Source organism: Neoarius graeffei, chromosome 14 (genome assembly GCF_027579695.1).
Source record: "Neoarius graeffei isolate fNeoGra1 chromosome 14, fNeoGra1.pri, whole genome shotgun sequence".
NCBI classification, from domain to species: Eukaryota; Metazoa; Chordata; class Actinopteri; order Siluriformes; family Ariidae; genus Neoarius; species Neoarius graeffei.
In genome coordinates, this window is record NC_083582.1 from 73,897,571 (window position 1) to 74,035,226 (window position 137,656).

Genomic DNA, 137,656 nt, shown 5'->3' on the forward strand with positions numbered 1-137,656 from the left:
TTCTGAGTACCAGGCATTATGTCCATCTCTCCTAAAAATAATAAGTCCATAATTACTGTCAGCTGTGATAAATCTGAATAAGTGGTTAATTATAGTGATCTCCATCCGGTTGCTTTTTCGCTTGGAGAGGGAAATTCCCTTAAATACTCATCCAGTGAAGCAAAACTGAAGTAGTGGTGATGTTTCCAACGATCTTACTGTAGATGCTAAAAGCTTCTCACTCCCACTGTTTCCACAAGAGTCAGGACTTATCTACAGTACCAGTCAGAAGTTTGTACACCCCTACTCAACTCATTCATAGGTTTTACTGTATTTTGACTAGAGTTATCGATACCTTAATCTTTTGGCCGTTACAAAAGTAGAAAAGACTTTCAATACGTAAATTGTGCATGAATAATTACTCAAACTTCCACCGGAAAAAAAAATGAGTTGATTCCCGATTACTTAGCGTATTAGATCATGTGACACTGTTCCACAATTATCGACATCCAGATGATTTTTTTTAAATAAACAATCAGTATGTGGTATTAAATTAACAAAAAACAGTTTTTATTTAAAATTTTGTTTTACATAGACTTGTATTTAGTACAAAATATCTTTTATATAAATATTTCGGGGGGCGGCACGGTGGTGTAGTGGTTAGCGCTGTCGCCTCACAGCAAGAAGGTCCGGGTTCGAGCCCCGTGGCCGGCGAGGGCCTTTCTGTGTGGAGTTTGCATGTTCTCCCCATGTCCGCGTGGGTTTCCTCCGGGTGCTCCGGTTTCCCCCACAGTCCAAAGACATGCAGGTTAGGTTAACTGGTGACTCTAAGCCCATGTTTACATTAGACCGTATCAGCGGATCATCAGATTAATGTTTTTAAAATGATTAGTGTGCACACAGCAACACCAATACACGATTTGCGTGCACACAGCAACACCAATACACGGATACGCTCGGCTCCGCAGGCATCCTGCGCTCCAAATCACTCCGCCCTGAACAGCGAGTGCCCTCTGGAGGGTGCGCACTCCGGCCCTGCGCAGCTCACAGAGCGCGCGAGTGAAGTGCACAAGCCACGATTCGGGACTGAGCCGCTGTGTGTGTGATCCCAGCGCAGATCACTTACCACTTGCAAGTGGAAGGATGGCAAGCCTAAAGACAATCATAACTACACAATGGGCAGTATTTGCATCAGTATTTGCAGTATTTTCATACTTTTATACTCTTTAATGAAAGGTGATACAAGGCGGAAGTCCGCGCCATTTTTCAGCAGTCGCGTCACATGACCAACGCCAGCGAATCAGGAAGGTGGATGTCACAGTGACGTTGTCCAATGAGACGCCAGCTAGAGCTCAGCACAGCGTATCCGCGTATTCTGAATGTTTACACAGCACCGGAGCTGACACGATCTGGATTGAATACGTGGACGCTGGCGGATTCCCGTTTCCCGGCGTTTCCAGGCGGTTTAATGTAAACGGACAGTGCATCCGCGAAGAAAACGAGACAGATACGGTCTAATGTAAACGTAGCCTAAATTGAGCGTAGGTGTGAATGTGAGTGTGAATGGTTGTCTGTGTCTATGTGTCAGCCCAGTGATGACCTGGCGACTTGTCCAGGGTGTACCCCGCCTTTCGCCCGTAGTCAGCTGGGATGGGCTCCAGCTTGCCTGTGACCCTGTAGAAGGATAAAGCGGCTACAGATAATGAGATGAGATGAGATAAATATTTCGATGTCGGTGTTTACGTAAATGAGGAAGTAATTCTAATGTTTATAAACAAATGAACTGATAATGTTTAACCTGTCAGAAAATATTTTTGTTCCACTTTCTACCCACTTTAAGTATTTTCGTAGATCACATTTTGTTAATCATTCGTTGTTGTTTGTATTAATTTCTAGTTTTGTCGTTTACCAATAAATGTCAACAGGGAATCAACACTAACCACATGAAGATCCAGGTCAAAGGTCATATGTCCTTGAACCAAAATATAAAATGTCTACCAATATTGTAATATGCGGTAGATATTTACAACAAATTGCAAAAAATATATATTTTTTCCTGAATGAAGCAGAAAAATCTGAATATTTAAAAGCATGTAATTTTTTTTTATATGCTAGGAATTTAATTCTGCTCCAATTCTATTTATTACAATTGGTTTCCAAATACTCTATAAACATTCCATTCTGTTACGAATCAGAAAAAAAATTATAAATATCACAGCACTTTATTTTTAAAACGACTTCATCTACTGCAACAATGTTACACAAAGATCGATCCATAACAGTTGTAAATGTCCCTTAATCCCACAGGGTGTCGATAATGGTGGACACCGGTGAAAGTGATCGCTATTATCGACACCTCACGCAAGTGACTTCTCAAACGCGCGTTTAGATACAAAATGGCGGCTGTCAAATGAAAGAGTCAGAAACAAAGTAGGTTTCGACAACGAGATCATGAAATATTGGTGAATTTGATCAGTAAAACATGTCCATGATCTTTCCACCATGCTTACCTGCGATGATAACGTCCGGGTTTTCCAAAAAATTGCTGATCGTGCTTAAAAAAAACCAAAAACAACATCTCTGGTAACGAGCTGTGTCATCAGACGACAAGATCAAAGGGCGAGGGTGGGGTCTTCCGGTTGATTAATTAAGCAATAATAACTGTTGGAACTGAAACTCACCTTTGTAAAATTCATCTCATCTCATTATCTCTAGCCACTTTATCCTTCTACAGGGTCGCAGGCAAGCTGGAGCCTATCCCAGCTGACTACGGGCGAAAGGCGGGGTACACCCTGGACAAGTCGCCAGGTCATCACAGGGCTGACACAGAGACACAGACAACCATTCACACTCACATTCACACCTACGCTCAATTTAGAGTCACCAGTTAACCTAACCTGCATGTCTTTGGACTGTGGGGGAAACCGGAGCACCCGGAGGAAACCCACGCGGACACGGGGAGAACATGCAAACTCCGCACAGAAAGGCCCTCGCCGGCCCCGGGGCTTGAACCCAGGACCTTCTTGCTGTGAGGCGACAGCGCTAACCACTACACCACCGTGCCGCCCATTATGGCATGGTATTTTATTTTATTTTATTTTTTTACTTTGATTCAGGGCAAACTGTAAACAAGTTTAAACAAAAGAAATCAAACAATCGAAAATCTGAGTCAAACTGACTGGCATGTGTGTCTGCTAGTGTCTCAAACCCCAACTCCTCAGCAACCAGCATAGCAAACATTAATTCACCAATTTTCATTCAGTGCATACACGACAAGCTAGGTCACCTGACCAATCCCATGGAAACAAATCTCCATTCACGGTTCTCTAATTTCTAATCGTGCACACCCGTCTCTCATTCACAAACTCCTTGAAATAACCTGAGCTGTGTCCGAAATCACTCTCATTCACTACTCCCTACTCACTCTCTCAGGAATTCTATACAGAGGATTATATAGTGAGCTCATTGGTAAAATGAAAAAACACCGACACTACTCCGCCACGCCATTATTTACTGTCACACAATTAAAACGTGCTGGATCAGTCAGCTGGTGGGTTTTCAAAATAATAAATACACACATGTATTTTTGTGATAAATCCATATTATACTGAGCGTGTTTCCCACATTAATAAACACAAAGTGTCTGCTGCATCTTTCAGTTCTTTTAAATCAAGGCTCAATACTTTCTTTCTTCTTCGCCGCTGCCTTTTATTGAATCACATTTGAAGCTTTTGATTAATTCCTTGCTCTATACTGTAACTTTTATTCTTGTATTTTATTTGTCATTCTGTTTTAGCTTTTCTATTCTCTTACTATTTTAATTGTACTTGAATATCTGTTTATAAATGTGTTTCTTCCTCTGTCCGTTCCCCCAACACACTACAATTTTATTGACATTTTCATGCCAGGGCGGCACGGTGGTGTAGTGGTTAGCGCTGTCGCCTCACACCAAGAGGGTCCGGGTTCGAGCCCCGTGGCCAGCGAGGGCCTTTCTGTGCGGAGTTTGCATGTTCTCCCCGTGTCCGCGTGGGTTTCCTCCGGGTGCTCCGGTTTCCCCCACAGTCCAAAGACATGCAGGTTAGGTTAACTGGTGACTCTAAATTGAGCGTAGGTGTGAATGGTTGTCTGTGTCTATGTGTCAGCCCTGTGATGACCTGGCGACTTGTCCAGGGTGTACCCCGCCTTTCGCCCGTAGTCAGCTGGGATAGCCTCCAGCTTGCCTGCGACCCTGTAGAACAGGATAAAGTGGCTAGAGATAAATGAGATGAAATTTTTGTGCCACAACTTATAAATTTGTCTCGTGCCTGTTGTCATGAGGAAATAAACTACTGCTAAACTCAATCTAAAAAAAAAAAAATGAATAAAAATAAATACTTAATGGCCCTTATGAAACAGCTTTCACAGCTTTTTTTTTTTTTTTCCAGTGCGACCACAATGCATGATGGTACATTTTGCTTGGTTAGTGACCATCGGTTGTACACTACTTTTCACGATGCATTGTGGGATACTTTGAGTGTACTATATAGGATGTACTAATTCTCACTATGCATTCAGACAGCACTACAAAATGACAAACTCACTATACAGTCCACTATATAGTGAGTGATTTCAGACACAGGGCTGGACTTTCACACACTTTGCGAAGTCTTGCCAACCAATCTTGCTTGCGTAATTCTCTACAACTGATATTCATGCTTGTTACCCAATCAGTCAAATTTCTATTTGAAGTTGGACCTTGTTTTGATTCCAATTTTGGATTGTATGCTTGAGTGCTCTGTGATTTTCAAAACACAGCACTTGCTTGCTCCAGCTTTCGGCCTCATACTGAATCCTGACAGACTCTGTTCTAATCCCTCTGCATTGCTTGGCCTTCAGTTTCTCCATCTTGTTCTAAAAGTGTAAATCTTGAAAGGGAATTAAATTAAGTATGTGCAAAAACCCTGTATGACCAGAGCAGGAGTTTGGTTCGCATTGCCGGCAGTAAGTCGGACTTGTTCCCGGTGCATGTGGGACTCCACCAGGGCTGCTCTTTCTCATGGGTTCTGTTCATAACTTCTATGGACAGAATTTCTAGGTGCAGCCAAAGGGCAGAGGGTGTCCGGTTTGGTGGCATCAGGATCTCGTCTCTGCTTTTTGCGGATGATGTGGTCCTGTTGGCTTCATCAATCTGTGAGCTACGGCATGTGCTGGGACGGTTTGCAGCCGAGTGTGAAGCGGCTGGGATGAGGATCAGTACCTCCGAGTCCGTAGCCATGGTGCTGAGCCGGAAATGGGTGGAGTGGCTACTTCAAGTGAAGGAAGGAGTTGCTACCTCAAGTGAAGGAGTTTAAGTATCTTAGGGTCTTGTTCACGAGTGAGGATGGGGGGGGGAGCGGGGGTTGGACAGACGGATTAGGGAAGCATCAGCAGTGATGCGGATGCTAAACTGATCTGTTGTGAAGAGAGAGCTGAGCCAAAGTTCTCAATTTACTGGTCCATCTAGGTTCCCACCCTCACCTATGGTCACGAGCTGTGGGCAGTGACTGAAAGAATGAGATCATGGATACAAGCGGTCGAAATGAGTTTCCTCCGCAGGGTGGCTGGACTCTCCCTTAGGGACAGGGTGAGAAGCTTGGTCATTCGGGAGAGACTCAGAATAGAACCGCTGCTCCTCCACATCGAAAGGAGTCAGTTGAGGTGGTTCAGGCACCTTGTTAGGATGCCCCATGGATGCCTCCCAGGGGAGGTTCTCTGGGCATGCCCCACCAGGTGGCGACCCCGGGGCAGACCCAGGACACGTTGGAGAGATTACATCTCTCGGCTGGCCTGAGAATGCCTCAGTATTCCCCCAGAAGAGCTGGTAGAGGTGGTTGGGGACTTCCCAGAGGGAAGTCTGGGCTGTTCTGCTTAGGCTGCTACAAACGGCAGAAAATGGATGGATGGATGTGCAAAAACTAACAAAAAAAACCCTCTGACTTATTCATAATTTACACATATACACTGAGATGAAATATGTAGCGTAAACAATACAGGAGCATTGTAGATAAAACAAAACAGTATGACATGTACTAAATCTTTCGTGTGCAAAAGCATAGTTGCAGTGAAAGTCCCTCATTACAGTATACAATAAACACAGAGGAGGCAAAACAGTACACACACACACACACACACACACACACACACACACACACACACATCAGTTGCAGAATCAGGATGAGCAAAGTGATATTGCAAATTACATGGAAGTGTAAACCATCAGAAGTAGCCTTATGTAAGAAATCTACAGGCAAGTAAAGACGACATCCGGAAAGACTGTCAGTGGTAAATGAGGACATTCTGGAAGACATTGTATTTGCTGAGCCAGGGATTTTTACCCCCTCCCTCCCCTCACAAATCCATCTAAGTAAACAAAGAAAGACAAATCAATGATGGAGCATCTGAACACCATTGAAGTTAAATTGAAAACCTTTTTTGTATGCCTTGGATGATTGCAAGGCATCCAAGATGCCATCTGAGACTCCACCAGTCCCAGTTCAGAATCAAGTCTACTCACCAAGCTGAAGGCACTAAATCTAATTTTGCAGGTTGCTCTGTGAATCAATTCAAGCAGCAAGTTGATCAAGTGAGGCTTAAGGGCCTCTCTCAAGAGCTCAGAGACGCTCTCATAGATGTAGTTCAGAACCTAAACCATTGAATGGAACGGACACTGTACTTACAGAAATTATTTTAAAGCTAGATCTGTCACAGGCTATGCCACAGGTTCCTAAACCTTGGTCTTTGAGTACTCAACTTCCTTCACATTTTAGTGTTTTCTTGCTCCCAATATACCTCATTCAGCCCTTCATGAGTTAAAGTGGGTGTGTTATTGCAGCAGAACACTGTTACATTACATTACAGGCATTTAGCAGACACACTTATCCAGAGCAACGTACAACACACCCAGAGCAGCCTGGAGTCATTTAAGGGTTAGTTGCCTTGCTCAAGGGCACTTCAGCCATTCCTGCTGGTCCAGGGAATCAAACCAGCAACCTTTTGTTCCCAAAGCTGCATCTCTAACCATTAGGCCATGGATAGGCAGCACGGTGGTGTAGTGGTTACTGTTACCTCACAGCAAGAAGGTTCGGGTTCGAGCCCAGTGGTCAACAGGGACCTTTCTGTGTGGAGTTTGCATGTTCTCCCCATGTCTGCATGGATTTCCTCTGGGTGCTCTGGTTTCCCCCGTAGGTGTGAATGTGAGTGTGAATGGTTGTTTGTCTCTATGTGTCAGCCCTGCAGTGACCTGGTGACTTGTCTAGGGTGTACCCCGCCTCTTGCACATAGTCAGCTGGGATAGGCAACCTATGGATAATGGATGAATGGACCTTTAAGATCAGGGTTAGGAACTTGTGGTGTATTACTCAGAACTCAAGACTCAGGTGGGGTTTACATTAGACCGTATCAGCGGATCATCAGATTAATGTTTTTAAAACGATTAGCGTGCACACAGCAACGCCAATACACGGATACGCTCAGCTCCACAGGCATCCTGCGCTCCAAATCACTCCGCCCTGAACAGCGAGTGCCCTCTGGAGGGTGCGCACTCCGGCCCTGCGCAGCTCACAGAGCGCGCGAGTGAAGCTCTGAGCTGTGATTCGGGACTGAGCCGCTGTGTGTGTGATCTCAGTGCATATCACTTACCACTTGCAAGTGGAAGGATGGCAAGCCTAAAGACAATCATAACTACACAATGGGCAGTATTTGCATCAGTATTTGCAGTATTTTCATACTTTTATACTCTTTAATGAAAGGTGATACAAGGCGGAAGTCCGCGCCGTTTTTCAGCAGTCGTGTCACATGACCAACGCCAGCGAATCAGGAAGGTGGATGTCACAGTGACGTTGTCCAATGACGACACCAGCTAGAGCTCAGCACAGCGTATCCGCGTATTCTCAATGTTTACACAGCACCGGACCAGACACGATCTGGATTGAATACGTGGACCCTGGCGGATTCCCGTTTCCCGGCGTTTCCAGGCGTTTTAATGTAAACGGACAGTGCATCCGCGAAGAAAACGAGACAGATACGGTCTAATGTAAACTTGGCCTCAGTGGTGGAACCTACAACCTGGTGTTTATTAACATGTTCGTTTGTGGTCACCATCCATCCATCATCTAGATCACTTATCCATCAGGGTAGTGACAGAAGCTGCAACCAAGCCCATCTGACTTCAGACGAGAGACAGGGTTCACCCTGGGCAGGTCGCTGATTTATCAGAGATGAACAACCATTCACACTCACATTCACACCTATTGGCAATTTAGAGTAGCCAGTTGATCTAATCCACATGTCTTTGGACTGTGGGAGGAAACTGGAGCACCCAGAGGAAACCCACGCAGCTATGAGGAGAACATGCACAGAACTCCACTCAGAAAGGCCCCAATTAGCTGCCAGGTTTGAACCCAGAACCTTCTTGCTGTGAAGTGACAGTGATAACCACTGCACAAGTTATATAACTGCATATTATTCAGTAACATCTGTTTCGAGTTTTGCAAGTTCCCCCACACAAGTGTCCATGTGGGTTTCCTTTAGGTTTTCTCTCACCTCCCAAAAAAAATGCCTGTCAACTGGTGACTCCAAACTGCCCCTAGGTGTGTGTGTGTGTGTGTGTGTGTGTGTGTGCGCGCAGTGTGTTCTGTGACTGACTGGCGTCCCATCCAGGGATGATTCCCAACCCATCCCCAGTGCTGTTGAGATTGGCTCCATATCCACTTTAATCCTGACCAGGATAAAAGTACTTACTGATGAATGGAAGAATCGACGAATGGAAGAAAGATTATTGAGTAAATACTTACTCATCATACTATGAATTATTCAGCAACTACAGAGGTAATAATGGGAAAGGTTCTTAGATGGAGTTATGAAAGGGAGGAATGGACCCAGTTAGCTGTGGATCCTACGAGTGTAAAAGGGATTCAAAATCAGTTTGCACGACAACCAATATTTACATCATATCACTGCAATGAGAAAAAAAAAATGGTGCTACAAATCTGTCTGGGCAGAACCCCCACCCCCTGAAACCATCCACACTTTTACAGGATCCACATATTCAGCTACTTGTTTATGATACACCAACCCTACAAGCCAAGCCATATAGCTATTAAATCACTTATATTAAAATTTAGAAATATTCTCACATAACTTATGCAATTAGTACAAGCTCAATGCATTTGCACTCATTGGATGATGCATGATGACCCCTTTTTTTCCATCTTGCTTTGTCCGGCCAGTGAGGAGAGTGTACTGAGCATTACTTTTGTACAGAATATGCCTTAAAGCAGCACTTGGCTTGTTACAGCATGCACACTTGCATTTGCTGATGTACATGAAGAAGTAAAACATCTTAAACCACAATAGGTGACCTGCAGTACATTGCATCTTACTGTGCAAAAAATTATACCCACAATTAGAGTTAGCCAGCTGATTTTCCATGCCTAGTTTGACAAAAAACATTAAATAAGTGGCAGAAATGAAGCTGGCTGATATGTAATGTAAGTCAAGCTAAATAAATAGGTGCACATTTTTGTTCAGAATAATCACCAAATGAGATGAGCTTAGTCATTGACAACACGATTACAGTTGGCCATAGCGGTTAGTTATTATGGGAACATTCATAGTGCGCTCGGAAAGGGATAAAACAAGTGTCAGAGCCAGGTTTTGGCTTCGACTGCTAAGCACATCACTCCTAATCGATCCTGTAATGGGCATCTTCTTTTCCTTTAACATGCACAGGCATGTTTACACTACACTTGCTCTGTATCCTGTACTAATTAAATGGACATGACAACAAAGGATAAATAGATTAAAAGAAAAGGCCAGCATCAACCAGGACCAAATCCAGCTAAGGCAGACAGCTGGTTACCAGGAGAAGTCATGTTCACAGTTAATGGAGCAATGTAAAGAGACAAAGACCTGAGGGGACCTACTTTTCTGTAGACGAGCATGTTGGGGGACTCGTCCGCTACTCCATTGCTGCTCTGTCCATAGCTGTTAGTCTGCGCCATACCTCCAAGTAATGAGCAGGCAGCCTTGAGTGCTCCTGGATTAGAAAGAGACAGGGACACACACACACACACACGAAACTGTTTAACATTATGCATGGAGAGGATTCTATTGGCTTGTGCAAATAGAAAGAAGAATGTGACTAGATAATAATCTAACGTTATGATTTGTCCTGTCACGCAATATAGCCTTCATTCACCCTTCAGTATTTCACGCTAAATAAACTCCTCCACAGCAGTGTTTAGTGACTGGAAGCTGCAAACAAACCTCCTCCATCTGTCCACACATTCAGTCAGACGTGCACACACACAATCTAATTACATTACACACAACGCAAATGCATAATCACGTAAACGTTAATGCAAACTGCACAGTGCATCCATCCACGCATGCACACACTTTCTGAGGAGGGGGGAAAAAAAAAAATCTCCCTGTCCTTAACAAACGCCACAACAGAAATGCAGTTGTGATGAGGTGCAGCCTGCAACGTGTTCAATGGCCCGGGATGCGACTGAATGCATGCAGCAGGAACGGAAAAGCTTGTTTTGTGCACGAGCTCCTGGATGCATCACTGCAGTGTGTGGTTTTGCGCTGGAGAGCGGGCGATTTCAGCACCACAGACAGCTCCGCAAAATTGACTCGGTTCGAGACGACGCGTTAACAAATAAACAAAAACAAACAAAACAAACAAACAAACAAAAAGAACAAAAAAGCGTCATTATTACCTGCTACAGTCACGCAGGTCGTGCGATCCCTCCCTCCCCTTCGGTTTTGTATCTCGCGGTGCTCGGTTTGGTCAGACACCGGAAGGATCTCGCATTGGAAAGAGCGGATCCCCCCCTCCCCCCTCCCTCTCGGCGCTCGTGCGAAACAACCAACTATTACTGCTCCCTCGGAGCTGGAGCGGAGGCGCGCGCGGAATCTCGCGGCGCCGTAGATAACGGGAGCGCGCGCTCCGGTCGTTTCACGTGCGCCCGGAGTCACGGTGCAAGAATACCGAGCTTCACCGCGGCAGGAACCGGGACTGTGGGGGGATGGGGGGGGGGAGCGGTTGTGCCTATCGCTTCTGTGATGATGATGATGATGATGATGAAGAAACACAGAGTCGCGAGCAATACGTATGTGCACCGGCATCTGCTCACGTTGCAAGTGCACGCGCGTGGAGCTCGGTGAGATGAGAAAGAGCCACCATCCGAGGTGTCATCAGGGACGGGGTCCTCATCAGGGCTGTAAATTAAGACAGAAGTGTCTCTGGTTCTCTGTGATCGAAGCCCTTGAGGTGTCTCCTCGAATTGCATATCACATGTCCCGAAGGAAGAAGGAACAACATGTCCTCGAGGAGAATTTACTGTTCCTGAGCATTTCCTGTTCTGACCTGCAAATAATAAATAATAATAATAATAATAATAATAATAATAATCTCATCTCATTATCTGTAGCCGCTTTATCCTGTTCTACAGGGTCGCAGGCGAGCTGGAGCCTATCCCAGCTGACTACGGGCGAAAGGCGGGGTACACCCTGGACAAGTCGCCAGGTCATCACAGGGCTGATACATAGACACAGACAACCATTCACACTCACATTCACACCTACGCTCAATTTAGAGTCACCAGTTAACCTAACCTGCATGTCTTTGGACTGTGGGGGAAACCGGAGCACCCGGAGGAAACCCACGCGGACACGGGGAGAACATGCAAACTCCGCACAGAAAGGCCCTCGCCGGCCCCGGGGCTCGAACCTGGACCTTCTTGCTGTGAGGCAACAGCGCTAACCACTACACCACCGTGCCGCCCTAATAATAATAATAATAATAATAATAACCTGGGGTTCAGTTCAGTCTCTTGATACTGGCACTCTCTCTTCCAGAAGATTGTTGGCATCGTTTTGCTTCTTTACAAATAAATAAATAAATAAATAAATAAACAAACGTTTCAAAATATACATTTCCAGCTATATGGGACCACTACACCACCGTGCTGCCTATCCATGGCCTAATGGTTAGAGAAGCAGCTTTGGAGCCAAAAGGTCACTGGTTTGTTTCCCTGGCCCTGCAAGAATGGATGAAGTGTCCTTGAGCAAGGCACCAAACCTCCAACTGCTCCAGGTTTGTTCTGTATCGCTCTGGCTAACAGGATCTGCTAAATGCCTGTAATATAATGTGAGTGTTTGCTTACGTGAGCGTTTCTAAGACTTTAGGTCATGTGTGTTTATTGGTGGTGGCATGGTGGTGCAGTAGTGAGCACTGGTCACCTGGGTTCTGGGTTTGAACTTGCGGGTTGACTGGGACCTTTGTGTGGGTTTCATCTGGACACTCCAGTTTCCTCCTACAGTCCAGTGATTCGGTTGACTGCCTACTCGAAATTTCCCAGAGGTGTGAATGAGTGTGAATGGCTGTTTGGCTCTCTGGGTTAGCCCATCCAGAGTGTACCCCGTCTCTCACCTGATATCAGCTGGGATTGGCTCCAGCTTCCCTGTGACCATCAAAGAAAATTAAATGTTTATTGGTTTATCCTGTAATTGACAGACAGTCATTTCCCCAAGCTTCAGCTCAAACAGATTGCCTTGACTCGGCAATTTACAGCTGGCATTAAAAGTATGACATGTCTACTGCTCCAGTCATGCAAGGAGTCCCTCAAGGTTCATGGCGTAGCCAGTTCTACTTCATATACATTTCCCCCTTGGTCAGATATTTCAGGGACCCACTATCAACTGCCACTTAGAAATGATGCATGGCAGTATGAGGTCCATCACATCATTCATCATGAGTTTTACCCTAGTCAAGGTGGAACCAGAGTCTATCCCAGGAACACCGAGTGTGAGGTAGGAATGACCCTAACCCATAACGATGTCATCACTTGTTTACCGCAGTGCATTATGGGCAATACCCGGGGTCAGCGCCGCCGTATTGTTTACTTTTGCCTTTGTTAAACACTGCATTGTTCTGTCTAAGCGGTTTTAACCATGCTGCCTAAAGTGAATTGCTGTGTGCCTTACTGTGTCTCCACAACAAAGGGAACGCCTCATTTGAGCTTTTATCAGCTGCCAGTCGAGAAGAAAGAAATGCATAAGTTGAATCTGCACCAAAAATCTTCAAACTGAATCGAAATGGACAAGTGTTTATAGATTACATTTCTCTAGTGTGAAAAAGACGGACTTAAACTGGGACCCAGCGATATTTCCACGGTCTGCAGAACGGACTTCAGTTATAGAAGATTAGAACAATCGACGCTGTTCATCGTCTGAAACTAGCAATATTCCAAAGCCTGTAAAACAAAGAAGCCTTCTTCAGCCTTTGCCTCTCAGCGTACCGAAACACTTGGCAGCCAAACGAGCCTGTCAGACCAATAAAACTCTCAAACCAGGAAGAGTTCTCTTTCGGGTTTGTATAATGCTCAGTGGACCTGAACATTATACAAACCCGCAGCATTTATTGGAGTAAATGCATTTATACTGAACATGACACGGCAGATCAGTGGGTTTCCAAAGTTTTGTTGTTTTTTTTTGTAATGTTTCCTGACATCAAGTTTTATTTAACTAATCAATCACTCATTTATAAACGTTTTAATAAATCATTTATAAATGTTTTTATAAACCCATTTATAAACCTTCTCACCAAGCTTGATTTGGATTTTGATTTTCCTGCTGTAAACCCTCGACATGTTCTCCACCTCTTTAAAATCATCAATTTCATTGTCTTCCATGACAGAGCACAGCAAAATCGCTCCGCTCACATCGCTCTCACGTAAAATTAATCTGACATCCGTCATATCGCTCAACTACCGACCCCAGCTATTCCCCACAATACATTGCAGTAAACAAGTGATGACGTAGTTATGCTTGGGGGCTATACACCCTGAACACACCATCACTCCTTGGGGCAATTTAGCAAATCCAGTCATCCCACTGGCATGTTTGTGGACACTGGAGGAAACTGGAGAACCTAGAACCTACACCGAATGCAAAACTCCACACTGACCCAAAGACAGCAACCCAGGGTTACAATCAAACCCCTGACCCTGGAGCTGTGAAACATCATCAACAACAAATATTTATGACCTATAATTATGAATTATGGGCTCTGACTACACTGTATGACCTAAAGTATGTAGACACCAGATCATATGTGCTTTTTGAATATTCCTTTCCAGATTTAGTCAAACTTTACTCCTATTATAAATGTCCACACTTCTGGGAAGGCTTCCCACTAGATTTTCATGTGGCTAATGAGATCAGAAGATGGAGGACAAACTCTGCGTTCCAGTTCTTCCCAAAGGTGTTCAATGGGAATGAGGTCAAGTCACTTGAGTTCTTCCACTCCAACCTTGGCACACCGGGTCTTCATGGAGCTTGCTGTGTGCACAGGGGCATCATCATGCTGGAACAGGTTTCAGTCTCTTAGTTCCTGCATACAAAAGACATTCTATACAATTGTGTGCTTTAATGTTGTGGTGTGATGGTCAGGTGTCCACAAACGTTTGGATCGACAGTACTGTGCAAAAGTCTTAGGCAAAAAAACTATAAACAGTAATCAGTAAGCCATAATAAATGAAACAAAGCCAATATTTGGTGTGAGATAACCCTTTCCTGTAGTCTCAGGTCCAGTGAGTGCAGTTTTATATGGAAATGAGCTGTAGGTTTTACTGAGCATCTTACAGAACCAGTCACAGTTCTTCTGAACACTTTGTCACACTCGCTTCGTAATTTTGCACCAAAACCCAGCAGCCTTCATTATGTTTTCTTTTTTTAATCTGAAAAGTGCTCTTTTATGGAATATGCTGCTCAGATACAACATTTTTTTCTGTAACATTTAATTTTGTGCTGGAAAATGAAACCAACATTTGGAACTCTTTTGTAATGTTTTGACTCGATAATGTAGAAATAATAAAATAGAAATCTATAACAAAGTTTGTATGGGAAAAAAGTCTTCAGGGGCCCAAGACTTTTGCACAGTACTGTATATATTGTATTCTAAACTTGCTTAAACTTTAAATGTGCCTTTCATGAATTTATGACTGTTAATTAGCAAGCTTAAACTGGGTTAAACCTGGGAACTCTAGAACGCTCCTGTAGTTTATACAGCTTAAATCAGGAACACTGATGTAAGTGAACATGTATAACTGTAAAAAGCTAGACTAAAGCATAAAGATGAAATATACAGTGGGGCAAAAAAAGTATTTAGTCAGCCACCAATTGTGCAAGTTCTCCCACTTAAAAAGATGAGAGAGGCCTGTAATTTTCATCATAGGTACACTTCAACTATGAGAGACAGAATGGGGGGAAAGAATCCAGGAAATCACATTGTAGGATTTTTAATGAATTAATTGGTAAATTCCTCGGTAAAATAAGTATTTGGTCACCTACAAACAAACAAGATTTCTGGCTCTCACAGACCTGTAACAACTTCTTTAAGAGGCTCCTCTGTCCTCCACTCGTTACCTGTATTAATGGCACCTGTTTGAACTCGTTATCAGTATAAAAGACACCTGTCCACAACCTCAAACAGTCACACTCCAAACTCCACTATGGCCAAGACCAAAGAGCTGTCAAAGGACACCAGAAACAAAATTGTAGACCTGCACCAGGCTGGGGAGACTGAATCTTTTTTTTAATTGAAATTCAATCTCAATACAAAGCATGTGTACACTTAAGATTATAACCCAGTACATGTTACATTACATCTCACATGTAGTCAAAAAAACAAAACAAACAAGACAAACACAAAACAAAGAAAGAAAGAAAAGGAGAAAGAAAGAACAAAGAAAAAAAACCTGCCATCTACATAGCCAAGTCTCTTTGTACTAACACAACTACCACAGACAATAAAAATAGGACAGTAATTTCATTTCTACATGTACAAGGGCTGTTAGATAAAATTGCAGATAATATTTTTAAGGACAATTGCTTTCTTACTTGTCATTTTATTAAGTGAATTCCAGTATGTATTAAATTCTGTTTTAAATACTATAAAGTGAGGGAACGTTTTTAGATATCTGGTTTTATGAATAAAGAATTTACCTAAAATTATAACAACATTCACCATGTAATGTATGCTTTCTGTAAATAGTGAGTTTTACTCCTCCATATAAAGCTGAAATTAGCTTGATTAACAGCTTTAAGGCCCGGTCCCACTGCACTTACGGATGCAAAGAGGATGTAAAACGTAAAAAAATCTTTGCCATCCGTTGGAAAACGCTATGCATCCGTTGTGTACTCATTGCATACGTGCTTCATACGCTCTATCCATCGAGCATCCGTCCACTGTGATTTCATCCGCGCAAAAAGTTTTGAGCTGCACAAAACTTTTAGAACGGATGAACTTTCCGCCGTGTTATCATCCGTTAAACGTCTGCTGTATCCTCTCTGCATCCTCTGGGCATCCTCGCAACTCACATCCGCTGCAGCTGAAAACGGAAAGAGGGAGGAAAGATAAGGTACATGAAACGTCTATTCATCGTTAGTAGCACGGAAATAGAAAGGATGTAAGCGTATGCATCTCGTATATAAAGTATTCAAAACGGACAAAGCGTTTATATCTGGGATGTATCTCGTATATTTTGGATGTCTGGAGTACGTCTAGAGTATGTAGAAGGACACCTAGCGGACAATCGATATTTTGTATAAAAAGGGGGAGAAAATCATCTAGTAGTAGAGATGTATCGATGTAGCCGCCAGCACGTCTTTCCGCTTTATGCTGACGGCGTTCGTGCTGCATCCCTTTATATCCGCGGAGCAGACGCAATTCATACCCCCCGCATGCGCAGTGAACGGTTTGCATCCGATATACATCCGCGCAACATCCCCTTTGTTTACGTTAGGCGTACGTGATGCATCCCCTTCATCTGCTATGCATCCGCTCTTTCTGCTATGCGTCCGCTTCTCAGTTATCACCGGTAACCCCTTCGGAGCTGTCATCCACTTCCATCTGCTTTCATCCGCTAGGCTTCCTATGAACATGCGTTTAACATCCCCGCTATATACTACTCACGTCCGTTCTTTTCCGTTCTGTTTTCGCAAATTTTCGCCAATTTTGTCCATTTCTGGAGCGGATGAAAACGGATAGAGCCACCCCCGAAATTTTGCTCGTCCGCTGTGTCCTTTTTGCATATGTTTTGTGTCCATCGGCCAGTGGGACCGGGCCTTTAATTTCATCTTTTGGGATGGCTAAGGAGTGTGAAGGATAGATGCACCTAGATAAAAATTCCATCTTTGTTAGGTACACCCTGCCAAAAACAGACAAGTCTCTTTGCTGCCATATATCCAGCCTTGTTTCCCCTTTCTGAATGGTGTCTGTTATATTAAGCTTGATTCTTCTCTGTTTGTCATTAGTTATGTAAATGCCCAAGTATTTTATTCCCCTTTTAACTGGTATACTATTAATGACCAACTCTTCACATTGTTTGATAGGCATGAGCTCACATTTGGTGATATTAAGGCGTAAACCTGAGGCTTTGGAGAACATTTCAATCCCTTTAATCGCCACTGGGATTTGATGTTTATCCTTCAGAAAAATTGTTGTCTCATCCGCTAATTGACTTATGACTATATCTGTATCAAGCACACGGAGTGCTGTTAGTTCTGTGTAATTTTTGATATGAATAGCCAACATTTCTACTGCCAAGATAAATAGGTATGGGCTAATAGGACAGCCTTGTCTTACCCCTACTTGAATTGGAAAACGTGTGGTTGTTCCGCTGGGTAGAGCAACCACACTATTTATGTCCTTATAACATGTCTTCACAAAATTACAGAATCAATTCCCAAAACCAAAGTATTCAAGAGACTGAAAGAGGAAGTTATGTTCTAAAGCAGGGGTCACCAAACTACGGCCCGCGGGCCAGGTCCGGCCCGCCACCCCCCTTTGACCGGCCCCCCCCAGCCCCTCTGCCCCCCATCACTTGAACCGGCCCTATGAGGCAATCCCTAAAAGTGGTCATGGCCTATTTTTTTTAATTGCTTTTTGGCAAATAATAACATGTCTGCATCTTGTATTTTGTTGATTTTATCAATTAAAATTGATATTTAGTTATAAAATGAACTATTCATATTTTCCGAATTTTCGTCATATGCTCGCGATCAAGCAGTGACAGGCAGCGCACGCACAGAGAACTGTCAGTGTTCAGGACAGCAAAGTGGCGAGCGGTCAGCGAAAAGCTGACAGAGAGTGCAGAGTTTTTAAAGAACAGTGGACCACCGATTATTTTTTCGTTCAGTGTAAGGACCGTGCAGTTTGTCTTGTATGTAAAGAAAGTGTGCCGGTTTTCAAAGAATATAATCTGCGTCGTCACTATGAAACCCGCCACAAAGAGTATGTTAGTTTGCGAGGGCAAACAAGAGAAGACAGGATTCGGAGGATGAAATGCGGACTGGCTGCACAACAGAATGTATTCCTTCACCAAACCCAGATCAACCAAGCTGCTGTCTGAGCTAGCTATAAGGCAGCTCACCTACTAGCTATCCATGGAAAGCCGTTTACTGATGGGGACTTTGTTAAAGTATGCATGCTTGCTGTGGCCGAGGAGGTGTGTCCCGACAAGAAGGATGCGCTCAATGTGGTGAGTCTCTCCGCACCTACTATGACCAGGCGAACCGAAGATTTGGGGGACAACGTGTATGACCAGCTGAATGAGAGAGAGTCAGAATTCGAGTTTTTTGCTTTGGCCATGGATGAGAGCAATGACATGCAGGACACAGCACAACTGCTGTGCTCTATTGCTCATATTATTATAATTTCACTGTTTTTTAAAATGTATTTATTTTATAGGCCTATTTATTTGACCTTTATTAAGTGCTGCATACAATTATTTATATTATTAATAATATCAACAGGCCTACCTACAATTTATAATTTTCCACTCACCTTTGCCAGTGTCAATCACCTCAAATAGGCAGATGTTTCTTACCTTGACAGCTTTGATATTATTTTTATTAGAAAATAAATAAATGGAATATCAGTGGTATTTCAAATTAAAACAAAGTGTGAAGACTTGATTACTACTTTTGCAAACCACTAGTAAAGATAAACAAATATGTGCCAGGAATCAAGTGTTGATATAGTAGTATGGATATAGTAGTGGGGATGGCCGTGCCAGGCTAGTAATCTCTACTACACAATGAGGCCTGCTGGTGGTCATATTTGTCTGGGTCATACAATTCTATGTGATATAGCTGACCCGACCCCGGCCCCCCATCACAGTCAGGAACGACAATGTGGCCCCCAGAGAAAAAAGTTTGGTGACCCCTGTTCTAAAGTATCAAATGCTTTGAAAAAATCTAGAAACAGTATAAAACCTTCATCTTCTATCATATCACTGTAATCTATAATGTCCAGAATTAACCTGATGTTATTATGAATAGATCTATTCTTCATAAAGCCTGACTGAGACTCACTAACACATTGTTCAATACCTGTTTTAAGACAGTTTGCAAAAACATAAGTTAAAATCTTGTAGTCTGTTGTGAGAAGTGTAATAGGTCTTCTATTATCTAAAACCAGTGAATTTTTCCCTGGTTTGGGAATTAGTATTATAATACCTTGTTTCATGGATGGGGAAAGTGTGTGGCTGTTTAATATTTCAAGGAATGTATGGAAAAGAAAATGGCGCACGTCTGGCCAAAAATGTTTGTAGAAATTGGCAGTTAAAGGTCCCATGGCATGAAATTTTCACTTTCTGAGGTTTTTTAACGTTAAAATGAGTTCCTCTGACCTTCTTAAGTCACCCCAGTGGCTAGAAATTTCATAATGTGTAAACCAAACTATGCCCAACATTTGAGAATGGCGCGTCAAAACGACGCGTTGAGAAGCTCTTCCCTTGCCGACGTCAGCAAGGGAGATGATCCCCACGCCCCCCCCCCCCCCGGATTCCCACCCACTGTATGGATTGCCCACCCAGTTGTAGTGAGGAGACCATAGAGGACACAACATGGCATCACCTAAGCGAGCGAAACATGGAAATTGTGCTGTACATGGATGTGACAACACAGAAAGGAGTCTGTTTTTACTGCCGACGGGAGAGCCCCTGAAGACGCAGTGGCTTAATTTTATTTACTTCAATAATACGCCGTCGAGTCTACCTAAGACGGTGTATGTTTGTTGGAAGCATTTTCCTGATGAATGTTTCCACAACTTGGGACAGTACCGGGCAGGTTTTGCACATCAACTGTTACTGAAGCCTGGGTCCGTACCAAGCATCCCTGCTGCATCAGCAACAAACACTGAACAAGTAAGTGTATAACTGTTAAGTCGTTTAGCCATGTTTTAAAATCAGTGCCACGTTAGCCTAGCAATGGCTACATTAGCTGTGCAGCTAACCGCTTCCTGCAGTTAGCCAGGTAATCTGCGCTACAAAACCAAAAAGCATGCAGCATGCTCTGTTAAACTGAGTTTAGTCTGGAAATTGACTGTAACTTATGAGCTTATGTTTTGCCGTGTTTTAAAATCGGTGCCACGTTAGCCTTGCAATGGCTACATTAGCTGTGCAGCTAACCGCTTCCTGCAGTTAGCCAGGTACTCTGCGCTACAAAACCAAAAAGCATGCAGCATGCTCTGTTATAATAGCCAATCAAAACAGTTTTTACAAAGACACCCACATTCTTTTTTTTAAGTCACTCGTTCATTTTATTTGTTTGTTTGTTCAGTAAAAACCCAAACATTTGTTGAATTTATTTTATTTCCTCACGTCGCACCTTAATGACGTCAGCGCGCGGTATTTTTCCCTTCGCGGTTTGTTCCTTCTCTCTCGCCATAGTAAGACACCCACATCCGCTTGTTCTGACCCACTGGAGGTAGCGTCACAGTGCTGTTAGCCAATCAGAGGTAACATGTTTACATGTCATGAATATTAATGATAAGACCCGCCCCCACCCTCTACCCTTCCCCGCCTCCTGCTTCTCATTAGCAAAACGACGCACTGGGAAAAGCGCTGAAATGGGGCTTTCTCCCAGGAGGCTATATCTACGTGCCGAGGGTTCATTTCGAGAAAGGCTGCGGATATAACATCCGGAAACCTCCACGAGCCCGTTTAAAGCATCAACAAACCGCCATGCCATGGGTCCTTTAAGCCATCAACCCCCGGGGATTTGTTAATTTTAATTTTACTGATAACTGCATCCATTTCTTGAATCTGTAACTCTCCATCACAAGTGTCCCTGAATACTTCTGTAATTTGTGGAATGTGGTGTTTAATACCTTCAAAGAAAGTGAGTGTCTCGTTCTCTGAGAACTTGGAAGTATACAGTTGGCTATAGAAGGTTAGAATCTCTTTAGAAATAACCCTTTGATCCTTGCATACGTTATTATCAATCAGTAAAGATCGTATTTCATTCCTTTGCTGTCTGTTTTTTTCAAGGCGACAAAAATATGCTGAGTTTTTTTCCCCCTCTTCTATCCACCTAGCCCGAGATCTAACACAAGCACCCTTGGCTTTTCCTGCATACATTTCATCCAACTTTGTCTGCAGAGTCAATAGAGTTTGTTTGTCATTATCTGTAAGTGTGGGCTTGTTGCATGTGGCATTCAGCTCCTTAATGAGCTTCAGTTCCTCTTGTCTTTGAGACTTTTTAAGATTTTTACTGTAAGCAATTGAATATTGTCTTATTTTATACTTACAGAATTCCCATTTCAGTATGTATGAGGAAAAATCCTCCATATCCATAACCTCTTTTATAAGTTGCTTGACACCCGTACAGTAACAATCATGTGAAAGTAACTCTGAGTTGAATTTCCAATAACCCTTAGAATGAAATTGTGGTTCAGGGGGTTTTAGTACCAGAGAGATAACTGAATGATCTGTTAACGGAGCTGCCGACATTCTTACATCAGACACCAGTCCTAAAAGAGGGTCTGATAGCAACCAGTAATCCAACCTAGACCGATGACTCCCATTTGGTTGAAACCAAGAAAATTGTACTTTGTTACCATTGTAATGCCTCCAGGCGTCTTGTAGCGCATTTGAATGGCAGAATTCTTGAAATGTCTTATTCGGTGAATAAGTATGGCCTCTTGGGGGAGACCTATCCAACCATTCATCGTTTACCAAATTAAGATCCCCTCCTATTAATACATTTTCACATTGGTAAGATAGTTTGCATCTCTCTATTTCGTTTGTCATATCTTTTAACAAGTCCAAATTCTTCTGTCTGTTGTTGTACCCATACACATTCAGCAAAATGAGCCTTGAGTCATTTAAGTCCATCACTGCAATCAACCAATGTCCATGTTCATCTGCCTTCACATACAAGTGTTTCCCAGAACAGTTATTTAGCGAAATTGCCACTCCTCCTGACCGTTCTGTGCCGTGACTGAAAAAAAATCTTTTCTGCCCATTGTTGTGTCCAAAACGTTTCATCCTCCCTCATAGAATGTGTCTCCTGCATAAACGTGAAAGTACTTTTCTGCCCTTTGCAAAACAAAGCTTTCCTTTTCGTGTTGTCTTTAAGACCCCTTACATTTAGAGATGTAACTGAAACTTCTGTGGTAAACAACGACATAAATAAAAGAACGATGGAAAAAAAAAGAGCCAAACAGGCTAGTCTAGTGGCTTTAAATCAAGCACCTGCCGTCAAAAGTAACGGTAAGTTTTTAACTTCAGCAATGCCCCTAATAAACATTTTCCTCCCTTTATTTTATCGTAGTCAGCTGGTATACCCGATCACCTTTCCTATTCCTGAATGCGTTGTCCGTTGATGAATCCGAAGGGTCCTCTGAAGAATGCCTTCATTTCCTGCTGTCTTGCTCTTTCAATCTTTGGCCAGAGCACGTTGCGAGCATCTCGTTCCGCTTTGGTGAGGTCCTCTTTGAAGCGTACCTTCCTCTTGGCGCACACCCTGTCGTCCTTCGCTTGTTTCCAAAGTGCGTCGCGGTGGGTTCTTGAGGTGAATTGTAAGATGATCTGATGAGTCTTTCCTGGTTTCGGTTTCCCCAGTCTGTGAACAGTGTCCAGAATTATGTCCATTTTGTGTGACCATTCTGGTATCATCCTTGCTATTAGCTCTGCTACCTCCTGTCGGGTATTCTCGCCCTCAGTTTCGGGGAGCCCGTTTAGACGGAGGTTCCATCTTCTTTGATATCGCTCCAATTCCTCGGTTTTTTCTTTCAGCTCCAAATTCTCCTTCTGAAGCTCCCGCACCGCATTTTCAAGCACTTTAGTATTTTCTTGTCCCTCTTTGATGTTCGCAGTGTTAAACTCCGATGCCTTTGCGACGTTAGCTATCATGATGTTGTTCTGTTTTAGCTGTGCACCGAAGTCCTCTACTAATGCCGTTAAGTTCTGGATAGCAGCTAGGACGTCCACATTAGACACAAATTCTGGCTGTAGTTTCGGCATTCCCTTCTGTTTCTTAGCAGAGACAGTGACATTGGATGGAGGGCTGTGTTGTCGTCTTCTTACCACAGAGCAAGTTGCCTCCATATCCTCTGTTTCTTCTTGGCGAACGTTAACGTTAGCTTCGTTAGCCGATGCTAGGCTCACCTCGGCCCCTATTTCCAGCGTCGACTTTATTTCACTTCCCGAGGCTTTAACTTCCTCGAACATCATTTTTCCGGCTTCGGCTGACTAAAAATGAGGTAAACGTTGGGAGAATATTTTAATTTTGTTGCAATTTGGGACTAGGCTTGCAGACCATACCAAAGGCGCGACTGCTCAGCACGCCATCTTACCGGAAGTCCTTTGGGAAGACTGAATCTGCAATAGGTAAGCAGCTTGGTGTGAAGAAATCAACTGTGGGAGCAATTATTAGAAAATGGAAGACATACAAGACCACTGATAATCTCCCTCGATCTGGGGCTCCACGCAAGATCTCACCCCGTGGGGTCAAAATGATCATAAGAACGGTGAGCAAAAATCCCAGAACCACACGGGGGGGACCTAGTGAATGACCTGCAGAGAGCTGGGACCAAAGTAACAAAGGCTACCATCAGTAACACACTACACTGCCAGGGACTCAAATCCTGCAGTGCCAGACGTGTCCCCCGCTTAAGCCAGTACATGTCCAGGCCCGTCTGAAGTTTGCTAGAGAGCATTTGGATGATCCAGAAGAGGATTGGGAGAATGTCATATGGGTCAGATGAAACCAAAATAGAACTTTTTGGTAAAAACTCAACTTGTCGTGTTTGGAGGAGAAAGAATGCTGAGTTGCATCCAAAGAACACCATACCTACTGTGAAGCATGGGGGTGGAAACATCTTGCTTTGGGGCTGTTTTTCTGCAAAGGGACCAGGACAACTGATCTGGAAAGGAAAGAATGAATGGGGCTATGTATCGTGAGATTTTGAGTGAAAACCTCCTTCCATCAGCAAGGGCATTGAAGATGAAACGTGGCTGGGTCTTTCAGCATGACAATGATCCCAAACACACCACCCAGGCAACGAAGGAGTGGCTTCGTAAGAAGCATTTCAAGGTCCTGGAGTGGCCTAGCCAGTCTCCAGATCTCAACCCCATAGAAAATCTTTGGAGGGAGTTGAAAGTCCGTGTTGCCCAGCGACAGCCCCAAAACATCACTGCTCTAGAGGAGATCTGCATGGAGGAATGGGCCAAAATACCAGCAACAATGTGTGAAAACCTTGTGAAGACTTACAGAAAACGTTTGACCTCTGTCATTGCCAACAAAGGGTATATAACAAAGTATTGAGATGAACTTTTGTTATTGACCAAATACTTATTTTCCATCATAATTTGCAAATAAATTCTTTAAAAATCAGACAATGTGGTTTTCTGGATTTTTTTTCTCATTCTGTCTCTCATAGTTGAGGTATACCTATGATGAAAATTACAGGCCTCTCATCTTTTTAAGCGGGAGAACTTGCACAATTGGTGACTAAATACTTTTTTGCCCCACTGTAGGCCTGATTTATTCTTGGCCTTGGAATATAATCGGCATATCCCTTTAATCAGACAGTGAGGGTATTGGCCTGTCCTCAATATTTGCCTCAGTCCAAACAAAAACTTGTCTTTCCTTTGCACTCATTTAGCTGACTGAGCTCACCACATGCTTGATAATTAGCTGGCACTGAATCAGGTATAAACACCACTGGGGTCTAGTGACTAGTACTGGGGTGCAGAATCGTTACTGAATCACACAAAAGCAAGATGATTAAAGGTAGACTGCCTTTCAGATTTTTCAAGTGTAGGTCATAAAAATAATTTTCCCTGACACCCAATTATTTTTGCTTAGTGGACTGAAAGCTACTGAATTCGAATCACAGCCTTCCAATTTTATTTTATTTTTTTAAATAGAACAATTCATGAACTTAAGGCCATGTGGCCCGAAATCCTCCGCTATTTTTTCCTGCTTCACCATGACCCAATACAAGATACTACATCATGCATCAAGTGGTGGGCTTTCCGCTTTTGCGCAAGGCACTGTGGGATACAAATTTGAAACAGGAGAGGAAAATAGAGGAAGTGAGTGTGCGAATAAAACGTGAAAGACCGACTACAGTAATTGAAAGAAAGCGAGAAGAAAAAATGTGTTATATACGAAAGAAAGGAAACGCAGGACCAAACTAATAAATATCGGCGCTCAGCGAGCACCTCGGTGTGATCAGCTGTTCGTTTAGCGACAGAATGGTAAACCTGCGCATGCGCACACACACACACACACACACACACACACGGACTTCCTCTGTCTGCTTGACTGCGCGAAGCGAGTGATTTCATGCACATTATTTGCTTTAATCCCCTCAAATTAAATAACTTCCCAGCCACAGAATGGCCTGATATTTTGTGAGATAATTACAAAAATAAACATATATCACAATGACCACATTTCAGACGGAACTAAATGTCACAGATTTTATGAAATTGAAAGGCTGTTTCGCTTTAAAGGAAAAATATTTTAGTGCTATTGTATACAATTTAGATTCTAGGGAAGAGAAACCCCCCCACACAGCACTGTGCAGATATATTTCTATTCACAGAGACAGAAAACTTGGACATCCACAATGGTTATTAGTTGAGTTAAACTGGCACGACATGTAATTTCCAAAATAAAATGTAGGTCTATGAGAGGATCAAAGACAAACTTTGAAGGTACACCAAGGTCACTGATGAGCTCTATACCCTGAAAGTGTCATGGAAACTCTCCCAAGTACAAATAATTCAAAAGAGTTTGCAGAGAAGTTTAGACTTTTTAAAATTACTGAACAAAAGCCGAGTCAGTCTGCAGAGTGATCCATTTTTATAGTGTTCTATAAGTTAGTGTTTGAGAAGTACAACCCCGATTCCAAAAAAGTTGGGACAAAGTACAAATTGTAAATAAAAACGGAATGCAATGATGTGGAAGTTTCAAAATTCCATGTTTTATTCAGAATAGAACATAGATGACATATCAAATGTTTAAACTGAGAAAATGTATCATTTAAAGAGAAAAATTAGGTGATTTTAAATTTCATGACAACAACACATCTCAAAAAAGTTGGGACAAGGCCATGTTTCACACTGTGAGACATCCCCTTTTCTCTTTACAACAGTCTGTAAACGTCTGGGGACTGAGGAGACAAGTTGCTCAAGTTTAGGGATAGGAATGTTAACCCATTCTTGTCTAATGTAGGATTCTAGTTGCTCAACTGTCTTAGGTCTTTTTTGTCGTGTCTTCCGCTTTATGATGCGCCAAATGTTTTCTATGGGTGAAAGATCTGGACTGCAGGCTGGCCAGTTCAGTACCCGGACCCTTCTTCTACGCAGCCATGATGCTGTAATTGATGCGGTATGTGGTTTGGCATTGTCATGTTGGAAAATGCAAGGTCTTCCCTGAAAGAGACGTCGTCTGGATGGGAGCATATGTTGCTCTAGAACCTGGATATACCTTTCAGCATTGATGGTGTCTTTCCAGATGTGTAAGCTGCCCATGCCACACACACTAATGCAACCCCATACCATCAGAGATGCAGGCTTCTGAACTGAGCGCTGATAACAACTTGGGCCGTCCTTCTCCTCTTTAGTCCGAATGACACGGCGTCCCTGATTTCCATAAAGAACTTCAAATTTTGATTCGTCTGACCACAGAACAGTTTTCCACTTTGCCACAGTCCATTTTAAATGAGCCTTGGCCCAGAGAAGACATCTGCGCTTCTGGATCGTGTTTAGATACAGCTTCTTCTTTGAACTATAGAGTTTTAGCTGGCAACGGTGGATGGCACGGTGAATTGTGTTCACAGATAATGTTCTCTGGAAATATTCCTGAGCCCATTTTGAGATTTCCAATACAGAAGCATGCCTGTATGTGATGCAGTGCCGTCTAAGGGCCCGAAGATCACGGGCACCCAGTATGGTTTTCCGGCCTTGACCCTTACGCACAGAGATTCTTCCAGATTCTCTGAATCTTTTAATGATATTATGCACTGTAGATGATGATATGTTCAAACTCTTTGCAATTTTACACTGTCGAACTCCTTTCTGATATTGCTCCACTATTTGTCGGTGCAGAATTGGGGGGATTGGTGATCCTCTTCCCATCTTTACTTCTGAGAGCCGCTGCCACTCCAAGATGCTCTTTTTATACCCAGTCATGTTAATGACCTATTGCCAGTTGACCTAATGAGTTGCAATTTGGTCCTTCAGCTGTTCCTTTTTTGTACCTTTAACTTTTCCAGCCTCTTATTGCCCCTGTCCCAACTTTTTTGAGATGTGTTGCTGTCATGAAATTTCAAAATGTCTCACTTTCGACATTTGATATGTTGTCTATGTTCTATTGTGAATACAATATCAGTTTTTGAGATTTGTAAATTATTGCATTCCATTTTTATTTACAATTTGTACTTTGTCCCAACTTTTTTGGAATCGGGGTTGTATAATGAACTGGTTCACATCTCAACATTCAAGTCCTTGTTTCCACCAGTATTTTCTATTGGACCATATAAACCCTGTATGTTTCAAATTTGTCTCCACCAATATTTCCAGCGTGGCATGGATTTTTTTTTTTTTAAATACCTTCAGGTCTCGCTCTACCAATATTTCCAAGGCCACACTGAGCTAACTTTAAAAAAAAAAAAAAAATCAACAAGTGTTGCCAGGCAAAACAAACCTCACCCAGCAGCACTTATTTTATACCTATACAGTATGTTGATAATGGTAATATTTCTCAATCATCAGCTGTCAGGTTATAGTCCTATGAAAATCCATGACCTTGAATTTGACATTTCAAAGCCATTCAAGGTCAAAGGTCATGGTGCCAAATAAAAGCTCATATGGGACTTCCTAGAAGTTGATAATGGTAAATATCTGTCTACTATCAACCATTTAAGTTGCGGCCCTCTGAAAATCCGTGACCTTGAGTTTGATCTTTCAAGATCACTCAAGGTCAAAGATCATGGTGCCAAATGAAAGGCCATATGGGAGTTCCTATATGCTCATAATAGTACTGTAAACATTTGTCTACTGGCAACCATTTTTGAGTTATAATGGAAAATATATATGTTATTTTGACCGAAAGGTTGACCTTTCAGGCGACCTTGACCTGATTAGCCCCCAATTTAAAAAAAAAAAAAAAGCTATTTAGTTTTTCAATTTACAGAACAGAAAGAACAAACCCACCCCATCCCACCCACCAAGGCTTGAGGAAAAACAGAACAAACAAAAACAACAACAAACAGACATAGAAAATACATGCAGAGGCAGGTACATAAAATATTGTCACAAACTATCCATAAACATTGCTTAACATTACTCAGATGGGAACATCATGTAACGTACTACAATGGATCCAATTGGCAGAACATCAGTAAGTGGAAGGGAAATTACATCATGCGAGGGATACATTTTCGACAAATTCTATAAAGGGAGCCCCCAAGTTTTAATGTACCTGTCCCGCAAGTTATTCCGATTGTATCTCAGTTTCTCTAGCCAGATCACACAGAGTACCTCTTTAACCCAGTGCCTAAAAGGAGGAGAAATACCCCAAAGATAGCAATCGTTGGATCAGGATTCACTGTTCTGCTACAGATGGAGGAAATTACTTCAAAGATCCTAGCCCAGAAGCTACTAAGTGAATTGCATGACCAAAACATATGACCTAATTTGGCTGGACTGTGGCCACATCTCGGACACACAGGATTGGTGCCAGGATAAATTCTGGCCAGTCTGTCAGGTGAATAGTGCAATCGATGTACAATTTTAAACTGAATAAGGCCATGTCTTATACATAAAGGGGTGGTATGTATGCATTTTAAACTACATTGCCACGTCTCATCAGAAAGTGTAATAGCCAAATCCTCTTCCCATGCCTGTCTGGCATTAGCCCCCCTCCATGGGACAATGCCCAGTACTGTTTTGTAGATTATCGACACCCTTCTTTTTACCCCAGGGTCCAAGTCTAATATGATATTGGTTGCGTTTTTGGGTGGTAAGGAGGGAAATGGGAAGTGTTTCTTAGCAAAACTGCGTGGTTGTAAATATCTGAGAAAGTGGTTATTGGGAAGGTTGTGATCTTTCTGTAGCAGGATAAATGAAGCAAATGTGCCTTTGACAAAGAGGTCACCAAAAAATAAGCCATTCTTGTGCCATACCTGGAAGGCAGCATCAATCTGGGATGGAGGAAACAGATGATTGTTTGCTAATGGGAGCAGAGTAATTGCCTGATTGAAATGAAAGTGTTTCCTGAATTGAAACCATATTTTAAGAGTGTTTTTGACAACTGGGTTCAAACTTTGAAGGCTTACACTGACCGGTAAGGAGCCACTCAGGATAGACATGGGAGAGAGTGGAGAACTGGAATCAAGTTCCATAGAGGCCCATATTGGTCCTTCTTTATTTTTATAGGTTGAAATCCAGTAATTCAGTTTGGAAATGTTAGTAGACCAGTAATAAAATAAAAAATTAGGCTGACCCAGTCCCCCTGCTTCCTTAGGCATCTCCAAGTAAGCCCCTTTAATCCGCAGCGTGGAGTCGTTTCAAATGAACGAGGTGATATGACTGTTCAACTTTTTGAACCAGGATTTAGTCAATATGTTGGGGATAATTTGAAATAAATATAAGAATCAAGGCGGGCGGCACAGTGGTGTAGTGGTTAGCGCTGTCGCCTCACAGCAAGAAGGTCCTGGGTTCGAGCCCCGGGGCCGGCGAGGGCCTTTCTGTGTGGAGTTTGCATGTTCTCCCCGTGTCCGCGTGGGTTTCCTCTGGGTGCTCCGGTTTCCCCCACAGTCCAAAGACATGCAGGTTAGGTTAACTGGTGACTCTAAATTGACCGTAGGTGTGAATGTGAGTGTGAATGGTTGTCTGTGTCTATGTGTCAGCCCTGTGATGACCTGGCGACTTGTCCAGGGTGTACCCCGCCTTTCGCCCGTAGTCAGCTGGGATAGGCTCCAGCTTGCCTGCGACCCTGTAGAAGGATAAAGCGGCTAGAGATAATAAGATGAGATGAGATAAGAATCAAGGCAGGATTGTCATCTTTACTGTGTTTACTTGGCCTGCCAGTGTAACAGGGAGTGCAGACCATCTTTGGAAATCCTGTTTAGTACGCTCTAGCAACAGTTTAAAGTTGCAGTCATATAGATCTTTGTACTGTCGTGTAACCCCTATGTCCAAATAAGTGAAGGATTGGAGCTCCAGTTTAAAGGGAAGGCTACTATAACTAATGGATGTTGCCAGTTGATTAATGGGAAAAAGTGAACTTTTTGAGAAGTTTAGTCTGTATCCAGATAGTCTCCCAAATTGTTGTAATATGTCTATAAGCTTAAGGATCGATTCTATTGGGTTGGATAAATACAATAAGAGGTCGTCTGCATACAGCGACACTTTGTGTATTACTTGGTTCCTAACAATACCTGGAATATCTTGTTACATCCTCAGTGCTGTGGAAAGAGGTTCGATGGCTAAGTCAAATAGAAATGGCGAGAGGCAGCACCCCTGTCAAGCTCCTTTTTGCAGCATGAAAGGGTTGGACCTGATCAAGTCTGTGCATACTGAAGCAGTTGGTGAGGTATACAATATTTTAATCCATGAAGTGAAGGACATACCAAACCCAAACCTATCCAGCACCATGAACAGATAGTTCCACTCAACATGGTCGAAGGGCTTCTCTGCATCGAGGGAGAGCACAACCTCCGGCTGACAGATGGAGTGAGAAGAGTATAGAATATTGAACAACCTTTGCATGTTATAGAAAGACTGCCTCCCTGGTATGAAGCCTGTTTGATCGGGATCAACGATGTTAGGCATCACTGCTTCTAGACGACGTGCCAGCACCTTAGTGAGGATTTTATAATCACAGCACAGGAGACTAATAGGGCGATAGGATCCACAGTCCAAGGGATCCTTGTCTTTTTTCAATAGAACTGATATAGTTGCCTGAGTCATGGTTGGAGGTAGTTTCCCAACAGAGATGATTTCCTTGAACAGTAAATTCAGAATAGGTACCAGCTTGTGTGAGAATAACTTGTAAAACTCTATAGAAAACCCGTCAGGTCGGGATGCTTTCGCACTCTGCATAGAACTTATTGCCCGTGAAATTTCTATACATGTGTTATAGGAGCATCGAGGGAGACTTATCCCCCAAATTTAATGAGGTAATCTATGGACCACTGCCCACCTACCCTGAAAATTTGAAGTCAATCGGTGCAATTGTCTAGACACTAGATTGTTAACAGACAGACAGAAACAAACAAACCACACTGATTGCCTCACCCTGCTGACTCAGTCACATGTGAGGTAATAAGACTTTATTCTGATTTAACATGATTCAAAGTTCTATAATAATATTATGGTTTAAAGGAGAACTCAAGTCATTTTTAAACTTGCTTTATTTCTTAATTAACGTGTTATTCAATTACGTTTTCGGTTTTCATAACCTTATATCGTGACTCGTATTGGCAACTAATTGCAATTCAATATTATACTTATCGGCCTAGTCGGTTTTTAGCCGTGTTGAATTTAGTTCGTTTGGTCCACGACAGGCGTCGCTTATCCGCGCGATCTTCACAAGACTTGTGCGAGACTTTGAAACGTGAAGTGTCAGCCAGGTGTCAGTGCCGCCATTTTGAAAACTGTTTTCCAAACGAAATATTGCACAAAAACGAGTTTAAATGACGATTACTGCCTACTTTTTTCAAACTTTCCTGATTGCTATCAAAACAAACAAAACTTCTGGCTTGATTACGTCAGCATTCGAAAGAGGGCGCGTGCGTCTTTTGACAACGTTGGCAGATGTCGGTCACTTTGATTTCCGCTGTACGTTTTACTTCCGTCCTACGATGTCTCGCACAGGTCTCAACGAATCTCGTTTACGGCCATTGCTTTGACATATGGACTGATATATTACAGAGCATATTTCAAACACTCATAACTTGCTATAGCAGCGACAAAATAGAGATCAAAAATGCATTCCTATATTTAATAAAATGAGAAATAGAATTTTGATAAAAATTTGCCTTCAGTTCTTCTTTTAAGTGCATATTCTGGACCAATTTCGTGTTTTTTTTTTATATGAAAGTATGTCCATTTACACACTCATCCAGAAGGGTAATTTTGCACAAGGCCATCTGTCTACAGCAGAAAAAAATAAAATAAAACGCGTCTGGAAAAATCCCAAGGGAGTCTGGAGCCAGATTCGTGACGTCACCTGCGGAAGCGCCAGCAGGCTGCGAGAGCTTTGCACGGTTTCAGTGCACAGCCTGTGTAGACCAAGCGCTCCCATTTCTCTCTCATTGTCCGGTCTTTTGGGAAACGATGAGTACTAATCCCATCAAGATTGGTGTTGCTACACCCTCCTACGATACATCTGTTAACCATTTTAATAATTACACGATAACGTTGAAGAAATTTGCAGAAAACCACCAGGTTGTTTTCTCAAACAAACCAGCGCTGACGTAGGATTCAGAGGGAGGCGTCCCGCACGCGACGTCACGAAAATCAATGTTTGCTGGGAAACCCAAATGCCAAGTTTTTTCAGAGGCGGACCAATTCGCCTCAAATGGCTTGATTTCAACTGAATTTTTCTGGTATTGCGCAAGGTAAAAAAAATTGCAGAGAATGCAGAATGTGACAGATATTTGACCAAAGTTTAATATAAAATAGGAGAATTACATTGATCTTGCTCCTGAATTTACCCGTGATATGCACTTTAAGCAATCTATTTGTAATTTCTTTTTAAGTAAAATTAACTTCATTTACTCTTTGCTGTGAAAATTAACATGACTGAATCAAAATACAGTCATCAAACAAATTACTGTGCGTGATTACATCAAGGTGTGCGCGCACGCGTGTGTGGATCCATACATATGCACAAAGTCACCACAAAAGATACAGCCGAGTACATTTCTTTTAAAAGCAATGCAAAATGCTAAAATAATCCAGAAGGTTCAATTCCAAATGTAAGGCAATGCTTGGACATGGACGACTTCGACATAGAAATAAATGCACTAATGAAGAGTCCGTAGCATTCTCCCAACCCGCAACACAATTCACGCATACAGATTACTGGACACAGATGAATTCAGTCCGTAATAATTGAAGAGGGATCCATGCATCAGTGAAATCAGGTAACTGATTCGTTTTTCTTTAAACCTGGACACTGCTGATAATGTACAAGACTGATGTTCTTCGAGACACTTTATATACAGTACAGTATATGGACCATTCACGCTGTGCTAGCAGTTGGATTACATTTACGTTTATTCCCCTCGCAGGCACTTTTATCCAAGGCAACAAATCATGAAGAAAATTAAAATGAAGATCAGTCAAGAAAAGAAACCAGACGCCTTTGACAGCAAGTGTATCCGAAAATTCCTGGGCATCAGATGGAGCGACCATCACAAAACGAGGAAGTCTGATCTCGGACCAGCCAACAGCCAGCGTTCACAATCACCTGTAAACGATGACTGACCTTGCTGGGACGTGTTGTTAGACTCCCACCAACAAGACTTGCCAAGTGTTAGAAACCGCAGGATTATTTTCATCATGAACTCAAGGACCCAGGAAGTACCTCCCATTGCACCTCCCATTCTATAAGTAGAGGCCTGGACCAGGCCTTCCTCCTTTTTTCCCCTGAACACTTCACCTGTAGCGTTTTCTGCTGTTCTGATGATGTTGCCATGTGTCTTTTGATTCATCTTCATTGCAAGCACAAGTTTATTCTAATCATTTGGATTTGATGTTTAAAGATGAATGAAATGGGTGACCCTTTTTCTAATTTACTTAAGAGTATTTAATATAATCTAATGCTGATTTAACCAATTGTCTGAACAATTTTTATATTTCCTTTCCTTTTAGAACCATGGCATTCATCATGATCACCAGAACACTCATTACCTAAACTTTGTGAAAGACAAGAAACAATAAACTGAATACTGATTGCAAGTTTGTTTCCTGGTGGTGTGTGGCTCCAGTCAGAACTTCTCGATCCACAACACCAACCAAGTTCTATGATGGAATCCCCAGGGACAACGTCGGCAGGGATGTCCAAAAAGGAACTGACGCCAAACAATTGACAGACTTGCAACTAGTTGGTAGAGGATGGAAAGATGCAATAACGCTGGCTGTGGACTGAAAGTGCTGGACAAGCGTGACTGCCTCATGCATCGCAAGATGCACAAGTGTCTAAGTAACAAATCAGACAGGAGGAGCTGCCTGAATGGGCTGGGACTTGGTAATACAACCTCAACAGATAGAACCATAACTGTTGGACTACTTCTGTACACTAGATTTAATGTTTGCAGTCTTATAATAGACGATAAATCATGCTATTTGCGTTTTTTTTATACCCCTGCTCTGAAGGATGGGAAGGGTATACTGGTTTACCCGTGTCTGTCCGTCCTTCCATCTGTCCAAAACACCCCTTTTCTCAGCAACCACAAATCATAGCCACTTGGTACTTCGTAGCAAACTTCAGCTTGGGGTTCTATACCGTGTATATCGTTTTCAGGTCTGTTGAACATCGACTTCCTGTGTACCGACTGAATGCATTTACAAAACAGGGTGGATTTACAAAATTTTCCTAACACTTTTCTCACCAACTACAAATTGCAACTGCTTGATATTTGGTACTGAGCTTCAGCTTGGGGTTCTGTACTGTGTATACCATTTTCAGGCCTGTCCTACACTACTGTTCAAAAGTTTGGGGTCACTTTGAAATGTCCTTATTTTTGAAAGAAAAGCACTGTTCTTTTCAATGAAGATCACTTTAAACTAATCAGAAATCCACTCTATACATTGCTAATGTGGTAAATGACTATTCTAGCTGCAAATGACTGGTTTTTGGTGCAATATCTCCATAGGTGTATAGAGGCCCATTTCCAGCAACTCTCACTCCAGTGTTCTAATGGTACAATGTGTTTGCTCATTGCCTCAGAAGGCTAATGGATGATTAGAAAACCCTTGTACAATCATGTTAGCACAGCTGAAAACAGTTTAGCTCTTTAGAGAAGCTATAAAACTGACCTTCCTTTGAGCAGATTGAGTTTCTGGAGCATCACATTTGTGGGGTCGATTAAATGCTCAAAATGGCCAGAAAAATGTCTTGACTATATTTTCTATTCATTTTACAACTTATGGTGGGAAATAAAAGTGTGACTTTTCATGGAAAACACAAAATTGTCTGGGTGACCCCAAACTTTTGAACGGTAGTGTACATCAACTTCCTGTTTACCGACTGAATCTATGAAACATACAGGGTGGATTTTGACGCCATTTCAAGAAGCAAAATACTATTTCAAAATAACAGTTTACTAGGATGCCATTTGAAATCCCTGGAGAGACACACTGCTCTTTACTTATTGTTTCAGGGTTAATTATTTGGTGAAGTCAACATTCATAATAAGTGTCCTATTCCTTCGATTGCTTGCATTCTGATATAAGCAAGAGCGGGGGGTTACGCAAGTGAGCCGGTAGCTCACAGTTGAGCTTGTTTTTTTTTTAAATTCCTTCATTCATCTATTCATCTTCGGTAACCACTTTATCCAGGACTGGACCATGGCAGATCCGGAGCCTGTCCCAGGAAAAATGTGAATTACCTCCTGGATGGGACGAGTCCATTAAACACATTCATTCATACATATTGAGGACCAATTTGGCCAAGACAATCCACCTACTGGCACATTTTTGGGAGGTGAGAGGAAACCAGAGAACATACCAGTGGTGCTTGAAAGTTTGTGAACCCTTTAGAATTTTCTATATTTCTGCATAAATATGACCAAAAACATCATCAGATTTTTCACACAAGTCCTAAAAGGAGATAAAGAGAACCCAGTTAAACAAATGAGACAAAGATATGATACTTAGTCATTTATTTATTGAGGAAAATGATCCAATATTACATATCTGCGAGTGGCAAAAGTATGTGAACCTTTGCTTTCAGTATCTGGTGTGACCCCCTTGTGCAGCAATAACTGCAACTAAACGTTTGCGGTAACTGTTGATCAGTCCTGCACACCGGCTTGGAGGAATTTTAGCCCGTTCCTCCATACAGAACAGCTTCAACTCTGGGATGTTGGTGGGTTTCCTCACATGAACTGCTCACTTCAGGTCCTTCCACAACATTTCCATTGGATTAAGGTCAGGACTTTGACTTGGCCATTCCAAAACATTCACTTTATTCTTCTTTAACCATTCTTTGGTAGAACAACTTGTGTGCTTAGGGTCGTTGTCTTGCTGCATGACCCACCTTCTCTTGAGATTCAGTTCATGGACAGATGTCCTGACATTTTCCTTTAGAATTCACTGGTATAATTCAGAATTCATTGTTCCATCAATGATGGCAAGCTGTCCTGGCCCAGATGCAGCAAAACAGGCCCAAACCATGATACTACCACCACCATGTTTCACAGATGGGATAAGGTTCTAATGCTGGAATGCAGTGTTTTCCTTTCTCCAAATATAATGCTTCTCATTTAAACCAAAAAGTTCTATTTTGGTCTCATCCGTCCACAAAACATTTTTACAATAGCCTCCTGGCTTGTCTCCTGGCTAAAGGGTTCACAAACTTTCAAGCACACCATGATAGAGGAAACCAATACAGGGAAAAACACAAGAAACTCCACACACACTGTAACCCAAGCTCAGGGTCAAACTGAGGACTGTGGAGCTCTGACATGGCAATTCTACAGCTGTGCCACCATGCTGAAACAGTATTATGTTTAAAAAAAAAAAATAATAATAATAAAAAGCTTGATCTGGCCTCTCTGATACCATCTTCCAATTATAAAGGTGCATGTGAATATCTGGAGTTCAGCTCCCAGTTTATTCCCCTGTATTCATTCCTCTTCAGGAAGCACTGAATCCTGGTGGGAGGAAACCAGAGAACCTAAAGGAAACCCACATAAACACGGAAAGAACATGTGAAACTCTACACAGATAACAACCCAAGCTCAGGATCTCAACAAAGACCCCAGAGCTGTGTGGCATCAGTGCTAATAAAGATTGTCCAGGACACTCTAACATAACAGGTACTGTACAGTGGACACGGATAGGACAGTATGACAGTATTATGCTGTTAAGACTGCCTGTGTCACACTTGGCCTCTTCTATCGCATTACTGTATATAGAACCTCTAGTCCACATTTCTCCAGAACTCAGCAGCAATCTTGCTTTCCAAGCAAGTGACACAAATAAAGATCGGTTTCATCATGCAGATATCACCGACATGATTTATGTCACTAGCAGGTCCACCTAAGCTCAGCTGCCATCATCACCATTAACTGTCATATCAACGATTTAATATAAATACACAGGTGACTATAGAAAATCGTGCACTCTGATTGGTCAAGAAATTCGGATTGTTTCTCAATAATCACTTTGAGCAACTCGGCAAAATGACGGCCAATCACTGTCACTGTAAGTGAGGAAGAATTACACATTATGAAAGAAAATGCTGTTCCTAAAAGCACTAAAGATGCTACGAAGTTTGGTCTCAAACTATTCGAAGGTAAGGTGGAATTATGATTTATTTTATTGATTTCAAAACAAAAGTATTTTATGTGACTCGGCGTAGATAAGTAACAAGTCTGCGCTGCAACGTTATCACATTTGCATACCGCTTTTGAAGACTGAACTAAATTATTTTTAATATGATTATTTCAAAAACAATCACCTGTGTATTTATACCAAAACAATTATCCACTTCAGGTTCAGTGAATATCAGACATACAGGACACTTTTTCAATGGAATAAAAACCGTGTTTTATTCCCTTCTAGCAGGTTTCATTCATTTGGTTTGATAGCATGCAATATTGCTAGCTTATTGCTTATCCTACGTGTATTACGCCACTCAGGGACCGCATATCTCACTTTACCTCGGTCATTTGCACTATTCCGCACTACCTCACCTTAACAGCTGCTAGTTTGTTTATACTGCTTATTTCATGTTTACCTGCTATACCTCAAGTGCTCTTGACTGTTTGTTTATTTGAACCAATTTGTGTGTGTGTGTGTGTGTGTGTGTGTGTGTGTGTGTGTGTGTGTGTGTGTGTACAGTGGGGCAAAAAAGTATTTAGTCAGCCACCAATTGTGCAAGTTCTCCCACTTAAAAAGATGAGAGAGGCCTGTAATTTTCATCATAGGTACACTTCAACTATAAAAGACAGAATGGGGGGAAAGAATCCAGGAAATCACACTGTAGGATTTTTAATGAATTAATTGGTAAATTCCTCGGTAAAATAAGTATTTGGTCACCTACAAACAAGCAAGATTTCTGGCTCTCACAGACCTGTAACAGGGCAATTCCATGTAAATGTCAACCTCACCATGCAAAAATAAAGCAACATGTAATACATCAAAACCACTCCCAGAGATATCACCTAGGCCTGTATTTTACAGATGTGAATAAGTTGAACCAATTTGTCACAAGAATTGTTCCCTTCGCCTTATTATGTCAGTCTTTCTTTCTTATAATGTAAAACCCAAGCTAAAATCAACTTTGATCATGTACAATTCTATATTATTGCCACAAGCCACAGAAATGTATGCTAAAATCCACAAAACAGCAAAACAATAGCCATCCTAAATATTATTTAAGAACTTTGATAGTTTTAGCTGATATTTAGAGAGTTTTTCAAAGGGTTATGGTGGTTAAATTGCTGATTTTCTAAACATACGCCATGTCTATTTCAGACGCGTCACATCCATAACGGAATTTCGTCACATCCATAACGCTGACTTTTCCTTCCGAAACTCTGCATGAAATACAAAATATTTTAAACGAAGATTTTTTAATATTCACCTTGGACCCCTCTATCAAATGGATATCTCCATTTCGACATTAGGTTTACGATTTCACAGAGTTTGATAAAAATGTACAGCCACCCAAGAAAAGTGATACTTTTTCTGTCACATCCATAACGCATCTTTTATTGGCATTTTCTGGCATGCCCTAGATGTACTATGGGAATTGTTCTTGTTCTATCACTTCTCCAGTATGGTACAGCCTTAAAATATGCAACACCTGTTTAAATACTGGGGGACAATAAAACATGCACTGGGTCATTTGTTGCCATTTTGAGTTCAAGTGTCACGTCCATAACGCTGGAATTGCTCAACAACTTCTTTAAGAGGCTCCTCTGTCCTCCACTCGTTACCTGTATTAATGGCACCTGTTTGAACTCGTTATCAGTATAAAAGACACCTGTCCACAACCTCAAACAGTCACACTCCAAACTCCACTATGGCCAAGAGCAAAGAGCTGTCAAAGGACACCAGAAACAAAATTGTAGACCTGCACCAGGCTGGGAAGACTGAATCTGCAATAGGTAAGCAGCTTGGTGTGAAGAAATCAACTGTGGGAGCAATTATTAGAAAATGGAAGACATACAAGACCACTGATAATCTCCCTCGATCTGGGGCTCCACGCAAGATCTCACCCCGTCCGTGGGGTCAAAATGATCACAAGAACAGTGAGCAAAAATCCCAGAACCACACGGGGGGACCTAGTGAATGACCTGCAGAGAGCTGGGACCAAAGTAACAAAGGCCACCATCAGTAACACACTACGCCACCAGGGACTCAAATCCTGCAGTGCCAGACGTGTCCCCCTGCTTAAGCCAGTACATGTCCAGGCCCGTCTGAAGTTTACTAGAGAGCATTTGGATGATCCAGAAGAGGATTGGGAGAATGTCATATGGTCAGATGAAACCAAAATAGAACGTTTTGGTAAAAACTCAACTTGTGTTTGGAGGAGAAAGAATGCTGAGTTGCATCCAAAGAACACCATACCTACTGTGAAGCATGGGGGTGGAAACATCATGCTTTGGGGCTGTTTTTCTGCAAAGGGACCAGGACGACTGATCCGTGTAAAGGAAAGAATGAACGGGGCCATGTATCGTGAGATTTTGAGTGAAAACCTCCTTCCATCAGCAAGGGCATTGAAGATGAAATGTGGCTGGGTCTTTCAGCATGACCATGATCCCAAACACACCGCCCGGGCAACGAAGGAGTGGCTTCGTAAGAAGCATTTCAAGGTCCTGGAGTGGCCTAGCTAGTCTCCAGATCTCAACCCCATAGAAAATCTTTGGAGGGAGTTGAAAGTCCATGTTGCCCAGCGACAGCCCCAAAACATCACTGCTCTAGAGGAGATCTGCATGGAGGAATGGGCCAAAATACCAGCAACAGTGTGTGAAAACCTTGTGAAGACTTACAGAAAACGTTTGACCTCTGTCATTGCCAACAAAGGGTATATAACAAAGTATTGAGATGAACTTTTGTTATTGACCAAATACTTATTTTCCACCATAATTTGCAAATAAATTCTTTAAAAATCAGACAATGTGATTTTCTGGATTCTTTCCCCGCATTCTGTCTCTCATAGTTGAAGTGTACCTATGATGAAAATTACAGGCCTCGCTCATCTTTTTAAGTGGGAGAACTTGCACAATTGGTGACTGACTAAATACTTTTTTGCCCCACGGTATGAGTGTTTAGTCTATGTCTAGTTCATATCTAGAGTGTTTATACTGTTTATATTGTCTGAGTGTTTAGTCTTTGTCTAGTTCTTATCTAGTGTTTACACTGTTTATAAATATTGTCCGAGTGTTTAGTCTGTCTAGTTCTTATCTCGTGTTTATACTGTTTATATTGTTTGTCTGAGTGTTTAGTTCCTATCTAGAGTGTTTATACTGTTTATATTGTTTTGTTTTTTCAGTTATTCTATTTTTATTTATTGCATTGCCTGTTTGCACCGTGGGTCAGAGAGGACTGAAATTTCATCTGTGCTGTATGTCGAGCATGTATAGCATATTTGACAATAAAGTTGACTTGACTAACCAATGGAGAATGAGTGTTGAATATGGTTTACGACAGTGTTTCTCAACCATTAGGCCGCAGCCCATTAGTGGGTCGCGAATTTTTTCAAGTTGAAGCTAATTTTTACTTCTTGGTTTTAATAGCTTGCTTGTTTGCTGAACACAAACATGGCAGCAAGTTCTTGTGTTAATGGACCAGACTCTACTTTTGGATCATTAATCCCTTTTGACTGAGAATGACCCGCATGCATGGTTTTATGTTGGCTTCCGGCACATCCATACAGTTTTAAATACAATACCTACAATTAAAAACAGTTTGTTTTTATTGCATTTATTTAATTCCTGGGTTCAGATCTGTAACAGGGAGTGATGTTGCATCCCATTAATACATTTTACAACAGATTATTAGACTATAATAGAATAGATGAGCCAAAATAATTGGGGATACTTTTTAATGGGCCCTGACTCGCTACAAGTATGAATAGGTGGGCCTTTAAGTAGAAAAGGTTGAGAACCCCAGTTTATGATATTGCATGGTTGTCAAGACAACATGACATCACACATCGGAGATGTTAAACTTCCGTGCTAGCGAGCGACTGTGAGAATTTGTAGGCCGCCAGGTTTGCTTTGTTAAATATGGAAGATTGAGAGAATTTTGAAAGAGAAAGGCACGTTGAACACCTGAAAGGAATGCGCATGTATAATAATAATAAATGGCTTTTTTTCGTGGTATATACTGAATGGGTCAAAGATGAGTTCAATATCATGCTAGCTGAATGGAATATATCTGATATACCACTCAACACCAGTCAACGTTATTTAAATAATCACCTCAACTTTGTCTTGGATATTATTCACGTCACCTTTGGTTAATAATTGTTAATTAAAACTAAGGACAAACTCCAAATACCTCTCTAAGCCTTACTTATTTATTTAATCCTTTTGTGGGAATAAATCTGAGTGCACAAATGAGGAAAGATAAGTATTTTCAGTGGCGAGAATCTTCCTGGAGTAAGTTTTGAACATGTAAGTGTTATTGCATCATAAATATGTTGAAGAGCCAATCATGTCGGTGTATGCAAACGCAAGTCATGCAACACCAGTTTACTAAAGAGTTGGAGGTGTTTCTAATCAGCAGATTCATAGAACATGGATTTCTTGTTCAGCTTAAAATTGTAGATGCTTAAGGGACTTTTTTCTCCTGATTTGTTTTTAACCACAAACAGTTTATTGTTCAGTCGACTGAGATTAGAAATATTCTCCAAAATCAGCCTGTTTTCGGTAAAAATAATCTCAAAGGTAAAACATACCTGGAACGTTCTGTTTTTTCCTTGAGGTGTTGAAGAAATGTCCAGATGAACTCCTTGGTCTGTTAATTCTGAACAGAACTCCACACACTTTCCAGAGCAGAGATTCAGTGACCTGTACCTGAGATTCAGTGTTTTCAGTTCTAACACACCTGTTTTCATTCAGACACTAATGATCAAGATCTTGATGAACTGAGCGCAAGGAACACATGAAACTGAAGCTGCATGCACTGAACAACTAAAACTAAACACCATGGATTAATCTCCATCAGTGGATAGAACGTGCTTTCAAACAGGCTTTTCGAAAGGTTAATTAAATTTAAAGACGAACAAATTTGTAATTAAAGATGACATTAAGTATGCATGTGATGTAAACAAGTTGCCAGATCATGTTCATTAATTTAACGTTCACTAATTTAACCAACAATGTTTGCTGTACTCTGTATTTTTTTTTCCAATGACTGGCTCAATGCCCTGAAGCTGATACATGTCGCCATAACTTTACTCCATTCTGTTTTTGTAGTAATTTATTTTATTTCGCGTGATTTTCAAATGAATCATAATCTAATCCCAAGGAAGGAGTAAATGACCCAACAGTGGCTCTCTGCCAGTATTGGGATTTGAACTTGCCAACTTTCTATCACAAATTAAAGGGAAAACCAACGTGTGTGTTAATAAGGTTTTGGGCTACCACAAGCTGGCAGAACAGCTTCAGTGCAAAGATTATACAAGTTTCTGGAAAGGTCTTTAGTTTCCTTGACTTCCTGACTGACTTACTAACAATATTTAAAACGGACGATCCAATTCAGCTAAGGCGGGTTTAACGAATTTATTCTGTCCAGATTTGCTGGATATGAGCAATCGCCCACTCTGATTGACTACTCTATGACTAGGGTATCAGCTCGTATACCATAAGTAGAGAAAAACAAATGGCGGAGCGTGCTGCTGAACCAACTGAGGATGAAAAAAAAAAAAACCTCCACTCAAAAACAAAACCCCAAAAATCATCAAGTATTTAAAAGAAACCGAAATGGTGAAAAGAATTAGTATTTTTGGTTTTCTTGTTTGTTCCCCTCAGTAGCTCCTATTCCACACTCCAGCCCAGTCGGTGGCAGTAATGCGCCTTTAAGTTTGTTTGCCAACTGCCCCCCCCAAAAAAGCAACCAAATATGGAATGAAAGTATTTGATGGTAAGAATGTATCTTTTTTTATTTTTCAATAATTATCACGTTTCACAAATTGCTCCTGCCATTTCGCCAGTTTGTTTAGACTCCAAGCAGAAATTTTGTATAAAATTTTTATTTATCGAATTTGCAAAAAATAAAAATGCTCCGTTTTTCAAAATCCAGTGAATGTGGATTGGATAAATGAGTTATTCCACTCAATCTCATCGTACATGGATTACAGACAACTCAGTGCTACGCACCTCATTGGCAATCAGCTCATGTACGACTCGATTTCATGGAATAACTTAAATATATGAGGAAAAAACTATCGGCTATGAATACACATATATCCAAAACTCACTACACAAATGAAGTCTGAGACTCTTCTTGAATTTAAGGAACGATGCTTCCTTTCTCAAACTACTCAGAAGTGTGTTCCACACTAGTCCCATTTAAGCGAAACACTGCAAAAAATGGCCTTTCAAAAATAAGAAATAAAAGATTAAAACAAAGCATATTTGCTTGAATCAGGTGAAAAAAATCTGCCAATGGACTAGTCAAATTTGACTTGGTAAGATTTCTTAAAGTAAGATGAAAAATCTAACCTGTTTTTAGATGAAATAATTCCAAAATAAGATTGGGGAACTTATTATGCGAGATCTGATTAACTCAAAATAATCAAAATAGTTCTTATAACAAGATCGTACTTCTTACATTTAGCCATTCAAGTCATTTTTATTTATTTCATTTTAAGGGTATTTCACTTAAATTCATGACAAAGTCTTAGCAGTAAAAACTGAATTTAAGATAAATATACTAATACTAGGATTGTTAAATTCTACAACTAAGCATTGCTAGCTTAAAAGATTCTCCTTTTGTGACCTGTAATTAGTAAAATACTCTAGATATGAGACCAGAGACTATCTTGAATCAAGTTGACGACACGTGTAGCATTGCAATAAGTTTATTTTTTTTCCCATTTCAACATTCAAACATTAAAACGTCTCTTAAGATTCCACTTCCCCAGGACCTCAGGCACCAAAAAAATAAATAAAGTCTACGCATTTTGACTTACAGTGCTTACACAACGCCAAAGCAACAGTGCATTTTGGGGGCACTGACTATTCATGTGTACGAGGGGTTTACAAGATCAGGCACAAAAAAAACCCAAACAAACAAAAAAAACCAAAAAAACCACTGAACTTAACTCACAGCATTCCAAAAAGACGTCACTAAACCGCCCTCCACTCACTCATAGCCTTTTTGAAGGCACTTGTCTGGTCTCGAGTCTGTACAGCATCTAGAAGGAGCTCACTCTGAATGACTGAGAAAACAGTCGCAGTAAACTTAGGATCTGTAAGGTGGAGTTGAATTGTAATGAAAGATTCAAAGATTTCAGTAAAGTTCATTTATTCCCAAAACAAGTATACTTTGGTTTTTTTTCTTGAAACAAGATGAACCGCATTTGACAAAATGTCCAAAATGTACTTACTTGTTTAAAAAAAACCTTGTTTTATTTTCAAAGGTGCTCCAAATAAGACTTTTTCAAGACATTTTATCTATCCAAGATTTTCAAGATGGACTGTCTAAAAACTAGCCTTTCTAGCTAAATGAGGTTTTGCTTGTTGGGCAATTATGTCTTATAATAAGGGTGGCTAGATGGTTTGACTTGAAAATAGACAAATAAACTTCCTAAGATTTTTATTTTTTGCAGTGAAGGAACTATAATACTTAACAGTTTTAGCAAGGGACAAGCAGAGAAGATCGTTGAGTATTGTGTGTGTGGAAACTGCACAAGTAGCGAAATTCACGTAAAATATGAGCAAGCGCAAGGCTATTTAGGCACTCTAAAAATTTGTAAGCGAATTTAACATTTCCTGTGAGATTCTAATGATGGCAACTAAGAACGCGACTGATTTCATGCTGTTGGATTTTGCGACCCTCAATAATACTGACTACACGCCTTTGAAGTTTTTCCAAATAGACACAATTAGTTTTTCCACAACCATCCCAGACAGCTAAAGAGTAATCAAGCAGGAGAAGTATTATGGTGTTATACAAAGTGATACAAGCCTCACGAGGGATGATCTTGTGGGCTTTATGTACTGGAGCGATGAATATTGTTCTTCCAAAATATATTCCCTCAGCTTGTTCTGATGATGGTAATGTAGAGCACTGGAACACATCAGGTGGAAATCTCCGATAAGTGTTCAATTGATTGGCGTAATTTTCATTCTCATCAGGCTTGTAGTACTCGAATCCGACTCGTGCCCTAATTTTAAGGACCTGTAACTTGACTTGGATTGGAGCACTGATGATTCGGACTCGTAAATTGGAGACGAGGACTTGGATTCTCTTTTTTTTTTTTGCAACATGCCATAATTTGTCATAAGATATATCTACGTTGCACTAATTTTGTGCAAGAGAATGCACATTCACCTGTTCATACGTCATGTTCAGGAACAAACTAACGTTAATGGCTCTAAAATGCCTGGAGAGAACACCGCTAGGATTGTCCGCTTTGCTTATACAGACTTCTCGTGCAGAGGGGAAAAAATGCACTGCTGTGTGTTCCATATGTAGAACTATCGAGGAGATGACGGGGACAACCTCGAACTTCAATCGTCATTCAATTGTCATCACACTACTCAAAGCTATCAATGTGTTTTAGAGAGTGTACGAGTCTGACAGCTGTGTCATTCATCTCGGCTCAACATTTTCTTTAATGACTTGGACTTGACTAGGACTTCAACACGGGGGACTCGAGGCTGGACTCGGACTCGAGGTTTAGTGACTCGACTATGACACCGATCCTCATTAGTCCTTTCTTCAAGCCCTCATGCCATATAAATGGGGGCAGTGTCATCCTGGAAGAGACCATGCCCATCAGGATAGAAATATGTTTCATCACAGGATAAAGGCATTCAATTTGAAGAACTTCATACTGACTCGCAATGATGCGTTATTGTAAGTGGACCTAAACTATGGTCAAGAAAAATCTACAGCATTTCCAGATTTCCTTTCATTTGTCACCCAGCTGTAGCTTCTGTAAGGCCACCAATCTTTATTACCGTCTAAACATGACACAATGATGGCTTTGCTGATTCAGCTACAGTAGTACTCAAGTCTGGGCTTGCAGCTACGAAACAACCTTGCTGGAAATCACACAGTCAGTGATGTTTGGAAAGAGTTTACTTGAAATGTTTTATTTCAAACAGCAAACAAATGTACCTTCTTTTTAAGACTGGAGAAATAAAGAGATCATCAGCACTGACGGGAAGCATGGTAGGGCAGCGGGTAACGTCACGGCTTCGTTACATTAAAAGGCATTTATCAGACGCTCTTATCCAGAGCAACGTACAACAGAACCTTGACATACTTACAGCACTGGGCAGCAGTTGGGGGTTAGGTACCTTGCTCGAGGGCACTTCAGCCATTCCTGCACATCCAAGGAATTGAACTGGTGCCTTTTTGGAACCAAAGCTGCTTCTCTAACCTTTAGGTGATGGCTCTCCCCAACTCCAAAGGTCTGGTTTCGATCCTGTGCTTGGGTTACAGACGATGTGTAGCTTTGCATGTTCCCTGTGTCCACATGGGTTTCCTCCAGGTTCTCTGGTTTCTTCCTACCTCCTAAAACCATACTGGGAGGCGGACTGGTTCGTCTAAATTCCCACTAGGTGTGAGCATGTGCATGGTGTCGCCCCAACGTGATTTATTCAGCAGTTGATTCTAATAACCAGACCGTCAGTGACGGCGTAGCTCACTCTGGCTCTGTCTAGTCCAGAAGGAACGATTTAAAGTGGGCCACCTTGCACAAGCTATATACAAGCTCTCTCTCTATATATATATATGTGATATCCACCCTAGGAATACCGACCTATTTGCCAGAAAGAATCCAAAATGATGAAGAATTGACCGAGAAGAAATGATTTTTTGATGAACTGCTCATTAAGGCTTAATTAGTCCATAACTTCATTAATAATTGTAATTAAGCAAGTCTGGGTAGAAGTTATATGCACCCCAGGTACCCCTACCTTTATGCCAGAAAGAATCAAAAATCGGTGGAGAATTGAGAGAGAAGCGATTTGTGTGGAAACTGCTCATTAGGGATTGATTAATTACTCCACATCATTATTAATTGCAATTATGCAAATTTGGGTAGAAGCGATCTGCACCCCAGGCAGACCGACCTTCCTGCCAAAAAGAACAAAAATTGGTGAAGGAATTGAAAGAAGCAGCTCTTTTTGTCAAATGTAGACGATGCCAGAAAACACATGGCATAAACTCATCACCCGTCGGCTGGATGAGCTAATAATTGTGAACGAATCAGTTTCTCTGTAGACTTACAAAGCAAAACACAGACCATTAAGTTACTTTTTATGCAACACTTAGCAATATTGTTGCTTGGGTGCGGATTGCTGGTCAAAGTCGGTCCATAACGTTCTCCAGGGGCTTGATCTCTTCCCCTATTCCAAACTGATATTTAATTTTTCCCTCCATAAAATCAGAATACTACTTTTATATTTATACATTTAAATCATTCACTACGAGTACTCCGTAAACTTACCCCAGCGCAGGAGTATTCAGAGCTGAAACTAGGCACTGTTTAAAATTCGATGCCTGTTGAGCTCCCACATGTCGCACTCTTCCGTTCCCTCCCTCGTGGCCACCTGTGCCACCAGGTAACCGTAGATCCCCTTCCTGTCAGCAGCCTTTTGGGAAAGAGCAGCTCTGGCAGGACCATATGTTACTCTGGCTCCCTAGGGCCCTTCACATCCTATTTACTTCAGTAAAAATCAATACAAGGGGGCATAAAGATGAACCCTGGGGCACACCACATCAAGGCACAGATTAGAATTGGCAAGGGCATAGAGGCCAGGGGAAAGCAGGTGAAATACTACAGCCTCAGAAGATGGAACGTTCTGGTTTCTCCTTAGAAGCATTTAAGAGAAACAAGCTTTTTTTCCTTCGTCTTCATTTTGGCTGTGTAAACGTATTATACATTATTATGTATATCTCTGCTAGTGTATTTTGATGCAGATGTCTGCAAACTGATCCGATTATTAAACAACACTACTCAGAAAGTTTAAATCTAGTTTCGCCTCCTTCATTTCCCCAGAAAAGCACATTTCAAAACTATCTATTTACTCTAAAGCTATTTGCAGAGTCTTACACAGCCTGAGTTTTGTATACAGTTTGTCTTAGATGTTCACCAAATGCTGATTTTCAAAAAAAAAAAAAAATTTCACATAAAAACGTATTGCAGGCTGTGTTGCAATATTGGCTCAAGAGCAGTGGTGAACTGTGACTATTAGAGCTGGGACTTGAGCTCATCCAAAACTTAGCCAGACACCAAAAAAAGCAACAGGGCTAATGATTTTGCAAGGGATTAGCGTCAGGCTGCCAGGTCACTCCATTGTGTGTCATTGTCTATCTGGATTTTAAAAGTAACTCAGTAAATTACACAGGGAAATGAATACTTAAGTCTGAGTGAAAAATACTGTAGCAAGCGTGCAGCGTGGAAGAAGAGTCTGGAGACAGAAATCGTAGTTTCTCGGTTGTTAGCCTGCACTACTTGTGCTCAATAGCATTGGCTTGACCAGTTTATTAGCATTCGCTAACACTACTGATGAACGCTACACTGGCTGGAAGGTGACTTCACTGCTGCACCGACAGTGCCAACTCGCGGTTAAGCCCATGTTGGCCTCCGAGAAGGCCGAGGGTGATAAATTTTTGGTCCCTCCCAGTATAAATCAAAATCTGATTGGTTAATCAGTCATCTGTCACTTCCTACATAAACATACACTGCCATGGCCTTCTGTCCTGGCAATGAAGTCCTAACCAGTGAGTGAGCAGCTCTAAACTCTTCTCAGCCTGGAGACAACAAACAAACAAACCTCACTCATTGGATAACTCGATTTTAATGTTTTCAGGACAGTAACCCTTTCATTTCTGAAGCAAATTTGATAGAAAATGAGGCTGAATTAGAAAAGAATAATCTTTCATAATAATTAAAGAAAGAATTTAAATATAAACATTTGAAATGCTGACATGTTTGGACTTCTCTGAAGGCCCTGATGGTTCCCCTCTGCTCAAGAGACAGAAACAACTGAGACAGACAAAATATGTAAAGAACTCTGGCAGGTTTTCGAAGATGCTTGGGGGGAAGAGGGAAAAACCCACTCTGGCGGACTAAGGCCATGTACACACGTAGCCGGGTATTTTTAAAACCGAACATTCCCCCCCTCCGTTTATAAAAATGTTTTATCCACACCACCTCATCTTCGAAAAAAATCCCTTCCACACATAACCGAACATCTGCGTTTTCAATCACATTCATAAGCATTCCAAACCTGTAGATGGCATTATTTCCCCAAATCCTACCCCCTAATCACATCAGAATAGCCCTCTGTTGGCGTCACTTCTGCCTAAACATAAAACATGGCACCAAGCTCGTTCGTCTGGACAGACTCGGAGACAGAATTGCTTCTAAACGCAATTTTGGAGTATAAACTTCAAAAGACGCAGAAAACGTTGATTGGGAATCTTATCAGTAGTTGGGCTTCTAAAATTAAACATGTAAATAGCACCTGCACAATAATTAACGCTTTCAAGGCACTACTCCGATCCATTACTCTTTGTCCATGCTTAATCTGGCTTCTGCAGTAAACAAAGGTCGCACGTTTGACGTCAGGGCAGATTTGTTGTCATTTTTTTGGCGCAGATTGTGACGTTCTAAAACGCAAAACTCCGGTTATCTCTGTCTACACGAAAAGGCATAGACGGAGTTTTCAAAAATCTTCACTTTGCCCAGAGTTTTTTTAAATATTCGTTTTTGATGTGTTTTCATGTGGATGACAGGCCAAAACGTAGAAAAATATCTTCGATTTAGCAGATACCCGGCTACGTGTGGACGGGGTCCAAGTCTACCGAACGGACACAGTTTTTTGGGGGAAGGGAAGAAAAAAAAAATCTCACATAATATGGTCAGTTTACGGCTATTCGGTCTCATTTTTAAATAAAGAAATGTCATTTTATTTTTGAAGGCATCTTTGCATTTTTCCCCCTAATTAAACTTACAAACTCTTTGCTTAAGTGACCTCCAAATAATTTACTCAACAAAACCATCTGTGCAAAGGAATCACTGTAAGAGCAAGTCACATTATACTACCAAATGTAATTGTTTCAAGTTCAAGTACCGCAGGAGGACCGGTGCTCTATCGGAGGAAAGAACAGGAGTACAGCTTGTGGCTATGGCGACTCGCCACATCATGTTCCTCAAATTACTAACAGGTTTTTCTGAGGAGAAAATAAAAGCCGACATCAGATCTTGAAGATGCGATAGCCTACTAGCCGGTGTGTGCGTCGTATTACATGCTTTTCTGCATAATTATTAATAAAACATTTTGTGGCTGTCGTCACTCAGATTGGGTTAGGACATTTCTAGAAATGGCCTATTTATTTATAAATAAAATGATCTAAATTTTTTTTTGCACTTGAACAGGACTGAACATTTAAAAAAAAAAAAATTAATCCTCTCATCCAAGCAGCAAGATTTTCCACCTGTCCTGACCATAACCTTTTTATTCCTATAGTTACTAGTTCGATGAAAGGAAAATAATTAACAAAGTTTATAAAAAAAAAAACAGGTATAGTTATGATCATGCGTTAATGATTTATAATTTTTCAATAAAAAGCAAAAACTTTAATTATAACAATAACCAAAATCTATCCAAAGCCCCATTATGGTGCATGTGCTGCATGACCTGATCTGCAGTTTGAAGTTAGACTCGCCCAAATTCAAAGCTTCGGGAGGAAATAAAGTTACATCTTGATTAATCCAGTAAAACCTGAAGTACAAATTAATTTAAAGAACTAAAAGTGAAAGAAAACGGAGTTGGACATAAGGGAGACGGAATCACGCCATGAATGAAAAATTGTAAGCGAGTTCGGCACTGTCGTAAAATTCCCACAAAATATTTTACGACATTTGACACGGTTAATGTGAACTGTACAAAAGAAAAATACAATGAATGAATGAAAGAAATGAAGATTCACTACAGATATTTATTTTATTGAGATGTTTGATCACAATTTCTCCGATTGTGAAGAGTCTAATAATCTATAATCAGACATTACGCCGTGGTTATTTTTACACACGTACCTGCTGTACTCGGCTTCCACAGAATTTCATAAAGATCAACTGTGAGCTGCTGCTCACTTACGCATCCCCCGTTCTCACTTATATCAGAATGCAAGCAATCGAAGGAAGAGGACACTTATGAACATTGACTTCAACAAATAATTAACCCTGAAACAAGTAAACAAACCACGTGATTCCATCCTCATGTCCAACCTGTTTTCTTTCAGTTTCATTTCTTTAAATTAATTTATACTTCCAAGTTTTACTGGATGAATCAAGATTTAATTTTATTCAGATTCACTGTCATTTCCTTGAGTATTTACATCCACAGAAAAAGTCTCTCTTGTCAGCATCATGCGGTGAAATTCGAAAGTTTAAATTATCACCAGTTTAAAAAGTTAACAGACATTTTCAAGAGTTAAAAAAAAAAAAAAAAGTTCAGACTTTCTACTCTTGAATAATTACTATAAAAATGGTGACGACGCTCACAACAAATATTCAGCTCGGCTCGTCAGACAGGCAGATGCGGATTTGACTCATCCGGACTAAACATTTGGTTGTCCCGGACAGTCAGACTACCACTAATATTGAGTCCTGTTGACCATACATGAAAATCAAACTTTTAATTTAAAATGTAGCTGAATAAATGAAAAGTGCACTGATGGAAGTAGCAGAGAGGCACAATTTACTTTAATTTACATCATAACACCAAGACAAACTGCATGTCTGAAGTGATGGTAGGCTTTGATCTTGATTCGAGTATTAGTCAAGGTTGGCATGTAAGCACCACTGAACACATTACACACAGCATAACCTGTTAATATTATTCACCCCTTCTGAACAGATCCTCAGGTTTAACACTGATTATAGTGGTCTTATGAGATGTTATAAGAGATGATCTTTATAAAATGGTGGCCAAATTCTTTAACAGATTCTACAATAAGCTATCGTCCAGATTAGGTCAGTTTACAGGATGAAGATTAACTATAAACCAGCAATTAAAACACCACTTTACTGCAGAATACCACAAAGTCAAAGTAAGTTTTGGCATATGGTCTGAGAGGATTGTATTTTCTTGAATGAAGTACATGAAACACAGCAAAATTGAGTAAAACAAGAGTGCTCGGAGAGCGCAAGATCCCCCGCTGGTAACTGGGCCATTGACATAGAACAGAATCCTGTCAAGTTTTGTGAAATTCCTTCAAAAATTGAGAGAGTTGATTTTAGAAGGCGAGTACCCTTCCCGGGACGGACATCGCCACGACATAATCCCCCCTTCGGGCCTTTTGGCCAGCGGGGGATAAAAATTGTGAGAGAAGTTGATTTCAGAAAGCAAGCACACCTTGAGGAAACCGCCAAACTACAAGGTTGTTAATAATCAAGGGCATAACTCTGGGAAAATTTACCCAAATTAAACGAAATTTCAATCTGCGTATAACTGTCATACAACAAAACCTTCTGCCAAGTTTGGTGAAATTCCTCCACAAATTGTGAGAGGAGTTGATTTCAAAGTGTGAGCACACCTTCATGAAATTGTGAAAGTACAGTGCTGTTAATCAAGAGCTGCAACTCTGGTAAAATGTGACCCAACTGAATGAAATTGCAATATGCGTATTACCAAGATATAAAGAATCCTGCCAAGTTTTGTGAAATTCCTCCAAAAATTGTGAGAGGAGTCGATTTCAGAAGGTGATCGCCCTTCTCGGGACAGACGGACATCGCCACGACATAATCCTGCTTCGGGCGTTCCAGCCAGTGGGGGGGTGGGTGGGTATATATATATATATATATATATATATATATATATATATATATATAATAAAGGTTTCCATCTTAAGCCGCATCACACAAGAACATCCAATAATGCGCTTTCTAATATCGCTGTGTAACTCTTATGTATTTTATTATCTTATGTTTTGTCTTATTATATATCTGTTTTTATTGATGTTTTTATGTCTTTTAATTTATTTTGTATTTATTGTATCATGTACAGCACTTTGGTACCTTCTGGTCGTTTTTAAAGTGCTTTATAAATAAAGCTGGATTGGATTTTATCCATTTTGATTTTTAGCTGACATTTATCAAATTTCACTGATTGATGTTTTACGGGAGTCTGAAACACTTTCACCCCCACGATTTGTCATGATGCGCTTAGAAAGGGTCCAAAAGGTCCTGTGGATCTGTCGATATGCTCGTAGATGGGAGACTGAAAACCTAAATACAGGGAAACTCAAAATACATTCCTGGATTTAAACAAAAATAAAACGGATTCCAAAAAAGAAACACTTTATTGTAAAAAGACAGGCCTCGCTGAAGCATTTCCACGCTTTGTAATGGGAATAATTTACTTGGGGCCGAGCATGTCCTGGGGACGGACCCACTGCTCGAACTGCTCCTCTGTCAGATAACCCAGTTTGATGGCAACTGCTTTTAACGTTGAACCCTCTTTGTGTGCAGTCTTGGCGATGGTAGCAGCTTTGTCGTAACCTGACAAACACAGAGAAAGAGAGATCGGTATGTCAGAAGTATATAATTAACGGTTATTCCACGAAATCGAGTCGTACATGAGCCGATAGCTGATGAGGCACGTAGCACCGAGTTGTCTGTAAGCCATGTACGATGAGATTGAGCGGAATAAGTTTTATTCTATACACATTCACTGGATTTTGAGAAAGAGCATTTTCATTTTTTGCAAGTTCGATAAATAAAAACTGTATACAAAACATCTGACAAAATCATTTTCACTTAGAATGTAAACAAACCGGCGAAATGACAGGAGCAATTTGTGAAAAATACGATAATTCTTCGGGGGGGGGGGGATCAAATAATCTTACAATCAAATATTTTTATTCCATATTTTTTTTTGCGCGTGTGTGTTTGAGTAGTTTTTTAAATTCGTCCTCGGTTGGTTCAGCAACACGCTCCACTATTTTCTTCTTTTTTAGTTTTTTTTTTCGTCAGTTGGCAAACCTACTGAAAAAGGTGCATTACCGCCACCGACTGGGTTCAAGTGTAGAAGAGATTTTTTTTTGTGGATAGGTGGATGCAAACCCCCCCCCAAAAAATCTAATTTCTTTTAGCCATTTCGGCTTTTTATAAATATGTGATAAAATGAAAGGACTTGACGCGCTCCGCCATTTTGCTTTTCTCTACTCATGGTATACGAGCCGATATCCTAGTAGTAGAGTAGCCAATCACGCACACTGATTGGTCATATCCAGTGAATGTGGATAGAGTAATGTGATATATATACCCTGACTTCTGGGGGGGGGGGGGGGGGGGGAGGAAAGAAAAAAAGATTTCCACTTGGAAAGATTACATCCAACAGGATTTTCACTAACACGACTGACAGATCCTGAAGTCAGACATGATTTTCAATGATTGTCAGAAAATTATAAGCTCACACCTCTATTTCTGTATGCCATTTCGTGCAGCCTGCACAGAGTTCACGGTTCTCGATTCGGAGTCCTACGTATTGCTGAGTGCAGCATTTTCTATGTGCTTCAATTCTTTAGATAGCTTAGATTAGATAAAACTTTTTTTATCTAAGAAATTAAGATTCCAGCAGCATCATTACAGATAAACAGAGAAAAGAAATAGAGAAAAGTTCTCATCTCATCTCATTATCTCTAGCCGCTTTATCCTTCTACAGGGTCGCAGGCAAGCTGGAGCCTATCCCAGCTGACTACGGGTGAAAGGCGGGGTACACCCTGGACAAGTCGCCAGGTCATCACAGGGCTGACACATAGACACAGACAACCATTCACACTCACATTCACACCTACGGTCAATTTAGAGTCACCAGTTAACCTAACCTGCATGTCTTTGGACTGTGGGGGAAACCGGAGCACCCGGAGGAAACCCACGCGGACACGGGGAGAACATGCAAACTCCACACAGAAAGGCCCTCGCCGGCCACGGGGCTCGAACCCAGGACCTTCTTGCTGTGAGGCGACAGCGCTAACCACTACACCACCATGCCACCCAGAGAAAAGTTCTAGATAAATTAAAAATAAATTAAGTATTTACATATACAAATATAAAAGAAGGTATGGGGAAGAGAAGAAGAGGGGAAGGAGGGGGGAGGAAAAAAAAGTGGGGAGAAGGGGGGGCGGCGGCAGGAGAGATATTGCACTTTATATTGCACATTGTCCCTCACCAGGCTCCTATACTCCTCCTCTCTGTCGTTACTGATACACCCAACGATGGCGGTGTCATCGGCGAACTTCTGAATGTGACACCGAGCAGCCCTACTCACATTTCTCCTCCTTCCCCATTAAGCATAGTTTTTGGGTTTTGGTTTAACAAGGGATCAAAAATCATAAACGTTCTGACGAAACTGTAGACTTTGGTACCTCCAAATCAGTTTTTAAAAACAATCCAATCCATTCTCGTTTTTTTTTCCACAGTACTGTCTACACTTACTGAGCCAGCAGTAACAGCCCTCTAAACTTCTCATCCACACAAGAGCAACTACTCATTATCTCATTAAAACCTGCTCACTCCTGAATCCAATTATTCCATTAGAAAATAACTGGGTTCAAGTTCACATCCTGTGTTCAAGTGGCTGGAAAAGTCATGTCCAACAGTTCGAGCTCTAAAGCAGAGGTGCCCGATCTCATCTGCCAAGTCTAGGTGTGGTGGCAGGATTTTAGTCCAATCAGGAACCTGAGAGTCAGCTGAAGGCCAAGAGCAAGTGGTAGAATGAGCTGCGATTCCTGCGTGATGGAACCAAAACATGCAACCACACCAGCCCTTTGCGGATAAGACTGGACACCAGCGTGCTACACCATGCCAGTTAGCCATACTGTGTGCTTAGGTTCTCAAAGGCTCATGACAGCTTCTTGGGGACAGAACTAATGGCTGCTTGGCTGGGCCACGGTGAGAATAGGCAATGTGTTTCACTTCTGTATTTGCAAGTCTGAGGAAGATCCTGAGAAAGTGTGAAGGCCTATTGAGTGACTATTAGCTGTTTCAATTTAACTCTCTCTCTCTCACACACACAAACCAGAACACTATTCTAATCCATTGTGAACTACATGACCCTCTGGCCAACTGAATGATTTTGGGGCGTGACGGTGTTTGCTTGCCCATTCATTCAGCCACAAGAGCATAAGCAAGATCAGGTGCTGATGTTTGGTGAGGAGGCCTGGGGTGCAGTCGGTTGGTGTTCCAGTTCATCCCAATGGTCTTCATTGGGGTTGAAGTCAGAGCTCTGTGCTGAACAGTTCTTTCACTCCAACCTTCACAAACTCTGTCTTCATGGAGCTTGCTTTGTGCACAGGGGCACTGTCATGTGGGAACAGAGCCCCTTAGTTCAAGTGAAAGGAAACGGTCATGCTAAGTCTCCATGTTACCAAATTACAGGGTGTACTTATAGGGTGTACCAAGCAAAGCTTAAAGGTCATAGGCAATGGTCGGAGGTGAAACGCAGAATATCAACTTTGTCTACAAGAACGACCCAAAAAGCCAATTCAATCTTCCTAGTATCTAATTTGCACCCTAAAATTGAATAAAACTTAAAATATACTGTTTTGCCCAATTTCCGAAGGTTTGTTTACATCCCACTTATGCGCACTTTCACCGCCAGGGGACCGTCGTCGTGACGTCATTTAAGCCAAACAGACCGGGAGCAGTTCTGTGTTTACTTGCAAACTGAGCACACGTGTACGGATTTTGGTCGTGAGAGGTTGTGTAAAATGTCTGAAAGCGAGAGCGATTTTGAAGTAGGAACTCTCCAAATTGAATATCGAGAGGTGAAACCGTATATGTATGACCCTATGGCTGTTGTGAAGCAATCGGTGAATGTGGCTCACTGGTTTGACCGTGCGGCCTAGGAATGGGACAGCAACTCGGCTGACTCTGATCACGGTGACCCCAGACCTCAACAACACTCGCGCCCAAACGATTTATCCTGCTATTTATGATAAATTTTTACTTTCGTCGTAATACTAAATAAGAGCCCTTTTGAAGAATTAAACCGCCCTCCCTAGTGGATATAGGGAACGATTACTGGACAGCACGCCGGTAGGCCACATTAGCCTGCCATCCGCGGCATTATACTATTTATAGCCGAGACTAAGCAAGGAAATATCCCTTTGTCTCATTTCCACAATGACTGTACAGGATCCCTCAGGATTCTTGACTTGTCAATTGCAAGCAAAAGTAAAAATGTTTCCCTCCAATCTTCTCCTTTTTGCTTGAGCGTTGCTGCTTCGTTTCTTCTTTGACTGCTTGATTTTGTTTCACGCGCACAATCCACTCTCTCCGCCTCGTCTCCTCTTCTGGAAAAAGCCAACCCTCTGGCTTCACGCGCACAATCCACTCTCTCTGCCTCGTCTTCTCTTCCGGAAAAAGCCAACCCTCTGGCTTCATGCACACAATCCACTCTCTGCCTCATCTCCTCTTTCGGAAAAAGCCAACCCTCTCGCTCCACCTCTTCTCCTCTCTTGGAAAAAGCCAATCCACTCTCTCTGCCTCTTCTCCTTTTTTGGAAAAAGCCAATCCACACTCTCTGCCTCTTCACCTCTTCTGGAAAAAGTCAATCCACTCTCTCTGCTTCTTCTCCTCTCTCGGAAAACTTCTTCCTGAACCGGTCCCGTTGTCACAGTTCACTGCACAACAATTAAGCTACGTTTTTTCTTTGGAAATTCCCGAACGCACGTCTGCACTCAAGCCAAACGGCAATGTAAGTAAGCGGAAGTGGACTCAACTCAAGCGGTTTGTTTGGCTTAAATGATGTCACACGCCGAGTGGTCACGAAAACAGCTGAACAGAAATTCGCCATGCTCCGCGCTAACTTATTTTAATTATTACTTATTAACAATATTTCTTGGGACCAGAAGAAAATTACAGAGGGTTTTTTAACATATAAAGTTTAAAATGTGCATATAATTAAAACCGTTGCCTCTGAGCTTTAATCGGTCTTCAATAAGGTTCATTTTTGCACCGTTTCTGGTTGTTCAAATAGAGAAATAGATTAAAAGGTATTACCATCTCCCTGTTATCAAGAAAAACGTTAAAGAGAAGCAAATGCTTCAAGAACAACGAAGAAATGCGTGATTAAAGAGAACACGACAAGAGGAGCCAAGTCTAAAAACTCCAGAGATTGTACAGGGGGTTTCAAAAAATCTGATATCATTTCACAATCTAATAACTTTGCCAATTCTTGTTCAATTGACCTCAAACTTTAACAGCATGTGTGGAAACAGGTCAAAATTTTATGTTTAATGTTTGTTTTATCATCTTTTTAGGTGTAGAAATGCCATTCACTGGAAAAGAAAAAGGTGTGTTAGAGTACGCTCGAACACCGTCGAACAAGACTGCAGCGTGCATTTATGAGAGAATTCTCTAAAATGCACCAACTGCGATGTAGATTTGGATACGGCACAAAAAGTTCAAAGAGGAAGGCTGTCTGTGCAGCGCAAAAGGATCTGGACGACCACCAGCACCGGAAGAGACGGTCAAGCGAGCGGGTTCGCAAATATTGAAAATTTGTGAAATCGTTCATGGAATCCACATACCTTTGAATTTCTCATTAAAATTTTGAGGAATAAATCTTATATTGCTCAACATTAAGCCTGTTCCGTTTCATTTGCCTAGACTATGTAGCTTCTGGGATATTTACATCTCAAATATCAAATTTTTGAAAAACACCGTGTTTTTTTGTTTTTTTCCCCCCTCCGCCCCACTCCACTCCACCTGTCCCTCTGAGTTACGTGTCAATCCCGAGATCGAGATCCTGACGTCTTCTGGTCCTCGGACCTGCCTGATCCATCCTGATGCCCTACTTCTGGTTGGAGTCTCATCACATCGCTCCTGTGGAGGACGGCCCCATACGTACGGATAGTTGAAAGTCACACTTGGAGGACGCTCTGGACTCTTACAGTAATGCTTTTATGCCTGAGGACTACAGTTGACTTGCTAACTTTAGGACTGCAGTTGTCATGAACAGTTTTGCACTCAAGTTTCCATCAATGAAGAGTTTATAACATCAACGAAACTGACCATGTTAAAACTGTTAATTTTATAATCGTGCTATCTGTTATCACCCAAATGAGGATGGGTTCCCTTTTGAGTCTGGTTCCTCTCGAGGTTTCTTCCTCATGTCGTCTGAAGGAGTTTTTCCTCGCCACAGGCGACAATTTCTATAGTTAAAAGCGCTATACAAATAAACTTGACTTGACTATTTAAAACGTATTTTTAAAAAATAGAAAGTCGGAAGCGAGTATGGACGAGTTTACTTAATCTTTTTTTTTTCCCCTGCTCGCATTCAAGTTCGCTCCTTCATAAAAAAAAAAAAGTCTTCGATTATCCATCATCCGTGCACACACATTAATCCAGCGAGTGAAAACTTCTCCTGGTCTCGGGCGATTCCTAGTACAGCAGGCAATGAGGCTCAGAACAAATAGCACGCTATATATAGTTACTGCGTCAAGACGTCGTCACTACTATGAAGCACATTACGTTTAAAAACACACTATATGGCCAAAGGTTTGTGGACTTGACCTTGACACCCATGTATGATGGTGGTTCTTCCCCACACTTCTCCCACCTTTGTGGCAAAAAAACAAATTATGGAGAATGTCTCTGTATGCAGCAACATTACAATTTTCCTTCACTGGAACTAAGGGGCTCGATCCTGTTCCAGCATGACGATGCTCCTGTGCATGAAGTGAGCTGCAGAAAAACATGGTGTGTTCAAGGAGGAGTGGAAGAACTCAAGTGTCCTGCACAGAGCCCTGACCTCTACTCTACTCTACTGAACACCTCTGGGACGAACTGGAACACAGGCTGCGCTGCAAACCTCCTCACCGGACATCACTAATGCTGTGTTCACACTTATACCGGTACGAAAGTGGTATAACTGTATCGAAACAAAGTAAAGTACAGTTTAGTGCATCTGTCCACACTAGCGAGAAATGTTTGCGGTTTTCTTTCACGGTAGTTGAAATGCGCGTGCGCGAAATGTTTCCGTGGTTACTGAGTAACTTCCTTCCGAGAATATATGGCATCCGTTATTTCGAGATCTCGAGAAAACAAAATTATTTCATGATCTCAGCTGGATCACTGTATCTCCGTCGGTAGAGACGAAGCCGGGCCAGTCTTCTGCGGAGGTGCCGCGGACTAATTTTGAAATTATCCCTTATTAAAAGACTTAATGCAATCTGTCCCTGTGTCAACCCCTGATCAAAATATTGCCTTATTAGGTGATCGATTATTCCAGACATTCTAATGACCAAAGTTGTGTCTATACAGAATGAGAAATAGCCCCAAAGTCAGCATATCACAAGTCTCTTGGCGCGCCCGAATAAACCATTTCTCAGCTGTTTACTCGAGATCATGAAATAATTGTTTTGTTTTCTTGAGATCTCGAAATAACGGTTTTGTTTTCTCGAGATCTCGAATTAGTTGTGTTTTCTCGAGATCTCGGAATAATTGTTTTGTTTTCTCGAGATCTCGAATTAGTTGTGTTGTTTTCTCGAGATCCTGAATTAATTATATCGTTATCTCGGGATAACAAGGTGAATAAAAAAAGGATTATATGGAGGGCCTGTCTCGGCTTCCGTACGGATGAAACAACGTGTGTGTGCTTTTTGTTGTCAGTGTACAGTCTGTATTTCTGGTGGTCATTTATTCAGTCGAATCGTATAAAACGCGCGAGGCAGTTGAGAAAGAAACAAACGAATCTCCGTTCTTCACTATTTTATTCAGCGAAGACATCGATTGAGGTGTGTGACTTTGCGCATGCGCATTATATTTGTATCGATACAGAGCCGCTTCATCTGTCCACACTACAGCGAAGCGCTACAGTACCGATACTGTACCGGTACGAAACCCATACATTTGTGGGTTTCGTACCGATATTGTTATACTGCTACAGTACCGGTATAGTCGCTAGTGTGGACAGGTGTTGCGATACGAAAGTAGTATCGTATTGATACAAAATCCCTAGTGTGGACAGGGTATAATGCTCCTGTGGCTGAATGAACACAAATTCTCCCTCCCCCAGCCACGCCCCAAAATCTAGTGGAAAATCTTCCCAGAAGAGTGGGGGTTATAATAATAGTTAAAAAAAAAAAAAGTGGTGGTGGGGGCGGGGGGGACTCGATCTGTTCAACAAGTACATATGGGTGTTCACAAACTTTTGTGAAAAGAGTGCACACACCAAATACACCATTTATTTTGCAAAGAAAGAGAGAGAAAGCCAGACATGAAATCTGCTCTCTCCTGGGCTGGTGATTTATTCACCCCGACCGCAACCATACATTTTGTTTTAAGTTTTATTTATTACGCCAACATTTGTTTAAAATTACATCATCAAGATGACTTGGCTATCCTGGGTCATGCTCTTAATTTTTTTTTTTTTTTGCACTTCAGTGTTTTAAAACTGATTCGGTCTCTGAGACGAGCAGTGAAACACACAACATGGAGACAAAATACATTTATAAAACTATATGCAAGTTGGTGGAAAAGTGTCCGAGTGACGAAAAGAAAAAACTGGACAGTGCTAAAGCTTGTGAAGGAGCGCCCTCTGGTGGTCGAGTGATTTTATTGTACTTGCCTATGTGAGGGTTGAGAGCGGTGACGAGCATCAGAGACTCGTTCATCAGTTTGTTGATTCGATCCGTGTTGGCCTGAATTCCAACCACGCAGTTTTTCGTGAAGGAAACCGAGGCATCGCCTAGCAACCGGGCAGAGTTCAGGACGTTCTTGATCTGCGCAGGAAGATAGAGATACAAGATGGTGAAAAAGTTAATACGCCTAATAACGTGCATGTGTGGTAGGAAGCATGGCCATAGAGGTAAATGGAAAAGGTGCAGTTGTGGGTGTGGCCAGACATATCCAATGTGTCATGTATGTTACGTCATTACAGTGGGGGAACAGAAAGAGAGAAGGGGAAAAAAAAAAAAAAAGAGATGCTTCTTGAATTATTCTATCGTCAAGTAGTCCTGATGACACGCAGTTTTATTTTCTTAACTTGACACACCTCGGAATCAGAGAACGATGCTCTGTTGCTCTGCTCTGAAGTCACACAGCAGACTATTAAGATTTTCAGATACAAAATAAACTGGAAACATCATGGGATAGAACACCATTAATTTCTTCTGATCATACAGCTGCAGATGTCAAGTTTACCGACAGATATTTAAAAATCATTTAACTTGATGATAACGGCGATGGATGTGTCCGAAATCACTCACTCATTCACTCCTCCCTACTCACTCTCTCGGGAATTCTATATAGTGAGCTCATTGGTAAAAAGAAAAAACACTTTGGGACACTACTTCGCCACGCCGTCGCATATATTTACCGTCGCATGATTAAAACGGGTGGCACGGTGGTGTAGTGGTTAGCGCTGTCGCCTCACAGCAAGAAGGTCCGAGTTCGAGCCCCGTGGCCGGCGAGGGCCTTTCTGTGTGGAGTTTGCATGTTCTCCCCGTGGGTTTCCTCCGGGTGCTCCGGTTTCCCCCACAGTCCAAAGACATGCAGGTTAGGTTAACTGGTGACTCTAAATTGAGCGTAGGTGTGAATGTGAGTGTGAATGGTTGTCTGTGTCTATGTGTCAGCCCTGTGATGACCTGGCGACTTGTCCAGGGTGTACCCCGCCTCTCACCCATAGTCAGCTGGGATAGGCTCCAGCTCACCTGCAACCCTGTAGAACAGGATAAAGCGGCTACAGATAATGAGATGAGATAGAATTAAAACATGCCAGATCAGTCAGCTAGTGGGTTTTCAAAAGAATAAATGCATATTATACTGAGTGTATTTCCCACATTAATAAACACAGTACTTTGTGTCTGCTGCGTCTTTCAGTTCTTTTAAATCAAGGCTCAATATTTACTTTCTTCTTCACCGCTGCCTTTTATTAAATCAAATTTGAGGCTTTTGATTAATTCCTCGCTCTGCACCGTAACTTTTATTCTTGTATTTTATCAGTCTTATTCTATTTCAGCTTATTTTCTACTCTCTTACGATTTTTAATTGGACTTGAATGTCCGTTTATAATGCGTTTCTTCCTCCGTCCGTTCACCCCAACACACTACAATATTACGGACATTTTCGCACCACAGCTGATAAATTTGTCTCGCGCCTGTCGTCATGAGAAAATACAAACAAACTACTGCTAGACTCAATCTAAAATACTTAATGGTCCTTATGAAACTGCTTTAAATTACAGAAACTAAAGCCCATATAGTTTTAGCTTCACTTGCCAATGAAAATTACTGTACAAGGGAAAGCGAGCTGGATCGCTAGCATGGATGAAATACATCCACTAATCGCTAGCCGTGCTTTCTGCCATAACGTATACATGAAAAACAGTAAAACAAAAAAATTCAACATACCATTGAAAGTCAAACAGAAATATACACTACCGTTCAAAAGTTTGGGGTCACTTTGAAATGTCCTTATTTTTGAAAGAAAAGCACTGTTCTTTTCAATGAAGATCACTTTAAACTAATCAGAAATCCACTCTATACATTGCTAATGTGGTAAATGACTATTCTAGCTGCAAATGTCTGGTTTTTGGTGCAATACCTCCATAGGTGTATAGAGGCCCATTTCCAGCAACTCTCACTCCAGTGTTCTAATGGTACAATGTGTTTGCTCATTGCCTCAGAAGGCTAATGGATGATTAGAAAACCCTTGTACAATCATGTTAGCACAGCTGAAAACAGTTGAGCTCTTTAGAGAAGCTATAAAACTGACCTTCCTTTGAGCAGATTGAGTTTCTGGAGCATCACATTTGTGGGGTCGATTAAATGCTCAAAATGGCCAGAAAAATGTCTTGACTATATTTTCTATTCATTTTACAACTTATGGTGGGAAATAAAAGTGTGACTTTTCATGGAAAACACAAAATTGTCTGGGTGACCCCAAACTTTTGAACGGTAGTGTACTTATATTTAAGCATGCACCGATACTGGCATCGGCATGATACTCCACTAATATACTCATACTCGTCAAACAGTTGCCGATACCATGAACCGATACCAGTGCCGATCCCATGCGCCGATACCAAATGTTCCCCGCAGCGCTTTTTGTTCCATTCGAGAGAGAAAAAAAAAAAAAACTGAAGCATTGTTGAGCTCAGGCTTGAGCATAATATGATAGGCTATACCATGCGCCGATAGTGTTCCGTGAAGCGCCTTTTGCCAGCGTCCGTTCAAGGAAAAAAAGCCTCTCCCAGGAAAAAAATTGTAAATCTCAAGCATTGAGCGTAGGCTAATTTCGTCAGAAGACAAAAAAAAATTGTTCGACAACAACCCATTTTTCCATGACGAAGATGTGTTTGCGTAGTCATGAAACAGTGCTGTCACAACATCTTTCCCCAACACTGTCATTTTAAACATCTCTCCACACTCCACTCCCTTTCGCTGCCATACGCAGATAGGCCTACGCTAAGATCCCCAACGTTGTCCTTTTTTAATGTTGGCTATTCGCCTAGGTAAGGGTTTTGTAGGACAGGCTACTCACTAACAAACAAATGAAAATCGGATTTTTATATAGGTGAGTCCAACCGGCAGAGTTTTTAAGTACGAGTCCAACCGGGAGAGTTTAAGAGTGAAGAGTGAGAGAGAGAGAGCTTCAAGAAATGGCTGATTGAGTTTTCCAACTTGTTTCAGTTGAGGGCAACGCTAAGACCAAGGAAATTGACGTCCCATCTACAGGTATGGAGCTCCACGAGCACGGGACGCGATGTTGCGAATGGACAGCAACAGCGTCTGCCTAACAAGTTCTGCGACTGAACCAGAGCGTGCTCGAGGCATTCAACTCTCCTGCAGCACACAGCAGGATGTGCGCACATGCACATGAGAGGGGGGGGGCATATATTAGTCTGCATTACTGGCGATGGAAATTAAATAATACATCGTCGCCGGCCGCCACTGTTATCTTGTGCGCTCTCTGTGATGTTGCGATGGTCACTGCTCCTCCCTTTCACGCCCTTGTCTTGTTGCTAAATGTAATTGGAGTAGTTTAAGCGCACCACCAGAACAACCCTTAAGTCAACCAAGACCGCAATGTTGCGGAAGGCCGATGATAGAGGGGGTAAGTGACCAGCGGAGTGAAATGATCACGCTGCATGTGGTAACTCACTGCTCTCTCCTCCCTTCATCAACAATCGGTCTTACATGTTGCAAGAGTGCAAGTCTTTCTTGACTGCGAAAGTTGGACATTGTAATCTAATCCAAATAAATAGCAGCCTTTTTCAGAAATTGCAGCAGCTAAATATTTAATTCTTTGTGTAGGCTATTTGCAATGAGTGTAGTTTTCTGGGAGTGAATGTTGCGCGACAATCGAGAGAGGTTGCACACGGAAGCGCAGATAGCCTTGTAGTCCACGTTACACTGCCAGCAGACAGCGCCTCTTCATTTAACGGCTGAGTCTTCTTCTCTATACACTCGTTCATGACTAGTTGTCTCCCTCTGCTGGGTACTGAATGTCAGTGCGCAGAGTTGTAGTGGGTGGTTGCGAGCATTGTGGCGGCCCGCGGGTGTTAGATTATAGATATGTAGGTAGCCTATATTTTAATAACATCAACAGTATCGGTATCGGTAGTACTCGGTATCGGCAAGTACTGAAATGATAGTACTCATACTCGTATCGGTTTTCACAAATGTGGTATCGGTGCATCTCTACTTATATTTATACATATTCTCTCGTTGCTGCACTGGCAGGCTTGTAGTATTCGAGTCTGACTCGTGCCCTAATTTAAAGGACTCATGACTTGACTCGGACTTGAGCACTGATGACTCGGACTCGTGCATTAAAGGATATGGGACATGGATTTTTTTCTGGGTATAATTATGTATAAAGGACATAAGAAATGCCATCTAAATCACTGCAGGACGTCAAAAATGTGAAAATCACCACATTATTGAAGTTTTTTTATACATCAGCGTAAAACAAGGATTCGTTAATGAGCTAGGTGGTCACGTGACCTGTGACGTCACACAAACTTTCCAAGGAGCCAGCGCTTGGGAACCTAATGTAAACAGGTTACCGAAATGGACACCATCGACAGTGACATTCCCGATGTTTCACAGAGATGTGAAGTTAGACCCTATCAATTCGAACCGATAGCTGGAAATTCATATGAACATAGATCTTGTCTTTACTCTGACGGGTCAGATGATTCTGAGAGTGAGAGTTCATTCAGCCCTCATGAAACTGAAAGCGGTCGGCTCGATAACACTTCCTGGTAAGTTAAAAACAATTCTGCTCAAAGGCTAATGATCTGTTGAAAGAAGTATTATTTTCGTATCATACATTGAAAGTTCATCATAGATCTAGCTAAAGGCCGTTGCAAGCTAGTTTTTTTTTTTTGCTGATATTTTTCGAGATTGATTGAGATACAATGCTTCCAGAGTCCGAGATGAAAACATTCAAAATGGCGAAACGAGTCAGAATTATGATAATCAATAATTGATACACCCAAAATTATAATACTAATCCTTACCTCGGCTTTCAGTTGCTTAGCGCAGAGGTCTTCAACGGGGGGGGGGGGGGGGGGGGGGGGGGGGGGGGGTCGCGAAATCGCACCGGATCACTCATATCAACAAAAATATTCCTGCCCTGTCCCCTGGCCTCCGTCGCAGGGATGCAAACAGCGCGCCTTTCGGCGGATGCCGCCTTTTTCACGGCTGAATCGCGCAGATCCGATTTAAAAAAAAAAAAAAAAAAAGCGATATTAATTCATGAAACATGAAGTATAAGGATGAGAAAAAAACAGTTTAAATCAGGAAGCTGTGCACATTTGTGCAGCCTGGCGCAAATGTGCGCAGCTTCCCGATTTAAACTGTTTTTTTTTTCTCATCCTTATACTTCCTGTTTCATGAATTAATATCGCTCAGTACCTGAGTATTAATGTTGAAAGAATCCTCAGTGAAATGGTCCGAACACAGTTTGTGGGAAACAGTAGGTGCAAAGTTTTTTCAACAGGTGTTCTGTAAAGTTATCCTACCTCTTGATTTGTCCTACCAAGCCTACTGCGCATGCGCGAAGCCTACTGCGCATGCGCAGGTGAGCCCACACTTTCCTCAGCTTCGGGTCCTTGGGGAATGCAAAAAACCTTACTCCAGGGCATTTCCCATTGGAATTATTGCAACCATAAGCAGCACAATACACCATGATGTCCAATGTATGATGTCCAATGTACTTTAAAGACTATAAAAACAATTTTCTTGTCATCCACTTCTCCATTCATCTACCCGCTTGTGCTGTGCCCGAAAGTTTTTGTGACGTATCATCACGTGACAGCGGCTCTTCCGGTTGCAAAAAATGCATATCTGAAGTCGAGCAGAAATGCCATATCACGAATATAATGATTTTGCTGAATTTAATAGATGATTTTGTATTTGTTGATGCAATTAATTCATATTTTTAATGGAAAGAAACTGATATAGCGTGCATTTATGTTTCATGTCCCATATCCTTTAACTGCATCCAGACTTGTAAATTGGAGACGAGGACTCGGATTTTTGCTTTTTTTTTGTAACATGCCATAATAATTTGGCATAAGGGTTGTTTTACAATCAGGGTAGGCAAGCTAAAAAAAAAAAAAAAAAAAAATTCATATTTAACACTTATCTTCAATATCAAAAGGCTTGACTAAATAAACTTGGTTGTTTATAGCTCTATTTACCATGCAAAAAAAAATTTGGTGATAACGTTATTTTTGGTGAATGTATGGCAATATATGTCATATTTAGCAAAATTACTCGTGTCATTTAGAAAAAGTGCTTTTTTGACCACAGGTAGCTCCAAAAGGGATGCACTTACATCATTCTTTATACCATAAAACAAATATTTGGTTCCATATCATTGGAAACATAGTTAAGTTTTAATGTTGAATGCCGGTAAGTTTTCAGACTATTTTGATCAAATTAGTATGCAATTGTGTCAAAAAAAAGTCCTCTCCGAGACAGCTAATTTTTCAATATAAAATAACATCTAAAATTATTATTTTCATCCTAAAATGTGGTCAAGATATTGGGACATAAATATTAGAGAGACAACTAACACAAAGCTTACAGCCTTATATTTAAAAGCACTATGGAAGTAGTGGATTCTGAATTGTCAAAAAAAAAGTCCTCTCCGAGAATCACTTCATTTGTTTCTCCCAGCCCTGCTTAAACCGACACTTAATCTTCTTTATCTTATAGCAGATTACACAAAACTACCATACACACAACAAAAAATTACCTGAAATCTGTTCTTTAACTTGTCCTTCACTTAAAAACTGGTACCAGAACCAATTTGAATCAATTTGAATTTTGGACCCCTGTGACACAAACTTTGTACCCTGATTGTAAAACAACCCTTAAGATATTTATATTTATATCTACATTCATTTTTGTACTAATTTCGTGTAAGAGTGTCACACCTGTGCGCCTTGGCGTGTGCATCAGAGAGACTCTCGGGCGCGCTCCGGACAGCGCATGGGCGCCAAACAGACTCTCGTGTACATGCCGTAAACGACTCGCACCTGCACAGGATTAAGGTGCAGTCAGCGTGCAGATATAAAAACTGTGAAAACGCACTTACTATGCGAAGTATTGAGCTGCGTTGCTGATACATTACCGAGCCTTATTTCCTTGTTTGGTTTCCTGATCCCTGATTTCCTGTTTCTCGTCTTTGATTCTGCTGAGTCTATGATAGCCTGTTTGTGCCTCGCTCGACCTGTTGCCTGTTTCACTGTTCTGCCTGCCGTTCTGGATTGTTTACCGTCTTCATTTGTATTAATAAAGACACCTTCTGCACTTACATCCGTCTCCCACAGAATACTTCACACTCCCTGATAAAGAGAAGCACAGTCACCTGTTCATACGCCATGTTCAGGAACAAGCTAATGTTAATGGCGCTAAAACAGCCGCCGTCAAATATGAGGGGCCATACAAGACATTATCCATACTGGCCCTTTTACATACATATATACTCGCTCTCTCACATTCTCACTCTCACATGCATACATTCTCACTCTCACATAGGCATATTCTCCTGTCACATACATACATATAAAATTACATAATTATATCGAGGGTTTGGAGCCAGAGGGGCATAAGTCACATTTGACCAACTTTACAGGAGAGCCAAAACAAAATTTTGACCACCCTTTAATCAACAAAATTTATTTATTTACCTTTAACCACATTATAGCCATAAACATACTTAAATGAGGTAGTCATTAAATAAAAATATGATATTAACATATTGAACATATTCAAAAATTTTGTAAAATCTTAAAAATATGGCAAAAAAGATAGGATACGCCTTTTGGGCACCAAACATTTCTAATGTTTTGAAAGGAAAACAGGCGTATCTGCTCATCCTTGGTTAAAAACAATGTGATTAACAAGTAATTTTTTTTTTTTTCATTTTATTTCAAATACTGTATACAACAAACACATTCTGATGTGTTGGTCTCTCCACTTCTCTATTTAGTTTAATTGCAATGTAGCCTGGCCATTTCCTTCCTATACAAGTACACAATTCAATTCTCATCCCCCTTTTCGCATCCCTTTGCTCCGTTCTCATTTATGACTTCACATTTATGTCTTTCATTTCAAACACTTGAACAGTTTAACATCTACTGTACTTTCAAGCAGTTCAATTTCAGTTATCTTGTTGTTATGACTTCACTTAAGCTAGGCCTTCTAAGCCTATCTAAGCCATAGGTGTAAATGGGACATACGCCCTTTTGGCTCCAACATCGATGCCCACTTCTGAGTAAGGTTTTTGTTGTTTTGTTCAATATAGGTTGATTTCTGATGCGTCTTTTCAGTACAGTTAGATAGAGCTCATCAAGACCTTTCATTTGATATATAGAACTCATTTTCGCCAAAAATGCCACTTACTTCCCTCTGGCTCCAAACCCTCGATATATAGATATATAGGCCTATATAGATATATCTATATATAGGTATATAGGCCTATATAATTTTAGGGAACCCTATTGTTGGTTTGGCTTGAATTTTTGTACTTGATAGGCCTAATAACTATAAATAAAAAAAATGTAAATAGGCTATAATTTTGACTAAATTACTATTATTGAAAAAAATCTAAAGATTTTCACCAGAGATCATGACAGGAGGACAGAAAAGGGACAGTGAGATAGGGTAGCCTAGAGGGAGATGACGGGGAGAGAGAGAGATAGTGTAGGGTCGGGAAATGTCCCAGGCCAGACTCCAACCTGGAGTCAGTCACCCTCTATTATTGTTGTTGTCTAGAAAGAGGTGCCGCATCGTTGTATTACAAAAAGTCATGCCAGTCCTCTGTTTATTAACCTGGCCTAAATTGGCCTACAATGCTACCTTAGAAACTGTTCCAACAACTTATCTGAAGGCCATACTGTAGCTATGCTGCTTTATGATGTTCTCATTTGATTAGGCAAAACACACAGTGAGGCTGGTATTAAAATAGCCTAGCTTAACCGATAATTAGCATGCTTACCATACTGTACATTAGTGCACAATGTGAACCTTATGGACATGGACTTCCCTGTTCAGAATAGCTGTGCAACACTACAATACAGAGAGAGATAAAGAGGCGCTTTGCCTGAAAGAAATGAAGGAAAGGGAAAAGGAGGGAGGAGAAATAGGGATACAGCAATACAGCTGACTTTAGACTGAGATTAAAAGCTGCTCAGTCTCCAATGCAGACAGGTGGACTGTCTTCAAAATAAACAGAAATGCAAATGCCTAGTGATAAACAATACAAAGGAACATGGGGTGAGGCACCACTGTAAATGTGCAAGGCTTGGCTTTAGACTTTGGCATCAGTCAGTCCAGTTGAGGAGAATGTATGCAGAATCTACGTAGAGGACTATAGATGTATGTGAGAGGAGAATGTGTGTATGTGAGAGAGAATGTGTGTATGTGTGTATGTATGTGAGAGGAGAATGTACGCATGTGAGAGGAGAATGTACGCATGTGAGAGTGAGAATATATGTGAGAGGAGAATATACGCATGTGAGAGTGAGAATATATGTATGTGAGAGGAGAATATACGTGAGAGTGAGAATATATGCATGTGAGAGGAGAATGTATGCATGTGAGAGGAGAATGTATGCATGTGAGAGTGAGAATGTATGCATGCGAGAGGGTCAGAATAGATAAAGTCTTATGCGGCCCCTCATAAATAGATAAAGTCTTATGCGGCCCCTCATAGTCAAATGGTGTAGTTGGAGTCTTGTTCTCAGACTCAACTCGCAATTTTTTTTAATGACTTGAACACTGAGGACTTAAGACTGGACTCAGACTCTAGGTTTAGTGACCCGACTACAACACTGCACCGGGTGCTCCTCTCCGTCGTCTGTCATTTCTCTTTCAACGCGACCGCAATGCCTGATTGTATATATTGCTTGGTTAGTGACCATCGGCTGCACACTACTTTTCACGATGCATTGTGGGATACTATGGGTTCACTATATAGGGTGTAATAATTCTCACTATACAGTCGGACAGCACTGCAAAATGGCAAACTCGCTATACAGTCCACTGTATAGTGAGTAGGGAGTGATTTCGGACATGGCGGTAATCTATTGGCGATTCCTGATACTATCAATCATCGATTGCCCAAAGCCCACGCCTAGTTTGAGAATATTTGCTCCTTCCACCCTTAAACAGGGATTATCTTGTACGTTAATGGTACCTGAGGTACTGCAGAAGGCAAAACTATAAATCGGTGGAATAAATCAGCTCTTTGAAGCTAGAGATCATGTGTTTGGATACCGCTTAGCAACATGAAAGTGTAGAGCAACCGTTCAGGTTTTAAAAAAACAAACAAAAAAACCCTCAACAAGGTCAAGCACAAAGTTTATAGCACTGAATCTCTTTCCTTTTCTAGAAGAATTGCCAACATAGTTTTCCAAGTTTAATTTCATCTTGTTTACACAGGAAAACAATTTACTTTCAACAGACGCCGTTTTGATCTTCGCAGCCAAACATGGCGACTTCGCAAGGTATGTACACTTTATATATGGGTCTGTCTCAGAAACTGGGTACTGTGGGGGAACCCCACTAAATATACTCACAGTCAATAAACTATACGGTTTTGAATGGTGATGTTGGTTTTAATTTGAAATAAAATGATGAAAGAAATAATACAGATAAAACTAAATCTTTGATGTGAATACTGTATTCAGAATTTGGCAAAAATTCTGCAAATTAGTAGAAAAATGGCGGCTTGATCTGGGACATGATAAACGGTTGACTACATCGCATTCCCTTAAAAAGGTTGTAGTCCACTGAAAAGTCTACAGTTATCACTGATTGTATTTTAAGTTGTAACTTTATCCACCTAAGGATTGGTGCGCTCACAGAATAATCATAACCGTAATAAAACATCATGCAAAATATTTGATCACCATTTTCTGCAAACCCAAAACCAATACGATCGTGTGTTTTGATCTAAATGGAAAGCCTCAGGGTCGAGGTCACTACCTCACCAAAAATAGGAATTTAAAATCACTACGCCATATAAAAAATTAGTTATAAATCTGCGATTTTGTTTTTTAAAACGGAAGCTGAAAGTTAGGTATAGAATATGTTTCTTACAGAATATGTTACGATGGTAGCTGGTCTTGTATGAATTTCTGAGCTATAAAATGAGTTGTGGTCTATTTTTTACCGTAGCGTGTTATTTGTGTGCGGGGAAGGACACACATTAACAATTTGCATGTGTAGAATGGAATTTTCCACTCCAGCAGTTAGAAGTTGATCGTGCTTCCATTTGCGGTCTCTCTGTTACGCGGGTGATCTGTTCGGACGTTATCGCTGAAAAGGTGAGTTTTGACAGTTTTATTTTGTTTTAGTCTTGCAGTATAAGGCAATGGAATGTTTCTTTTTCATCTTACTTTCATATTTCGTAGCGTTTGCGTATTTTTGACCAATATTTTGCAACCATGGTCAATTTAGATCGAACTTTTGATAGAATCTATGGCCGGTCATTTTGCCCCGCCCCCGCCTCGCGCTCCGTCCCGTGCGGTAGTGATGTCCCGTTGCTCGCACGCCGCAGCAGAGACCCGCGCGACCTTCAGCCGGTACAGTCGCTGTTCTTTTACCAGCGCCGTTATTCTCATCTTTCCGGTGTGTTCTTGATTTTTCCATCGTGTCCTATTTCGCCATATCAAATACCCAAAATGTATCATATTATTCATTCATATTTAAGTGAATAATTAATTCAGTCATCACAACTTGGCATTTGTAACCCAAGCAATCAAAAAGAGGAAATTTATTCAATATTTTCACTCCTCTGTGAAGGAGGGGCTTTAATTCTTCATGATGTAGTTATTTTATATGGAAATCAATTTTACAAAAGCATTTGAATTGTAATCAAAAAAATGTTCCACAGTGGAGGCCAGATAAAGCAAGATACTATCTTTATTCTTATTAAACATGACAAAAGAAACAGAGTGTGTTCGGTGAATGAAAAAAACAATAATAAAATTAGAAAATTTATTTTTTTGACCATAATGTCCCAAATGAGAGACCAGTTTCTGAGACGGACCCATATATTGATATAAAAATAAAAAAAATAAAATAAACCTTGTAAAACCACTTTTATAATTCTAACAGCTCAAACAGCTCCATGATAAAAGTTTTCAAGGTTTGGCCACATCTTGAAGATATAAACAATTTACTGTGATAACGCGTACTTATTACAGCGCATTGATGGTTCATTGATCATTTTGTGTCACATGCTTTTATTCACTGAGAAAACTGATCTTTTTAGACCGCAAGAATTACATTGCTATGACAACGGGATTGTTTACTAGTGTCCGTATCAGTACTGCATGTGCGTTCTCACCAAACGTGATTTAAACTTCCTAAAAGTGAAGTCTGTTGATTCGCGGATTTTGTTGCCAGTTTAAAAAAAATAATTAAAAAAAACCCCACATGATTACAAAAAATTTCTGATGAGATTTTTTTGAATAAGCCTTTGTTTTTCCACATACACAGCTGATCAGGAGGAAAGAGCTGAGAGGAGGAGGGAAGCTGAGCTTCGTGTTCTCTGTTAATTTCATTTATATCAAGATAGAGCCAAACTTTACAAAAACAACCATATACCTTGAAAACTTTTATTATGGAGCTGCTTTGACTTCTTAGAATTACAATAAGTGCTTTTACAAGGTTTTTCTCTCTTTTTTTTGGTGGACATACCATACCTTGCGAAGTTGCCATGTTGTTTGGCCGCGAAGATCCAAAACGCCGCCCGATGAAAGTCAATGGCTTCATGATAATTTTTTCCTGTAAAAATTGCCTCAGTGAGGCTGGAGCTCATACCCGCCACTGGTGTTGTGTGTGAGTCTGAAATCCGATCAATCCTGTAGGAGGAGTAGCGATTTTTATGAAATTGCACATGACCCGTGTAGACGCAGCCATGGCAAATGGCGCCACCTGGTGAACAACTCTTGCTGGAATGTGTCTTTAGAGTCTTCTGGGTGAGTTTCAGTGAAAATGTCTGAGCGGTTCATGAAGAGTAGCGTTTAATGTGATGGGTCAACCAAAATTTTCAGACGCCTATAAAGTTGTAAATAACCGGTGGTGCCACCGTCTTGACAACTTTTATGCACACCCACCTGGGGAACATCGTACGAGAGTTTGATCGAAATCTGATCAATCCTGTAGAAGGAGTAGAAATTTTTGCAAATTGTGGATGGACGATGTGTGATCGCGTAAACCCATCCGAGCCAGGCCAGATGAGCTAAAAATGAGCCTAAAATAAACTCAAACTATGTTGACAATTATTCTAGAAGAGAGATTAAGTGCGATAAACTGCTGAAACTTTTATGCTTGATCTTGTAGTGTTCTGTTTACTTGAACGCTTGCTCTACACTTTCGTGTTGCTAAGCGGTATCCAAGCACATGACCTTTCGCTGCAAAGAGCCCCTTAGATATGACCACCACATGACACCTCTTTTGGTGTCTCGCTCATCACTCAAGTGGTTCTCAGGAATGTTTGCATGGAGCTGTTTAGAAATATTCGTTTTTCAGAGAAATGGCTTTAGATTCATCCACATGGCTGTTCTGAATGTCTGGATTTTCTCACGTTTTCATTTTGTTGCATTTTAACAACAAAAATGTGAAAGCAATGTAACCGCTTTCAAATCAAACATCAAAATGATCACGTTCATTGAATGTTCACTGTAGTCCTATTGTGTTTATACTGTATGTAAGTGTAATGGTGACGTGTAAGAGTAGTGGGCTGTGCTGTGCTGTGCGTGTGTGTGTGTGTGTGTGTGTGTGTGTAAAGGGACGATACTAACGATCATCGGCTTGAACACATTGAGCTCGAAGTGCCCGTTGCTGCCTCCGACTGTGACGGCCACGTGGTTCCCCATCACCTGAGCAGCCACCATGGTCATGGCCTCACACTGCGTGGGATTCACTTTACCTGTTTTACACACACACACACACACACACACACACACACACACACACACACACACACACACACACACACTTATTAAACACCTGTATAGTCCATGGGCCAAGAGGACCAAAATAGGGATTTTTGTACCACATAGAGGGACCAGTACTATCATGGATTTTTTTTTTTAAAGATCTACAATAGTTGAAGTTTATTTTAACGTAATAACGAGCCTCAACGATATATTTATTTACTTAATTGTAACACTAAATAAATAATTAGGCCTACATAAAAATAATAATCTACTAATAACGATAATTTAATGGTAATACATTTTAAGAACTATATACTTTATTTTACTAATCCATACTCTTCCTGGGCTTTGGCGCGCTGCGCGTGATAAAAAGCTGTCATTCCATTCCGTTTGAAATTTTAATGTTAACGATTAAAAGCTTCCAATTTTGTTAGAAAGGCTCGTTTCATTTCATTTGAACAGCTGGCAGCCTACTATGATGCAGGAGTTGGTTGGAAAGAAGGGCACGACTTCGCCTATTTGGAATTTCTTTGGTTTTGAACCAGACCAAAGGACATAAAGAAATGTGTCTGCAAGATTTGCGCATCTGTGGTCCGTGTCAAAGATGGACAGACGACAAATTTGCGCGATCACCTGCGTGTTCACCATCCTGAACAATACGAGACCCTCAACGTGTCCGTGCGGACAGGGCCTTGCAAAAAACCGCAACCGACCATATCTGGGATGTTTGCGAAAAGCACTAAATATAAAACTGACAGTGACAGGTGGAGGGAGCTGACAGGTGTTGTGACTCGCTACCTGGCCAAAGAAATGGTATCGTTCAACACGGTGGAGAAGCCCACTTTCAAGGCCATGCTACACACGTTTGACAGGCAGTACGAGTTGCCAGGTTGCAAATATTTTTCTAATACAGCTGTACCCAATCTTTTCAATGAGATAAGAAGTGGCATTGCAACCGAGCTGGGTCAGGTGGAATATTTGGCCTTGACAACTGACATGTGGTCCAGCTGCAACATGATGCCATACATGTCAGTGACTGCACATTACATCAACCAAGAGTGGAGAATGCAGTCCAAATGTCTACAGACCAGCTTCATGCCAGAGACGCATTCGGCGGACAATTTGGAGGATGCTCTGCGCAGCACGATCATGGAGTGGAACATACAAGAGAAAAGGATCGCCTGCATAACCACTGACAATGGGGCGAATATCGTCGCTGCCATCCGGCAGTTGAAATGGCAATGGCGGAGTTGCTTTGGCCACAACCTGAACCTGGCCATTAACAACTCCCTGGTGCAACAGGAGGCGAGCACAGACCGCGCTTTTGGAGTTTGCCGAGCTGTCAACGCTGCCTTTTCCCACAGCTGGCTACGGCGAAATGAGCTTCGGAAAGCGCAGGTGGAAATGAACCTCCCTGAGCATTCATTGATCACGGTAATATTTTAAACAGTTCTAACAACTAAATAGTATTTAAATTATTATATAGCTTTTAAAATAATTAGCATATTCAGGGCCAAATATAGGCTAGATTATTTTATCATTTAATGTGCAGCTTATTGACATTAGGCTAACTTAAAGTGGATAACTAGGCCTGTGTCTTTACTGACAGGATTGTGCCACGCGATGGGGCTCAAAACAGCAAATGGTGGAAAGAATACTGGAGCAAGCACAAGCCATCAAACGTGTGCTTGCTGAAGACAAAAGCCGCCGCCCACTGCCCCAGCTGACATGGCAGGACATAAGTGTTCTAGAATCGGTGAACAAGGCGCTGAAGCCAGTGGCGGATTTCGCAGATATTCTTTCTGGGGAAAACTACGTAACGGTGTCCTCCCTGGTACCCATGCTGGGCCATTTAGAAAGTGTCCTGGAGAAATGATGATGATGATTCCGAATTGACCGCCAACCTGAAGCGTGTTGTCCTGGAGCAGATGGAACGCAGATATGATGACACCATTCAGAGGATGCTGCGTAAAGCCACACTGCTTGACCCCAGTTATAGAGAGGTGACCACATGAGCCCCCAAGCACTTCGCTGTACAAAATGTGAGCTGATTGAAGAGGTCGTGGCAGAAATCATTCATTCAAGTGCAACACCCGGCCCGGCACAAGGCGGAGAAGAGGAAACGGGAGAAAGTGCCGCGGCAGTGCCCAAAAAAAAGACGTCGTCTTTGGGGAGCCTTTTAGGGAAGAGGGGAGCCAGAGAATCCACGCTCACTGACGAGCAAAGAGCTGTAGCAGAAATGGCCATCTATCTGCAGGAAAGTGCAATCGATGGGGAAGAGGATCCACTGATATGGTGGAAAAATAATCAGTGCAGGTTTCCGTTAATGGCAAACATCCCAAGAAAATATCTGTGCATATGCGCTACCAGCACGCCGTCAGAAAGAGTTTTCAGCACCGCGGGTAGTGTAGTCACCCCAATCCGCAGCTTATTAAAGCCAGAGAAGGTTAACATGTTAGTTTTTTTGGCCAGAAACATCGAAATTTAAACATGTTGGAATACACGGCCCTCTTAACCTTTTAAGTTATTACATTTTTTGCGCGTTTCGGGAAGCCATGTTTTCTGTTCGTTTTATTATTTTGCTTGCTCTTGTACCCATGTTCTCTGGTTCTTTATTGTTCTGCTGTGATATCATAGTGAACTGCATGACGATTTCTTTTAAAGCTTTTGCAGTAAAAATGGCATAGCCATTTAAAAGTTCTGTCGTTGTGGCAGCATTTCGTGCAGTATACCTTCTGTTATCTTGACCTTGATTTCTTGTTCAACTTTTAATAAACGTGTTTACAGAAACACCTTCGTGCCTATTCATTTTATAGCCTTTGCACTGCAAAGTTAATGCTTTTGCTGAAGTTGAACGTCATGCAGTTGACAATGAGCATGTTTCCCGACGCACTACGACCAGGCTTATTCTATTTGCTCAAATATTTAACATTAATACAGACATGTAGAAAAAAAAAACGAAGGCAAGCTATAGCCTAAAGATATAAATAATAGCCTATTAATAATAGAATAATAATAATAAATAATATAATAATAGGCTAATTAGTCCTATTTGTAGCCACACAGTATTTTAATTGTCATGTCTGACTACTTAAACTCTAATGCATATTAGTTATATTCGTGATTTGATCATTTGCCGTGCAATCCTGCTAAATTTTTAGGTCAACAGGCCTAAAGAAGGTCAGTGCATGTTTCTGACAAAAAAGGGGCGTGGCATCACGATGGTTACTATCCATTGCGATGGTGGGTCATAAATGACGATGGCCGATGATATCGTCCATCGGCACAACCCTACATGGCGCATCCTCCCGGTTGCCGTGAAGCTGTGTTCCCCATCAATCATCCACTGCTCCAAAAAACATATATACGTCGCACCGGAGTATAAGTCGCATGGCCAGCCGAACCATGAAAAAAAGTGCGACTTATAGTCCGAAAAATACGGTAATTGTTATATACACCTTTTTTTTTTTTTAAACAATAATGTACACATAATCCATGCAAAACAAAGTCGATGGGTCCAAATGCACAATAATGGAAATGTTGAAAATGGTTTTTCTTGTTACCATGGCAACAGAACCCCCCCATAAGTCCACAACTAAAATGTTCGATCATAGCGATTCATAGTCTGTGTCATGTCTGGCGTTCTTGAATCAGTAAAAAATCCAAGTCATACGTCAGCGCTGATGCATGTTAAACACCATCACATGACGACATATCCTTCAAACCCCCCCAACCATGAAACCCCAAATTTTCCCAAGTTGAACTGGTTGCCATGGAAATATGGAAAGGGGGGGAATTCCTAATAGTTTGAGTTATGCTCCGGAAACTAAAATGTTTACAGATGGGCAGACAGCTGGACGGACGAACAAAGCGATATCTATCTCCCCCGCATTATATGCTGGGGGGATAATAAATGATTTCTGCACACACTTTAGATTTAAATCAGAAGTGTACTAATATTTTATACATTATGAAACAAAATTCTAAGCAGCCAGATAAAAATAAGTCATCATTTGCACGCGCTGCTGAATGCTGTAACGTGAATGAGGATTTTCGTGAGGCTCTTTCCCGGTCATTGCCTTTTACAGTGCTGCATTCTGCAGAGGTCAAAGGTCACAGAGCGTCTAAAAGAAGACTTGAAATTTTAGAACTGTTCCGACGGAGCAGAAGAAGAGCTGGGCGAACTGCACGGCACACACGGGCAGCGTCCTCGGCTCTACATGCATCGCCACACAAATAAATACCGTGAACGCTAAAATTATTGGTACCCCAATGAGAAAGTAAATATATTTTTAAAAATTTTTTAAAAAATACAGCAAAATAACCACTGTACAATAAAATAGGCTTTTATAAATAAAAAAGCAATGTATATTTAAAAGGAGAACTAAAGTCATTTTTAAACTTGCTTTATTTCTTAATTACCATGTTATTCAATTACGTTTTCGGTTTTAGTAACATTATATCGTGACTCGTATTGGCAACTAATTGCAATTAAATATTATACTTATCGGCCTATTTGGTTTTTAGCCATGTTGAATTTAGTTTGTTTGGTCCACGGCAGGCATCGCGATCTTCATGAGACTTGTGCGAGACTTTGAAACATGATCCGTCGGTGCTGCCATTTTGAAAACTGTTTTCCAAACGAAATATTGCACAAAAACGAGTTTAAATGACGATTACTGCCAACTTTTTCAAACTTTCCTGATAGCTATCAAAACAAACAAAACTTCCGGATTGATTACATCAGCATTCGAAAGAGGGCGCGCGCGTCTTTTGACGACGTTGGCAGATGTCAGTCGCTTTGATTTCCGCTGTACGTTTTACTTCCGTCCTAAGATGTCTCGCACAGGTCTCGACGAATCTCGTTTACAGCCATTGCTTTGACATATGGACTGATATATTACAGAGCATATTTCAAACACTCATAACTTGCTATAGCAGCGACAAAATAGCAATCAAACATGCATTCCGATATTTAATAAAATGAGAAATAGAATTTCAAAAAAAAAAAAAAAATCCTTCAGTTCTCCTTTAATTTAAAAAAAAAAATCATTTAAAAAACACAGTAAACTAAAAATAGCAACAGGTGTACGGCAATTAGTCCTCATGAGCTCGAGCATGGTGTGCACGAGGAGCAGGTCGAGGAGAGTCGCTGTGCACACGACAAAACGTCATAAAGATAATGCAAATATTGTAAGCTTTAAGTTTGTAAAAGTACAATAGTACAGTAGCGTCCCATCAGTTTTACTTGCTGAAGAAACTTGTAATCTTGGACTGCTTTAATTTTCAGCACATTCTCCTGATCATGAATTTCTCCTTCCGAGTCACTTCACTGATCGAGTTAAAAAGGATGACGAGTGGAGGAGATGATGGATTTCTTCATCTGTTATGGAAATGACGGAGGTTACCGGTGTATCATTGTTAATGTCCAAACACTGACTCACTCAGTTTTCTAAAATCTTCACGGTTCAGTTCATTCACGTGTTGTAAATCACAGATGATGTCAGAAGTCATTTTGTCCAGGGCTTTGAACCAGAATTTTTTTCCTATTGGTTCGTTCCGAACAGAAACGGAATTTTAACGTTTCCGGTTTTGGGTTCCACCATTAAATAGACGTTCCCGAACCGGTTAGAACAAAAAAATTTCGTTCCCGGAACGGTTAATTACGTTCCCTGTCAGCTGTTTAACAAATGGCTATAAAATTATGTCTCTGTCTCATCCAGCTTAAGCCAAATGTAGGCTAATTCTATTACAACCTTCATTAAATAAGACAAGAAATAATTCAAAACTATTATTTCAAATGTTGGTGATTTGGATTCTCAGTATGTCTTCCCATCTACACAAACAGAAAAAGTGCCAAAAATGAATAGACTGCAATATTTGATAGACTGCAATATTTACCTCTTATTTAAGATGTGGAGACGTGATAGTAGTCCACCCTCCCGCTCTCTCCATTCAGTCAGCGAACGTCACACAGGAAGTGAACCCCAGCGGGTCATAGAAACTTGCGCAGGAGAAGAATGACTTTTTTATTTGTAGGCTATGGAAACTTTGAGGAACAAAATAAAAACCGGTATTAACCGGTTACCATTATTTTTAATAAGCGTTTCTGTTCTGGAACATAAAAAATAATAAAGTTTCTGGTTTCGTTTCTGTTCCATGTGAAATAGAAAAAGTTCCCGGTTTTTGTTTTCGTTCCTTAAACCGGTTCAAAGCCCTGATTTTGTCCTTTGATCACCGTTTCAATAACTGTTAGCGATCGATACCCGAGCGAGGCGAGTTAAGCCTGTTTTAGGGCGTGAAGACGTATTGTTAACTTGACTGCACACGATTACTTACTGTCTGTTTCTGGGGGAAGAGGAGCGCATGGCTCAGTGATGTTTTTTGTTTTAGAAGACTCATTGTTATTAAAGTCGGGGGACACAAAGTTAGTTGGTTATATGTGAAAGTTCACAGTAAAAAGAGTTCACTGTAGCAGAGTTGCAGCATATTAGGGTGTACTTATTTTTTCCCCCACTCGGTTTATGAAATGTTGGCTTAAATTTTTTTTTTTTCAGGCACAATCTATTGAAATCTTTGTCGTCACCTGAAATGATCTTTTAGAAGGTGGTGCGGACCACACAATAGTTCTTTAGGCCTTGATAAATAAAAAAGAAGAAAAATAATGAAAAGTAAACGTGTACAGATGAAATGGTTATATATTCTCATTATTTTGCCTCAAGTATTACTTTGGTAATAAAAAATTCTGAACTTATGGAATTTAAAAAGTACTGTGAAAATTAGCGTTTAGGATTTTTCAAGTGTTTGAAATTACAGTAACATTGGATTGTTCTTAAAAACCTCGTGAAGAACCGAATTCCTCGACGTATCCCACAGAACAGAGTTTTATAGGACGTGATTTCAGCCCTCCTCCTGGGTTCTTTTTTTAAACTAAAACAAATCTGGAGTTTTTCTTATTATAGGGGATTTGAATATTCAAGTTGATATAAAAGCATGGAAAAAAAAAAAAAAAAAAAGTGAGAATAAGACAGACTGCTATCCAATCACTGAGTGTTTGTGGCGTGACTGGTTGATGGGCCCCGTCACTCACCGGGCATGATGCTGGAGCCGGGCTCGTTCTCTGGCAGGATGAGCTCCCCGAGGCCTGAGCGAGGCCCTGAGCCCAGGAAGCGGATGTCGTTGGCGATCTTCATCATGCTGACGGCCACAGTGTTCAAAGCTCCGCTCAGTTCCACCAGGGCATCGTGGGCCGCCAGAGCCTCGAACTTATTCGGTGCAGTTACAAAGGGTAGGCCTGCAAACGATCAACACAGTAACACCAGGTTTCTCTTATACTGCGTTTCATACGGCACAAAACTCTGCAGTGTGACACACACACACTACATGTCAACCTATACGGAATGTCCGTATTTTATACGGATTTGATTCAATAAACGTAGTATAGGGGCGTATAAATAAAGTTATACGGATTCTTTAAAAAAAACTTCAATATTTATTTAGAGCTATAATCAATTCCCACGATGATAAAAGAGCGCATAACATTTACAAACGTACTGTACACCACAGAAAGCACAGACAGACAGTAGTCTTATGAAATCGCGCGTTATCTTGTGGTAGCGAGACTTCGTTCTACTTTTGATCATGCGCACACCGCATTGTGAGAATCCCGCCAACCGGGAAGTAACATTTTGTTTAAAACACGCATTTCCACCTGAGCGACTTTCACTAGCGACTGAAAAGATTCTGAATGGGCACTCCGGCAAGATCAACACAGACACTTGCTGTGACATGCAGCCTCGTGAGGTATTGGTGCAGAGCGCTAAAAAAGCTGTCATGGAGTACAATTCAGAACATTAGAGTGACACTTTGTGTTTTTGTCGAACATTGGAGCGTTGTATTCATTCTGAAGGTTTATTGTTATTAATACTGAATAAAAAGTAACTGGGATATATCATTGTTAATTATCATTCAAATTTTAGGTAAATTATTTTAAATTGCATCTTATACGGATTTTATAAAGGAAATACGGATTTTGGAGGTTGGTTATACAGGTTTGATTGACCAAAGGTTGACATGTATGACACACACACACACGCGTGCAGAAATATGATTAGGGTTTTCCAGTGTATGTGATAGAGATGAAAGTGGAGCAAAGAAAAAAAAAAAAAAAAAACCTGAACTTTTGAAAGTCAAACTAAGAGGTCGGGGGGGCCAACGTTCCCTGAAAATATTTTAATAACACGCAAAACCCTGCATTCTAGTGCATTTTAGTACTTATTTTCACTAAAACAAGTTATAACTTTTAAGCCTTTTTCTTTCATGTACATTAATGATTAACATGTCAAAAATATCAAATTTAATTCCCCTAGTTAACGAGTAATTTTCAGGAGCGCATTTAGAAAACTCATTACTTTGAAAAATATCAGACAGTTGAAGGTAAACTCAGCAAAATCCCAAAACAGTCCTGTTAAAAAGTAAAGGTCTGTTAGAGTTTCTAAAGCTTTCAGGTTTCAATGTTGGGGACGTTGAGCCTCGCTTATCAATCTTTTAGTAGAGTTGTGCGTTTGCAGAAGCTAAAGTGAACTAAACATTTACAATTCAGATTTATGCAAGTTGAAGCTGATTGTTTACATTAGTTCGTATTGTCTGTAAATTTAAAACAACAATGAATACCAAATTTCTCATGTAAATCAGGGGCGGAGCTAGGATTTTACGGGTGTGTGTGTGTGTGTGTGTGTGTGTGTGTGTGTGTGTGTGTCACACACTGACTGGCAGCCGGAGTGCATTATGTAACAAAAAATAAATTCCCACTGCTAGTTTTAGGCAGCTTAGAAACCGGCTCTTCCATTACTGCTGTTTCTTCCACGTTTTCTTGATTGTGTTCTAGAAACGGCACTAAAACTTAACTTCGAAACCACAAAATGCAACTTTGATGGAGGAAAAAAAAAAAAAAAAAAAAAAATTATTTATATTTATATATATATATATATATATATATATATATATATATATATATATATATATATATATATATAAAAATAAAATTGCTGACCTCTCTTCACGTCGAAAGAAGGAGGAAAGTTTTGCTTGTTTTGACATGGCAAATTATTAACACGAGGAAATACTCGTAATTCGCAACTAAAAAGACTGCAGCTACACTGGCAGCTTGAACATGCTTTCTAGTGCGATCGTGTTGCGCTTGTGCAGAACGGTGTCAGTCCTGTGCGCTAGAGGTCTGCGCGGGTCGGATTTTGCAGTCCCGCTCCCGCATTGTGCAGTCCCGCTCCCGCAAAGAATTATGATTTTCAGTCCTGCTCCCGCCTGCGCCTACCATATTTTGTCCCGCTCCCGTCCGCAAATCCCGCATGATGCAGACGTTCGCGTTATTTCTCAGGAAAGTTCTTGTCTTGACACAGCGTGATGGTGCTCCGCCCCCTACTTTGAGTGGATTTGAGCATAAATATCTGCAGCTCACGTTCGTTATTATTTACCTTGTTTCTGAATTCAGCATGTAGTGTCTCTAATAATAATAATAATAATAATAATAATAATGCTGTCAAGCGATTAAAATATTTAATCGCGAATCGCACATTTTTATCACATGAGAAACCATTGTAATTCTCTGATCAGCATAAAAAAGTGAATGGGCTTGCTTTGTACCAATGTTTTTTTTTTTTTTATTGCAAAGCAGAGCTAGTAAAAGAAGTGAATTGATTTACTGCTTGCGTTAGTCTACAACTCTAATCAGAGAGACAGGTTACACAGTGACGGTAGGCTTGACTCAATGCTATCCCAGAAATCCTTCCTGTAATATGCAAATTTGGCCACCTCTGATTGGACAGCCAAATTTGCATATTACAGGAAGGATTTCTGGGATAGCATTGAGTCAAGCCTACCGTCACTGTGTAACCTGTCTCTCTGATTAGAGTTGTAGACTAACGCAAACAGTAAATCACTTCACTCATGGTTCTCTTGCTAGCTGGGTGTGAACTGTGAGTCATTAGAGTGATCAAAGGATTTCCCGTTAGGGTGATCAATGGCAAATTTAAGATGCCATTCCTCACTCAATCTGGCAATCTGACTCTCTCTGCAAATTTAGGCATCTTAAAATGTTTTATTAATGCCAAATAAAATATCCAGCACAAATTATATATGATGGACATAAATTAATAATTTATAAATTTTATTTCAAACACGTTTTTAGTTAGCAGGACTGCAGCTTATCACTGCTCCCACCTGTGCTGCATATGTGCACTCCCGCTCCCGCCCGCAATGAGCTTTCAAAATTTGTCCCGCGCCGCACTGCTTTGCGGTGGGTCCCGCGGGACACCCACGGGAGTGCAGGGCTCTACTGCGCGCCTTAGCACGTGCACCTGAAGGCGAGCCTTGGCGCGTGCGCCTAACGAGCTCCGGCATGCGCGCCGTTAAAGAACACCTGTCTTTAATCAATGAACTATGTTTGGGCTATTTAAGGACCACACCCATGTGAGGACCATGCGAAGTATTACGCTGCGTCTAGGAATACGAAAAATCTGAAAAATAAATTTCTCCATTCGGAAAACCGGAGATTTTTCAAGAGTTTTGTCAAATATCCGGATTTCCGGGTAAATCCGGAAGACTTTCATCCCTGATGTGAATATGGCAGATTTTAAGCTAAGGCACTGACTGATCGCAGTGTCTCCAGGCAGAAGGGAGGAGTTTACTCAGAAGACGACAACAACGCAAACAGATAACAGCTGTATTAGTCCAATATGAAATTATATGCATGTTGCTGCTTTGAGTATATCGCTGTGCCTCTTTTAGAAATATTACAACCCAAAAAAACCCACCATCATTTTACTCAGAAAATCAACAAACTGCAGCCAAAATATCAGACATTCTCAGAGATGTGCAGCCATGAAACTGATAAACACTTGTCGCTTTCGGGTGTTCGGTCATACATTTCACATCAGACTTATGGATATTTAACAGTTAATCGAGTCGTACATGAGCCGATAACTGACGAGGCGCGTAGCACCGAGTTGGCTATAAGCTGTGTACGACGAGATTGAGTGGAATAACTGTTTTATTCTATCCACATTCACTGGATTTTGAGAAACGGAGCATTTTTATTTTTGCAAATTCAAAAAATAAACTTTATACAAAACGTCTGACAAAATCATTTCTGCTTAGAATGGAAACAGACCGGCAAAATGACAGCAGCAATTTGTGGAAAATGCGATGAGAATTCTTGAAAAATAAAAGATACGTTCTTGCCATCAAATATTTTTATTCCATATTTTGTTGCTTTTTATTTTTATTTTTTGAGGTTTTCTTCTTCTTCTTTAGGGTTCTTTGGCGGCTGACAAACCAACTTAAAGTGCATATCACGGGTAAATTCAGGAGCAAGATCCATGCAATTCTCCTATTTTATATTAAACTTTGGTCAAATATCTGTCACAGTTTGTGCAATTTTTTCCCCTTGCGCAATACCACAAAAATTCAGTTGAAATCAAGCCATTTGAGGCGAATTGGTCCGCCTCTGAAAAAACTTGCCATTTGGATTTCCCGGGAAACACTGATTTTCGTGATGTCGGGTGCAGGACGCCTCCTTCTGAATCCTACGTCAGCGCTGGTTTGTTTATGAGAAAACGACCTGGTGGTTTTCTGCAAATTTCTTCAACATTATCGCGTAATTATTAAAATGGTTAACAGATGTATCGTAGGAGGGTGTAGCAACACCAATCTTGATGGGTTTAGTACTCATCGTTTCCCAAAAGACCGGACAATGAGAGAGAAATGGGAGCGCTTCGTGCGAGGCACCTGGAAGCCGAGGACCAAGCAGAGCCGAGAAAAAGACCAAGAAAAATCGGCGATTCACAAGTCGACTGTTGCCAGGGTAAGAAATGAGAGACTATACTCTAAATTAAGTGTTCCTGTGTTTGTGTGGTACACGGATAATGTTATTTATTGACACACACAAAAGCAAACACCACGAACACACTGGGCGATAATACACTTAACTTCACATGTATCAAGGGATCTGCGTGTCAGGGCTTGAGATCTTGGGACCTGCCAAACACAGTAAATGTATACACAACCCTGCTTAGCCGATTCCATGTGTGTAGCTTATGAAATCTTTCTCCTACAGGAGCCAGTACTCTTCTAAATGAAGAAATATATAAATACATAATAGTAATTAGAAAAAATATGATTTATGTAACAGATAGATGAGCATTGATACATGAATCCATGGGTTTAGAAGCTCAGGCGATAATTCCATATTTCAATGCAAAATCGCTCGATGCTAAAGTTGGTCTATACAGGCTGTGCACTGAAACCGTGTAAGCTCTCACAGCCTGCTGGCGGATCCGCACGTGACGTCACGAATCTGGCTCCAGACTCCCTTGGGATTTTTCCAGACGCGTTTTGTTATTTTATTTTTTTCTGCTGTAGACAGATGGCTTTGTGCAAAATTACCCTTCTGGATGAGTGTGTAAAGGAACATACTTTCATATAAAAAACAAACAAACAAAAACCCGAAATTGGTCCAGGATATGCACTTTAAAGGTGCATTACCACCTCCGACTGGGCTGGAGTGTGGAACAGGAAATATTTGGGGAGGGAGACAGACAGACTATTCTTTTAGCCATTTCTGTTTCTTTTAAATACTTGATAATTTTGGGGGTTTTGTTTTCAAGTTTTTATTACGTCCTCGGTTGGTTCAGCGACACAAACTGCCATTTTGTTTTTCTCTCCTCACGGTACATGAGCCGATATCCTCGTATTACAGCGGCCAATCAGAGCACACGATTGCTCATATCCAGTGAACGTGGATAGAATAAATCAGGATATTCGTCCTGAATAACTAAACCTAATACAATCCAAAAGGTCAGCATCAGGAAATGTATTCACTGTGTGTACGATGCACGTGGGATTTCTCTCACCTGGCGTCAGTTTATACATAAAATCACAAAAAAAAGATCAAGTGTGAAATAACACACAAGTGTAATAGATCTGAGCCAATGTGTCTGTAGGCGGGTTTTCATTCACCAGTTTAATGCGCAAATTAAAATGGGAACCCATTTTTCGCATTTGATTTGATGAACAGTCTCATCTCATCTCATTATCTCTAGCCGCTTTATCCTGTTCTACAGGGTCGCAGGTGAGCTGGAGCCTATCCCAGCTGACTACGGGCGAAAGGCGGGGTACACCCTGGACAAGTCGCCAGGTCATCACAGGGCTGACACAGACAACCATTCACACTCACATTCACACCTACGGTCAATTTAGAGTCACCAGTTAACCTAACCTGCATGTCTTTGGACTGTGGGGGAAACCGGAGCACCCGGAGGAAACCCACACGGACACGGGGAGAACATGCAAACTCCACACAGAAAGGCCCTCGCCGGCCACGGGGCTCGAACCCGGACCTTCTTGCTGTGAGGCGACAGCGCTAACCACTACACCACCGTGCCGCCCTTGATGAACAGCACCACAGCTATTGTAGTGGATGCAATTGAAATCCCGTGCGAACGATCCGGTCTCAGAGAGCTGAATGAAAATCGCAAGCGGAGAAAATCCAGCTTTCATCACAATCTCACTCCGTGGAAACACAGACCATTCGGCAATTGGGTTTGTCAACTTTATATAAATAATAATAAAATAAAAAGGCTTCGATTTTACGCAACACTACACTGGAAACCCGGATTGTGAGCGTGTACGTGTGTGCATGTCTCACCTGTGAGCGCTGCGACTCTGTCGGCCACCTTCTCAGCGAAGCCGATGCGAGTGTTTAGTCCCGTGCCCACTGCAGTGCCGCCTGCTGCCAGCTCATACACTCGGGGCATCGCCGCCTTCACTCGCTCAATACTGTATTTCACCTGCTGCACATAGCCTCCAAACTCCTACACACACACGGAAACAAAATCCACTTTCTTTTTTTTGTAATGAATTTTTTATTGAGTATTGAAAAGAATGTACAGTCTCATATACGACAACATCGTATCAACCACCCCACCCCCCACCCAATCCCTGACCAACACATTGCCCTTGCTTAATTACATATAAGGCAGTAGTCGAATTGCAGTATTAAAAGAATGAGTATTACAGTATAATAGAGAGAAAAAAAAATTTCATAATAATTATGAATTAAAAAAATAAAATGAAATGAAGAAAAATAATAAAGATAAATGAATGCATCTATTGGGAGAGTAACTCCTTCACCATTTCTATACCATTTAACCAGTTGTTGACAGTAGCTTCCTTAGCATGGTTAATTCTGGCAGAGGATAATTCCATGTATAAAATGTCTAGCAGAGTATATAACCAATGTTTAATTGAGAGATCATGAGGTGGGAGCCATCTCTGGACCACCAGTTTCTTGGCAGCCGTGATACCTGCTAACCATAGTTTACGTGTTTTCTCTGTGATGGGAAACCTTGAGTCATCAAGTAATAGGTGTAGGGCAGGATCCATGGGAAAATCAATGTTTGTCAGAGTAGATATTATGTCCACAACATTAGACCAGAAAGACACAACATCTGGACAGTTCCACATAGAATGCATGAAAGTCCCCACAGTATCAAATGGACAAAAAGTACAATAAGAGTGCGGGGCTAAGCCCATCAAATGTCTCTTATGTGGGGTCAGATAGGTGTGATAACAAATATTCAAGTGGATAAATTGGTGATTGGGATTTTTTGATGAGCCTGTGACATTGTCCCATATTGCTTCCCAATCCAGATCTTCCTGAGGGTTTCCTAAGTCTCTTTTCCATTCTTTATTAAGGCTGTCAGAATGTTTTGAATGTGCACACAGAAATAAGTAAAGAAATGACACTATTCTTCTTGGGGCTCTTTGTATCTTTTCCACTATAGGGTGCATTTTTAGGTTTGAACCCCACTGAATATTGTGTGATTTAAGAGCTGATCGTAACTTAAGAAAGTGAAAGAGGGAATGCTTAGGAACATCATATTGTGTTATTAAGTCACAGAAACTCAACAATGAGTCAACCCCATTTATATCATTCAAAACATATATATCTTTATGCACCCATGGCCCTGGCGTAAATGGTTTATTTCCTGATAGTAAACCCTGGTTAAACCATAGTGGAGAATTTTTGTGCCATTTCACCGTCACACCTATATACTTTTCCACTGCTCTGAATGTAGTCAACAAATAGGATATAATTGGACCACGCCTTAAGGAGGATTGTCTACTTGAAGCGCCTGAAAATAAGTAATCCTGCAGTCTCATTGGTGCCACAAGATCCCTTTCAATTTCAATCCAGGAAGTCTGTGCCTCTGGATCCAGCCAGTGTTTTAAATGTTGCAGTGTAAATGACCACTGATATAGCCTGAAATTAGGGAGAGCCCAACCTCCACAAAATCCACTTTCTAAATAATGTTAACGTTAATATACAGTACCAGTCAAAAGTTTGGACACACCACCTGATTACATTTTCTTCCTTTATTTTTATTGATTTAAAAAAAAAACCAAAAAAAAAAAACCCTCACGACACTTCATGTCTTAAAGTAATGATGAACGTCATTTCTCTTTACTTAGTTGTTCGGTTCTTGACATAATACTGTATGGATTACTACAGCTGTGGGGTGTAACGGGGCTCTTTACTATATTTTTATTATTTACTAGAGTGGCGGCTACAATTATCGACACCTTAATGATCTTTTAGCTATTACAAATGGCTGAATACATTAATTGTGCATTAATAAATTACTCAAACTTCCGCTGGAAAAAAAATGAGCTGATCCCTGATTACTTGGCGTATCAGATCATGTGACACCGTTCCACAATTATCGACACCTTTGTCCACCGTTATCGACCTCCAGATGATTATTTAAAAAATAAATAAATAAATAAATAAATAAAATAGGTACGTGGTTAAGTTAACAAAGTTTTTATTTAAAATTTGTTTCACAAGCATATTTAGGATAAAATATCATATACATATACTGATGTCGGTGTTTACATAAATGAGGAAGTAATTCTAATGTTTGTGAACAAATGAACTGATAATGTTTAACCTGCGTCAGAAAATCTCTCTGTTTCACTTACGTATTTTCGTAGATCATATTTTGTTAATCATTCGTTGTTGTTTGTATTAATTTCTAGTTTTGTCGTTTACCAATAAATGTCAACAGGAAATTGAAACTCTAACCACATGAAGATCCAGGTCAAAGGTCGCGTCATTCTGACTGATACTGTAATATGTGGTCGATACTTACAACGAACTGAAAAAAAATATATTTTCTGAATGGAATACAAAAATCTGAATATTTCAAGCATGTAATTTTTTTTATACGCGAGGAATTTAATTCTGCTCTAATTCTATTTATTGCAATCGGATTCCAAATACTCTATAAGTCAAGTTTATTTGTATAGCGCTTTTAACAATAAACATTGTCGCAAAGCAGCTTCACAGAATTTGAACGACTTAAAACATGAGCTAATTTTATCCCTAATCTATCCCCAATGATCAAGCCTGTGGCGACAGTGGCAAGGAAAAACTCCCTCAGACGACATGAGGAAGAAACCTCGAGAGGAACCAGACTCAAAAGGGAACCCATCCTCATTTGGGCAACAACAGACAGCCTGACTATAATATTAACAGTTTTAACAGGTGGAGTAGAGGTAGGTAAATCTATAAACATTCCATTCTGTTATGAACCAGAAAAAAAAAAAAATCTAAAAATCACAGCACTTTTATTTAAAAAAAAAAAAAAGAAAAAAAAATACTTCATCTACTTCAACAATGTTACATAAAGATCGATCCATAACAGTCGTACTGTAAATGTCCCTTAATTCCACAGGGTGTCGATAATGGTGGACACCGGTGAAAGTGATCACTATTGTCGACACCTCACGTGATTCTCAAACGCGCGTTTAGATACAAAATGGCGACTGTCAAATGAAAGAGTCGGAAACAAAGTAGGTTTAAACGAGGAGATCATGAAATATCCGTGAATTTGATCAGTAAAAACACATCCATGATCTTTCCACCACGCTTACCTGCGATGATAACGTCCGGGTTTTCCGAAAAATTGCTGATCATGCTGAAAAAAAAAAAATTTCCATCTCAGGTAACGAGCTGCGTCATCAGACGATAAGATCAAAGGGTGCGGCGGGTCTTCAGGTTGATTAACCAACCAATAATAACTGCTGGAACTGAAACTCACCTTTTTAAAATTGTTTATTGGTAAATCTGAAAAAAGTGCCTAATTATAGACTGTCAATAATTGTAGCCGCAGCTCTATTTATGGTTTGATCTCAAACGCATTAAGACAAGAAACTCGTCCACTAATTAACTTTTGATGAGACACAGCTGTTAGTTGAAAAAAAGTGTTCCAGGTGATGACCTCATGAAGCTGGTTAAGATGATGTCAATAGTGTGCAAAGCATCATCAAGGTAAACACTGGATACTTTGAAGAAATCGAGAATATTTATTTAAAAAAAAAAAACCACACTTTTGTTTACCACATAACTCCAGATGTTATTTCATAGTTTGAAATGTCTTCAGTATCGTTCTACAATGTTGAAAATATAAACTACAGAAAAACCTATGAATGAGTAGGAGTGCACAAACTTTTGACTGGTAATGTCTGTCATCTTGCTTTTTCCCCTCATGTCGACATTCACTACACATGAAATTTCTCCCCTTGAAACATTTAGTCCCAAGTACTCCTGATCTTGGGTAAAGGCTTTCTCAGGCATCCTCCTCCTCATCCATCACGTCAGATGTCGTTTGTTCCTTTCATATAATTGAGATCACAGCTATGGATTCCCACCTAAACCTTTCTTTGGGTCTTGAGCAGCCTAGCGAGTGAAAGCTGACCCAGAGAGCACAGCCCAACTCTCCAGCGAGAACAGAACAGCGCTGTACGTGGAGGGTCGAACCCCAATCCTTTCTGCTTTTTATACAAAAAACAGATTTCTCAAGTATTGTATTATACTGCATAACAAAGACAGACTTTCAGCTTCTCCTGACTGTCACTCGTTTACGCTTCAGGTGAAGACTGTAGGCTGACCTCTTCACCAAACACTTAGGCTACGTTTACATTAGACCGTATCTGTCTCGTTTTCTTCGCGGATGCACTGTCCGTTTACATTAAACCGCCTGGAAACGCCGGGAAACGGGAATCCGCCAGCGTCCACGTATTCAATCCAGATCGTGTCAGCTCCGGTGCTGTGTAAACATTGAGAATACACGGATACGCTGTGCTGAGCTCTAGCTGGCGTCGTCATTGGACAACGTCACTGTGACATCCACCTTCCTGATTCGCTGGCGTTGGTCATGTGACGTGACTGCTGAAAAACGGCGCGGACTTCCGCCTTGTATCACCTTTCATTAAAGAGTATAAAAGTATGAAAATACTGAAAATACTGATGCAAATACTGCCCATTGTGTAGTTATGATTGTCTTTAGGCTTGCCATCCTTCCACTTGCAAGTGGTAAGTGATATGCGCTGGGATCACACACACAGCGGCTCAGTCCCGAATCACTGCTAGTGCACTACACTCGCGCGCTCTGTGAGCTGCGCAGGGCCGGAGTGCGCACCCTCCAGAGGGCACTCGCTGTTCAGGGCGGAGTGATTTGGAGCGCAGGATGCCTGCGGAGCCGAGCGTATCCGTGTATTGGTGTTGCTGTGTGCACGCAAATCGTGTATTGGTGTTGCTGTGTGCACACGAATCGTTTTAAAAACGTTAATCTGATGATCCGCTGATACGGTCTAATGTAAACATGGGCTTAAACAAGCACTAATTCACCAAAGAATGCCGCTCACGTCACCTTTATTACTTTACCAGTTTGTCTATTACACAGGCCATTTTTAAGGGCCCGTTTACACGAGGACGCTGTAGGGTAAAAACGACTAAATGTTTTATTGGAAGTGCCTTTCGTCTACACGGGGACGGCGTTTCCGAGGCTGAAAAACGGAAAAAATTGAAAACGCCTTCCAGTGTGGATAAGTTAAAAACAGCCCCCGTTGCATATCCGTCTAAACTACCCAATACGCGAAACTCTGCTCGGATCTGCTCACGTCGGGTACGCGTTTACGTCATACATATGTCATGTACTGTACATGCCAGCCCGGGAAGTAAGAAAGTAAGTAAAAAAGTAAGAGCATGTCTGATTACATCGATCCAACGGACCTTCAAGCTGCTCTGGCAGCTTTAATAAACGTCCAGGAGTCCTTCGAACATCTATACCGAATCTGCACAGACACTGTTAATGAACAGAGGCGGGTATAGTATGCTCTTACTTTTTTACTTTCTTACCATAGCCAGAGTAGTCAAAGTTTTCGCGGCGCAGATGTGCAGATCAGACAAGACGGAAGACGTTGCGCATGCGTGCAGACATAGCGGAGGTCTTTCACAGCACCACCTAGCCGCCTGGCATGCACATCCAATTGAATTCCACACATTTATGCGTCACCGTATAGACGCAGATTTCCTCCTTGAAAACAGTTGTGTAGACGCGGAAAAAAAAGTGAGAATGAAAACGGACGTTTGCGTTTTTGTTTCAGACCGTTCCCGTGTAGAGTGGGCCTAAAACTAGTTGTGATCAAGGAGTGTGGCATATCAAAAAGTATGAAGTTCTGAATTCAAATCTGGTTTTATTTTCCAGCCCGAGGTTAAAAAGAACAGAAGTTACAGCTGTTTGAAATTCAGTTTTTTGAAATTTTAATTCCCCCCCCACCCAAATCAGCCTTATTTGGCTGCTTCCAGCAATATCCCTCCATCTCGAGAAAGCAAAGCAAAGCATCTTCAGGAGCAATTCTTGTGCCCAAAACATCCATCAATTGCTCAGAGTTTAAAAATAACCTTTTGCTCCAGGATTTTTATTTTGAAATTTAATTGCATTATTTGCATAGTGAGATGGCGTAAACGACTCAAATCAATTTCAACAAGAAGACAGTCATCTGTATCCCCCGCTATGTATACAAACTACAGTGGTGCTTGAAAGTTTGTGAACCCTTTAGAATTTGCTATATTTCTGCGTAAATATGACCTAAAACATCAGATTTTCACACAAGTCCTAAAAGTAGATAAAGAGAACCCAGTTAAACAAATGAGACAAAAATATTATACTTGGTCATTTATTTATTGAGGAAAATGATCCAATATTACATATCTGTGAGTGGCAAAAGTATGTGAACCTCTAGGACTAGCAGTTAATTTGAAGGTGAAATTAGAGTCAGGTGTTTTCAATCAGTGGGATGACAATCAGGTGTGAGTGGGCACCCTGTTTTATTTAAAGAACAGGGATCTATCAAAGTCTGATCTTCACAACACATGTTTGTGGAAGTGCATCATGGCACGAACAAAGGAGATTTCTGAGGACCTCAGAAAAAGCGTTGTTGATGCTCATCAGGCTGGAAAAGGTTACAAAACTATCCCAGCTGACTACGGGCGAGAGACGGGGTACATGAAAAAGTAAAATTTCTCAAATTTCTTAGCATGAAAAGGCACCTCTACATCACCTTGTTCACGTCTACCAAGTTTCAAATCCATATTATGAATAGTTTTGGATATGCACTCCGGAAACGAACATTGCTCTTAGAAACAAAAGTCAAAATCAACATATGTAAAAATTTGAAAAATACTTTTTTTTCCCCAAAAAAATCTGAAAATAGTAAAAGGCACCAGTTCACATGTCTGTGAAGATTCTCAGTCATCCAGGTACATAGTAATCTGTGGTTGGTTGAAGAGAGCAACTGGACTTGCTTGAAGATTCTTGAAAACGTTTCACCTCTCGTCCGAAAGGCTTCCTCAGTTCTGTCTGTCTAATAGGGAGTATCAGGTATTTATCCTCTCATGGATCATCATAGAATCCGAATCAGAATGCTGATGGCTGCATTGTAGGTGGCTGATAAAAGATGTCCTAGACACCCACCTCTGTTCAGTGATGGTCGTTCCAGGTTGACAAAAATGAACGATCCTCTCTGGCTAAGATGTCTGCCAGTTTTCTGGAAGTCCTCTCATACTCCCGCACCAGTCGAAGGGATCTCATCCCAAAGTGCGTAGAAACATATCTGTGAAGATTCTTTGTCATCCAGGTACATAGTAATCTGTGGTTGGTAGAAGAGAACAACTGGACTTGCTTGACATCTTTTATCAGCCACCTACAACGCAGCCATCAGCATTCTGATTCAGATTCTATGATGATCCATGAGAGGATAAATACCTGATACTCCTTATTAGTCAGACAGAACTGAGGAAGCCTTTCGGATGAGAGGCGAAACGTTTTCAAGAATCTCCAAGCAAGTCCAGTTGCTCTCTTCTACCAACCACAGATCACCAGTTCACATGTTGCTTGATATGTACAAAAGTTTCATGAAGATATCTTCAGTAGTTTTAAAGATATGAAAACTTGACAGGACGGATGGAACCCGTTTCGATATCCCCAGCCAAGCTTCATCTGGGCGGGGGGGTGACAACTGAGCAAGGCCATGACCAGAACTGCTGATTGTAGGTACTTTGCTGGCCATTGTAGCGAATCATTCAAACCCAACTAAAGATTGTTAAGGATTAGAACAATCTGCATAGATTCCTATTAAAGAATTAAATCTGTGCTCTCGGACTGTATTCTCTTCTCGACAACTCATTTAATTGCCACACAAACGCTCCTTATTGCATGTGATGGAACAACAAGGCAAAAGGTGGCAGCACAGTTCCACACGTTACTTTTCAGAAGGTGGCGCTCAAAAGCGCTATGTATTACATGTTTCTAATCAAATGTGACTTCTTCAAAACAATATGATTAACATCCCTGAACCTTCTCGTTTTCCCTCCCCTTTCTTCCAGAATCCAATATTTTTATTGTTTTCCACAGAAGGATATACACATCTATTGACCGGGACTGAAACTACTTCGGTCTCTGGCCGGCTTCCGGTTTGACGGAAATTACCATGAAAAGGCTCACCAGGGGTCATGATTGTTCCTGACCTCTGGTCTCGATTTCGGCCAGTGTCGACCAATAGAAAGCGAGCTAGAATCTAACATCACAGGGGTGGCACGTCATCGGCTTTCGACCAAAATCCAACATGGCCGCACCCAGTGGTTTCACCGTCAACATTCAGAAAAAGATCACCATGTCAAAAGTAATCAGTATCGTGCAAATCTGAGTGCGTATTCTGAAAATTCAGTTTTTTCCCCCCGATAAAATATCCAACTCTTGTGCAGCTGAACATGCTTTTTATGTTGCTACACAGCGATCAAAAATTTGCAATTTACTGTGTAAACGGACAGGCGCTTCCTGCACGGCAAGCACCGCTGGCGTTCCTAGATAACATACAGTATGAATCTACAGTGACCCCCCCCCCTCCCCCTTACCTGTCCTAGCGACAGTGGCACAGCGTCCTGTGTGTGCGTGCGACCAATTTTGATGATGTCCTTAAACTCCTCTGCCTTGGCGGCGAGAGCATCGTGAAGCGCCTGTAGGCCGGGCAGCAGCACCTCATGCACTTCTTTAGCTGCAGCAATGTGCATGGCGGTGGGGAACGTGTCGTTGGAGCTCTGAAATGGGGACACACAGACACACAAACGGAGACCTGAATGAAATGTCATGTTTATAAAAAGTCAGAGATGGAGAGAAATAGCATCAAGAGATATTAAAATGTTTAAAAAAAAAAAGTATAACTATGTTCAAATCAGCATAGAGTTTCTTTGAAACTGTCCATTGACCAATAAACCATGTTCCAATTAAACTGATCATGCAAGTCACATGGAAACTTACTTTTTTTTTAAAAAAAGTGTATGTAATGCCTTTTTGTAATGCTTTAAAATTAATAGATATCAGTAGTAATGACCAAAATGAAATAATAAAGCAGGGGAAAAAAAAAAAAAATCTATCAGCTGGGAGGTCTATCGTGAAATACCGTGACCGAGGTCTTGAAAGTACTGAGCGAAGCCCTCTGGGCCGAGGTCAGTATTCAAGGCCGAGGTCACGGTATTTCACCATACGGACCGACCTTAAGCTGGTAAATAATATATTTATTTTTTTCTTTACCAAATTCTAACAGAAAACGAGAGCGCCCGAAAGGGAAAACCGAGCCAAGCCGCCATTTTGAATCCTCATTCACGGCTGTAATGCAAATTGCTTCCTCCTCGGTATACAAGTGCACTTCCATGGCAGGGGAAAAAAAACAAAACAAAACTACATTTTGCCGCCTATGTAGTCCCCTATTTATACAAAATTGAGTCATTCAGGATTCAGCCATGTTTTTGCTCGGTGTTAGTAACAGTTAGAGGTTTTTAGCTTTCTCCTGAAATGTTTTCTTTTATTTCTTCTTCCTCAGGGTAGTAAAACTCGCTTTCGCTGTGAACACTGTCGTTATCGCTATCCATGCTGTAAAATTAATGCTATTCTCCTGAGAAACGCTGGCAAAAATTTAAGATTTTTGATAATCTTATAAATAAATCTTATTAAAAAAAAAAAAAAGTTTGTTGTTGTGAACGAGCGAGTCGCCAGAGGTCCGTAACTGGGGTCCGTATCGTAGGATACGGACCCGCTTGCCAGCCAATCAGAGTGCAGGATTTGATGGAAACCGGACCGCAAAAAAAAAAAAAAAATTGTTATTATTTTATCAAGCACAAAACTAACGATAAATCGCAGTTTCTGGATCCCGGAAAAAAGCAGCCTTGCCCCAGGGTTGATCTCGCATGACGTCACACGTGGAACATCGGTTATCTGGGTCATTTCGGTTCATCTGACCCCGTGCTTGTTTACTCACTGAAATTGGATACGGTTGTTGGAATCTTACAAAAATAATGATGGGAAAGCGCTGCGTTGTGTTTGGATGTTCAAATCCATAAACAACAGGACATTCAGTTCACGAATTTCCGAGAAAAAACACTAACGCGACAGTGGATGAAGTTTGTGCAAACGAAGCAGGCAGATTTCATATTGATTTCCTACTACTACTAATAAATCTGATTCATCAAGTGTTCATGACCACCAGAACGACCACATGGGAATTATTGGGGCAAAAAGAAACCCATTTATTTGATAAATGGCATTTGGACACTTCGTCAAGTCCCCTATTATCTCTCTCTCACACACACACACACAGGATTATGAGCAACATTTACATGCTTGCGACATCCAAGCTTATCATATCTGATGCACTTTAACAGGAAGAAAGATGCACGCACGCAATCATTAATTATTAACTGAAACGTGTTAAATTCTCAGATTGCAATATTGCAACTCAATTTGTTTTTAGTTTTGTTCAGGAAAACATGGTGAAAGGTAACCACCGTGTTCTGCACATATCTATCCATCCATCCATCCATCCATCCATCCATCCATCCATCCATCCCGCACGCACTACAGTGGAAGACTCATGAACTGTGATATCCGTTTCATCTTGGGGGCTTGAAAAGAGAACCATTTACTCCAGAATATCCTTGATAATCATCTGCCCCTTTGTCCGACACACAAGAGTCCCAATCACCATCAGAATTCTCTCCAAAATGTGATTCCATATGGAGACTGGTCTAACCACTGCTACGCACATGAACGAAATTGACATCTGGATTGTTGTTACGTGTGACGTCACGCACTGCTTCAGGATCTTCCGGTTCAGTCTCGGCAGCTTCCGGGAAAATCGGCTGATCTTACTGATTTTCCATTAATTTATTGCTTTTTGGATCAGCTATGGTTCGAAAACATACGGTCAATCAACATAATGATTATTGCTTTGTACAAGGAAAAAAAGTGGGGTTTAGGGGCGTTACATACACTAAAAAATGCTTTAAAAAAAAAAAAAGATATTAGCCTAAATATTTCTAAATTAGTAGGCATGTAATGATTCACCCAATTTTCATGACTTGAATAGTTATCGGGTTCACAATTCGATTTTCCCCACAATATCTTTGGGAATAAATAAATAAATAAATAAAAACTATCCAAAAAAAAGGAGGGGGAGGCACATTTATTTTCCTATTCTTTATCAACTTGCAAATTCCTTTTGTTTCTATCTATTGAGGTTTCATTTTCTTAATAGCCAAGAATAATTTACTCATCTGTAAAAGGCTGGAGTAAAAGATAGTCTAACAAAAATACTCCTTTTATTAAAAATGAAAAAGTTTATCACAAATAGGTCTTCTCTTAATCTTTTCTGAACATTTCTTCTCCCGCCATTTGCTTCTCTTTTCTTTATCTTTCCTCAGTCTGTAAAAAGAGAGCGAGCGCTTCAATTTCTCGTTAAATTTATTTGTACAATCACACAGCAGCTCTTTCCTATTTTAGATCCGTTTTGTTTTGTGTGTTCTCAGCATTAGAGCGGCGTGACTTCCACCTACAGTGAAGTCATGTGCATTCCTGCTATTGTACGCTATTTTGCCATCTACTCTCTGAACCATGCAATTACAGCTCGGAAAAACTAAGATTACGCAGCATAACTGATTAATTTTTTTAAATTTTCATTGGTTTGAATCGTTATAAATTTGTATTGCCGTTTATCGTTGCATGATATTTCGTTATATGCCCATCACTCAGCATATAAACCATACATACAATCTTATTTAAAGAAGTAGGAGGTTCATCAAGTAAGAAATAACACAACAATCCTTGCCAGAGTGGCGTGATGTAATAATAAACTACCAATAACAATATCAACAATGAAAAACGACCTTTCATACATAAAATGTAGCTCAAAATGCTTCACGATGAAAAAGAAAATAATGCAAGACAAACAACATGTTAAGATCATTAACAAATTTTATAAAAAAAGGTTTTAAGCACAATATGAAGAGGCCTGATTAAAAGCCAAGGTTGATAAATGTGTGTTTTAATCTGCTTTTAAAAAAAATAGATTTAATGAAGGTACCTGAGGTTTAGGGATGGATTGTGTGATGCTCCTTACACTACCCTTTTTCACCAAATCAGTTCCAGGGCTGGTTCGGGGCCGGTGCTGGTTCACAACTCGTTCAACTTGCGAGCCAGCTGAGAACCAGTTTGCTTTTCCATAGCTCGCGGTGCTAAGGGAAGCCACGTCATTACGTCGCTGTATACGTCATTACGTCGTTGTATACGTCAGTTACGTCACTACGTTTGCATAAACCTTGGCACGAATGTCGAAGTAAAAACAACACGGAAGAAGCAGCAGCAGCAGCAACAACAACAATAAATGACTTCGCGTTTGTACAGCTGCTGCTTCTCGTCACTTAAAAATGGCGATCTTTCGCGGTCTTATTATTGTTGTCGGTCTTAACAACTCCGCCCCCCCCACTGACGTAAGCGGTTCTTTCCTCTGGCCCAGCAGAGAGTTGGTGCTAGCCTGGAACCGGTTTTTCTGGCCCAGAGCCAGTTCTTTGTTCAGTGGAAACAGAAAACCCGGTTCCAAACTAAGCACTGGCCCCGAACCAGCCCTGGAACTGCTTTGGTGGAAAAGGGGCATCAGTCACCCACCTGACTCTTGTTGACGTGGTCGTTGGGATGCACGGGGTCTTTGCTGCCGAGTTTGCCCCCGAGGATCTCGATGGCCCGGTTACTGATCACCTCGTTGACGTTCATGTTGGTCTGCGTTCCTGAGCCTGTCTGCCACACCACCAAGGGGAAGTGCTCGTCCAGTTTCCCAGCAGACACCTGGGCATGGAGGTACAAGTCTGACTTAGAAAGACTGACATTGAAGCATCTCAAACACAAACTGGTCAACTTCTACAGAGGATTGAGAAAGTGCAGCAAAAAACTGAGCATGCAGCAGGAAGTGAAATCTTGTAGACTAAACATCGAACATCGTAGCAATGTATTTAGCACAGCTATGTAAGGAATAAATAATTTGGGGATGGAAGGTTATGGCAAAATCATCAACTATGGGGTGGTGCGATGCAGCCGGAGTCACTACCACCCCAAAATGTTTTATTCCTCTTATACCACAACTATTTTATTTATTTATTTATATATAACCAAAAAAAAAAAAACCATACACACACCATATTTATCCATTTACAGCATGTGGAACTTCCAGGAAAGAAGCTACTTCCTGTTAAACCAGCCTGTCTTTATTCTCGCTCAAGACAAAACAACTGCTTTTTACATAACAGAGGGGAAAAAAAAAAAGAGGAGGAAAAAAAAAAACGCCCCAAAAAGTCAAACATCCTCTGTCCTGAAGACTTTCCCCAGGGTAGTATCTCACTGGGCTGCAACAGCCTGCGACTAGTTGGAGAGACAACAATTGCGATAAAATATGCGAATTAGCGACAATTTTCACTTGGAATCACACTGAATTGATACTCGCATATTTTATCGCAATTGTTGTGTCTCCAACTAGTCGCAGGCTGTCACAGCCCAGTGAGATACACTCGCACTTCCTATCTCATGGAAACTGACTTGAGAAGGGTTCGTGACGGCTTTGCGACACCAGCGACGCATTTGTGGGTGGTAGAAATGGGCAACTGGACTTGCTTGAAAATTCTTGAAAACGTTTCACCTCTCGTCCAAAAGGCTTCCTCAGTTCTGTCTGACTAATAGGGAGTATCAGATATTTATCTTCTCCTGGATCAGAATCAGAATTCTGATGACCAGCTCATCTAAGGCTACGTTTACATTACGTCGAATCAGCGGATCATCAGATTAACGTTCTTAAAACGATTCGCGTTTACATAAAACCGTTAGCCGTGCACACAGCAACACCAATACGCGGATACGCTCGGCTCCGCAGGCATCCTGCGCTCCAAATCACTCCGCCCTGAACAGCGAGTGCCCTCTGGAGGGTGCGCACTCCGGCCCTGCGCAGCTCACAGAGCGCGCGAGTGAAGTGAACAAGCCACGATTCGGGACTGAGCCGCTGTGTGTGTGATCCCAGCGCATAGCACTTACCACTTGCAAGTGGAAGGATGGCAAGCCTAAAGACAATCATAACTACACAATGGGCAGTATTTGCATCAGTATTTGCAGTATTTTCATACTTTTATACTCTTTAATGAAAGGTGATACAAGGCGGAAGTCTGCGCCGTTTTTCAGCAGTCGCGTCACATGACCAACGCCAGCGAATCAGGAAGGTGGATGTCACAGTGACGTTGTCCAATGAGACGCCAGCTAGAGCTCAGCACAGCGTATTCGCGTATTCTCAATGTTTACACAGCACCGGAGCTGATACGATCTAGATTGAATACGTGGACGCTGGCGGATTCCCGTTTCCCCGCTTTTTCAGGGGGGTTAATGTAAACGGACAGTGCATCCGCGAAGAAAACGAGACAGATACGGTCTAGTGTAAACATAGCCTAAGGTGTCACTGAGGCATCATGTTGGTGTGGGTCACTGGAGGCTGGGTGTGAACGGCGAGTCATTAGGGTGATCAAAGGATTGCCCGTTAGGGTGATCAATGATTAGGGCAATCCTTTGATCACCCTAATGACTCGCCGTTCACACCCAGCCTCCAGTGACCCACACCAACATGATGCCTCAATGACACCTTAGGTGGGGTTTACATTAGACCGTATCAGCGGATCATCAGATTAACGTTTTTAAAACGATTAGTGTGCACACAGCAACACCAATACACAATTTGCGTGCACACAGCAATGCCAATACACGGATACGCTCGGCTCCGCAGGCATCCTGCGCTCCAAATCACTCCGCCCTGAACAGCGAGTGCCCTCTGGAGGGTGCGCACTCCGGCCCTGCGCAGCTCACAGAGCGCGCGAGTGAAGCTCTGAGCTGTGATTCGGGACTGAGCCGCTGTGTGTGTGATCCCAGCGCATATCACTTACCACTTGCAAGTGGAAGGATGGCAAGCCTAAAGACAATCATAACTACACAATGGGCAGTATTTGCATCAGTATTTGCAGTATTTTCATACTTTTATACTCTTTAATGAAAGGTGATACAAGGCGGAAGTCCGTGCCGTTTTTCAGCAGTCGTGTCACATGACCAACGCCAGCGAATCAGGAAGGTGGATGTCACAGTGACGTTGTCCAATGACGACGCCAGCTAGAGCTCAGCACAGCGTATCCGCGTATTCTCAATGTTTACACAGCATCGGACCAGACACGATCTGGATTGAATACGTGGACCCTGGCGGATTCCCGTTTCCCGGCGTTTTAATGTAAACGGACAGTGCATCCGCAAAGAAAACGAGACAGATACGGTCTAATGTAAACTTGGCCTCAGATGAGCTGGTCATCAGAATTCTGATTCTGATCCAGGAGAAGATAAATATCTGATACTCCCTATTAGTCAGACAGAACTGAAGAAGCCTTTTGGACGAGAGGTGAAACGTTTTCAAGAATTTTCAACCAAGTCCAGTTGCCCATTTCTACCACTCACAGTTTACTATGACCTGGATGATTGAGAATCTTCACAGACAGCGACGCATTTGCAGCTATTTTGAGAGAAACTGTGTCGCATGAGTTTTCTGAACATGTTCAAAATTACAGCGACGAAGGAGCGACACTTTGCGACTCACGCGAGGAAATTGAGAAGCCCCGTGAAAGTTTCAAGACACTTTTGAAACTCTCTCGCGAATGACGTCGCAAGCTGTCGCAGTCCAGTGAGATACTGGCTTTACAGCTTACAAAAGCACTGACACTGGAGACTCCTTACAAAAATGCTAAATAAACCATTTCCTTCTAGAAAACATGATCATATCAGCGACACACAAATTGAAATACATTCATCAGTATTTAGGGGTGTAACAATACAAAAATTTCAATGAAATTTTTTTGGGTTTCTAAATCTTAAACAATACAAAAATAATGTGCATTTTTGTCTGCATAAAGCAAAAAAAAAAAAAAAAAAAAAAAAAAAAAAAAAAAAGCACAAGTACTCCCAAACATTTAATTGAATAAATAAATTAAAGCATGACCTGGGGAAACCACAGATGATCGACTGAAACAAAGTGCTGTTGAAGCACCATTTTACCCGGAAATAGAGCCCCACGGTCGGCTAAACTGGCCGACTTCTGCTGCTTCTCTCTCAGGCACAGTAGATCACAGTGCTACGAGGCAGCTGTCATTTAATCAGCAATTATTGGACGAGTCTAAACAAAATATTGCGATTTCTTAGTGGCGAGCAAGCAGCAATTATTTGCCGATACCGAAGGCAGACACTAACAAATCATGATAGTTTGTGAAAACCCAAGCTCAATAAATGCCATTCAAATTATCATTTAAAAAAAAAATACCGATTATAGAGTTTGTACGATGATTTGAATGATAAAGAAATTGGATGCAATCACTTTTATTCCCATTTCATAAAACTCAAAACACAGACGTGCGAAATAACCGTGCATGAACAGAACGTTATTTGCAGCTCGCTCAGCCGATCAAAATAGCATAAAAATAATTTGAACAATGATAGCTAGTTAATGTTTGCGATCGGAGGTTGGACAGGATAAGGAACGAGCACATCAGAGAGACAGCACATGTGGAGAGCTTGGGAATGAAGCTAAGAGAGATGAGACTGAGATGGTACGGGCACATCCTGAGAAGAGATGCAGAGCATGTGGGAAGGAGAATGTTGAGGATGGAGCTGCCAGGCAAACGAACACAAGGAAGGCCAAAGAGGAGATACATGGATGTGGTGAGAGAGGACATGAAAGTGGCAGGTGTGGTAGAGAAGGATGCGGAAGACAGGGACCAATGGAGACGAAAGATCCGCTGTGGCGACCCCTAATCGGGAGCAGCCAGAAGAAGAAGATTGAAGGTTTTTTTTTTTTTTTTTTTAAACTTGCATCCTGACACAACCACATTATAATACCCTACAGCAGGGGTTTTCAAAGTGTGGGAGAGTCAGCCCCCCCTCAGAAAGCAAATAAACAACAGCGCGCCCCGCCCTTACAACTTTTGTTGTTGCTATACTTAAAGGAACAGTCCACCGTACTTCCATAATGAAATATGCTCTTATCTGAATTGAGACGAGCTGCTCCGTACCTCTCCGAGCTTTGCGCGACCTCCCAGTCAGTCAGACGCGCCGTCACTCCTGTTAGCAATGTAGCTAGGCTCAGTATGGCCAACGGTATTTTTTGGGGCTGTAGTTAGATGCGACCAAACTCTTCCGCGTTTTTCCTGTTTACATAGGTTTATATGACCAGTGACATGAAACAAGTTCAGTTACACAAACTGAAACGTAGCGATTTTCTATGCTATGGAAAGTCCGCACTATAATGACAGGTGTACTAACACCTTCTGCGCGCTTCGGCAGCACATTGATACGGAGCTCAGATATCAATGCGCTGCTGAAGCGCGCAGAAGGTGTTAGTACGCCTGTCATTATAGTGCGGACTTTCCATAGCATAGAAAATAAGCCACGTTTCAATTTGTGTAACTGAACTTGTTTCATGTCACTGGTCATATAAACCTATGTAAACAGGAAAAACGCGGAAGAGTTTGGTCGCACCTAACTACAGCCCCAAAAAATACCATTGGCCATACTGAGCCTAGCTACATTGCTAACAGGAGTGACAGCGCGTCTGACTGACTGGGAGGTCACACAAAGCTCGGAGAGGTACGGAGCAGCTCGTCTCAATTCAGATAAGAGCATATTTCATTATGGAAGTACGGTGGACTGTTCCTTTAATGTTCCATTCGTATTTTAAAAAATGGTTGTTGTACACATTTTTTCTTTTACACATTTTAAACATCTGTGCTTTTTTTTTTTAAACATCTTGTTTTACACATTTTAAACATCTCATAGCATCGTTAGCTAGCACCTCTTGGCAGACAGCACACTGTGGCAGTGGAGCATCTTCAGATCCAGTCCATGAAAATCCAAACTTTAAATAATTGTGGTCATACTTCCTTCTTTTTTTGCTTGGCCCAGACTCTGTCTCCTCACTCACTGTAGCTTTAGCTACTAAAAATCGATCCATTTTGTCTCTGGCAAAGGCTAGCTGAAGTTCGCTAAATGTCCACAATAGTAACTTATTCTGGTTTATTTTTCCTCACGTTGCGCCCCCCTGAAGAACTCTGGTGCCCCCTAGGGGAGGCGCGCCCCACACTTTGAAAAGCCCTGCCCTACAGTATAATGTGTGTTGGTCATGTGATCTGGCGCCATCTATAGAGGGATTTCACTGACGTCACCCGAAGCCGGAAGTAAACAGACCCTGCGCCATTTTGGAAGACCAACAAACTTGTGATTAGGGGGAAATAACGGCAGCGGTATGTGAACCCACGAGAATAAAGTGGAGTGGCAAACGACTTAAACAAATCTGAGCTGTTTTATTTATGATTTATTGGCCCAACAGTAGACTTGAAAGAAACCTGTGTGAGACTTGGCAAAAAACTGTGGATATAATGGATAAGTCTGTGCATGATCTGCGGACACTTTGAGGTAAGCAAACGCAAGAAATTCAGATTTAAAACATGCTAAATTGGCCCCAAGTTGATAACTGTATGAGGAGCAAGCCTCCCAGACTTCTACAATTTAATAATAATAATAATAATAATAATAATAATAAAGGATGGTTTGGGGCTTGCTCTCCCTCCTATTATATAAATAAAGCATAGTTGTTGTGTAGGCATATATCATAAATACATATGTATAATTTGGATAAATTAACCTAAATTATGGATACCTTAATAGTAACAAAAAGTATTAATTTTTCAACTGAAAAGATATATTATTAAAAGATAAATATCAACAAGATTACCTTGGCCATAACTATGTGTAGGTTATTCTTAATAACAGCTGTAATATCACGAACCAAGCCACTAACAACATAATTGTAAGCCTGTAGCCCTTTGTAGGCCTTCAAGTCATCAGCAGTGTAGGCACTGGGTGTAAACAACAAATAGTTTATAATGTCTGGGTAGCAAACAGATGGCAGAATCGGTGTCCGGTCCTCCTTATGTTTCCATTCTCCCTTGCCGCGAGTCTTATCATATGGGTCAAACCCATCAATCACAGCCAGTTTCTCCACATACCGTGCCCTTTCTGCAGCTGGTAATGTACTCGCATAACCCGAATTATCATCCATCGTGTCACTTTACTCTCGCTCGTACTTTGTTTTATATTGTGAGTGCATATACTTGGTCTTCCAATATGGCGCCTAACAAAATCTCACGGCGCGGTGACGTCATGCGGTAGCCCTCTATGGACCCTTTTCACGCGACGTCACGACAAACGCGGCCGCCATTTTGGACATGTACTACCAGTAGTTTACCACAGCCAACATTGAGGAACGGCAGCAAAGAAAGTGTTTTTCAGCAAGACTTCCATCATGCCACTATATTGTTGTGCACCTGGATGTAGTAACCATCAACAAACAAGGCAAGGGTTATCATTTTATCGGATCCCGGTAGATGCTGACCGACGGAGAAGATGGATAGCGGCATACCAACGCTTGTGTAGTGACCACTTTGTTGGAGGTAAGACGAATAAAATTAGCCAGAAAAGGCATTACATTGCTGTTAACATTCTGTGGCGGCGAGTGTGTAACCAAATAGGCTAAAATAACCCATTGTAACCTCTTTGTTCTTCTGTAGTAGCTATTAGCTAACGACATTAGCTAGCGTTGTGTTCCTTTGCTGTTGGTAGACTGTAGGACAGATCAGAGGCAGTGTCCTACAAACAGCGCTTAATTTGAGGGGGAGCAAGCCGGAGCGCGCTCCGGAACCTCGGGCGTTGGCTCTGGCAGCTATTTACACTGGATCCGGTGATCCGACACCTCTTTTGACTATGTAACAAAAAAATAATAATAATAATAATTAAATTAAAAAATGCAAGTTTATTTAGTGTTAATGTCTGATTTTGATATCTGTCTTGTTGGTGATTTCTCTCATGAAACGACATCCACAAAATATCTGCAGATGAACTTAATTTGCAGTGTTATTACAAAACATGCCCAGAAGCGCAGCGCCTCTCCCCTCTCCTCTCCTCTTTTTTTCCGCACCGGAGCCGCTCATCCTCTGCGCTCCGGGACCTCCCACTTTACAAATTAAGCACTGCCTACAAACAAGTGTTCAAAATAAGAGGAACATGTATTTGTCTCTTAAATCCAGGCCGTTCCCTGTAATCTGTAACAACGGTTGGAGAAAGTAATGACAAATAGTGAGTGCACAAACCATAGAAGGTAAACTGTACACAGCGCCAGGGCAGTGTGATGGTATGTCTACTTTTAGATTGTGTTAGCTTATCAATGAACACACTCGTCGAGTTTCACGTCTTTACGACGGATACTTAAATGTGTGTCAGGTATTATTGTTGCAGTCTAAGCAGTCATTGTAGCAGCTAGATGAGCGAGAACCGAAAGGGTCTGTGCCATAAACCGTTATTTCTGTACGGCGCTGCTAATGTGTCGTTACTGTTGTTATTTCTCCCTCTGCTCGCCCTGTAAATGCCCTACGTCGCTGGATAGCGAAGGTGTTTTCTGCATCTCGCTCCTTTTTCTTGTATGTTCTCCGTTTGTCGCCTTCCTCGCATTCAAACCAATTTGAGCCGAAGTCCGCTACATGTCCAAAATGGTGGTCGCGTTTACGAAGGTCACGTGACTGAAAAGGGTCTATACATTTTAACTCCATGGGTTGTGCAGATTGAGCCCTCTGGTGTTCAAACAGTGCAACTGCATCAGATGTATAATTAACAAAATGCTCATAGAAATATGTGATTCGCATTGTGTATATGCTACACCATTCGACCCCTAATAGTAGTACTATCTGTCCAATAAAACCCCAAAATAATAAACTGATGTTAATTTCTGCCTTTTCCTGCAGTGAGATTTTCCAGTACCTCATCTGCAGCCTGGACGATAGCGTCGGCGAGCTTAGTGTCCAAGCCGTAGCCCTTATTCACCTCCGCTGCTGCTCTCTTCAGGATGCCAAATGCTTTAATTACCTGGATCTGAATCAAACACACACACACACAAATTCAAACAGGGATAGATGTAAAAGTGACCATTACACCCTGACACGCACACGTGCTACTGAAGCACACACTGCAAATATTTACACAGAGAGTAGATAGTTGCAGTGTGTGTTAGCTCTGTAGTTCAGTAGGGGTGTGTGTGTGTGGTGGTCTGAGAAAACGCTCCAGCCCAAAATCACTTGAAAGCATTACTGATCACTACAGTAACCTTCCGTAGCTCTCTGGACTATTTATTGCTCTCAAGCTTCAATAACTTTGTGTAAAATTTTTCCTAAACAGCAAGAAAATTAGGGAAAATGTGTCAGACTCCATCAATCACCTAAAACTGGTGCCATTTTCAGGAAGATGACTTTGCTTATGTATACATCAACGCTCTTTGCTTCATGCAAAAGTTCTAAAACTACAAATTTTCTATGATCAGAAACGATCATTTCAATAAATAAATAAATGAATCTTCAGCATTACAGATTTTAGACCTGAATGTTAAATTTTTCAACACTGAAAGATTTAATGTCTCATTTGTGGCATACTGTTTTAGCAGGGTTTTTTTTTTTTTTAATTGAACAAATTAATCCATAAACTTCATATGTGTAAAATTTAGACAGAACAAAAATTAATACAGGTTTTTAGGTTAAAAATAAATGTATGAAAGGATATGCTTGAAAATGGTTTATGCATGAAATGGTTATAATGAATCAAAACCATTATATACAGTGTCTTGCAAAAAAGTATTGATCCCCCTTGGTGTTTGTCCTGTTTTGTCGCATTACAAGCTGGAATTAAAATGATTTTTGGAGGATTAGCACCATTTGATTTACACAACATGCCGACCACTTTAAAGGTGTACATTGCTGTTTTATTGTGACACAAACACTAAGATGAAAGGGGGAAAAAAAAAAAAAAAAAAACCAGAAATCTGGAGCGTGCATAAGTATTCACCCCCTTTCGTATGAAACCCCTAAATAAGAGCTGCTCCAACCGATTCACTTCATAAGTCACAGAATTAGTTCATTAAGATCCACCTGTGTGCAATCAAAGTGTCACATGATGTCTATAAATCAACCTGTTCTGGAAGGACCCTCCCTGCGTCTGAAATCGCTCACTTGTTCACTGCTTACTATATAGGGAATTACTATATAGAGGACTATACAGTGAGCTCATTGGTAAAATGAAAAAAAGCTTTCGGACACTAGCCTGCCGCACTGAGTATTTACATCATTACTTTCGCACAATTAAAGGGGAACAGAGGGCAATATATAGAGTAAATATAACAAAACACACATTAACGAACCTTATTCAAGACTTACAAAAGTTTTTTGTTCTAAGGTTGGAAAGTTATAGTGTTTTGAAAGTAGCTCGAGCAAACTATTTCCGCAGTTTGAACAGCCCACCATGATATTAATTTTATCCAATCAGAATGCACGTTCATTTTCTCTGCGTAACACTCATGACGTATGTATGTGCCCAGTTGTGCCGGCTCATTGAGGTTGGGAATAGCACGTGTGAAATACCTGTTTCTGCCTCTTGCGACGATTTCGCAAGTCCACGGGTGGCGCCTATCTCATTGCAGCAAATAAATTCTGCTGGACTCGTGAGCAACTCCACGTTACATTTTCCGCACGAGCACCACGCCGTGTCACCTGCACGCAGACGCTCTGCCCCGCCCCACGCTCGCCATGCCCAGCATCAGTCTCATCCTCGCCTTCTTCTCTTATTTCATCACCGGAGTCGAGAGTACCTCTCCTAGGTTCAAACTGGTACCCTTCTAAGCCATAGCCTGCTTGCAGTGTGTCTTGCAGGATCTCTTCGTATGATTCGACAGAGCTGTCGCTTTCACTTGATGCGCCCGACGCCATGATTACACGCTTATCTCCTCTATTTCGGAGAGTTCCGCTAGTGCAGTGGGTAGCGCTGACGTCACGGTCTTTTAAAAATGGCGACTCTTGTGCGGTTTAGCGTATAAAGTATTATATTTACAATTACCAAGATATTTCGTTGTTTTCTAGTATATAAATTTGATAGAATACTTAAAAATGTTACTTTGTCACATCAGCAACTGTATATATTATATTTGGTACCCCTTTAAAACGTGCCAGATCAGTCAGTTGGTGGGTTTTCAAAAATAATAAATACATGCATTTTTGTGATAAATCCATATTATACTGAGCGCATTTCCCACATTAATCAATACAAAAGTACCTGAATCTCTTTTTTTTTTTTTTTAAAAAAGAAGGCTGAATACTTTCTTCTTTGCCGCTGCCTTTTATTAAATCAAATTTGAGACTTTTAATTTGATTTCCTTCAGCATGACTGCAATGCATTATGGGATATATTGCTTTGGTTAGTGACCATCGTTATACACTACTTTTCATGATGCATTGTGGGATACTTTGAGTGCACTATATAGGGTGTAAATAATCCTCACTAAGGTTTCGGACAGCACTATAAAATGGCGTCCTCACTATACAGTGCCCTATATAGTGAGTAGGGAGCGATTTCAGACAAAGGGCCCGACTCTGCAACACTAAGCAAGCAACATGAAAACCAAGGAGCGCTCCAAACAGGAGTCTTTTTCATCTTAATTACTGTTTGTATCACAGACTAAATAAATAAATTAAAAAAAGAGAGAATTTTCACCTTTAAAGTGGTCGGCATGTTGCGTAAATCAAATGGTTCTAACCCTCCAAAAATCCATTTTAATTCCAGCTTGTAATGCGACAAAACAGGACAAACACCAAGGGGGATGAATACTTTTGCAAGACACTGTATGAATCACTTGTTTGCTGGTGGCTCTCTTTCTTCAAGTAGAACTTGCGTTATTTATTTGGATGCTCTTCAGTAAACACACCCCCATAGTCTAGATCATATTCTCCCTGCTTCAGGACTTACCGGCATCCTCTCGGTCACGCCGCCGATTTTGAAGTTCATGGTGGATCGTACAGTTTGAGCTCCGTAGTATTTATCACTCGGCACCTTCAGCTCCCCAAAAGTGTCCCGTTCAATTCTGTAAGACTCTGAACTCGCCTAAGAGCCAGAAAGACGAGGTCACTTTGTAGATCGCTAGATATATGAACAAAACACTGAATCTCAAACTGCTCCCTGCTACTAACGCAAGTGCGACACAAAGTCTTGAACCTTAAACAGTGAGCACATGAGATTAGATTTCTCTCTCTCTCTCCCCCCTCTAAGTGACTCCTGGCCAAAAAGTTCCAATAAAATTCCGAGCAAGATGCACATTACCACAATAAAGAATTAAAAACATACGAAGTAACACAGACGTCTAACTAATGAAGTATAAACTAAATTAATGATATTCAAGTGACCAGGAAGGCTGGGCAATATGATCTTGATATTGTATCATGATACACTTCTATGAGATATTCATTAAAAAAAAAAAAAAAAAAAAAAGTATTGCATCTTGAAAATTCTAAATATTAAATTTTAGATTTTTTCCCCTTTTCTAAACAATTTTTCACTGAAAATTCTCAAGAACCGCTTTAAATATTTTGGGAATAATTTTATTTCTTTATATGAATAATACAACACCAAGTCAGAAAACAGTTGGGACGGTGTGTTGAAATTGAAATTAAAACTGAAAACAATGATTTGTAAGTAATTTGGCCTGTACTGCACTTGAAACAATACAGCAGCACATTATTTGATGTTTTATTTCTCTCATGAGTTTTATTGGTTTTTTTTTGTTTGTTTTTGTTTGTTCATTTTGGGGAAGGAAAAAAAAAACCCCACAACTTACTTGAATTTAAAATCAGTTATTTTAACACATTTCGAAACAGTTCTGACAGTAAAGCTTTTATCACTTTATAACGTTCCCATTCCTTCTCACACACTGAATAGATGTTTAGTGACTGAAGACACCAAGTGATGAAGTGTTTCAGGTGTTATTTTGTCCCATTCTTCCTGTAAACAGGTCTTAAGGTGTGGAACAGTACAGCGTCGTCATGGTCATATTTTTCATTTCAAAATTCACCACACACTCCCTATTAGGGACAGAGGGGACACGCCCTCTTCTTCCGCAGCCACGCCTTTGTAACGTGTGCAGAATGTGGTTTTGCGTCGTCTTGTTGAAATCTCAAAGACGTCATCTTGAAGGCAGCATTAACGCTCCATCACAGAAGTGCAAGTTACCTTTGCCAAGGGCACCGACCCAACCCCATACCGTGACACACCCTGACTTTTGGACTTGTTCCCGGTAACAGTCTGGATGGACCTTTTTGTCTTCAGAGCACGTGTCCATTTCTTCCAAAAAAAAGACCTGGAATACTGATTCATCTGACCACAAAACATGTTTCCACTAGGTGATGGTCCATCCCAGACGCCTCCGAGCCCAAAGAAGTCGACGGCGCTTCTGGACACAGTTAACATAAAGCTTCCTTTTTGCACAGTAAAGTTTTAACTGGTGTTTGTGGCTGTAACTCTATTGTAGCTTGATAAAGGTTTGCCCATATGGTTCTATCAGCTGTAGATGAACGATGGTTCTTGAATGCAGTGCCGTCTGAGGGATCAGAGATCACGGGGGTTCAGATTAGGCTTGAGCCCTTTGCCCTTTACACTCCCAAATTCCTTGCATCGTTTCATGATATGCACCGCAGAAGGTCAAATATCTAAATCACTTCCGATCTTTCTTTGAGGAACACCGTTTTTAAACACTTCAATTGTTTTCTCACGCACTTGTTGACAAACTAGAGATCCTCCACTCATCTTTACTCCTCAAAGACTCGGCCTTTCCTGAAGACTGATTTTGTACCAAATCATGTCCACAGGTGACTGTAATCATTACATCATCATTATTGAATTGTTTTACCTCATTACTCGCCCTAAATGTTCCCCGTCCCAATTTTTTTTGAACTCGTGACAGGCCTGAAATACAGGAATGGATGAATATTAACAAATGAAATAATAGAGTTGACCAATAAAACAAAACTTATGCAAAAAATACAAGTCAAAGTAATTTTAGAAATCACCGTTTTCTTTTTTTATTTGCATTTTCTGTACTGTCCCAACTCTCTGATTTGAGGTTGTACGAGTGAGTGGAGAAATGTGGTTAAAGTTGGTACGTAACAGATGTTGATAGAACATTTGAGAAGTTTGTCACCAGGTCAAATTCTGATTGCAACTGGATTTCATAACTTCATTCGGTAAACACAACAGGAGTTTTATTTTAATTTTCCAAGAATGGCCAAGGGCTCGTCCTGAAACTGTAGAAATTTAAAATATTTCTTTTTCTCCATCCATCCATCATCAACTTCCCCCTTGTCTTTCTTAATTTATTTGTGTCTAAACTCTGTATAATAAAGAAGTGGCTACAATTAGACAACTTTTCAGATTTACCAATAAAAAACAATTTTACAAAAGGTGAGTTTCAGTTCCAACAGTTATTACTGGTTGGTTAATCAACCGGAAGACCCGCCTCGCCCTTTGATCTCGTCATCTGATGACACAGCTCGTTACCGAGATGGAATTTTTTTTGCGCGATCAGCAATTTTTCGGAAAACCCGGACGTCATCATCGCAGGTAAGCGTGGTGGAAAGATCATGGACGTGTTTGTACTGATCAAATTCACGATCTCCTCGTCAAAACCTACTTTGTTTCTGACTCTTTCATTTCAGTCGCCATTTTGTATCTAAACGTGCGTTTGAGAAGTCACGTGCGTAAGGTGTCGATAATAGTTATCACTTTCACCGGTGTCCACCATTATCGACACCCTGTGGAATTAAGGGACATTTACGACTGTTATGGATCGATCTTTGTGTAACATTGTTGAAGTAGATGAAGGACTTTAAAAAAAAAAAAAGTGCTGTGATTTATCTTTTTTTTTTCTGATTCATAACAGAATGGAATGTTTATCGAGTATTTGGAATCCGACTGTAATAAATAGAATTAGAGCAGAATTAAATTCCTGCCATATAAAAAAAAGAAATTCAGATTTGTCTATTCCATTCAATTTTTCTTTCGCAGTTTGTTGTAAATATCTACCACAATATCCGTAGACATTTTATATTTTGGTTCGAGGAATGAGATACGTGACCTTTGACCTGGATCTTCATGTGGTTACAATGTCGATTCCCCGTTGACATTTATTGGTAAACGACAAAACTAGAAATTAATACAAACAACAACAAATGATTAACAGAAGGTGATCTATGAAAATACTTAAAGTGGAACAGAGATTTTCTGACGCAGGTTAAACATCATCAGTTCATTTGCTCACAAACGTTAGAATTACTTCCTCATTTACGTAAACACCGACATCCATATATTTATATAAAAGATATTTCGTACTAAATACAAGTCTACGTAAAACTAATTTTAAATAAAAACTGTTTTGTTAACTTAATACCACATACCGATTTTTTTTTTTTTTAAATAAAAATCTGGGTGTCGATAATTGTGGAACGGTGTCATGTGATCCGATACGCTAAGTAATCAGGAATCAATTCAGTGGGACAGTCCTGATAGCTCCCTCCACAATCACCACCTCCCCCCTCTCTTCAGGAGCCCGCTCCTCTTCAACTCTGTCCACATCGAAGGCCCCCTCCACCTCCACCTCCTCCCCCACTGCACCTCTCACCGTTCAGGAGAGGGACGTTAATAGACTGTTCAAGAAACAGAACCCCCGTAAATCAGCTGGACCTGACTCGGTCTCTCCATCCACCCTGAGAAACTGTGCCGACCAGTTGTCTCCAGTGTTCACAGATATTTTCAACACCTCGCTGGAGAGATGCCACATGCCAGCCTGTTTCAAGTCCACAACAATCATACCCATCTCCAAAAAAAAAAAAGCAAGAACCACGGGACTAAATGACTACAGACCCATTGCCCTCACCTCCGTGGTGACGAAGTCCGTTGAGCACTTTGTTCTCTCCCACCTCAAAGCCATCACAGACCCCCTTCTGGACCCCCTGCAGTTTGCCTACAGGGCCAACAGGTCTGTGGACGACGCCGTCAACACGGCCCTCCACTTTATCCTCCAGCACCTGGATTCCCCAGGAACCTGCGCCAGGATCCTGTGTGTGGACTTCAGCTCTGCATTCAATACCATCATTCCAGCTCTGCTACAGGACAAACTGTCCCAGCTAAACGTGCCTGACCCCACCTGCAGGTGGATCACTGACTTCCTGACTGACAGGAAGCAGCAAGTGAGGTTGGAGAAGCAAGTCTCCAACACTCAGACGATCAGCACCGGATCCCCCCAAGGCTGTGTTCTTTCTCCTCTGCTCTTCTCCCTGTATACAAAACAGCTGCACCTCCACCCACCAGTCCGTCAAGCTCTTCAAGTTCACAGATGACACCACCCTCATTAGGCTCATCTCTGGTGAGGACAAGCCCGGTGGGAGATCGACCATCTGGTGACCTGGTGCAGCCAAAGCAACCTGGAGCTAAATGCTGCAAAAACAGGAGAAATGATTGTGGACTTCAGGAAGAACCCAGCCCCTCCTCTCCCCATCACCCTGAGTGACTCACCAGTGGACACTGGAGTCCTTCTGCTTCCTGGGCACCATAATCACCCAGGACCTCAAGTGGGAACTGAACATCAGCTCCCTCATCTCAAAAGCACAGCACAGGATGTACTTCCTGCGGCAGTTAAAGTTGTTCAACCCGCCAAAGACAATGATGGTGCACTTCTACACAACCATCATTGAGTCCATCCTCACCTCCTCCATCACCATCTGGCACACTGCTGCCTCTGCCAGGGACGAGGGCAGACTGCAGGGTACAGTGGTGCTTGAAAGTTTGTGAACCCTTTAGAATTTTCTATATTTCTGCATAAATATGACCTAAAACATCAGATTTTCACACAAGTCCTAAAAGTAGATAAAGAGAACCCAGTTAAACAAATGAGACAAAAATATTATACTTGGTCATTTATTTATTGAGGAAAATGATCCAATATTACATATCTGAGTGGCAAAAGTATGTGAACCTTTGCTTTCAGTATCTGGTGTGACCCCCTTGTGCAGCAATAACTGCAACTAAATGTTTCTGGTAACTGTTGATCAGTCCTGCACACCGGCTTGGAGGAATGTTAGCCCGTTCCTCCATACAGAACAGCTTCAACTCTGGGATGTTGGTGGGTTTCCTCACATGAACTGCTCGCTTCAGGTCCTTCCACAACATTTCCATTGGATTAAGGTCAGGACTTTGACTTGGCCATTCCAAAACATTAACTTTATTCTTCTTTAACCATTCTTTGGTAGAACGACTTGTGCGTTTAGGGTTGTTGTCTTGCAGCATGACCCACCTTCTCTTGAGATTCAGTTCATGGACAGATGTCCTGACATTTTCCTTTAGAATTCGCTGGTATAATTCAGAATTCATTGTTCCATCAATGATGGCAAGCCGTCCTGACCCAGATGCAGCAAAACAGGCCCAAACCATGATACTACCACCACCATGTTTCACAGATGGGATAAGGTTCTTATGCTGGAATGCAGTGTTTTCCTTTCTCCAAACATAACGCTTCTCATTTAAACCAAAAAGTTCTATTTTGGTCTCATCCATCCACAAAACATTTTTCCAATAGCCTTCTGGCTTGTCCACGTTATCTTTAGCAAACTGCAGACAAGCAGCAATGTTCTTTTTTAGAGATCAGTGGCTTTCTCCTTGCAACCCTGCCATGCACACCATTGTTGTTCAGTGTTCTCCTGATGGTGGACTCATGAACATTAACATTAGCCAATGTGAGCGAGGCCTTCAGTTGCTTAGAAGTTACCCTGGGGTCCTTTGTGACCTCACCGACTATTACACGCCTTGCTCTTGGAGTGATCTTTGTTGGTCGACCACTCCTGGGGAGGGTAACACTGGTCTTGAATTCCCTCCATTTGTACACAATCTGTCTGACTGTGGATTGGTGGAGTCCAAACTCTTTAGAGATGGTTTTGTAACCTTTTCCAGCCTGATGAGCATCAACAACGCTTTTTCTGAGGTCCTCAGAAATCTCCTTTGTTCGTGCCATGATACACTTCCACAAACATGTGTTGTGAAGATCAGACTTTGATAGATCCCTGTTCTTTAAATAAAACAGGGTGCCCACTCACACCTGATTGTCATCCCATTGATTGAAAACACCTGACTCTAATTTCACCTTCAAATTCACTGCTAATCCTAGAGGTTCACATACTTTTGCCACTCACAGATATGTAATATTGGATCATTTTCCTCAATAAATAAATGACCAAGTATAATATTTTTGTCTCATTTGTTTAACTGGGTTCTCTTTATCTACTTTTAGGACTTGTGTGAATATCTGATGATGTTTTAGGTCATATTTATGCAGAAATATAGAAAATTCTAAAGGGTTCACAAACTTTCAGATACAGGAAAAGGACCTGTTCTCCGCCAGGAAAGATTGCGGCTGATCTCTCCCACCCGGACATAAACTCTCGGAGAGATTCCCCTCCGGTCCATGAAGACCAAACCCTCAAACCACAGAAACCGTTTCTTTCCTCCCGCTGCTGGCCTCGAACATGACCAGTGACGCCTGCTTACTCTGCCCCGCCCAGTTGTTTACCAGATTTGCACATTTATTTGTTTCTCTCTTATTTTTATCTTGGTTATTTAGTTCTTATTTCTTAACATCTTAGAATAGATTGTCTTTATTTAGTATTTATTTATTGAGCATCTTAACTCCAAGCCAAATTCCTTGTAGTTGCAACAATTACTTGGCAATAAAACTTGTTCTGATTCTGATCAATTCTGTTTTTGTGCATTATTCATGCACAATTTACGTATTGACAGTCTTTTCTACTTTTGCAACGGCCAAAAGATCATTAAGGTGTCGATAATTGTAGCTGCTGTTTTAGTGCTTGGTTGTTCTTGGGGAAAAAAATAAATAAAGTTATTTAATTTGCCTAATGAAGTTACAAACCCAGCTAAAATCAGACTTTGATCTTCTAACAAACTTTTCTCTCAAGCACGCCACAGTCCAGCTTTAACCACGTTTTTGCACTCGTTCATATATTATTTACATAAATAAGAAAAATTATCCCCTAAATATAAACTAGGACATTTAACTCTGTGCTAGTTTGCTCAACATATTTTCCCACCCGTTTCGGACAAATCCCACCCCCTTCGCTATGATTGGTTAATCCTGTCTTCGACCTGCAACGTGATTGGTTAACTTTACTCCCACATTACTGGATTAGCAATAACTAGCCAATCATATCACAGAAGGCGGGATTTGTCAGAAAACGATTATGGTTTCGACTTTCACCTATGCTAGGCTAGGCTAGTCAATGAAAAAGGTCATCTACAGCCATAGAGAACACCTGACGTTGTGTTTAAATCCTGTAAAATGTGAGTTTACCATCCTGAAGCAGCTGTGAGATAATCCTGGAGTCCGAGTGTGTGTTTCAGCAGCGGTGCGGTGCAGCAGAGCCCAGGCGCGGCTGTGAAATCGCTGCAGGTTGCTGAGTGCGCTGCGGTACATGGTGATGGTCAACTCAGGTTCTGACACAGGGGCGGAACCAATGTCAGCCAACCAGCGCAGATGTATTAAAGGGCGGACACATATAGCGGGGACACCGGGTATGTTTCAAATCAAATCGACTCACTTGTTCATATTTGCATTGTGGTTTAAAAAACAAAGCAAATGTAAATAATTTGGGAGCTATTAACGTTGTGTGGTTTGAGTTAAATTGCACAACGTTTATTTAAATCTCATGCTTCTGACATAAAATTATACTTGTTTGGGCGGCACGGTGGTGTAGTGGTTAGCGCTGTCGCCTCACAGCAAGAAGGTCCGGGTTCGAGCCCTGTGGCCGGCGAGGGCCTTTCTGTGTGGAGTTTGCATGTTCTCCCCGTGCCCGCGTGGGTTTCCTCCGGGTGCTCCGGTTTCCCCCACAGTCCAAAGACATGCGGTTAGGTTAATATGGGACGGCCTTGGGCTGAGGTGCCCTTGAGCGAGGCACCGAACTCCCGACTGCTCCCTGGGTGCTGTTAGCATGGCTGCCCACTGCTCTGGGTGTGTGTGTGTGTGTTCACTGCTTCAGATGGGTCAAATGCACAGAGTAATTTCACAAGTGTGTGATGAATAAAGTTATTTCTTTCTTTTAAATAGATAGGTTGCTTCATTTATCAATTACAAGTTAACTGAAACCACAAGTAGTTTTGTGTCACAGTTGAAACACCAGTAAATACACTGTAAGCATACATGTAAATGAGGGAACATCAACATTAAAACCATTGTAGATCTCTCTCTTTTAGGCATGTCCCTACAGTGACCTGGCCTCTCTGAATTAGGGTTGATTTGAGACACACCCACATCTTGTTCCGGGGAAACAATTAGAAGTAACACACAAGCGGCGTGTCAAAATTAAAGCCTGGAATTGTTTCATTTTTCTTAAATTTTTTTTTTTATTTTAACACAACGTCAAAAATACAAATAATAATAATAATAATAATTATTATTATTATTATGAGTAGTAGTAGTAGTAATAGTAGAAGTAGAGCGGCGGCTACAATTATCGACACCTTAACGATCTTTTGGCCGTTGCAAAAGTAGAAAAGACTTTCAATACATTAATTGTGCATAAATAATTACTCAAACTTCCACTGGAAAAAAAAAATGAGTTGATTCCCGATTACTTAGCGCATTAGATCACATGACACCGTTCCACAATTATCTACACCTTTGTCCACAGTTATCAACACCGTTCCACAATTATCAACATCCAGATGATTATTTATAAATAAAAAATATCAGTATGTGGTATTAAGTTAACAAAACATAGTTTTTATTTAAAATTTGTTTTCCGTAGGCTTATATTTAGTACAAAATATATTTTATATAAATATATGGATGTCGCTGTTTACGTAAATGAAGTAATTCTAATGTTTGTAAACAGATGAACTGATAATGTTTAACCTGCATCAGAAAATCTTTTTGTTCCACTTTCTAAGTATTTTTGTTGATCACATTTTGTTAATCATTCATTGTTGTTTGTATTAATTTCTAGTTTTGTCGTTTACCAATAAATGTCAACAGGAAATTGACACTCTAACCACATGAAAATCCGGGTCAAAGGTCGCATGTCATTCCTCAAACCAAAATATAAAATGTCTACTGATATTGTAATATGTGGTAGATATTTACAACAAACTGCAAAAAAAATTCTGAATGGAATAGAAAAATCTGAATATTTCAAGCATGTAATTTTTTATATGTGAGGAATTTAATTCTGTTCTAATTCTATTTACTACAATCAGATTCCAAATACTCGATAAACATTCCATTCTGTTATGAATCAGAAAAAAATATATAAATCACAGCACTTTTATTTTTTAAAGTACTTCATCTACTTCAACAATGTTACACAAAGATCGATCCATAACAGTTGTAAATGTCCCTTAATCCCACAGGGTGTCGATAATGGTGGACACCGGTGAAAGTGATCACTATTATCGACACCTCACGCACGTGACTTCTCAAATACGTGTTTAGATACAAAATGGCGGCTGTCAAATGAAAGAATAAGAAACAAAGCAGGTTTTGACAAGGAGATCATAAAATATCGGTGAATTTGATCAGTAAAAGCACGTCCATGATCTTTCCACCTGCGATGATAACGTCCGGGTTTTCCGAAAAATTGCTGATTGCGCTGAAAAAAAATCCATCTCGGGTAACGAGTTGTCATCAGACGACAAGATCAAAGAGCAAGGCGGGTCTTCAGGTTGATTAATTAACCAATAATAACTGTTGGAACTGAAACTCACCTTTTGTAAAATTGTTTTTTATTGGTAAATCTGAAAAGGTGTCGATAATTGTAGCTGTTGCTCTAGTAGTAGTACCAACAGTTGTTGTAGTTGTTGTTCTGAAAAGTTAATTGAACTTCTAAACTTTTTCAACTTTTTAACATTTTTGAACTTTTGAACATTAAAATGTCAGCACTGTTCCAGTTTGAGATAAAGAACTCTTCGCTGATTGTGTGATGCTCCGTTTTCTGTGATTTCAGATGAAAGCCGCTGGGTGGCGTAACTCAGGGTGTGGCTGTGTTCATCTCCTCCTCCAGCGGCGGGACTCCGTCCTCGCTCTGCACCAGTACGGGTAGAGATCGTTTACTCTGTTTCCTCAGTAACACCTCAGCTCCTCTGTAGGATGTGATAACAGCCGGTTTGTCCTGCCTGTTCCAGCAGGCCAACATTTATTTACTGTAAAGTGTCTGTGTGTGAAAGAGTGCAGAGGAGCTGTGATGTTCACGGAAAGCGCATTAATCATGGTGTGATGAGTCTGGACTTTCTGGGACTCTCTCAGTGTTTATCAAACATGTCATTTAGTCCTTTCATGCTTCAGTGTTCATGCAATATTACTCAATCTGACAGCAAAAGGCCATGACTTACAACAGTGGAGGGAGAAAGCAGACTGTGATGATACAGACTTAAAACATCTGGGAAACTGTCAGGATGAGTGAGTGTGTGAATGGATGGATGGATAAATAAATGAATGAATAAATAAATAGGACCTAAATTTTTTTCTTTCTTTATCCATGCTATGTGTCAGGAGTTTATAGGTGACTTGAAACCGAATCTTTAAAGCTAGACTGCCTTTCAGATTTTTCACGTTTAGGTCATAAAAAGAATTTTCCCCAAAATCCAGTTATTTTTGTTTAGTGGACCAAAAGCTACTGAATTCGAATCACAGACTTCCAATTTTATTATTATTATTTTTTTTAATAGAACAATTAATGAATTGTGAATTTTGTTCACCAAAACCCCTGATGGATAGCAATCTATCAAGGACCGTGATGTCGCCCGGTATGGCACAGCCGGGGCCCCACCCTGGAGCCAGACCCGGGGTTGGGGCTCGTATGCAAGCGCTTGGTGGCCGGGCCTTTGCCCATGGGGCCCAGCCGGGCTCAGCCCGAAGCGGTGACGTGGGCCCGACCTCCTGTGGGTTCACCACCCATAGAGGTAGCCATAGGGGGCTGGTGCAATGTGGATTGGGCGGCAGTCGAAGGCAGGGGCCTCGACGACCTGATCCCCGAACACAGCGGCTAGCTGTTGGGACATGGAATGTCACTTCGCTGGGGGGAAAGAGCCTGAGCTTGTGCGGGAGGTTGAGAGGTACTGGCTAGAGAGAGTCGGGCTCACCTCCACGCACAGCTTGGGCTCCGGAACCCAGCTCCTCAAGAGGGGCTGGACTCTCCACTTCTCTGGAGTCGCCCATGGTGAACGGCGGCGGGCTGGTGTGGGCTTGCTTATAGCTCCCCAGCTCAGCCGCCATGTGTTGGAGTTTACCCCAGTGAACGAGAGGGTCACCTCTCTGCGCCTTAGGATCGGGGAGAGGGCTCTTGCTGTTGTTTGTGCCTACGGGCCGAATAGCAGTATAGAGTACACGGCCTTCTTGGAGTCCCTGGGAGAGGTACTGAGAGGTGCTCAGATTGGGGACTCCATTGTTCTACTGGGGGACTTCAACGCTCACGTGGGCGATGACAGTGACACCTGGAGGGGCATGATTGGGAAGAACGGCCTCCCCAATCTGAACCCGAGTGGTGTTTTGTTATTGGACTTCTGTGCTAGTCACGATTTGTCCCTAACGAACACCATGTTTGAGCATAGGGGTGTCCATAAGTGCACATGGCACCAGGACACCTTAGGTCGGAGGTCGATGATCGACTTTGTTGTCATTTCATCGGATCTCCGGCCCTATGTTTTGGACACTCGGGTGAAGAGAGGGGCTGAGCTGTCAACTGATCACCACCTGGTGGTGAATTGGATCCGTTGGCGGAGGAGGAAGCCGGACAGACCTGGCAGGCCCAAACGTATGTTGAGGGTCTGCTGGGAACGTCTGGCCGAGCACTCTGTCAGGGAGGTCTTTAACTCCCACCTCCGGGAGAGCTTCTCCCAGCTTCCGAGGGAGGCGGGGGACATTGAGTCTGCGTGGACCATGTTCTCTGCCTCCATTGTTGACGCGGCTGTTCGGAGCTGTGGCCGCAAGGTCTCCGGTGCCTGTTGTGGCGGCAATCCCCAAACCCGGTGGTGGACACCGGAAGTAAGGGATGATGTCAAGCTGAAGAAGGAGTCCTATCGGGCCATGTTGGCCTCCGGGACTCCTGAGGCAGCTGATGGGTATCAGCAGGCCAGGCGTGCCGCAGCTCGGGCGGTTGCGGAGGCAAAAACTCGGAACTGGGAGGAGTTCGGTGAGGCCATGGAGGAGGACTATCGGTCGGCCTTGAAGAAATTCTGGCAAACCGTCCGGCACCTCAGGAGGGGGAAGCAGTACTCTGCCAACACTGTTTACAGTGCGGGTGGGGAGCTGTTGACCTCGACTGGGGACATTGTCGGGCGGTGGAAGGAATACTTCGAGGATCTCCTCAATCCCACTGTCACGTCTTCCATAGGGGTGTGCAAAAATATCAATACGGCGATACATCGCGATACTTTGTCTTCCGATTCAATATCGATACTCAAAATTTGAATATCGATATTTTTTCAAATAATAAAATCATGTTTCAGACGGGTTGTAAATCCAGTACGACTTCCGCACCTCCGCTCCGCGAGGTGTCGCTGTGCCGCTACCTCACTGCAAGGCACTCTTCGTCTTCTCTTTTTTCCCCGGCGGTTGCAGTGAGGAAAAAAAAACAGGCAAGCATGGCTGTTAACATAAACCTAGAGGTGCCGCCAAACTTTAAGGCAGATGTTTGGAGGCACTTTGGATTCCAAAGGAAAGGAGAAAAAAACAGTGAGACAGACAAAGAGAATGCACTTTGCGAAACCTGTTTCGCTCCAATTAAATTAAGATGCTCCAATTAAGATGCCCACTGCACTTTTCAATGTGTTTCAGACAGTGTGTTGTTCCTGCAAAATAAGCACAAGTTAAATGTTCTCAGGTAAATGTTCTCAAGTTTACAAAGAACAAATTGATATTAGTGTTAGCACTGAAATGTATGTGCAGTCTGCAGTGCAAGTTTTAAGTTTTCATAAAACAATTTGATTCTGCTTGTTAAGCAGCACTGATGTGTCCATGCTTACAGAAAAGTTGATAATACTAGCACAGAAATGGGAATTTTCTGTATGTTGTAGTGAAGCAACTCTTGGTTTTGCCAGCAGTGGAATAGAGACAAATATATGTCTGGCAAGAGTGTGTAGTTATGTATGTGAAATGTAATTTTACAGTGGTCAATAAATTCTGATTTTCTTCAGTGACACAGATATTGTGATGTGGTTGAAATTTCTTGCAATATATCGATTATCGCAGAATCGCTGTACCGTGATATTATCGTTATCATGGGCAAAATATCGCCATAGTATCGTATCGTGAGGTATCTGGTGATACCCAGCCCTAGTCTTCCATTGAGGAAGCGGAGGCTGATGACTCAAAGGTGGACTCGTCCATTACCCAAGCCGAAGTCACTGAGGTGGTTAGCAAGCTCCTCGGTGGCAAGGCACCGGGGGTGGATGAGATCCACCCTGAGTATCTCAAGTCTCTGGATGTTGTGGGGCTGTCTTGGCTGACACGTCTTTGCAACATCGCGTGGCGGTCGGGGACAGTGCCTCTGGAGTGGCAGACTGGGGTGGTGGTCCCTCTTTTTAAGAAAGGGGACCGGAGAGTGTGCTCCAATTATAGGGGAATCACACTTCTCAGCCTCCCAAGGAAGGTTTACTCCAGGGTACTGGAGAGGAGAATTCAGCCGTTAGTCGAACCTCGGATCCAGGAGGAACAATGCGGTTTTCGTCCTGGTCGCGGAACACTGGACCAGCTCTATACCCTTCATAGGGTGCTCGAGGGTTCATGGGAGTTTGCCCAACCAGTCCACATGTGCTTTGTGGATTTGGAGAAGGCATTCGACCGTGTCCCTCGTGGTATTCTGTGGAGGGTGCTTCGGGAGTATGGGGTTCGGGGCTCTTTGCTAAGGGCTGTCCAGTCCCTGTACAAACGGAGCAGGAGTCTGGTTCGCATTGCCGTCAGTAAGTCAGACCTGTTCTCAGTGCATGTTGGACTCCGGCAGGGCTGCCCTTTGTCACCGGTTATGTTCATAATTTTTATGGACAGAATTTCTAGGCGCAGCCAGGGGCCGGAAGGAATCCTGTTTGGGAACCACAGGATTTCATCTCTGCTTTTTGCGGATGATGTTGTCCTGTTGGCTTCTTCAAACCAGGACCTTCAGCATGCACTGGGGCGGTTTGCAGTCGAGTGTGAAGCGGCTGGGATGAGAATCAGCACCTCTAAGTCCGAGGCCATGGTTCTCGACCGGAAAAGGGTGGCTTGCCCTCTCCAGGTTGGTGGAGAAGTCCTGCCTCAAGTGGAGGAGTTCAAGTATCTCGGGATCTTGTTCACGAGTGAGGGAAGGATAGAGTGTGAGATCGACAGGTGGATTGGTGCGGCCTCCGCAGTGATGCGGTCGCTTTACTGGTCCATCGTGGTGAAGGAGCTGAGCCAAAAGGCGAAGCTCTCGATTTATCGGTCGATCTACGTTCCGACTCTCACCTATGGTCATGAGCTTTGGGTAATGACTGAAAGAACAAGATCACGGATACAAGCAGCCAAAATGAGTTTCCTTTGCAGGGTGGCTGGGCGCTCCCTTAGAGATAGGGTGAGAAGCACAGTCACTCAGGAGGAGCTCGGAGTAGAGCCGCTGCTCCTCCACATCGAGAGGAATCAGCTGAGGTGGCTCAGGCATCTCTTTCGGATGCCTCCTGGACGCCTCCCTGGGGAGGTGTTCCAGGCATGTCCCCCTGGGAGGAGGCCCCGGGGAAGACCCAGGACACGCTGGAGGGACTATGTCTCTCGGCTGGCCTGGGAACGCCTCGGTGTTCTTCCCGAGGAGCTGGCCGAGGTGTCTGGGGAAAGGGAAGTTTGGGCTTCCATGCTCAGACTGCTGCCTCCGCGACCCGGCCCCGGATAAGCGGAAGAAGACGAGATGAGACGAGAGACGAGAATTAATGAATTTATCTCCATGTGGCCCTAAATTCTCAGCTATTTTTTCCTGCTTCACCATGACCCAATTCAAGATACTACATCATGCATCACATCACGTGGTGGGCTTTCCCCGTTCACGCAAGGCATTGTGGGATACAAATTTGAAACAGGAGAGAAAAATGGAGGATGTGAGTGTGCGAATGAAACGTGAAAGACCGACTACAGTAACGTAAGGTGAGAAGAAAAGACATTATGTTATATACGAAAGAAAGGAAACGCAGGACCAAACTAATAAATATGGGCGCTCAGCGAGCACCTCGGTGTGATCAGCTGTTCGTTTAGCGACAGAATGATGGAACTGTCAGTGCACGCTCAAAGGGAAACCTGCGCATGCGCACACACACGGACTTCCTCTGTCTGCCTGACTGTGCGAAGCGAGCGATTTCATGCACATTATTTGCTTTAATCCCCTCAAATTAAATAACTTCCCAGCCACAGAATGACCTGATATTTTGAGATATTGCAAAAATAAACAATGACCACATTTCAGACGGAACTAAATTTCACTGATTTTATGAAACCGAAAGGCCGTCTACTTTTAAGCAGAAGAAATATTTGCTTTGAATCAATTTCCAGTAGTCACGTGATGATAATTGATAATATATTTATACTGCGATATTTTACACGCGCGATATTTTCAATATGACTGGTGAGCATAAGTCACGTGTTTGTCCGAATTCTTTTTTTGTTATCTTTGATTTGCATTTTATTTTCATTCATTTAGGATTTTTTTTTATCCTGTTTAATTTGAGAAAGAAATCTGTCATGCAGTAATTTAAACCTGGAGTACTGTAAATAAGCCACAGTATTGTTTCAATATAATAATACCATGATATATTAAAGTATCTCTCTCTCTCTCTCTCTCTCTCTCTCTCTCTCTCTCTCTCTATCTGTGTGATCAGTTTCTCTAACTCACTGTATCAGGCCTCTCTTGACCTCATCAAGCCAGTACTCTGTTTACACACCGCTTTCAGGCCATGAATGGATGATGGCAGCTATTGTTACTGTCCTTTAATCTTAATGCAGTCAATTAAAGCAGTGAAGAACAGCTTAATGGGAATTTGAACACATCGCTTTGACCCTCATGAGGAAACATAATTATAAATATATGAGTGAAAACTGAAGAAACCATGATTGCACTAAAAAATGACTTAATAATATAGGACTGGAATGTAGTTTATAAAGAAAAAGATGTTGATAAAGCATATGATGAATTTTTAATAATATTCAATGAACTATATAATAAAAATTGTCCTATAAAGAAATACAGTAATATACATAAATATACAAATAGTCCGTGGGTCACCAAGGGGCTACAAAATGCCTGCAAAAAGAAAAATATATTATACAGGCAATTCTTAAAGCATCGAACTATAGAGGCAGAGGAAAAATATAAAAAATATAAAAATAAATTAACTAATATTATGAGGATATGTAAGAAAGACTATTATAATAAATTAGTGGAGAAAAATAAAAACAATATTAAAGGTATATGGACTGTATTGAATGGTATTGTGAGAAATGGATCCAAAACTACAAATTACCCGGAGTACTACACTGAAAATGATAAGACCATAAATAATATGGAGGATGTGGTGAATGGTTTTAATCAATTCTTTGTAAATGTGGGACCAGATTTAGAGGCAAAAATAAAGGAACCTGAGACAACACAATGTGGGAACATAGAAGATATGGGGGACAGAAATCCAAGTACAATTTTTCTAACTGCAACTGATGAGGAAGAAATTATCCAAATTGTAAGAAAATGTAAAAACAAAACTTCTGCAGACTGGAATGATATAGACATGTTAACAGTAAAGACAGTTATTGAGGGAATTGTGAAACCACTCACCCACATCTGCAATTTATCTTTTCAATCAGGTACATTTCCAGACAAAATGAAAATTGCAAAAGTGATACCATTGTTTAAAACTGGAGATAGACACCATTTCACAAACTACAGGCCTGTTTCTTTACTCCCCCAATTTTCCAAAATATTCGAAAAACTTTTTTCAGATAGACTGGACAAATTCATTGAAAAACACAACCTCCTTACAGACAGTCAATATGGATTCAGAACGGACAGATCAACATCGATGGCACTAATGGAACTAATAGAGGAAATCACAAAATGTATAGACAATAAAAAAATAGCAATTGGAGTATTTGTGGACCTAAAAAAAGCATTCGATACTATTGATCATAGTATATTATTAAGTAAACTAGAAAAGTGTGGTGTTAGGGGAGTTGGGTGGAGTTGGCTGTCGAGCTATCTAAGAAACAGGCAACAGTTTGTGCAGATAGGTGACCATAAATCTGATTTCATGAATATTAAATGCGGGGTACCACAGGGGTCAATATTAGGTCCGAAATTATTCATAATATACATCAATGACATATGTACAATTTCGCAAGAACTGAAATTTGTTTTGTTTGCAGATGACACCAATATTTTTTGTTCCGGTGAGAATTTGCAGCAGACTTTAGAGATAATCACAACTGAAATAAATAAACTAAAACTATGGTTTGACAAAAATAAATTATCATTAAATCTAAGCAAAACAAAGATTATGTTGTTTGGGAGACATAAAATAGGTTGTAATGTAGAATTGATAATAGACAATACTAAGATAGAAATGGTACAGGAAATTAAATTTCTTGGTGTGATTTTGGATCCTAAAGTCTGCTGGAAACCTCATGTAGGATACGTACGAGCAAAACTGGCAAAGTGCTTGGCAATTCTGTGGAAAACAAAATACATTCTTGATTGTAAATCTTTGCATACTCTATATTACTCATTATTTTTGCCACATCTGACTTATTGTGTCGAAGTCTGGGGAAACACCTACAAAACCACTCTGCAGCCGATATGTACAATACAGAAAAGAGCAATAAGGACAATAAACAAAACAGGATACAGAGATCACACAAACCCACTATTCATAAAATCACACATGTTGAAATTTATGGATCTGGTCAAATTCAGAACAGCACAAATAATGTACAAAGCAAGAAATAATCTATTGCCAAAAAATATACAAGGAATGTTTAGTGAGAGAGAGGGGGGATATAATCTAAGGGGAGACCTAAATTTTAAAAAACCAAAGGTTCGAACAAATATGAAAAGCATGTGCGTATCGAGCTGTGGGGTGACTTTATGGAACAGACTGGAGACAGAAACAAAACAAAGTGCAAATATAAATCTGTTTAAAAAAAGGTACAAAAAAATATTTTTAAACAAGTATATTACAGAGGAAGTATGTTAATGGAGGATGATGAGGGATAAATAGAATAGGGTTGATTGTTATATTAGAACTAGCTTAGTATATGGTATATATTTATTTATGGGGATAGATATCTTCATATTTACTGGGATAAGTATGTAGTAGATTTTTTTTGTAATTATATAGATATTTATGAAGTGTATGTGTTTGTATGTATATGTGTGTATGTATATATATATATATATATATGTGTGTGTGTGTGTGCGTGTTTATGTATGTATGTGTATGTATGTATGTATGTGTATGTATATATATGTGTATATATGTATATATATATGTATATGTGTGTGTATGTATGTGTATGTGTATGTATATATATATATATATATGTATGTGTATATATATATATATATATATATATATATATATATATATATATATGTGTGTGTGTGTGTATGTATATATATGTATATGTGTGTGTATATATATATATATATATATATATATATATATATATATATATATATATATATATATATATGTATGTATATATATGTATGTATATGTGTATGTATGTATATGGATATGGTATGTAGTATATATTTATTTTTGTAATTATAAATTTATATGGATAATCATGAAGTGTATATATGGTATATATTTTTATAGGTGTATTAATGTAGTTTGGATTTCGGGGTAGTTAAAAAGGGGTGGGAAATTAAAAAAAGTATTGTACTTCTTCCCACTCCTTTTTCGAACAATGTGCGGTGTATTGTAATGTATTAGCTCTTTATGTTATTTTATTTATTCTTTTTTTTGTCACTTTTTTCATTTTCTTTCTTTTGTATGTACAAATAGTTACATACATTTTTATACATGTTCGAAATAAATTCATTCATTCATTCATTCATTCATTCATTCATAAAATATACCCCTCCCCCCCAACACCACCATCATGTATATTGGACAGTAGGCTAATGGGCCAAAAGAACCTGTTATTTCACAGTTTGTGACACTGCCAACAATCAGCCAGATCAGAGGCAAGAGTATGGGCAAAATTGATGTTTTTTCTTTTAAAATCTGGAAATATCGTAACCGACAAGCCTCCCCTGTTTGAAAGACTACCAGCCGCCACTGTACTACTACTACTACTACTACTAATAATAATAATACATTGCCTGGACAAAAAAAAAACCTTGTTGGCTCGCATTGAGCTTTGATTACACCGTATCGACATCATTATATATTGTCACAACATTTATTTATTTTGCACTCATTTTTCACCAAGCTCTTCTATTGATCATGGGAGGGTTGAACCACTCCATAAAGTCTTCTGCAGCATCCCAAAGACTTTCAGTCAAGTGTGAAAATGATTCCTCGTGCTCCCAGAACCACTCTTTCACAATCAGAGCCCTAATTTTATGCCGGTGCCAACAGGGAAGAAAAAAAACCCACCACTGATGTGATAGTAACCTGGTCATTCAGTACATTCACGGTGTCAGCTGACTTCATTTTATTGCCCCATAACATTGTTGAGTCTCGACCTGACCAACTGAATCAACCCCAGATCATAACCCTGCCTCCAGAGTCTTGTACAGTGGACACTATGTATAATGCATGATGGGTTCATCGCTTCCTGAGCTTCCCTTCTTCCCCTGACATCACTCAGGAATCGGGTCAGTCTGGACTCATCCAATCACATGACCTTTTTCCAATCGCTCCAGAGTCCAGTCTTTATGTTCCCTATCAAACTGAAGCCTTTTCTCCTGATTAGTCTCACTAACAAGTGGTTTTCTTATGGACACACAGTGGTTTAGTCCCAATCCTGTGAGTTCTCATCACATTGTGAGTGTGGAAATTATCTTACTCTCACTATTAAACATAGCTGTGAGTCCTACTTTCAATTTTTTACAATTCAACTTCAACAAATGTTTCAGTGATCTCTGATCATAGTCAGTCAAGATTTTTTTCTGACCACATTTCTTCCACGAAGTTGACAGTTCATCTCTATCCTTCCAGGATTTAATAATGCATTGGACAGTTCCAGTCATTTCAGCTCACATCTCCTTAGTTGTTTTCTTTGCTTGAAACCGTAACATCTTCTCCATGACCACGGGATACGTCTTATGACATGGCTGTTTAGGAAATGAGAAGCTACTCACTGCATCAGTTCAGGTTAAAAGAACTGCTGCCAGCTGAAAACACATTAATCACTGCAGTAATAATCCAATCAAAGGCTCTTTAATACTTGCTTATTTAAATCCAAATGGTGACTTTTTTTTGGTAGGCAGTGGTGTAATAATAATAATAATAATAATAATAAAAGAAGTATTCATATTATTGTTGTTTTTCATTTATTTATCTTGTTTTTTTGCTTATTGCAGACTGGCAAAGAAAATCACTCAGTGATCATCTTGACATTTGAAGAGTGATAAGGTACATGAAAAATGATCAGATCAAGAATATTAGTAATATTTTTCTAAGTGGTTGAATAAAAGTTGAGAATTTTCATTCATAGAAGATATGTCGATCTTTACTTAGTCAATAGAGAGTCATTAGTAAGTCTTTCAGCCACTTCAGTGCTCAGTTCGAAGCTTCTATTATTTGGATTGTATTAATAAAAAAAGGGGTCTTCTTAAAGAAAAAATATGGGACTAATGTAATGTAGATAGTTATATAGAAGAATTCAGGGAATAACTGCAGTGTATCAGAGACAGAACCTTTCAAGAGAGCTAAGAACCTGTAACTGTAAACGAAGAACCATTTGAAGAACCATCAAGGAACCCTTTTTTAAGATTTGAATGTGATGCTGATGATTCCTCTTCTTTTTCTTATTCCTGGAACATAAAGGAAATCATCATCATCATCATCATCATCATCATCATCATCACCATGTTTTGTTGTCATTGTACCATTACTGCTGCTGAAACAGCCATAGAAAATAATAATAATAATAATAATAATAATAATAATAATAATAATAATCTCATCTCATCATCTCTAGCCGCTTTATCCTGTTCTACAGGGTCGCAGGCGAGCTGGAGCCTATCCCAGCTGTCTACGGGTGAAAGGCGGGGTACACCCTGGACAAGTCGCCAAGTCATCACAGGGCTGACACATAGACACAGACAACCATTCACACTCACATTCACACCTACGGTCAATTTAGAGTCACCAGTTACCCTAACCTGCATGTCTTTGGACTGTGGGGGAAACCGGAGCACCCGGAGGAAACCCACAGGGAGAACATGCAAACTCCGCACAGAAAGGCCCTCGCCGGCTGCTGGGCTCAAACCCAAAACCTTCTTGCTGTGAGGCAACAGTGCTAACCACTACACCACTGTGCTGCCCATAATAACAATAATAGTTATTATTATTATTATTATTATTATTATTATTATTATTATTCTTGGAAAATCCAATAAAGATCATCATCATCATCATCATCATGTTTTTGTTGTCAATGTACCATTAATGCTGTTGAAACAGCCATAGTAAATAATAATAATAATAATAATAATAATAATTATTATTATTATTATTATTATTATTGTTGTTGTTGTTCCTGGAACATCCAGTGAAGGAAGATAAGGGCTTAATCTGGAATTAACGCATGATTTTGATGATTGTGTGCTCATCCCAGATGCAGGTGTACTAATCCCTTGCTCTCTTCCTGTCCATTTCTGGACTAATCATAAGATGATGTAAATGTACCTGTAGAAAATCGACCCTGGAGCCCTTTATCTCCTCCCTCAGGCTGCTTCAGCTCTCTAACCCGGTGTGGGCTAAATGGGAGTCACTCCTGTGGGCGGTGGATCGAGAGTGACGCGTTACACCTACACCGCTTATAAAGGAAAAGAAAACAAACATAACAGTCAGTAACTTTCTGATCAGCGGATACACACACACACACGCACGAAAGAGAGAGAGAGAGAGAGAGAGATACACACACGCACCGAGTCATGCAGTACCAGCCTACGGCCAGGCCCGTGCCCATGTACGCGCCGACCCCGGTTCAGCCCGCGCACCCGACTCCGTTTTACATTGAAGATATTCTGGGCAGAAATGATGGCACATCGGGCACGTGCTCTCCGCTCGCCCCCGCACCAGCACCCGCACCGGCTTTACCTTCACCGAACTCATCATTCAGCAGCTGGGTGCCGCCTTACCGGAGCACAGTGTACGAGCCGACCCCGATCCACCCGCACCAGAACCCGCACCCGCACCACCACCACGTCGCGCTCGCCGCAGCCGCCGCAGCCGCCTACGGAAACCCGCTGTACCCTTTACACCGCGCGCTGCTCGGAGATTACTCTCACGCGCTCATCAGACACGACCCGCTCAGTAAGTCAACAACAACAACAACAATTTTGTTTTGTTCATTTCACCACAGCGGTTATGTTGTACTACAACATCTGGCTTGTTTACAGATGTGTCATTCTTCAAAATTAAAATGCACAGAAGAACCACTCTATCATCAGGAATGATCCTTTAAGGATCTTAGAATGGGTGATTATTATTATTATTATTATTATTATTATTATTATTATTATTGAGCTGTGTGATCATTCCTCATTATAAATCTAAACTAACGCGGAATTAATAATGGCACAATGCAGGATTATTTCAGGAACATTTTGGATCAACGTCTCGAACACATTTTTAGGAATGGACAGGTTTATTATTATTATTATTATTATTATTATTATTATTATTATTATTATTATTATTATTATAAAAAAATACTATTGGGGTTGTTGTTGTTTGTTTTTTTCCTGTTTTGCTTTTGTTGAATTTCAGCTCTAAGTGTCAAATCCATTATTAAAATCAGGTGAAGCTCCAGAGTGTTGAAATTATTATACACTCGTGAAACCAAACCAAACTAATCTTATAGTTTTATAGCAAGAGTGTTTAAAAAAAATATATCACACGATTATTATACAGGCTAGATATGATTACCGATGTAAGCATTATAATAATAATAATAATAATAATAATAATAATAATAATAATAATAATAATGCTATGACTTCCTGCTCATTGTGATCTTTACTAACAACTCGTGGTTAATACACCTCCACCAAACTGACCAAAGAGGAAGCTATTGTGTCTTATTTCAAAACTACCGGAAATGCATTGCGCTGTCATAATCTATTGCTCTCAAACAACAATTGAAAGCTGTTTTATTGGTATTTAAATCATAATGAGAAGAAGAAGCACAAGGGGAAAACAATGTTGAAATTGTTGTGTCATATTGTTGACTCAAAAATGGACCAAAATCAAGACAGCCTACATGGGATAAGCTTTTGGATATAGTTTATATGCACTAAGATATTTTCAGACTGAATAAAAGCTGTGATCATAAACATCACACTCAGTATTTTGACACTCTGTGCGTCACAGTCTACTCAGCCTGCAGTATGTGGTTTAGGACGCAGCCTTGGGTGAAACCATTGTGATTCGGACTGAGGTTTTAAGTGCCTTTTCCGGTGTATGGCGGAAATCTTGAGGCTCT

General features: G+C 41.1%; 3 protein-coding genes across 3 annotated transcripts in view; 1 reads left to right on the forward strand and 2 right to left on the reverse strand.

Moving 5' to 3' along the window:
- The window catches only part of rgs7b (regulator of G protein signaling 7b), a 335,399-nt gene extending 325,401 nt beyond the window's left edge, over positions 1-9,998 (reverse strand). The window contains exon 1 of the mRNA XM_060940302.1: positions 9,921-9,998. Coding sequence (XP_060796285.1) covers positions 9,921-9,998 — 78 coding nt within the window. The remainder of the gene's footprint in view (positions 1-9,920) is intronic.
- Positions 9,999-54,034: 44,036 nt separating this feature from the next.
- fh (fumarate hydratase) lies at positions 54,035-121,470 on the reverse strand. The gene is made up of 10 exons (XM_060940303.1): positions 121,307-121,470; positions 113,872-114,006; positions 110,848-110,958; positions 102,589-102,765; positions 98,508-98,690; positions 89,895-90,060; positions 83,265-83,468; positions 76,037-76,164; positions 62,330-62,483; positions 54,035-54,252 (listed from the first exon to the last, which is right to left on the reverse strand). Exons 1-10 carry the CDS (start codon positions 121,427-121,429, stop codon positions 54,110-54,112), a joined length of 1,524 nt encoding a protein of 507 aa, XP_060796286.1. The 5' UTR covers positions 121,430-121,470; the 3' UTR covers positions 54,035-54,109.
- A 14,540-nt stretch (positions 121,471-136,010) lies between these two features.
- hhex (hematopoietically expressed homeobox) overlaps positions 136,011-137,656 on the forward strand; it is a 7,577-nt gene continuing 5,931 nt past the window's right edge. Inside the window, exon 1 of the mRNA XM_060939083.1 lies at positions 136,011-136,485. Within this exon, the coding sequence (XP_060795066.1) occupies positions 136,104-136,485 (382 nt within the window). The 5' untranslated portion in view covers positions 136,011-136,103. The remainder of the gene's footprint in view (positions 136,486-137,656) is intronic.

Bases quoted from the DNA above. Each gene is read 5' to 3' on its own strand.
- fh (XM_060940303.1), bottom strand. From the start codon at position 121,429: ATGTACCGCAGCGCACTCAGCAACCTGCAGCGATTTCACAGCCGCGCC. The intron at 98,691-102,588 runs GTGGGTGACTGA...TCCCCATTTCAG, and splicing joins ACCACGTCAACAAGAGTCAG to AGCTCCAACGACACGTTCCC. The intron at 83,469-89,894 runs GTGAGACATGCA...GATCGTTTGCAG, and splicing joins CAGAGTCGCAGCGCTCACAG to GCCTACCCTTTGTAACTGCA.